Source organism: Sorex araneus, chromosome 5 (assembly GCF_027595985.1).
Source record: "Sorex araneus isolate mSorAra2 chromosome 5, mSorAra2.pri, whole genome shotgun sequence".
NCBI lineage: Eukaryota > Metazoa > Chordata > Mammalia > Eulipotyphla > Soricidae > Sorex > Sorex araneus.
The window spans coordinates 95,849,604-95,993,782 of NC_073306.1; the positions used below are offsets into that span (position 1 = coordinate 95,849,604).

General features: G+C 44.6%; 3 protein-coding genes and 1 non-coding gene across 7 annotated transcripts; 2 read left to right on the forward strand and 2 right to left on the reverse strand.

Annotated features, from left to right (window-relative positions):
• Window positions 1-35,311: 35,311 nt before the first annotated feature.
• LOC129404978 (uncharacterized) lies at window positions 35,312-43,107 on the reverse strand. Its single transcript, XM_055139926.1, has 6 exons — window positions 43,048-43,107; window positions 40,976-41,031; window positions 40,226-40,496; window positions 39,390-39,510; window positions 38,863-38,929; window positions 35,312-36,140 (listed from the first exon to the last, which is right to left on the reverse strand). Exons 1-6 carry the CDS (start codon window positions 43,105-43,107, stop codon window positions 35,855-35,857), a joined length of 861 nt encoding a protein of 286 aa, XP_054995901.1. The 3' UTR covers window positions 35,312-35,854.
• A 2,925-nt stretch (window positions 43,108-46,032) lies between these two features.
• LOC101540580 (heterogeneous nuclear ribonucleoproteins C1/C2-like) lies at window positions 46,033-50,835 on the forward strand. Its single transcript, XM_012934433.2, has 2 exons — window positions 46,033-49,193; window positions 49,233-50,835. The coding sequence occupies exons 1-2, from the start codon at window positions 48,877-48,879 to the stop codon at window positions 49,792-49,794; spliced, it is 879 nt and encodes a 292-aa protein (XP_012789887.2). The 5' UTR covers window positions 46,033-48,876; the 3' UTR covers window positions 49,795-50,835.
• A 1,454-nt stretch (window positions 50,836-52,289) lies between these two features.
• On the reverse strand, window positions 52,290-107,175 carry LRIG2 (leucine rich repeats and immunoglobulin like domains 2). 4 transcript variants are annotated; one of them, XM_055137729.1, is made up of 18 exons: window positions 106,751-107,175; window positions 83,387-83,452; window positions 81,262-81,336; window positions 80,958-81,092; window positions 80,177-80,320; window positions 79,927-80,070; window positions 79,100-79,243; window positions 78,483-78,626; window positions 75,034-75,114; window positions 74,290-74,361; window positions 74,100-74,168; window positions 70,780-70,943; window positions 69,475-69,795; window positions 68,177-68,458; window positions 65,894-66,343; window positions 64,765-64,914; window positions 61,579-61,872; window positions 52,290-57,368 (listed from the first exon to the last, which is right to left on the reverse strand). In XM_055137729.1, the coding sequence occupies exons 1-18, from the start codon at window positions 106,987-106,989 to the stop codon at window positions 57,142-57,144; spliced, it is 3,201 nt and encodes a 1,066-aa protein (XP_054993704.1). In that variant the 5' UTR covers window positions 106,990-107,175; the 3' UTR covers window positions 52,290-57,141. The 4 variants fall into 4 exon arrangements, with proteins under 4 accessions (XP_054993704.1, XP_054993706.1, XP_054993707.1 ...); XM_055137731.1 differs by lacking the exon at window positions 106,751-107,175 and adding an exon at window positions 84,650-86,480; XM_055137732.1 differs by lacking the exon at window positions 106,751-107,175 and adding an exon at window positions 84,208-84,620.
• LOC129405217 (U6 spliceosomal RNA) lies at window positions 86,833-86,939 on the forward strand. The gene has a single exon (XR_008630400.1). It is a non-coding gene; the product is annotated as a U6 spliceosomal RNA (small nuclear RNA).
• Window positions 107,176-144,179: the final 37,004 nt, after the last annotated feature.

Consider the following 144,179-nt stretch of genomic DNA (forward strand, 5'->3'; position numbering starts at 1 on the left):
CTTTCAGACAGTTTTTTTTTTTTTTCCTGGTGGGAAACAATAACCAGCCCCACTTCTAATGTCAAGTTCAGGTGAGTCTGAACTAGGTGACACCAAAATTCCCGATGCTGTGCCTGGCCTCTGAAGGGACCTGCCTTGTTTGCAGCCTCCATGTAGGAAAGGGAATGTGCTAAGCTGGCTTCTAAGGTTGAAGACTCCACTTTCAGCCTTCACCACCTACTGGCAGGAGACTTGAATAGGAAAGCAGGCTCATCTGGGTTTGTTTTCAACTCATTTCAAAATAGTCTTTTCTTTTCCTGAAAATATTGATTGAAAAGTTGATATCAAAATAGCTAGACTAGCAGATTCCATTGGTTTAGTTTCTTTTTCAGATTGGAGGGGCAGAAGTGCATTTTAGGGGCAGAAGTGCAACCAGATTTTTAGATGATTTTCTTATTTAGTGCACCAACAGCCAAAACTGATATCAGAATACAGAAAAGAAAGGGAAAGTCACATTCAGAATCCTCCCGCCCTATTTTTCCCTCTTTGGTGTTCTTTCTGCTCTTAACCACATGCACATTTGGGAGGCAAAAATGAGATTTTATATTATCACTGAAAGGATCATAAGCATTTTTCTAAGCCACTACATAATCCTCATGATTATATTGTCTTAATAGCCCACGAATATCCCTCAAAGTCAGGAACCATCATTTGAACAACCATTCTTAGTCACTGAAGTTGCTTCCAATTTTTTGCTTCAGGTGAGGCATTCCCTGCAAATTGCAGAAAGGCAGCAGGCTCTCGAGTTAACTGGAGTTTTCTGCTCTCAGGCAGAGGTTTAGTTTGTAGCTGGTTCCCAAATTGGGTCCCTGAGTCATTTACCCTCTGTGTTTTCAGGCTGCTTCTCATCTCAGTGCCCGCTGAGTCACTGTGGTTTCCCTGAAAAGCAGGGAAACCAGGGTGGGAAGATGGACAGATCACAGCTTGACCTCCTGGACATCTCCTAGCTCAGTCTTTTCTCCCACATAATCAGTCACCATGGCTGTAGGCATCAGGTCTCCTGAGAACTGATACCCAGGAGACTCCAGTTCTAGCCACTGATTCCAGAAGCAAGGGCAGAAGAGAAAAGGTAGATTTTGCTCATTTCATCAAGCTGCATTAAGCTCACCCAGCTTTCTGCTCCTCTGAAACTTTTGCTGCAGAAGCTGAAGTCCCAACTCTAACAAAACCCATGCTCAGCCATCTACATCCTGCCCACACCAGGAACTTTTACTTGCTCTTGGAAGTCCTTCTTCTGCGACTTCTTACCTGATCCTTTGGGAAAAGCACCCTTAGATGAGAATAGCTAACAGTGTAGAAAATAAAAATAAGCAGGAAGCAGCAGATATTCTCATAGCATTTATAGTTAGTTCCGTTTGGAGAAGATTTAAAATGAAAACATACTAATGCAGTCACAGTAGGCCAATTTGTTGCCTCTTGGTTGTTGCATTGACCACGCCCTCTAAGAATGAGTAGAGTTTGGGAGTGTGGTGGTCAGGAAGAAACTCATGGAATCTTCATTTTCTTCATTTTCTTCATGATCAGCCTCAGAATCACTTAAGGCCTGCCTTGACTAGTAATAATAGAAGCAGTCAACGCTGACAAGAATGCTCCTACAGAAAATACTTCTTTGGGGCCAAAATGATAGTATAGTTGGTAAGGCACTTTGTCATACATGGGGCTGATCGGGTTCAATCCCTGCCATCCCATATGGTCCCCTGAGTACCAACAGGAGTAGAGCCAGAAGTGACCCCTGAGCACCACCATGTGTGCCCCAATCTACCACCAACCCTACCAAAGCAAACAAACAGAAAAGTACACAGAAAATACTTATTTCTTCTTTGTCGATGGATATTCTTGCTAAATAAGACTTAAAAGAAGTTCTATTTATAGGGTATAAACTGGTACTCAATGTTTAGCTTACACTATTTCCCACAATAGCTCTAAAAAGAAAGAATGATTCTTGGCCCCATTTCATATGAGAAACATAAAGCTTAGAAGAATCAAGAAATGAATTCCAAGTCACAGAGGAGGTAAGTGGTGTTAGTGAAGACTCAGATTCAGGTCAGACGGACTCAAGTGTACAAATACCGTGCTTTTCCAGCCTGACTATGACAGAGGAGTAAGAGAAGTAACTAAACTTGTTTATACATTTTGCTGAGACATTGATTTACATCCCTGTAACTCTTTGTGTGTGTGGGGGGGGTGGGGAGTTGGTATAGGTAGGGGGAGAGTAGGTGGGTAGGAGGGTGGCACTCTTTCCCAGTGTACTGGGTGTCACTTACAGTGACATTTACACTTACAGTGTCCTAACTCTTGAATGAGTTAAGGAGGTTATTTCCTTTTTTTTTTTTTTGCTTTTTGGGTCACACCTGGCTCTGCACAGGGGTTGCTCCTGGCTCTGCACTCAGGAATCAGTCCTGGCGATGCTCAAGGGACCATATGGGATGCTAGGAATCGAACACAGGTCGGCTGTGTGCAAGGCAAACGCCCTACCCGCTGTGCTATTGCTCCAGCCCCAAGGAGGTTATTTCTTTTGAGGTTATTTCTCTTCCCCCAAAGCCTCATGGAAAGTGAATCTATAAAGATCATTTTTCTCTAAAATTGCAATTTCTTCTAATAGAAAAAGAGAATCCCACTTTGAGCTAAATTTGTGTTCCTTAGAACTAAGACTAAATTCTCCAGATCTTTCATTAATTAAGCGTGTTCGTGTGACTAGGTTCTGGGTGACAGAAAAAGCAAGAGTGATGGGTACGGCTTCCTGGAACTACAGCCCTCTTGCCCATCCTCTTTCCCAGTGGGGGAGCAAGCACAGCGAGGGTCAAGATATGACCAAGGTCACAAATGGCAGGAACCTGGGTTCCCCTGTCGTGTGTACTCTGAGGACTCCATGGAATTTTGAGGTGACCAATCACAAGACTTTTGCATGAAAGATCCAGAGAAACAATTACAAGGCTTAAGTTGTTTGCCTTACATGTGGCCAACCGTGGTCTCTTGAGCATATCGAGGTGTGACCCCAAAATAAAAACAAAAACATTTTTACATGAAAAAGAAACAAATATCTAAAAACATCAGATTTCCTGAAGGCACTCTTGTTTGGGGTTTTCTGTCCTTTAAATCAAACCTAATCCTAATTAACATAGTGGTAGAGCCAGAATTGAAACCAGTTTGACTCCACACTGAGACTCTGGAACAAGTTATTTCTACCGCCAGAGTCTGTGCCCAGGTTGATTTGCCTTATTATGACCTGTGTCTTCCACTTCCTTGATCTGGAAAGCAATTCAATAAATATTTATCAAATGACAGGCACTATACTAGGGCCACAACCAAAAATCTAAATTCAAAAAAGACTTAGTCAGTGCCCTTGAGGAGTTGACAGTCTGTCTTGGAAAACAGATGGCTAAGCAAATAAATAAAACACAATACTGTGAGTGCTGTAACAGGCACAACTTGGAGCTTGAGAATGCAGAGGCAGGACTGGGTGCCTGTGGGTCTGGGGAGGTTGAAGCATAACCAATGACCTCACAGGCTTAATGGCTGCACGAACAGAAGAGGTGTACTTGGTCCTCACTCACTACAATACTCCCCTACTGGCTTCCAGGGCCTCCTTTCTACATACACATGGTACTCAGTCTCCCTGGAATTTTAAACTCTATCTTTTCAGCATTGGAGAAACTACAGCCTCTTGGGAATTGATATTACTTGCAGCTCTCCCACACAACCATGAAGAGAAAAGTGTAAGTGGGACCCCTTCAGGCCAACCTCTTCTTAGAATCAGGGGAAAAACAGCCATGGGGAAGCAAAAGACCCCAGCAGCAAGATTCCCTGGTACAGCACTAAAAGCCAGAACAGATTCTGTCCGTAATTACTTTCTGCTTGGAAATGGTGTTTCCAGTGTGACCTTTGTACCTGCAATTCTAATGGAAGAGCTGCTGTCACTGTTAATAAAGACCAGGCTGGACTCTCTGTGATTGAAGCCAATTAGAATTACCCAGAGAGGGCAGCCAGGGCAGCCTCGCTGCAAATGAGGGCAGCTGATGTGTTGGCATTGGCTTATTTGCCCAACAACAAGGCAATGGGAAAAAGCCAAGTTGCCTCCTTTCAGCTCTCCCATTGCCTCCTCTAACCCCACTCAACTCTTCCATGAGTACCTGCTTTAAATCAAAGCAATGAGAGCTATGGAGGGGAAAAAGGAGTTTCTCTGGACTAATGAGGCCAAGTCACATTTTCCCTCACTGGGTAATTTATTAAGCAACTTACTATGTGCAGGGGTGGGTCTAAGAACATATTATACAGAAGACACAGAGAGACAAATCTACCATGAAGTTAAGGAAACTTAAGCCTAGGTTCTGAAAGGTTCACACAGTCACAGTCACATGTTTTTTGCAGATGTTACAAAAATAACCACATGAAGTTCAGTACCCTATTTCTCAGCTCTCCAGCTTCTGACAGTTTCCCTTGCTGGAGGGTGGCACAGGCGTGGCCACGGAACTTATGGGATGGAGCTAAGAGAAAATGAGGCTGGGAACAGAAGTGGGGTTGTGTTGAATGGGATGTATTTAGGTGGTTTGCAGTCACTGTCGTGTATAAGTTTTTTATAGTCATCTCAGCTTTCAGAAACCATTCTTCTGCCCCCTTGCAGCTCACCTGTCCTTGTGGTCAGAGAATCAAGGCCAAAGATTGTATCGGGTCAGAAAGCGTCCTGTGGAACGTGGCCCAGGAAGTGGGTAGTGGACGAGAAGGAGGGTTGAATTGTATAAAGCTAGTTGTTGGGAAATCCTCCTCACCATCTCATACAAAACGCTAACTGAAGAAGTCAATTCTGACTGACATCTAGTCCCATATGCTATATACTGATGCAACTGGATAGTCTATTTTTTTGTTTAGATTGGAACAATGCCAAATAGGAATTATGAGAATTCCTGTTTGTAGGATAAAAATTATACAAATAGCAAGTGGATTGGGTTGTGAATTAAATCCTGAATGCATCTCAATCATCATTAAAAAAATTTATTATGCCAGAGGGAATACTTAATTTCCTTTCCTTTCTCTATAGAAAGTATTATAAAGAGATTATCATATGAAGAAGCCATAAAAGAATGAAAAAGGAAAAAAGATTACAGCAATAGGCTAGGCAGCTAACAAAAGCATTATATTATTTTTCCATATTTTGTGGTATTTGTGGTACTCTTTAGCTTTAAACATTCTATCACGATCACGATCACGAAATCCCATTAATCTTCAATTTCTCGAGTGGGCTCAGTAACCTCTCATTTCATCCTTTCCCTGAGATCTTAGAAGTCTATCTCGACTCGGCCCTCCCAACAATGTCGATGTCAGATGTCGCACTGGGGGCTCTTTCAGGGTCAGGGGAATGAGATCCAGCTTATTACTGGATTTAGCATATGAATACACCATGGGAAGCTTGCAAGGCTGTCCCATGTGGGCAGCAAACTCTCAGAAGCCCGCCATCTTCTCCCAGAGGGAGAAGCAGGCTACAGGATATCTCGCAGCCGCGCGCTTCTGAGAGCTTGCTTTTAAGTCTCTCTCTGGATGTTGGCCGTTGATGGGATTATACACACCTGGGTTCCTCTGCCAGTACCTTCATGATGAAGCCTGTCCGAACGAACGTGTGGAGAGGGGCCTCGAGCATGGCTGTAGCTAGGTTCCGGTGGTCTTCGGCTGCCGGGAGCTCTGCTCCGGGTGGGGAGGAAAGCTGGAGCCCATCCCCTCTGAGGGGCCCCGGGGAAGACAGCCAGGCGTGTGGGCAAGAGACTCTCTACAGATTAAACATTCTATAATCTGTTGTAATTTCTTAATCTAAATGTAATTTTTTAAATCTCATATCTAATTATCCTTTTCTGATTTTGTGTTTTTCTTAGAGAGGATCCTCCAATGTTACTTTGATTTAAAACTTTTTAAAATTAGGAAAAAGAAAGTGGACACTCCAGACTTTCAAAATATCAGGGTCCACAAAACCTTGATTTGGTTATGGAACAACCAGTCCTTTATTCCTTGTCATACTCTGTTGTGTTTGTCATTGTTGTTTGGTGTCTGTGGGGGGGGCTACACATCTGGCAGTATTCAGCACTTATTATTGGCTCAGAGCTTAGTGATCACATCTGGCAGGCTCAGGGGACCATATGGGTTGCCAGGAATTGAATCCAGGTTGGTCATGTGCAAGGAAAATGGCCATGTCCAACTCACTGTACTATCATTCTGGCCCTCTTTGTCATACTCTGGATGAAGAATCCTATTTCCCTCCCTCAGCACATGTGTGATCAGTACCCACTGCCCACCAGCTGGGATGGGTACTGGGTGGTAAATAAAATCCACCTGGCACCTTCCTGGGTGGAGCCAATGATATCAAATAAACAAGATCATACAGGAGGCTAGAGTAAGAAGGGAAGGCTTCCTACTGGAGACAATATCTAGTCTTAGATGCAAAAGAGAAGAGTTAGCCAGATGAAGACTAAAAGGAGAATATGTCAAGTAGAAATAACAGTGGGAAGCAAGACTCTGAGGTTGGAATAACTCGGTTTGCAGGTATTCAGTAAATATCTATTGAATTAAGTTTTTAAGTAAATATGATGATCCGGGCAGGGCCACTGTTCTGTGGGAGCACATAGATGAAGCACTGAACCCTTACTAAGGATAGTCTGGAATTAAGGAATGGAGGGAAAGAAAAAGTTAGTGAAATCAGAATTGACTTTCAGGAAGAGAAATAGCATGTACAAGGGCCCTAGGATCAGAGACAGATCAGGAACAGAGATGTTGTCAAAGACGGCATCTTCCCACGTTGCTGCAATAGTGCCAAAGAGCTCCCAGTTGGTGGTCATTCTGGGAGTTGCTTACCACTACCCAGCCACCACCACGCTACAAGTTGCTCTCCGGAAACTTGGGCCAAACCTCACGCACGAGTGAAGCCCCGAAAAGCCAGGTAAACAGAACTTTGTGACCTTGAGCTCTAGGTTCAACGAGACCTGGAAACAAGATCCTCTGTCTGCTTCCTCCAATCTCCAGCATCTCACTATTACTAAATTCTTTATTTGTAGGATTTATCTATTTCATGAAATTTTAAACTGTATCAATCTAGAATTATTTATATTATTAATTTTTTAGATTTTTTTATTTTATTAATTCTTTTATTGATTCACCATGTGGAAAGTTACAAAGCTTTCAGGTTAAAGTCTCAGTTATACAATGCTCAAACACCCATCCCTTCACAATGCACATATTCCACCACCAAGAATCATGATATACCTCCCCCCTTCTCCCCACCTCCCCAGTCCCCCACCCCGCATGTGTAACTGGTAAATTTCACTTTACTTTCACTTTACTTTGATTACATTCAATATTTAAACAAAAAATTCACTATTATTGATTTGGAGTTTCTCCCCCCTAAAGTCGATCTGCTGAAAAGAAAGCATTTGGTAATTTGTTTTCCATTGCTGAGAATGAAGAGATATGAGGTCAGGAGGCCGCACCAGCAGCAGCATAGTTTTGGATTTCTGTATTTTAGTATTTTAGTAACTAAGTCCAGAGAAATGTCTGCCAGGAATCGCAACATTGTAAGCTTGTACCTCTCAGCTACTTTATATTCCACATATGAGTGCGATCTTTCTATGTCTGTCTCTTTCTTTCTGACTCATTTCACTCAGCATGATACTTTCCATGTTGATCCACTTATATGTAAATTTCATGACTTCATGTTTTCTGACAACTACGTAGTATTCCATTGTGTAAATATACCAGAGTTTCTTTAGCCAATCATCTGTTTTCGGGCACTCTGGTTTTTTCCATATTGTGGCTATAGTAAACAGAGCGGCAATGAACATGGAAATGCAGATGTCATCTCTACTATACCTTTTTGCCTCTCCGGGATATATTCCCAGGAGTGGTATTGCTGGGTCAAATGGGAGCTCAATTTCTAACTTTTTGAGAATTGTCCATATTGTTTTCCAAAAGGGCTGAACCATTCGGCATTCCCACCAGCAGTGAAGGAGAGTCCCTTTCTCCCCACATCCACGCCAACACCGGTTGCTTTTGTTCTTTGGGATGTGGGCCAGTCTCTGTGGTGTGAGATGATATCTCATTGTTGTTTTGATCTGCATCTCCCTGATAATTAGTGATGTTGAACATTTTCTCATGTGCCTCTCAGCCATTCGGATTTCTTCTTTGGAAAAGTTTCTGTTCATTTCATCACCCCATTTTTTGATCGGGTTGGCAGTTTTCTTCTTGTGGAGTTCAACCAGTGCATTGTATATCCTTATTATCAACCCTTTATCGGATGGGTACTGCATAAATATCCTTTCCCATTCTGTAGATTGTCTTTGTATTTTGGTCACTGTTTCTTTTGAGTTGCAGAAGCTTCTTAGTTTGAGATAGTCCCATTTATTTATCTTTGTTTTTACTTGCTTGGCCAGTGGCGTGTCAGCTTTGAAGATACCTTTGGCTTCAATGTTGTGGAGGGTTTTGCCGACCTTATCTTCAATGTACCTTAGGGATTCTGGTCTGATGTTGAGGTCTTTAATCCATTTTGATCTGATTTTTGTACATGGTGATAGATGGAGGTCTAAGCCCATTTTTTTGCATGTAGCCGTCCAGTTTTGCCAGCACAATTTGTTAAACATGCTTTCCTTGCTCCACTTCACATTTCTTGCTCCCTTATCAAAGATTAGATGATCATATATTTGGGGATGTATGTCAGAGTATTCAACCCTATTCCATTGGTCAGCAGCTCTGCCTTTGTTCCAATACCATGCTGTTTTAATGACAACCGCTTTGTAGTAGAGTTGGAAGTTGGGGAGGTTGATTCCTCTCATTTTCTTTTTCCCAAGGATTGCTTTAGCTATTCGTGGGGGCTTATTGTTCCATATGAATTTCAGGAGCGCTTGCTCCATTTCTTTGAAGAATGTCAAGGGTATTCCTATAGGGATCGCATTGAATTTGTACAATGCTTTGGGGAGAATTGCCATTTTGACGATATTAATTCTCCCAATCCATGAGCAGGGGATGTCTTTCCATTTCCTCGTGTCCTCTTTTATTTCCTGAAGTAGTGTTTTATAGTTTTCATTATACAAGTCCTTTACCTCCTTTGTTAAGCTGATTCCGAGGTACTTGATTTTTTGAGGCGCAATTGTGAATGGGATTGCTTTTCTCAGGTCACTTTCTTCTCTCTCATTATTTGCATATAGGAAAGCCATGGGCTTTTGAGTATTGATTCTATAGCCTGCAACTTTACTATATGAGTCTATTGTTTCTAGGAGTTTCTTGGTAGAGGTTTTAGGGTTCTCTAGGTATAGTATCATATCATCTGCGAATAGTGAGAGCTTGATTTCTTCCTTTCCTACCTGGATGCCCTTAATATCTTTTTCTTGCCTAATCGCTGTTGCCAGTACTTCCAGTACTATATTGAACAGAAGTGGAGAGAGTGGGCATCCTTGTCTCGTCCCTGTTCTCAGAGGGAAGGCTCTTAGTTTTTCCCCATTGAGAACAATGCTTGCCATTGGCTTGTGATAAATGGCTTTGACTATATTGAGGAAGGTCCCTTCTATACCCATTTTGGTGAGTGTTTTCATCATAAACGGATGCTGGATTTTGTCAAATGCTTTCTCTGCATCTATTGATATGATTATATGATTTTTATCTTTTCTTTTGTTGATATGCTGGATTATGTTGCTTGATTTCTGGTTGCATCCCCGGGATGAATCCCACTTGGTCGTGGTGTATGATCTTTTTGATGAGTTGTTGAATTCTATTTGCTAATATTTTGTTGAGGATCTTCGCATCTGTGTTCATCAGGGATATTGGCCTGTAGTTTTCTTTTTTTGTGGTGTCTTTGTTTGCTTTTGGTATTAGGGAGATATGAGCCTCATAGAAACTGTTTGGGAGGGTTTCTGTTTCTTCAATTTCCTGGAAAAGCTTGAGAAGGACTGGCAATAGGTCCTCTTTAAATGTTTGGAAGAACTCGCTAGTGAATCGGTCTGGACCTGGGCTTTTGTTTTTGGGAAGACTTTTGATTACCATTTCAATTTCCTTGATGTTAATTGGACTATTCAGGTACTCCAGGTCTTCTTGGTTCAGCCTTGGGAGATTATAGGGGTCAAGGAATTTATCCATTTCTTCTAGGTTCTCTTGTTTCATGGCATAGAGATTTTCAAAGTAGTCTCTGATGATCTTTTGAATTTCATTGGTTTCTGTTGTGATGTCCCCCTTTTCATTTCTGATTCGGCTTATAAGGGTTCTCTCTCTTTCTTTGTGAGTCTTGATAGTGGTTTATCAATCTTGTTTATTTTCTCGAAGAACCAGCTCTTGGTTTCATTGATCTTTCGGATTGTCTTCTGGGTTTCCATGTCGTTAATTTCTGCTCTAAGTTTTATTATCTCTTTCCTTCTGCTTGGTTTGGGCACCTTTTGTTGGTCCTTTTAAGGTCTTGAGCTGTGAAGTCAAGTTATTTATGTGGGCCCTTTCTTCCTTCCTGAGATATGCTTGCAGAGCTATAAATTTTCCTCTTAAAACGGCTTTAGCTGCGTCCCACAGGTTCTGGTAGCTCGTGTCTTCATTCTCATTTGTTTCCAGGTACCTCTTAATTTCTTCCTTGATTTCCTTCCTGACCCACTCATTGTTCAATATCGAGCTATTTAATTTCCAGGTGTTTGATTTGGTTTTCTGCATCTGTCCACGATTAAGTTTTATCTTCAGTGCATCATGGTCTGAAAAGATAGCTGGTACAATGTCTATCTTTTTGATTCTGTTGAGGTATGCTGTGTGGCCTAGCGCATGGTCTATTCTGGAAAATGTTCCATGTGCACTGGAAAAGAATGTGTATTCCTTTTTTTTGGGATATAAAGCCCTGTATAGATCGATTAGCCCTCTCTCTTCTATTTCTTCCTTCAAAGCCAGTATTTCCTTGGTTAGTTTTAATCTGCTTGATCTGTCCAGAGGAGACAGTGCAGTGTTGAAGTCTCAACTACTATTGTGTTGCTCGAGATGTCCTTCTTAAGGTCTCTTAGCAGCTGTTGTAGGTATTTAGCTGGTCCCTCATTGGGTGCGTAGACATTTAGGAGTGTGATTTCTTCCTGATGTACACATCCCGTGATTAATAAAAAGTGGCCTTCACTATCCCTTCTAATCTTTTTCAACCTGAAGTCTATGTTGTCCGATACTAGTAACGCCACTCCAGCTTTCTTGAGGGAGTTGTTTGCTTGCAGGATTGTTTTCCATCCTTTGACTTTGAGTCTGTGTTTGTTCTGGCTATTCAGATGTGTTTCTTACAGGCAGCAGAACGTTGGGTTCAGTCTCTGAATCCATTTTGCCAGTCTGTGTCTCTTAATTGGTGAATTCAGACCATTGACATTAAGGGAGATTATTGTTATGGGATTTTGTGCCATCTTTGTGCAAGGGTTTGTTGTGCTTGTAGGGGTTGTTCTTGTCTTACAATAGCCCCTTTAGTGCTTCTTTTAGGTTTGGTTTTGAGTCTATGAAGTTCCTGAGCTGTTGTTTATCCCCAAAGTAGTGTATGATTCCTTCTAGTTTGAATGAGAGTTTAGCCGAATAAAGTATTCTAGGTGAAGCGTTGATTTCATTGAGTTTTTTCACTATATCCCACCATTGCCTTCGAGCTTGGAGGGTTTCCTCTGATAGGTCTGCTGTGAGTCTAAGAGGTGCTCCTTTGTATGCAATTTCCTTCTTGGACCTTGCTGCTTGCAGTATTGTATCTCTCTGAACGATGTCCATCATTGTAACTATGATATGTCTTGGGGTTTTTCTGTTAGGATCTCTTTTAGCTGGCACTCTTTGGGTGCCTTGAATCTGGATGCCTGCATTGTCCAGCTGTGGGAAGTTTTCCGCAATGATTTGTTTGACTGTGTCTTTTTCGTTGGGGTTGGTTCCCTGTGGTTCTGGTAGTCCAATGATTCTAATGTTGTTCCTCTTGAAATCATCCCCTAGGACTCTGATTCTGGCTAGAGCTATTTTGAGGTCTCTTGCCATGGTTTGTTGTTGCCTGTAGGCCTCTTGCAGCTCATCTTCAAGCATACTGATTCTGTCTTCGGCTGCAGTCATCCTATTGTTGAGGGCAGCCAGAGAGTTTTTGATTTCATGTACCGAATCCTTCATTTCTTTTTGAAGGTTTTTTATTTCTGCTCTCATTTCTTTCTGTATTTTGTCGGCTGTCTGTTGTATTGTTTCCGCCAGGTCCTCCTTGAAGTTGTCCATCTTTGCATTGAGTTCATTGAACATGTTGAGGATTTCAACTCTGAATTCTTTATCAGAGAGGTCAAGTTTGTAGGAAGCGCCCATTGAGGTTTCCGGACTCCTTTGATCGTCCTCTGCTTGCAGTGGGGATTTTCACTGTTTCTTCATGTTGTTGTTGTGGTATGAAAGAAGGCCCTTGAAGATGAGTGTCCCTGTTTCCTTTTGTTGCGAAAAAGGATTGTGGATAGGCTCAGTTAATAGTGGTTGGCTTTTTACTTGCTGTTTGTAGAACCTGGTCTCCTACTAAGATGTTTCCTTCAATTCTTATGTGAAGTCTTGTGTCTTATTGTCCTAGTGCTTGCGAATAGCTAGGATGTTAGTCTTGGATAGGACGTTGAGGGAACTATCTGCCGCCGCGTGAGCTTTGGCCGCCGGTAATGTATTATTAATTTTTAATTTACGTGCTCATTAAAAAAGAGGAAGATATACAGAAATGAGAATGATCATTTAAACCAGAGACAGATCATGAAAAGCCTGTTTGGACCTGACTTTACATGAGGTAGTTTTGGAGAAGACAATGACATGCTGAGACCAGCGTTTTGTGTCTACTTTTAGATTCAAGAGTAGATCTGACAAGAGCAGAAAGACCAAGCTGTTTGAGAAATGTACGCAAGAAGAGATAGGGAAATGGACTGGTCTGTGCCTGATGCAATTAGCAGACAAGATCAAGTAATGGCAGGAGCAGGAGGCATGTTGGATCATTTAGGAAGCCAGCCAGAAAACTCTAGGCCTTCTCAGAGTCGGAATAGGCGACCTCCCCCCACTTCCCCTTGACCCAGTAGCCATGCCCACATCCCACCACTGCTGCCATGTAAGTTCATCTACAAGTCTTATTCCTGAGACTCACAAATAAATCTTGAAAGATTTCAGCTAACTGCAAAAATTTCTCAGACACCTATTCCCAGCTGAGACCTCTGGAGTCATCTCAGAGGTAGGTGGATGAGCGTCTTACCCTATCAAAACCCCAGCAGCTTCTCCCACACCCCTAAGTCACCTACCATGCCTTTATTTGGACAGCCCAGTTAAATAGTCTGAATTTTCTGGAGCACAAGTGGCCACATTCCCAAATGCCTAACATCTCCAAACTCTGTAACACTGTCATCACAGTAGTAGCACACCAGATTGTATGGGAACGTAGAAGCCAACCAATGGTAAAGTAGACAACCACTCTTGACATACAAAAACATGAACATAGAAGGCTTAATTTTCAACAACAGCATAGTAAACCCTCAGACAAGGGCTTAAGTACCCATGGCGAGATGCAACAATTTTCACAAATTTTCTTCTACGTTTTTTAATCATTCCATTAGCCAAAGTGGAGACAATGGTGGAGGGAAGGTGACTATGGTGGTGGGATTGGTGTTGGAATAATGAATGCCTGTAACAAATCATCATGAACAACTTTGTAAAACACTGTGTTTAAATGAACTGAGAAAAAAAAAAAAAGGAAATCAGCCAACCTCAAGGGAGACTGTCTAGATTCTAGTCCACAATGGGAGGTATCTTCCCTCAAGAACAGGATTACCTTGCATCTTGGCTCCTGGTCAGTGCTTGCACTCATCTTTCTGACTCTATTCTCTACCCCTTGGACTTAGAGGTTTAATCAGTGGGGAGTCCACATAAGATGAGAGATGAGTATTTGTTGAGAGACAGTTGACACTTTCTCCCCACTGCCACCTTGGGAGGAATCCTCTGCCATTCTCTCAAACCACTTTCTCATCCCAAACCTTCTTAAGATGACCCTTATTCCTGGTCTCCACTTTCCTCTAACTTATTTAGGGTCTTGGGTGGTTACAGCTCCACTGACGAGCTTGTGTAAGCACTCCAACAAGAATCTCTGTGATTCCCTCAGGTCTCACTCATTGAGGAAAGCTCATCTCTCCTCAGTTGTCTCTAATAAGCATGTCCTCTCTTTCCTGTTGGGACCCTGAATATAGTAACATACACCTGCTCTGACAGCAAGCTGTGCTTCTTTTAAATCAGACCACACCCCAAAAAAACCAACAGCCAATAAGATCAAGGGCTCTCTCTTCAGCCTTTGACCAGGTGACCAACTTCCAGCAACTTTTCTCCCATGGGAGAGCCTGGCAATCTCCCCATGGTTTATTCATATGCCAAATACTGTAACAATGATGGGTCTCATTTCCTGACCCTGAAAGAGCTTCTAATCCAGCACTGTTGTGAAAGATGAGTAAAGAGAGACTGCTAAAATCTCAGGGCTAGGACAAATGGAGACGTTACTGGGCCCGCTCAAGCAAATCAAGGATCAACAGGATGATAGTGATAGTGATAGTGCCTTTTTTGCCTCTAGGCTGAAATTTGACTCCAGTTTCCATACTAGCCGTGCTCAGTCCCATACCTGCTCAGACCCTCAGGGCTCTTCTCTCAACCCCCAGCTGCCAGGACCCCCACCTAGGAAAGCAGAGAAAATGTGCTCAGTTGATCTCAGATTTTCTGTTTTTCGAGTCCTTTGAATATTAATCATCTTTCCTTTTCTTTTCTTTTCTTTTCTTTTCTTTTTTTTTTTTAAATGTCTGTCAGGGGTATGTTTGAGTGTCCTACACTTCATACAGTTTTGGTCTGGGTTTTCAATGATAACTTGGTAACTATCTGTTGATCTGACTGGCCATTCTCACTTTTCATTCTTTCCCAGGAAAAGAGAGAGCACCATGGATTAAGTTTTGGTTTTTCTAATTACAATCCTTTCCCATTCTTGCATCCCTGAAAAGAGCTTCTTCAGCATGTGGATATTTCCAGCAACTCCTTAGTCATGTATTTATAGTATTCTTTGGGGAGCAGTCCTTGAGACCATATAAAGTACTTATGGGCCTAAGAGCTGACAGGTTTATATAAACTGACTTCACCTGAAATCAAAAATAACAATTTTTGTGTTAACAATAAACACTGATTTATGTTTTTAACGTATATAAAAAAGAACAATTTCCTAGATTTTTCTATGCCTGAAAAATTGTGTCTATGCTTATTATCATAGCTGAAGCTCATCATAACCTTCTCCTGTGATTGATGCCTCAGGCACAGGTTTAGTCTGTCTTGTTCCCATGATACAAGTCTAATTCCATTCACTAAGTGTAGATTTTAATAATTTTACTTGGCCAAGTCAATCCAAAACTGGAGAGAATAACCTTAAAACAAAATTTTTTTCTATACATTGATGAACGGTGTTGGAACATTGTATGACTGAAACTCAACCCGAACAACTTTGTAACTAACTATAATTCATGATGACTCATTTCAAAAAGTATTCCAATTTTATGGAAGGGTAGAAATGATAAGGGAAGGTAATTCCCCAATTTCCCAACATGTGTTTCTCTCTCAACAATGCCCGGGCCACTGTTTACTCCATTTGGGTCCCTGGCACCACCAGGAGTTATCCCTGAGCACAGCTGAGTATGGCACAAAGAAAACAAAACAAAACAAAACCTCTTAAAATATTTTGCTTGAGATCAACCATTTAATTGCAAAACTTTTATCATCGGTGATTTCTGAGAACCAAATAATAATGATAATAGCACCTCTTAGTCATTGTGACTTTTTTTCTTATCCTTCAAAATCTTCTTACGGAGTAGCCCTACCTCAGCTTTGTGACTTGTATGGTGACTGGTGGTTAAATGTTCTTTCAGCAGTTCTTTATGCCTGGAACAAATGCCCCGTTCTGACATTCCCTGCTGAATTTCCTGACCATGTTTTACAAAACTCCCCCTGGGCCAGGAGACCCACAACTTCTCCTCACTCAGAGCAAGCAGTAGCATTGACTGTACCATTTACTCCTTCAATATTAATTCACTCTCCAAGTTTGTTCCAGAACTTTTCTAAATCTTTTCTAAAACTTTTCGAAATCATTTAGTGTGTCTGGCTAGATGATCACTTCCCAGACTGCAGAATGTATGTTTTAGAACTCCGTTTTGGAAGGAAAAGAGAAGAGGGTTTGGTTTGTAAGGAGCTCTCTGGGAATGGCCTGGGAAGTTGAAAATGAAAGCAGACACAGAGCGAGGCCTAGCTTCAAGCTGCAGCTCTCCAGTTCTGTCCCTGACATGGGTATGAGAAAGAGGGAGTCGTTGGTCCAAAGACACACATTACAGGAGTCGCCACCATTGTGAAGAAAAGGTAAAGCAAAGGAGAAGGCAGCATGGAAAGTTTGTGGGAGGAAACGGCAATGTCTCTGAGTCACAGATGTCAACAGTGAGAGGACTCGTCATTGGGACCAGAAGGAATCAGGACTGAGGAGAGGCTGTGCCATCTGCCAGCTGAGAAATCTGTGGTGGCTTTCTGGAGGCTCATAGGACCCCATCAGGAGGCTTCAAGTTCCAAAGTGCTGTAAAGGGTGAAAAGCCTTAAAAGAGTGTGATGAAAATTTCAGTGTGAAAAAAATTTCAGGTGATAGGGGACAAAGCTCTCTCGCATGTAGGATATAAGGAAACACAGCGGAGAAATATCAATGCCTCGAAGGCAACAGAAAACTGGTCTTTAGTAGGAAACTTGGGTGGGAGAAGAAGAACAGAGGGGAGTAGGATGGGGGACACTGAGATAATAGTAGAGGGAAGTGTACAGTCTGGTGGAGGGTGTGATGCTAGAATGTTTTATGTCTGAAATTCCATCATTAACAATGTTTTAAGTCACCATTTCTAAAATAAAATAAAAACTAATTTAAAAAATAGGAAAGAATGGGCCACAGGAGCAAATACAACAGAAATAAACAAATGGAACTTTATCAAATTGAAAAGACTCTGCACAGCAAAAAAAAACTCAAGCTAATAAAAAGACACCCTACTGGACCCACATCCCATAACCACTGACATGTAAGTTCATTTATCAGCCCAGATTTACAGACTCATGGTTAAATCTCAGAAGATATCAACTACATGCAAAAAGTCATGGATATACCAGTCTCTTGGCTGAAAACTCTGGGGCACCCTTGGGCGGTAGATAAGCCAAGTCCCCACCATGCCAGATTCTCAGCAGCCACACTCACCCCAACAGCTGCCATCATGTCTATGGCCGAATTTTACCACCTTACAACTGAGCTCTACAAAGATGACAAACTGCCGAAAAATTCAGGTACACTGGGAATTATTTTGCTGAGAACTGTGGCCCTTCTAGGAGTGGGGGGAGGCAACCTCCCCCAGTTCCCCATATTTCAGAAGCCTTGACAGTCACACCCACATTCTACCATCATTCTGGATTTTCTGGGCATTTCCAAACTCTACAACACTAACAATCCAGTTGGAGCACATCAGATTGGATAGGAATGTAATGTAGAATCCAATTAAGTTCTACTAACAAAAACATTAACACAGACAACTCAACTAGCAACAACAGCTTAGTAAATCCCCAGACAAGAAATTAATGTCTCTATGGTGCGATACAACAACTTTCACAAATTTTATACTAAAGTCTTTTTTTATATTCTCATTAGTGTTAATAAGCTAATAATAACATTTAGTGTTAATAAGCAATATAAAATAAAATATTTTAGACCTGCTATGGGGGTAGGCTTGAGGGGTGGTTGGAAAAATGGGGACAATGGAGAAGGCTACATGACAGTGGTGGTGAAATTGGTGTTGGAATATTGAATGCCTGTAAAGAATCATCAAAAACAACTTTGTAAACCAGTGTTCAAATAAAATGGGGGAAAATAAACAAGCAAAAGAAATGTACAATAAAGAGGGTATATGTGGGGATGAATAATTACTACAGTGGATAGGCATTTCCTTTGCATGCATCTGATCTAGGTTCAATCCCAGGAAGACCATATGGTCCCACAAGCCAACCAGGCATGATCCCTGAGTGCAGAGTCAGAAGTAAGCCCTAAACTCAGCTGGGTGTGGCCCAGAAACAAAACATTTCCCCAAAAGGATATATGAAACTAGAGTGCTATAGCCAAGATAGAAAAACAAGCCAAGTGACCAGCTACAGATGAATGAATCAAAAAGCTGTGACATATATACACAATATAATACTATGGAGCTGTTATCAAGGACAAAATCATGTAATTTGTCCCTACAAGAATGGGAATAGAGGGTATCAAGCTGAGTGAAGTTCATCAGAATAAAAGGGATAGATATAGAATGATCTCTCTCACATGTGGGAATCAATTATACACTGCAAGAGAGCAATGAATGACCGAAGGCAACAGAAATGGGAATTTGGTTCATGGAACAGAGCTTGGAGTGATTGGTGGAAACCAGGAAGAGTCTCAGGGACCTTGGAGAAGGGAAGCAGTTACTCTGGTAACTGTGGTGTTGGAATGATGTATGCATGAAACTATCCCTAACATTATCGTATATCACAGCAACTCAGTACAGATTTTTTAAATAAATAATAAATTTTAAGGTTTCAGAAAGGAGGGGAAGAGGGCAGTCACATGAAAGAGCAGCTTAGTGCATACGGGACCTCCATAAATCAGTCATTGTGCATGTGTCATCAATATGCCTTTTCCTTATTTAATTTTTGGTTTGGGGGTGGGTTCACACCACACTGTGGTCAGGGCTTACTCCTGGCTCTGAGCTTTGGGTTCCTCCAGATGGTATTTGGGGTACCATATTTGGTGCCAGAGATCAAACCAGGCATAGCTGTGGGTGAGGCAATGTGCTTTAACCTCTGTATCTCTCTGTCCCTATGTCCATTTCTCTTTCTGAGTATTTCTTTTGCCTGAGTATTATGAGAGAGATGAAAACAGTGTTTGTAGGCAGAGGTGGAAGAACCCTTCATGGGGAGTGTTTGAGGCTGGAACTGAGGAAGGGCTGGGGGTTGAAGGTTGATAAAAACCTAGAGGGACATTCCTGGGAGACAGGGATAGTGGAAAGAAAGATAAAAGAAAACCAGATATTTTGAAGTAAAAGGTTTTCTTCCATGGCCATTATACCCCAAATGTAACATCACCCTGACCTTTTCCCACTTATGCAGAGGCCTTTAGGCGGATTCCAGCAGCTCCCAAGCAGCTTACAAAATGCAGAATTTCTGTCATTGAATTAAAAGAATATATTTTCATTCTAGCTCGGACAGGGCATCTGAGGTCTGGCTTTGAAAAAGGAGGAAAAACTCACAAAGTGCACAGAAGTTCAAATAGCCTCCTTCATTCCAAGCATGGAGGTCAGTAGTAAAAAAAAATTATCACCAATTAATGCACAACCTGAATACAAAGGTCAAATGAGAGATAGCAGCCACCCCCAACTATATAGTATGCACTTCCATTTTACAACCCTGATGAAAACAAGCAGGAGACAAATCCTATTTACAAGGACAGCAAAAGCTTGGATTCCTCTCTGACCCAAGTGCTCTCCATGCATCATAAATATTTCCATAGTCATAAATATCACTGATGAGGAAGCAGAAGGCTCTTAATTGGCTCCAACTCATTTCATGGTGGAGGAAGCTGGCGGGGGAGGGGAGATGCATTGAATAAGAATAAGACAGAGGGAGGGAGAGATCTCCTGGGAGGAAATTAAAATGGAATCTTCTAGTAAAATGCTCCTCTAGCTATGTGCAGGCTGAAGAGACTTTCTGAGAAGCATCTTTTCCCACTGGCCAGGGTCTTTCTCTGTCAGAGGTGCAGTTCCTTCCACTTTAGTGGGGGTGTCAGCTAATGTTAATAGCTATCACATAGCACAGCGGGTAGGGAGTTTGCCTTGCACGTGGCCGACCCGGGGTTCGAATCCCAGCATCCCATATGGTCCCCTGAGCACCGCCAGGAGTGGTTCTGAGTGTAGAGCCAGGAGTATACCCTGTGCATCGCCGGGTGTGACCCAAAAAGCAAAAATAATAATAATAATAATAATAATAATAGCTATCACAGCATAAAAAGAGGGGTAAGAAACACTTAAATTAGGGATCACAGAGGTAGTGCAGAAGGGAAACTGTTTGCTTTGCCCCCCAAAAAAAGTGAAATAAAATTAATAGTACCATATGATAAATGGTGGCATAGCCATACAATGGAATACAATTTAGCAATAAAAGTGATGGGTCACAATTACACAAGATCATAGATGAGTTTCCAGAACATTATGCTCCAGAAAAAGAGCCTTACATACAAGGGTACAAGTTAGGTGATACTCTTTATCTAGCATTCTATGATAATCATCCAGGGTGGGAAAAAGTTCAACCAATGTTGCCTCTTTGAAGGATAGGGAAGGAAGAGTGAGGTGAGGAGTATGAGGGTACTTCCTGATGTGATGGAAACATTAATATATTTTATTATATATACACATATATATCTTATGGTGGGAGTATTACACAGATGTTTGCATTTGTCAGTGTTCCAAGAATTTACACTTAAGACCCATGCATTTCCTTGTGTCTAAGTTTTATATCACATGAAAAACTAAACAAATATTGAACTCTAGTTAATGATATGTCTGCTGAGTATTTTAGGGGAAATGTGTTCTGCTATCTTCAATTTGCTTTAAAGTGCATCAGGAAAATAAAGCAGATTCATGGGTGGCTAGAGGGATCGAAATGTGAAAAGGCAATTTTAGTGGGATGTTAATGGTAGAATCTGGGTAGTTGGTAGATAGCTGTTCACTGTAAAATTCTACTTTTCTGTGTGTCTGAAATTTTTCACATTGAAATAGAAAAACTAGTGATGTGATGGGGCGGGAGGTGAAGGGGACAGGAACACCATAATGCTTCTATTTATTGGGTACCCAACTGGGTTGAGTGTTCTATGCATTTTCTCAATTCTCCTGTTATCCTGACTTTACAAACCAGAAGTTTCCCATTCTGAGGAAGACCACTTCCAGGCAGAGAGATGCTTCACTGCCTTCTTTTATGTTTGTCCTCCCTCTGGAGGAACAGCAGTATCTGGTGGTGACAGGTCCCCTGGGCTGGTATTTTGGGTAACAAATGCTTTCTCCCACAGCTGCTTCCTCTCAGCCTCATGTTCAATGCTAGCTTCTGATTAACCTCAAAGTGAAAGGGAGTTCTCAACTGCTAGTCAGTGATTCCAGAAATATTCATTGAACACCCACCGTGTGTAGAGAACTCAAAGAAATAGAAACCTATGCTTTGCCTTCATGGAGCTCCCGGAGTATTTAACCCAGCCTGGAGAGCTGCACTTCCCATCACTATTGGCACGCATCAGCTTTGTGACCTTGGGCACGTTGCTTTGGCTCTCTGACTTGGGTCTATAAAATAAAAGGCGTGACTGTCCCTCAGGTCCCCTGCTGCCCTGTGTTTCTATAACTTTTGATAACAGTTATTTTAAAGGCCAACAGAGGATCCAGAGAGTGATGAGGAAAAGTACCCTTAGGCCAGCAGAGAGGTTGTCTCAGGAGAAGTCAATCTAAGGCATCCTCAAGAATGGTGGTGGAAGAGAAGATGTTCTTGGTGGAGGAACAGAGATTGTGTTTCCTGACAGAGGGAGTGTGGGTCAGTCAGGAGGGAATGTGACTGAGACGGAGGGAGTGCCCAGGAGCCCAAACAACACAGAAAAAATTTTAACTTCTGATAAGCAGGATTGCACCAGAAGGGCTGATCAGGGAAGTGGATATTCAAGGCACCTGAGGAAGATTGACCTCTGGGTACTGGCAGTAGCAGCAGAAGATAGCAGCACAAAGACTTCCCAGTGACTGGACGTGGCTTTCTCTCACAGCTCGCCAGTCCCACCTCTCAGTGTGGGCTCCACAACAATTAAGCCATGAGAACAGTGGGTGGGTGAGTGGGGACATTTTTTCTATGCTGGAGAAACCTATGTTCTCTGGAGGACACAGAAAAAGAAGAAAAGAAGAAGTAGGGGCTAGAGAGATAGTGCAGCAGGAAAGGCACTTGCCTTGCATGCACAAACTAAGGTAGGATCCTGGGGTGGCATAGGGTTTCCCCAAGCACTGCCAGAGGTAAGCCCTGAGCACCACCATGATCTCTGCACACTCCAAACAGGGGGAAAATGAAATGTTCTTACTTCATCCAAACTGCATGAGCATTAAGTAGAGATTTCAGCTCAGAAGCAGAGGCTCTCATTTCTCTCTGCTTCCCTTGCCTCCTCGCTGCCTCAGTCGCGCTGGAGTGGTACAATATTTCTCCTCCCCCGGTCCCTCCTCCTTACTCTACTTATTTGCTGCCCCAAACAGACATCCAAGTTCTTCGGGCTCTGCAAGACAATACAAATCAGGGACCTAGGACTGGAGCTTTAGTGCAGTGGCTGGGGTGCAAGCCTTAGACAGAGCTGACCTGGGTTTGATTCCCGACACACCATATGGTCCTGCCAGGAGTGACTCCCAAGTGCAAAGCCAGCAGTAATCTCTGAGCATCAATGAGTATGACCACAAAACAAAAACAAAAATTAAGAACCTGTAATAAAAATAAGATTTGGGATTCTTGCAGACCTAGGTTTATATGACTTTTTTCTCAACCACAAGAGCCAGTGACAGGTTGGTTTGGCCTCCATACTTTTTCTTGTATACTCTCCTGGCCTCATCATACCTCCCTCCGCTTTTCTGAGGTGTTCCCAGACCCTCTGGCCGACAGGAAAAGGCTCCTTCTGAGGATTTCTTTAGTTTCTTTTATTCTGAATGGCGTGACTGACCTTGCCCTGTACATCTGGTTATCTAATACTGCCTGACAATCCCCCCAAAGCTAATGATAGAGAAGAACGGTCACGGTTGTTGTTCCTATGTCCCTCACAGTTTCTGTGGGTCGGGAATTTGAGGAGAGGCTAGCCGACCAGTTGTGGCTCAAGGTCTCTTACATCAGTTAAAATGACGACAGCCCTGCAGAGGACCAGGGCGGAGGATGCCCCTGAGAGGAGCTTCACCTCAGAGGCCCCCACACAAGGTGCTTGGCTCGTTCAGGTGGCTGCAGCTCCCTCACGGCCCCTCTCTGAGTCAATGCCTGAGTGTTCTCTCAGCCTGGCAGGGGGCCTGCCCCAGAGCAAGAAACCAAGAGGTCAAGCAGCTGCTGCAGTGACTTTCATGGCCTGGCCTTGGCTGGCAACACTCCTCCTTCTCCCTTCCAGAACTGGTCACACGGGGAAGCCCTGATTTGGTGTGAAAGAGGATGGACAAGGACTCTGAAGTCCTCCAGGCAGCTGGCCCATCGCACTAGAGCAGGGTCAGGAGAACCAGACTGAAGCCAGTAGGTAGTTTAGGGTCCAAAGGGCAGGAGCAATCTTACCTACCTGTGAAACTGGGAGGATTAGCAATGACAAAGGTTGCCCTGAATGCAGACTCACTGTTGAGTGAGCTAGAGAGAACCAGCCACTAATGTCTTGAAGCTTGTTATCTTCTAGAAATGATGGGTTTTTTTCTTTTTCTTTTTTTGGGAGTGGAGGTGTAGATGGGTTACACCCAAGTGCTCAGGGCTTACTCCTAGCTGTGTGCTCAAGGATCATTCCTGCTGTGTTTCAGTGCCAGGGATCAAACCCAGGTTGGCTGCATGCAAGGCAAATGCCCTCCCTGCCCACTGTACAATCTCTCTGGCCCAGGAAGAACAGGATTTCCAGAAATCATTGCCAATGGCTACACTTGGCATCTAGTCCAGGCTCCTTCCTTCACATGGCCTGCACGGTTGTGTCTTGTGCTATTCATCTCGCTGAACTTCCACCCCACTGCGTCCAACAGACCAGTTCTGCCATTCCTGAGGGCCCCTGCCCTTCCTGATCCCTGAATGTAATGCTGGTCTTGGCCAGCTCCTACTTACCTTTGCCTGTATGTGACCCACTTGCCACAGCTCCCATCAGAGGTGTGAAAACAAAGATGCTAAGTCTCCTTCACTGCCCACATCCAGCCCTGGGCAGGGTTTCACAGTGTGTAAATTGTCTGCTCACAGGATAGGATTTTTTAATGTATGTAATCTTCTTCAGAATGTTGTAAGCCTAAGCACCAGCCTAGTCACTTGGCCATCTTTCAATCTACACCAAAGGTCCGTGAATCTCGGGACTGTTTTTCTGAGCTCTAATCTTGGCCCCCTTGACTCTGCCCAAACAGTGTTGAGCCAGCCTGGCCCGTGCCGACCCTGCCACTGCCTTTTGCCTCCATTTCCACCTGCCTTTGTGTGGCTTCACTCAGCTTGGCTGGACAATATCCCTCTCTTGCCCAGGCCTGTTCACTGCAACCTGCCCTCATAGTTGCAACTTTCCTGGGACAAATGATGGGAAACAGTTGCTCCTGAATGGCCCAACTTTGCTGCTCTTCAGGGGAAACCACACGAAAGACGGAGGCCCCAGCATATTTATTTTGAAAATATGTTTTTTAATTTGAAAGCAAATGCATGCAGCTTGTCTGCAGGTTATTTCACCTGCTGGGGCGAGTGATTAGTGAGGCCTTCTCTCTCTGGGGGGTGGTGCCAGCTAATGGACTCATGTTCTCTCTGTTCTGTTTATCTTCAGTTAATTAAAATTTTGCCAAGTCTTCCTCATGGCCCTGATACACAGCAAGGCTGCGCCTTGCCTTGTTGCACTGATCTGGTTGGCAAGCTGGGGAGGGGGGGTCACCCTATTAAATATTAATTGGGCCTCGGGGCTTCCAACCCTGCGCTGCTCCCTCTGGGAAGTCACAAATCCTTGCCAGTGCACAGTGCTGGTGGCCCAGGTCCCTGGCAGGCCTGGGTCAGCATCAAATGCAATTTTTCAGCACTGTTATTTGATGATAAATCTGAGCCAAATTATGGGAGTGCGCTCTTAAAAACAGGAATAAATTACACACACATCTCCCTGGAATAAATTACACGCACATCTCCCTTGGAAGGAGCTGTTAGCCATTGGGCAAAGCTGCACCTTATAAATATGTACAGGTCCATTTGCCAGCATTTATTTTGAAGTTGTGGTCAGGTTCAGAATACCAAAGAAGAGGACCTGGTGGAAGAGTTCGATGGCTTAGCACACCTGCTTTCAAGCATAAGGTCATGAGTTCAAACTCTTGTGTGCACACAAATGTTATGCCCCATCCTGGCAGCAGTGCTGTCTGCGATTGCCAGTGCCACCAATGAGGTCTAGCCACACTGCAACTGGGTGTGGATGAGCACCAAAACAAAGGGGCGCAAGTCTGGGGGAGCAGCACAGGGAGAAGATGTGAGCACACCACAGCCAAGACATGACCTCTGGCAAACTCCTGCATGAGCCCCACAGTTATGTCCAGCAAGCACTAAAGCACAAGACCTCCCACCAGGCATGTATGCTACTCGCAGTCATCACAGCACTGCCAACTACAGTGAGAGGCAGGAGTGCAGGATTTAAAATATGTATTTACACTATATACTAGTCTTGAAATCTGCCCCTACATCAATGTGGTCAGAGATTATAAGGACTGAGGTGACACCGAAGGCATCACTGCGGGAATGTGAAAGTGGCTTCCATAATTCTGCCTTCCCACAGCCCTCCTCCCTCAGTCCTGTTAGTTGCATCTCAACTATCGAAGCATATCAGCAGAGACCTTTATATACACACTGAGATGCTAGGGAGAGCACTTCATTGTGGGTTGAACTGCACCCCCACCCAAAGGTTAAACAGAAATCCTAACTCTCGGGGGGCCTGGGAAGATGACCTGAGTTGGAAATAAGTAGAGTCTTTGCAGATGCTAGTCAACGTGAAGTCGTGCTGGTTTGTGTAGACAGGACCAACAGTGGGCAACCTCATGAGGAGCCATGCTAAAGACACGGGGAGGGTCTATGTGATGCTGGAAGCACAGACTGGAGTTGTGTATCTGTCTGCCAAGGAACATCAAGGAGGCTGGTAACACCAGAAACTAGGACATAGTTGGAAAATGTCCTCCCCTAAGCCATCAGACACTAGCCCTGTCGCCACTGTGCATCTTGACATCCATTCTCCAAAAGTAGGTGGGACCATTTCTACTATTGGAAGGCACCCTATTTGTGGCACTTTGCTACAGTTGCCCTAAGAAACATACATCCTACTTCCTGCCAAACAACTCACTGCCTCCATTGGCTCCCCTCACTGCCCCGCAATGAGAGACTTGGTCTCCCCACTCCCTTCCCTTCCCAGAGGTCACAACCCAACTTGCCAGAAGGCTTAGGAAGTGAGAAGTCAAGCAAAGAAGGAAAACACATTGCATCTGAAGTCCTGCAGAGATTATTCTGGAACATCTCAGTTTATGATCCTGCCTAAACAGAGGTCAGCAAACATAATTACCTAGCTCTTCAGTGATGGAAGATGTCTTTCTGAGTGCAGGGTCATCTCTATAAATTCACTCTCTCTGGTCTCCCAGACACAGAGAGCATGTGATGCTGGTCTGCGTTTTTACTGACCCCAGCACTTACTCTAGAAATTAAATTTTTGTGCTCGCTTTCTTGACTCTCTTTCCTAAAAGTTGACTATAACAGCAACAACAACAACAACAACAACAAAATAGAGTTGAACTAAAGGTTCAGGCTCGGTGAGTCTCTAGGAATCAGTATTCAGCTGGTTTCTATTGTCTTCAGATCACTGTAGAGAGAAGACATTTCAACTTGAAGTCAGAAAACCAGGATCTGAATTCTAGCTCTCCCAGTCACAAAGACTGATATCACAGCCTTCAGGGAAAGGTTGATTATGCCCCATTTCCACATGGCAGACACTCCACCAGAGATCCATACTCTAGGAAACAGGAAGGTAGTTTCTTCCCAACCTGATTGGCTAAGTTGGAGAGCAGAGGCTGAAGGTGGAAAATTTGTTGCCCAACTTAAGAAGTTAGAGCAATGAAAAGAGGGAGAAAGCAAAGAAATATCTGACAACAAAGAGGAACCTGGGAAAGGAGAAGTAGGGTGTTCACTGGGGAGTTTACTATGTGGCATGTAGTTTCTATCTTCTTCCTCTGTTCCCACCCCAAAGATTTCTAGTCAACATGGTACAGATTTGGATCCATCAGGGAGATGGACATGTCGTGAGGAACAAAGTGCACCCACAAGGCCCAGAAGATGCACCTGGGCTTGTGCTCTCAGAAACCAAGTGCCTGCTGGGGATTCCACAGGCTTTGGTGCTGCGGTCAGGCCTGCATAACTCCAGGCCTATGCTCTTTCCCCAGGGTGTCCAAGGGTAGTTGAAGTGGAAGATTTTAACTTCTCAAATTATTTGCATAAATGGCACTGAAGTAATCATACAGTGGATAGGCATTTGCCTTGAATGTAGGCCGACCTGGGTTCGATCCCCAGCATCCCATATGGTTCCCTGAGCACCACTAGAAGTAACCCCTGAGCACAGAGCCAGGAGTGCTCTGAATAATGCTGAGTGTGACCCAAAAACAAAATAAAACTAAACAAAACCAAATTATTTGTATAATTGTTCTGAAGGAACAATTACAGTGATTTATTACAATTACAGTGATCAATTTACAGTGATCAGCCACTGTACTTTCCAAATGACTTTGCAATGTGGAGAAAGGATGCTGTGACTGAGCAGTTACTGGGTGCAAAGACTTTTACTGTGCCTTAGATCAGTTCATCTTCCGGGCAGGCCTGAGAGGCGGACACTTGTATCCCTCTGACGAAGGAGGAGACAGTGAGAGTGTGGGGAAACCACAGACCCAGGATCTAAAGGCCAGAGTCCATCTCGCTGCTTTCCTTTCTGACTAGGTCGCCCACACCTGTTGTTTAATATTTCCAAAGACAAAGGTTAGCAGGGCAAAGCACATTTCTCTTTATGCTGTTTCTTCGGACCTGGTTTTTTACTGCCAGCCTCAAATCACCCACTAAGCACAGCTCTGTACCAGCCCTCAAAGCTCGCCCAGGCACCACACACAGGCCTATTTCTTTTGATGCCCTGGCTGCCTCCAGTAGGAAACAAGAATGTTTGAACTTAACTGCAGGAAACTAATCTTTGAGGATCAAATACTAAATGGAGTATGTGTGTACGTTCTCTGGGAGCTGGTACAGTCTGCGTAAAAGAATGTGGGATCTGGAATCTGATGGCCGAAGTGCAAGTTCAAACCGAGAGCAGGTGATTGTACCTCTCAGAGAACTATTTCCACATCTGAAAATGAAGGCAACACCCGACCTCCGGGGAAAGCTCTGGGGCTAATGCAAAAGAATCCAGGTAAAGCATCAGGCATGCCTGGCGTTTTCTTCTTTCTCTCCCGGATAAGAGCTTATGGTTTCTCCCTGCTTCTTTAAGAACACAGAGAAAGGAAAAAGCAAACTCCTCAAATCTACCCACTGTTTAACGATCAGCTTTGACCTAATTCTACTTCAAAGCGCTTCCTTCACCTTCCTACCTACCACCCAGCTGTCAAGACACAGGAGCCAGGCCAAACAGGAACCAAACCGTGGAAGCCTTAGAGGAAACAGATGTTTGTTTGTTCGCTTGTCATCGTATTTGTGCCTTTGTCCTGTTTGATTACAAGAGCCCAGGGGGAGTTAAGAAAAAGGAAGAGCGGCGCCATCTTGATGCCACAATCCACAGAGAAGCGGCAGGCATTCTGGTGAGCAACGCGGCCCGGACAATGCTCCGGACCCGAATCGGGGCCAGCAACACCGGGGGGGCCGGAGGGAGGAGGTGCCACCTGCACACCTTCTCCGGATGGAACCCCGGCGACACTGAGCAGCAACTAACACGGCTCCAGGATTCGGGACTGGGACAGATCCGAGCCGCGAGACCTTTTCTCTCAGAGAGCCAGCCCTGTGTAACCTCAGATCCAGCACCTGAGTAACCTCAGAGAGCCAGCACCTGTGCAACCTCCGAGAGCCAGCACCAGAGTAACCTCAGAGAGCCAGCACCTGTGCAACCTCCGAGAGCCAGCCCTGTGTAACCTCAGAGAGCCAGCCCTGTGTAACCTCAGAGAGCCAGCCCTGTGTAATCTCAGAGAGCCAGCACCTGAGTAACCTCAGAGAGCCAGTCCTGTGTAACCTCAGAGAGCCAGCCCTGTGTAACCTCAGAGAGCCAGCACCTGAGTAACCTCAGAGAGCCAGCACTGTGTAACCTCAGAGAGCCAGTCCTGTGTAACCTCTGAGAGCCAACCCTGTGCAACCTCCGAGAGCCAGCACCTGTGCAACCTCCGAGAGCCAGCACCTGTGCAACCTCAGAGAGCCAGCACCTGAGTAACCTCAGAGAGCCAGCCCTGCGCAACCTCAGAGAGCCAGCCCTGTGTAACCTCAGAGAGCCAGCACCGGCACAACCTCAGAGAACCAGCACCTGAGTAACCTCAGAGAGCCAGCACCTGCGTAACCTCAGAGAGCCAGCACCTGCGTAACCTCAGAGAGCCAGCCCTGCGTAACCTCAGAGAGCCAGCACCTGAGTAACCTCAGAGAGCCAGCACCTGTGTAACCTCAGAGAGCCAGCACCTACGTAACCTCAGAGAGCCAGCATCTGTGTAACCTCAGAGAGACAGCACCTGTGTAACCTCAGAGAGCCAGCCCTGTGTAACCTCAGAGAGCCAGCCCTGTGTAACCTCAGAGAGCCAGCACCTGTGTAACTTCGGAGAGCCAGCACCTGTGTAACCTCAGAGAGCCAGCATGCATGTGCCATCCCATACATCTAAGCAACAACCCCCATGACAAATGGAGTTATTAATATGAATAAATTTTTACTGCGTGTTGTTAAAAAAAAAAAGAGGTAGAAATCAGAAGGGAACACCTAGTAGAGACTATTGGGAGGACCCACTCAGGTTGAAAGCTGCGTGCCAAAAGTAGACTATAGACCGAACATGATGGTCACTCAATAAATACCTCTATTGCAAACTACAACATCCAACAGGAGAGAGAACAAAAGGGAATGCCCTGCCACAGAGGCAGGGTGGGGTGGTGGGGGTTGGGGTGGGGATGGTGGGAGGGATACTGGGAACATTGATTGAGGAGAATGGGCATTGGTGGAGGGATATAAATGAAATGCAAACATGAAAGTTCATAAGTGTAATTGTACCTCATAGTGATTCATTAATAAAAAATTTAAAAAAAAAAAGAAAAAGGAAGAAATTGTGGTTCTGAAATGAAAGATTTTTTTTGTTGTTGTTAAGAGATGTACATGCAGAAATGGGGCTGGAGCCCAGGTCTTCTCACTGATTTCCTTGCCTTTTGTGGTGTGGGGGACTGAACTCATGAGCCCCCAAATACCTTTGGCCCCGAGTGATTTTTTTTTTGTCCACATGATCATAACTGCCTTGATGAAGATGAGTTCTGGAAATCCAGGGGCCATCTGGCTCCAGAGCCAACTTAGGCCTCTTCTCTTTTCTCTGCTCTGCCCTTAGCTCTTCCCTCCTCTGGGTTTTGGCTTCATTTTCAGGCTGATTTCCCTTCTGCCAAAATGATTTATTGCACTCCACACACCACATCAACAAATCACAAGGTCTGGAGGAAAAGAGGCTTTCTCTTATGAATGAGGAAGATTCTTTCTGGGAAGTCTCAACAAAGAAGCCCCCTGTGGCCCATTCTCTTCAACTGGGATCAGTCCTGTGGTGGCCATCTGTCAGGATGCTGACTTCAGCCCTTTGAACACTCCTCCTTTGTGGGGGATGAGTCTGAACTGAAAAGTCCCACCTCCCCAAGGTAAGAACCAGGTTTGGCTCTGCCAACAGAGCTATGGGACTTCTGCTCAAGATTCCTACAGGTAAGGGTCACAGAGACGCCACCGGGGTTAAGACTCTTGCCTTGACCACTCTGTGGTCAACTGGGTTCAATCCTCAACACCACGTGGTAACCGCCCCAGATGTGATGGACTGAGCCAGGGACACCGAGCCAGGGAGCAGCCCCTGTGTTCCAAGGTGGGGCCCAGTCCCTAGTACTTGTACTTCTGCAAGTAATGTCCCCTATCTGCTAGGCCCAGTAGGAAAAAGAAGAGCTAGAGAGGCAAGAAGAAAAATAGGAGTGTTAGAGAGATAGGACAGGAAGGGAGGCACTTGCTTTGCACAGCTGCAACAAGCCCTGCCCTGGTTCGAATACTTGGTACCACATTGGTTCCCTGAGCAGTGCCAGGGATCACTCTGGAGCACAAAGCCAGAAATAGCCCCTGAGCTCTTGCAAGTATGGCAAAATAAAAAATGAACAGCACTGACAAACCACCAGCCTGCTTATTAGAGCTACTTTCCCAAACCTCCAAGAGTCATAAGCCACTATCATGATTCTTATTTCTCATCATGCCAATTTAATGGTTATCTACTTCTTTCAATTAACTCACTTTAAAAAAATAATAAAAGCCTAGCATTACCCTCAACAATAACATTTATAAACCTATGGATGTGTTTGTTTATTGTAAAATCAAATATTGAATGTATTTAAGATCCATTTAGGCCAATGGCAGAGAACGAGGTGAGAGAGGGCCCTTCCCCAGGCAGTCATTCCTGCTCCCCTCTCTTGGGGTCCCCACTTGAGGAGTATCCAAAGCTCATATACAAAGTGGCCCACCAGGTCAAGGACAAAGGCCTCTCTCAAGTGATTGGGGTATTTCATCACTGTGGCTCGAGCCTCAGCCTTGTCCTCGGACCACCTCCACTCTGTTTTGTTTTTTGTTTTGGGGACACATCCAGGGGGACGTGGGGTTTACTCCCAGCTTTGTGCTCAAGGTATCACTCTTCGCAGTGCTTGGAGACCAGGTAGGGTGCTGGAGATCAAGCCTGGGTTCGGCAGGTGCAAGGCAAGAAACTCCCCAGGTTCTCTCTCTAGCTCACCACCTTCACACTGGCTACTCGGCTTTTGGGTCTGATAGAAGAGGAGGGCTGAGGGGCTGGAGTAGGGCATTTGACTGGTACACAGTCAACCTGGAATACATCCCTAGCTACCCTGAGCACTGCTGGGAGTGATCACTAAGTGCAGAGCCAAGAGTAAGCCCTAAACACTGCAGAGTGGGGCCCAAAAACAAGCAGAAAGAGGAGGAGTGAGCCAGGGTGAGTTCACTTAGTTACTAGGGGTGGGGGGTGGGGAGCACCTCCAGGAAAGCTAGGAATGATTATCATTTTAAATTTAAATTTTATTTTCCCCTTTTACTTTATGTAAACACCTTATATATGGTTTACAGAGTTGTTCATAATGATTTGTTACAGATATTCAATATTCCAACACCAATCCCACCACCATTATTTCCAATTTTCCCAACCATCCTTTAAGTTTGATCCCATAATTTATTTTATATTGTTTGTTATAAATAATTTGCTAAACAAATGGTCAAAAATGTTTCCTTCGAAGAAAATTAGTGGAGATTGTTATATCTCACCTTGGAGCCATTAAACCCTTGTATAAGAGACTACTAAAATGTTGTTACAGGTTAAGCCCTCTGTGTTTATATTTTGTTAATTAAGATTGGTTGCCTTCTGCATTACATTCCATCCAATCTAGTGTGCTACTCCCGGTTTATTACTGTGTAGAGTTTGAGATGTTGCCCCAGGAAGTGCAGAATTTTCGACAGCATAATACAGCTGGAGTTATTTATTTATTTGTTTGTTTGTTTGTTTGTTTGTTTATTTATTTATGCTTTTGGGTCACACCCAGTAATGCACCGGGGTAATTACTCCTGGCTCTGCACTCAGGAATTAATCCTGGCGGTGCTTGGGGGACCATATGGGATGCTGGGAATCGAACCCGGGTCGGCCGCGTGCAAGGCAAACGCCCTCCCCGCTGTGCTATCACTCTAGCCCCGTGGAGTTAAATTTTTAACTGGATGGCAGCTTTGGGGTGTGTACATGATTGCCTGGTTTCCAGAAATACAGAGAGATGGAGGGAAGGACCCCGACTCTGTGAAAACTGGAGATTTTAGCTACAAAACCTGAATACCTGTGTTTTTCAATAGATTAGTTTCTGGATGAGGATTGTCCCAAGCAGTGGAGTTGGCCAGGAGCATAGCGGCAATTGTGGAGTGTGGAGGTTTTCAGCTGCCTAGGTTCTGTTTGGGCAGGTGCTGGGCTCACCCACCCTGCTCTGGGTTACCCTAGATGACTCAGCCTTGTGCAGGGTCAAAGAATCTCTGCCTGATAATCATTTTCCCAGTTTTGTTTTCAGAGAAGATGGTCTTAGAAACATGAACATGCCAGAAGAGAGACAGAATTCCCAGCAAATTCCTTCCAAATTTCAATGTGCTTTTAACTAGGTCACAAGAAGCCATGGGACAGACATTTCAGATGGATGTACCTATAGTCCACCATCAAACTGGTCCTCTGCATTACTGACACTTTGCCCATGGCCGGATCAACATTGAGATATCTATTGGGTATCTATTGACATGGACTTGTGGTTGCCTTGTCAGTGGCTTGGTATAGAGCAATGGAGGTAGAGTGAGAAAAGACTGTCCACCTCTCTGACTGACCTACCTCCTTGGCCACCAGCGTTCAGGGAAATGCCTGCTAGATCAGGTCAGTCCTAACCGAGGCATAGGCATTCCAGATCTGTTGACTTTCCATTACAGAAAATAATTCCAGGAGGAGAAATGGTGAAACATGATAGTTTTTCCTGAAACCTATTTAGAAAGATGTGAGAGGAGGAAAGTGAGAAGTGTGCATCCAAGTGAGAACACAATCTTCTCCGGAGTGCAGAAGGGCAAGCAAAGAAACAGACCAGCAAGCGAGATGCATGTTCACAGGAGAACATGGAGTTGGAGAGCGAGCCTCAAATGGCTCTCGGCAGGAAATTTTACACAGTTCTTCCAAATTTTTTTTTCTGAAGTTTTGCACACAAAAAAAGTTCATCTGGGTGTTGTCACAGGAAAGATGTGCACAATGATCACAGTGATGGTCTTCTCATCTTCTCATAATCTCATCCCTTGCACAGTTGATGATCTCTTTATCATCTCATAGATTCTCCTTTGCTGAGGGCTTCATCCTTCTCTGGGTGGGGTCTTGGATTTCTGCATCTGAATGGTGCCTCCACTTCTCCTCAAAGAGCTTAGGATCTGTCTCTCAAAGGACATGGTCTTCATGCCCTTGGGCAATATTTACAGGTTAAGAAATCTCCTCTTAAATTTTATTATTTGGGGCTGGAGTGATAGCACAGCGGGTAGGGCGTTTGCCTTGCACGCGGCCAACCCGGGTTCGATTCCCAGCATCCCATATGGTCTCCTGAGCACCGTCAAGGGTGATTCCTGAGTGTAAAGCCAGGAGTAACCCCTGTGCATCGCCGGGTGTGACCCAAAAAGCAAAAAAAAAAAAAAATTTTATTATTCCCCCAAAGTACATTTCCAGGGCCCCCCTACCTATCTGCCTACAGCAGTTGAGAGGCAGGAGATAATGAAGTGAGACAAGTCTGCAAACAAGAGGCAGGATTCACGCCTTCTCCAGATGGAGCCCCGGTGACACTGAGCTTCTACTAACATGGCTCCTGGGTGCGGGAGTGGGACATCTCCAAACCACACCTTTCCTGAAAAATGAAAACATACAATCTAATGATGTAATGATGCCATCCAACATGTCTGATTGTTGAAGGAAAACCTCCAAATAATTATAGTGAGATTCCTGTTGAAAATTGAATGTAATCAAAGTAAGGAAAGAGTAAAGTGGAAATTGTCTGCCACACAGGCAGAGGGGGGGAGTGGGAGGGGGGGTATGCAGGGGGGTTTGGTGGTGGATCAAATATGAAAACTTTGTAACTGTATCTCACAGTGATTCTATCGATTTCCATTGCTCATCGATTTGTTTAAGCAGGCGCCAATAACGTCTCTCATTGTGAGACTTATTGTTACTGTGTTTGGCATATCCAATACGCCACAGGTAGCTTGCCAGGCTCTGCCATGCGGGCGCAATACTCTCGGTAGCTTACCGGGATTCTATAAAAAATAAAATTAAAAAAAAAAGAGGCAGGATTCAGCTGTATCCAGGCAAGGCAGATTGATAAATGCTTCAGCCCTACACCCCGCATGAACTAATCTGAATCCTGCATCCTCTGCTTAGAGCTGACTTACCTGGGCCCCTCCGTGGGCTTGGCTCCTGTTCAGAGGCAGAGAAGCGACTCATTCATTTTCTTTTTATTTATTTATTTATTTATTTTTAATTAGTGAATCACTGTGAGGGTACAGTTACAGATTTATACATTTTTGTGCTCATGTTTCCCCCATACAAAGCTCGAGAACCCATCCCTTCACCAGTGCCCATTCTCTACCACCAGTAAACCCAGCAGCCCTCCTACCCTCCCCAATCCCATCTCCCCCCACCCCACACTGCCACTGTGGCAGGGTATTCCCTTTTGTTCTCTCTCTCTAATTAGGTGTTGTGGTTTGCAATAAAGGTGTTGAGTGTCCATTGTGTTCAGTCTCTAGTCTACATTCGGCATGCATCACCCTTCCCCCGCATGACCTCCGACCACATTTTACTTGGTGTTCCCTTCTCTAGTGACTCATTCATTTTCATCCAACAAGCAACTCATGACATGAGCCCCAGGCCAAGATCAGGCAGGCATGGTGGAGGAGATGAACACAGGCAGGCGGTCCAGGGTGCTGGATACACTCCTTCTCCAGCCTTGGTCTGCCACATCTTCGTTCCACCCCACACAGCCCTGCATTCCTGCTTCTTCATGCACTGCCCAGGCTGCCCCAGAGATGTCAGTAAGAGGTGCCTGTGGTATGTTGGGTGCTGGGGTTCAAAGGAAGCTTTCAAGGGGCTACAACAGTGAGGGTATAGTCAGTGATCAAGACGCAGGTGGGTCAGCACCTGGGAAGCATTGTCAGACATACATCATCACTCTGGGGCTCCCAGGGACTTGGAGTTTTCTGGATGGTTCTTGTCATGGAACGTCACTTTCTCCCTAGTGTGATAAGCCCACCAGCTCTTGGCACAGCGGGCCCATCTCTGGACTGGCAATGACACCAAGGCTCTCTGACCAGTGCTTCCTGCCTGCAGCCTCTCTGCAATGTCAGCCAGGTCCGCTCCTCAGTCGACCAGCAAGGGTGCCTCTGGAAGGTGCCGCTGTGGGTACAGGCGAATCCAGCATGTTGAGCCTGGAGAAATGGCTCAGGGGTTAAAGCCCTTTTCTTGTCTGTGGCAGATCCTGGTTCAAATTCCAGCACTGCAGATGATGCCCTGAGCACAGAGTCAGAAATAACCCCTAAGTATTGCTGGGTGTGGCCCAGGGTTCAGGGGCCACAGACTCATGGGACACCAAGGGGACCTGAACTGCGCTTGCCTGGGCGGGGGTCAGCAGGTGGCTGCATGTCCCTAAGAGCCCCACGAGAGCGGGTTTGGCTGCTAGGCACCCCAGGGCCTGCCCTGGATTAGCCTGCCTGGAAGTGGTTATGGTGATTCCTCATTTCAGCATCTTCCCTCCCAGGCTTGCCCTGAGAGTTATGGAGAAGGCTGGGCAGAGCCTTCAGCAAAACCCACAGTCCAGCCTTGAGTGCTGTGTTGTCCTGGTTTTGACCTGAGAGGAGACGCTTTGTTCCCTATTCCCTTTGCTACTGCCTACTGCCCTAGCTTTGGAGATGGGAGTGGGGTGGGGAAGAGGGGTGGGGGAGGGGTTAAGTTCCAGTTCTCTTGTCTGAACCACATTGCAGCTTCCTCGCTAAGCCTCTGTCTGCCGTCTCTCCTCATTCGGTCTTTTCTTTGGGGTAGACAAAGCTGTTTTCCTAAACCCAGCCCTGGTCTCACCCGGGCCCCAGCCCACAGTTCTCCTGGCCTCCCCAGCAAGTCCGATGCCTCAGCCTAGGCTTCCAGAGCTGGGTCCAGCCACTGGTAATTTGTCCTCCTAGCTTATTACATTCCATTTCCATAACCTCTCATACCCAAAGACTGGGCTACAGCTGTCTTGAATTTTTTCTGAGGGAATAATCCATCGTTGACAAGAGTATAAATGTGTTTTGGGGCTACAATACCACACGCACTCCCCACCCAAGGTCCAACATCCCTCCTCCCTGTTGACTATTTTCCTTTTCTACAAAGAATTTCTCAAATGGGAATGCTGTGAGCACCCTCTCCCCACACAGCCCCAAATACCGCACAGCTCCTAAGTGATTCATGGAACGCAGCTGAAAAAATGCTGCATTCTGCCATCTGCTGATCAGTGTCTGACTCTGCTCTGGGGTCTGAACAGCCGTCCAAAATGCCCTGTCCATCTGACTGGTTCTGAACACAGCCCAAGGTCCAGAGATATGGAACTAGGATTCTCCTCAGTCCCCGCCCTATCCTTCTTACCCTTCCTTTTGGAACTGGTACCACCTATTCCTCAAGAGTTGAGCTGCTTGGGGCTGGAGCGATAGCACAGCGGGTAGGGCCGACCCGGGTTCAATCCCCAGCATCCCATATGGTCCCCCAAGCACTGCCAGAAGTAATTCCTGAGTGCAGAGCCAGGAGTATCCCCTGTGCATCACCGGGTGTGACCCAAAAAGCTAAAAATAAAAAATAAAAAAGAGTTGAGCTGCTCAAGGTCAAAACTTACTTCAAAGAGAATAGTAGGGAGGTGGTGAAGTAGGGCAGAGGCACACCTCAGAGGCACACATCTTGCATGTTCAAAGACCTGGGTTCAGGCCCTGGCACTTGCATGCACCTGCACACTGCTTGGGAGGTCCAGAGAGAGATAGATAGATAGAGAGAGAGAGAGAGAGAGAGAGGAGAGAGAGAGAGAGAGAGAGAGAGAGAGAGAGAGAGAGAGAGAGAGAGAGAGAGAGAAAGTAGAGAGTAGTAGGCTGTTCCACCATCTTGTTTCTCCATCTTCCAAGTAACAGCTTTACTTCATTTGCAACTCAAGCAGGTAAACATGCAGCTCTCCTGAGATATTTCCCTTTTCTGCCACCCAGCCAGGCACTGGGGTTGGCCCTGTCACTTGTTCCTGAGGCCCAGCTGTGATGGAGATTCAGAACCCTCCACACAATTGCCCAGGTGGGTGTTAGGCCTCCTTCAAAGGTGGCATGCCAGCTGAGATGGTCCCACTTAGCATCAGTGACCTCATTGATTAAATAGCTAATGTGTTTACTAGAAAAGTTCTGTTGAGTTTCTATTTCAACTCCCTTCTGGAACCTTGAAGAGAGTCAGCTTTGGTTACCTGCTATCTACCCTGAGCCTTTCAGGCCATGGATCTGGGTTGTGGGTGAGGATCTATTAGGCGTCTAATTTGGCAGAAGAATTGGAGTAAGGTGGCCAGGGTCAAGGAAGTTTCCACCCAGAACTGTCCTGGGGATTGTGAGCCTCCAACTCTATGTGCCACCAAAGGCCACAGAAGTGCCTGGTGAGCTGGCTGCTACTTTGCCACAAAGGACAACCCATGAGAGGCAGCAGACAAACGTCAAACAGCTCTTAGAAAAGGCCCATCTCTGGGCAGATGGTAATTGAAGAGGACCTAGCATCGAGACTTGAGCTTGGCTTGAGCCGATGGAACCATGGGCCGTGGAAAGACCAGTATCTTCCGTCAGATAGCAGCTGGCTCTGGTTTCTCCCCTCCTCCTCCTCCTCCCCCTCCTTCTTCTCAAGCTGATCATATTTCCTTGGTGATTTTCATGCTTAGTCAGTAGGTCTTAAGGGATGAGTGTGAATTCCATAGAGGCCTTGTAGTCTACACACGTGCATGCCTCAATGCTGTTGTTATCCACCGTCTGGTCCCTGCCGGCCTGGGCTGTGGTCCTCCACCAGTCCAGAGCATCATTCTAGAGCAGGAAGCCCCAAAGCCCCTGCCGAAGTCACCGGGCAGCTAAACTAGACCAAGGAGACGCATCTCCTCTGATGAGCAGGAAACCAAGCTTCAAGTTCTTTCTCTGTTCTAAGTCTCAAAAGAGCAATGGGAGCCAGAGAGATAGTCCAGAGGGTAAAAGCTCACCTAGCATAGGGCTGAATCCAGTTCACTCCCGGAACTGTATTATGGGTCCGCCAGCCAGGAAGGATTCCTGAGTACAAAGCCAAGACTAAGCTCAGTCGGGTATGGCTCAAAAGCACTAACGAAAGGGAATTGGGGCGGGGGGGGGGGGGGGGAGGTGGCAAACAGGCAACAAGAAGCAGGAATTCAGGGAATTCTACAGAATCTTCAGTTGCCCCCATAGGGTGAACCTGGAGAGATGAGCAAGAGTCTGCCTAGTCCTTTGATGCACTGCCAGTGACTATTCTAATTCAATTCTAATATTGAATTAGATCACACACACATACACACACAATACACATGCCCTAAAGCCCCACAGTTCTATGAGTTAAATACTTATCATCACTCAAAAGACGTAAAACCAGACCAATGAGATTGTACAGGGGTTAAATCTCTTGCCTTACATCCTGTTAACCCACTGGAATCCCCAACTCCCTATACTACTTCGAGCACCATGAGGGATCACTCCTAAGCATAGGACCATGACTTACCTCTGAGTGCTCCTGGGTTAGCACCACCACCCCCCTCCAAAAAAAATTCACAGGACTTGTACTTGTACCAGGCCAGTTTCCAGGCAGTGGGGGTGGGTGAGATTTGAACCTTTGTAGTTTCCTTGCAGAGAAAACAATGAAGAAAGTGCAAATTCAGGACTAAGTGGGCAGGGTGGATATTAACTGGATAGAGCTTTAAATCCCAAGGCCTTTTTCTAGTGAATGATGGTTTGAATAGATGGAATCTTGGGGTGGGGTGGGGGGTACTTGCGGACAGGGATCCCCCATACTTGGGAGGAAGACCTCCGAGGACACCTTTCCCTCCTATGACCACCCTTCCCCAGGTCCTCTAATCTCCCTCCAGAGCAGCCCAGGCCCCATCCAGGCACCGGCCAGAAGACAGTTTCCACCGTGAGCAGTAAACAAACACTCCGTCACTCTGCCTTGGTCCCTTTAATAGGAAGCAAAATATTTGGGGACTGAAAAGCTCCTTGATGGAGTATTCTGGTTCTAAGAGCCTGGGGAGCACAGAGAGGACTGTGCCATCCCTTGAGTGGGTGTTTATATCTGCAAACGCTCAGTAGGTCTTTGTTGAGCCCCTCCTTCGTGCCAAGTGCCATGCGTGAAGATGAGATATCAGGAAGTCGAATGCAAGCGTTACCATCCCGACCTCCAAGGGATTCTCTGCTGGTAATGAAGCCCCAGAGGGAAAAACCTTTTAAAGGGCCCTTCAGACGCACATGGCTCTGGGGGCTTCGGGAGTACGTGACCGTCCTTGGCCGTGTGTGAGCAACGAATTAGCTCACACAGGAGAGAGTGCTTGGTAAACACCGAACCTGGGGTGAAGATGAGGTGTGGGCGAGGAGGCGGGGTTCTGCCGAGCCGCTGGCTGGGACTGGAACCTGGCAGGGCTGGGGAAGCCGAGCTCGGAGCCGCCCGGCTCGAAGGGCTGCAGCCCAGGATGCTCCCGCCTGCAGCAGACTGGCCGACCCGCGCTGCGTCTCAACCTGCCCTAGGGAGCCCGAGACCAGCTGCTCTTGCAGCCCGACCCTCGCCCTGACCTTGACTGAACTCCTGCTTGCGGGGGCCACAACGGCGGCTTCTTTCCTTTGTGGCGCAGTAGCGGAGCTGGAGTCCCCCAGATGCTCTTACATAAGGAGACGCCTGCGCCTCGGCCCAGGTGGCGCCGGGCGCGGCCACTCGCGACGCTGAAGCGCCACCTAGAGGCCATAGCGCGCAGCTCGGGCTGGAGAGGCCGTGGAGGGAGGGGAGAGGCAGGACGGGTCCAGGCGTCCAAGGCTGGACACCGCCCACCCATCTCCTCGCCAGCCGCACTGCCACCTGCTCACGAGAGGGCTGACATGTCTCCGCTTCTCACTGGGGCAGAACTTTGCTGCATCACCTAAAACCCAGATCAAGAGGCAGGAAACCCCTCTGTTCTGTTCTGAAGACCAGACCCTGGCCGGAAGCGTGACTCCGGCTCTCATGGGAAGAACGTCTTTCCGATGGCTAAGCTGCCTTTGAGGGGGAGTTTGTCCCCCTGCTGAAGTTTCTGGAATCCCTTCCCAGGCTACGCATGAACGCACCTTCCTTCCGGTCGCTGGTGCAGATGCAAAGAGTTCGGCAGGACACCGATTACTGCCTGAAGGCAATTTAGGCCAGCCGGTGGCAGAGTATGAAGAGGAGGGAATCAGTCCCAAAAGGTTTATACTTGGGGGAGGGGCGAGAGGAGGGTGTTGAGGCCACACTCTGCGGTGCTCAGGGGTCACTCCTGGCAGTGCTCAGTTGAACCATACCGGGTGCCAGGGATCAAACCAGGCCAGTGCATGCAGGAAAGTGCCCTAGCTGCTGTACTATCTCTGATCCCTCAAGCACCTTAAAGTTCTCTTCAGGTTTTCTCTTCAATTCTATGCCTCACTGGCACTGTCACTTCCCGCTACTGGGCTTACTGAATCCTTAAGCAGAATTGGAAAATAAGTTATAAAATATTCAAGCTCTCATTGTTCATCAAGGTCCAGTTTGTGCTGCCTAAAGACAGCCACTGGGTGTGATCATCAGGAAATGCAGGGGGGGATGCAAGCGGGGCCAGGGTGGGGGGTGGGGGGTATTAGCCCCACGTGCTCCTGAGGACAAAGCCCTTTAGCACTGACAGGTAAAGGGAAATGTTTCCCTTGGGGGTTGCCGTGCCCTCACCCCCAAAGAAGTTAACACAAGCATTTGCGTCTTCCTGGCCTTCCCCTTGGTGCTCATAACAGCTTTAACCTAAGATCTTTGTTTATTTATTTATTTATTTTGGTTTTTGGACCACACCGGGCAACACTTAGGGGTTACTCCTGGTTCTATATTCAGGAATCATTCCAGGCTGTACTCGGAGACCATATGAGATGCTGGAGGTCAAAGCAGGGTCAGCTACATTCCAGGCAAGTGCCTTACCCATGTACTATCACTCCAGTCCAGCCTCAACCTAAGATCTTGAGCTAAGGGTCACGGTCCTGGCTGTCTTGTGGGGAAGGAAACAGATACAAAAAGAAATTTTCCTCCAGAAATCCTTTGCTCTAGGAAAATAGATTGGAACCTGAGTGCTATGATTCATTTCCCAATGCCATCAGCCCCCTTGGCATGAAACCAGCATCTTATGGACTGAAGAGAATATTCTGAGAAGCAATTTGGTGCATCACTGGTGGTTGAGAGAATTAACTCACAATCATGAGAATACACAGCCCGGTGGATTTGGTGGACCCAGGAGGGAATAATGTTCGTCAGTCACGTGAGGCATTTTCTAGGAGATTGGACAGGGGTCAGGCCTTTGCCTTGCATTGATTGAACAGTGAATCCATCCCCCAGGCAGTGTATGATCTCCTGGCACTGCTGGGCATGACCCGCAAATACAGCACTGGGAGTAGCCCCTGAGCAAACTCACCCATTCCACCCCCAGACCCCACCCCACCCCACCCCACCAAAAAACACTCTTTGGGAGACTCAAAACTTCTGGAACAGATTCTTCTTTATTCTCTTTTTTATGAAGTCAGATAGTCTCTTTGTCCCCATGAAATTTCACACAAACGCTTTTAATTATTATTCTTCCGCTAAAATGGGTCTCCTCCTGAGACAGATAAGGGCCTCTAAACCATGGATAAAGCAAAGACACAGTGGGGTGGTAGCTGAAGTGGACTCTCTGCTCTGGGTGGGGGGATAACAAGCAACAAAACACTTTCAGGCTGGAAGAAGCCTTTAAGAGCAGCTAGTGACAGTGCAAATGTTCCTGTGCAGGGCCCAAGACCATGAGAGCCGGCAATAGAGTGAGCTCCTAGATAAACGGTAGGCCTGGCCAGAATCTCAGTCCAATACATTCCTAGTTCCACTTAATCACAATTCCGGGAGATCTTGTTTCTATGTAAAATCCAGCTGAGAGCCCAAATCTCCTGGTTTGGCCCCGATGCTGCCTCTTCGGGGAAATTGCTGACGATCTGCATGTGGGACGAGGTGGGGAGGGAAGGGGCGGAAGGAGCGGCATTCCATCCCGAGGAACCGAAGCCAGCTCTCATGACTCTGTGGAGGGAATGCTGGCTAGACTCCGCCGAGCGGAGGTGTGTTTATTCCCATCTCAGAGAGCTAGGGAGCCATCCCAGAACCAAGGTACTGACTGCCCTCAGCTCACACAGATGCAAAGGTGGCAGGTGGGGTTGGTCGGTTCTGCACTGAAGCCACTGCTCTCCATTAGTACCTCTCACCCGGGAGTTCGACAGCCTCTGGGGGCTGCAGGTGAAAATCACATACATGGGCAGGGTGGCATGACATGTGACTAGGGGACCAACTGGTGGCCCAGGGGGGCTGCAGGAAGGAAGCAAATTCATTAGAGAACCACCGGGTCAGGAAAAGGTTGAGACACAGGCTGTAACCCCTGACTTAAAGGTGTAGGTGGGACCCAGGGAAATGCAGAGAAAATGTTTGTTGGCTTCAGAGCAGGAGGCAGTAATGCCCCACTGTCCTCCTTGGCCAAGAGGAGCGAATTTCCATCATACATGGCAAGTTAGGAATTTGGCGGAATAGGTTCTTTCTCCTGCCCAACTCCATTATGGGAAATGGGGGAAAGAAGGAAGTGCAGAAAGAAAATATTCAGGAGCTGAGGTTTCAAGGGACAGAAAGAAGAGCAAATAGGCTAGTTTCCTAAACCCTCGGTATTCTTATGGCCACACCCCAGCTTGGAGCACTGTAGCACACTGTAGCACTGTCGTCCTGTTATTCATCGATTTGCTCTAGTAACATCTCCATTGTAAGACTTGTTGTTACTGTTTTTGGCATATCGAATATGCCAAGGGTAGCTTGCCAGGCTCTGCCGTGTGGGCGGGATACTCTCGGTAGCTTGCCAGGCTCTCCTAGAGAGACAGAGGAATCAAACCCAGGTCAGCTGCGTGCAAGGCAAATACCCTACCCGCTGTGCTATCACTCCAGTCCACTTGGAGCACTACCCAAGAAATTCTGTCATGCTTAACGACTCTCACCAATTCAACAAGTCTTTCATCAGCTAGAACTTAGAGGCAGGAAAGGACTTCTGAGGGAAATGAATCAGTTACTCCTGAAAAGTGGAGTTTCCTCCTGATTGAACCCCTTTCCTGAGGTGAGAAAGAAAGGAACACAGCCAGCTCAGAGCTTTTTCTAAATTCACCTGCTCAAAGGAAGAAAGCAGACGTTGAGGAAGGGAAGATAAGGAGGTAATTTTTAAATGTCTTATTTGTGGGGGCAGGGTGTGGGGAGGGCAGGTCATATCCAGTGATGCTCAGGGCTTAGTCCTGGCTCTACACTCAGGGATCACTCCTGGCGGTGTTTGGGGGACCATATGGGGTGCCAGGGTTAGAACTTGGGTTGTCTGCATGTAAGGCAAGCCATACCCGCTGTACTATCTATCTCTCCAGCCCTTCAAATGTCTTCACACGTACGCAGCCTTCTTGCTGCTGACCCTTCAGGAAAGTACACATGTCACAGGTGAGTCAGAAGCCTAAGGTCTGGACAAAGCATGAAAGATGGTGCAAGTGAGGAATCAGATGCAGGAAGCCAAATACCTGGCCACATGATGCATTGTTTCCCCTCCCCCCCTTTATGGCTTCTCAGGAAGTTCTCAGTATCACACACTTGCATCTTCACCTTTAAGTACCTTTTCAATAGTAGATCTGTGTGGTCCCCAGATTCCCCCCACATTAACATGCATAACGTGTATAACATGCAGAAAGTTCAGAACCTGGAAGCAGTGGCCCTCAGTGGTTTTGTTGTTGTTGTTGTTGTTCTGCCCACACCCAGCACTGTTTAGAGCTTACTCCTGGCTCTGTGCTCAGGGATCACTCAAACGGGTCCAGAGGACCATATGAAGGCTTGTGGGTTTGAAGGGATCAAACCCAGGTCAGCCTCACTCCAGGTAATCTGCTGTCCTCTCTCTCCAACCCCTCCCCTGACCATGAGACTATCCTACTTTCAGGCACCTGCTGTTTCTGACAGGGAACATACCTGTGCACTCAACAATGATTCCTTCCAGCCCCTATCACTGCTAACCTTAACTCCAGGCCCAGTTTCCCAGACAGAGTAACTCAGATTGGCTTTGATGGAACAACTGAAAAGGACACAAAACTTAAACTTGAGCTGGCATCTAACTCCAGAGCAGGCACATCTGCCACATATGGGATTCTGCTTATTTTTAAAACCTGCCTTCTTGGGAGACAGTGAGTGGAAGTCAAAAAACATACATACAGCAACGCTTCAAATTCCTTGCTTCTGCTTCCCAGATGCACTCTTGGCTTATTCAGTGAAAACATCAGTTTGCCAACTTTAGTGCTGGGGCCTTTGAATTTCTGGGAGGCCCAACAGGCTCAGCTGTGGGGCTGTAAGTTGGGGCCAGCATGCTCACAGGTGTCACGGAAACAAACATAGTTCTGATAAACTAGATGGTTTCTTGGTGATGTTTTTCAGCACATAATTCAAGGACAGAAAGGATAGGAGAAAGCATGAGCTTTGTTTTATTTGTTGGGGGTAAAGGGGAGAGGCACTCCCGTCGGCGATCAGGGTTTTATTCCTGGTTCTGAGCTCAGGGATTATTTCTGGCAGGCTCAGGGGACCTTATGCAGTGCCAGAGATGGAACCCGAGTCAGCTATGAGCCAGGCAAGCACCCTACCCACTATACTATCTCTCTGGCCCAAAGAAAGCATGAAATATGGAGTCTATGATCTTAGGCTACTCACATAGCCCAACTTATAAAAAAGAATTCTACCTAACTGGCTGAGTTATTGGAATGGTGTTTGCTTCTGGAGGCAGCCACAAAATACCAAAATGGGGTGACTTACAGAATGAGTTCATTTTGTCCAGTTCTGAAGGTTACATGTTTAAGACCAATGTGTTGGCAGACTCCATTTCTTGTGAGGCCTCTTGCCTTGGCATCCAGACAGCCGCTTTTTTTTTTTAATAAAGTTTATTGAATCACCATGTGGAGGGTTACATAGTTCTCTCAGGATTATGTCAGTTATACAATACTCAAACACCCTTCCCTTCACCAGTGCCCATATTCCATCACCAACCACCCCATTATACCTCCCGCCCCCTCCCGCCTCCCCAGTCCCCGCCCTTGAAAGTGATAAATTTCACTTTGTTTACGCTTTATCTTGGTTACATTCCATGTTTCAACACATAACTCACTATTGTTGCTAGGGTTTCCCCCCAAAAAAGAAAAGACAGTCCTACTGTCAAGGAAGCATTTGATAGCTCTCCATTGCTGAGAATGTAGAGATATTAAGTCCCGCTGTTTGTTACATAACTTTTCTATTTTCTCCCTCCCGCCTCGTCCCGTGCCACCGAGTTCACGCCTGTTTAGTAATCACCACGCTGCTTGACAAAGGGGGAAAAAAAAAAAAAACGAAAAAGATGGTTATTTCCCGTCATCAGCCGGCGTGGGGCTCTGGCTTAGTTGGTAGTCTGGAAGAATGTCTGCCAACAGTTTCTGGAACCAAAAGTAATATGCTGGTATCGGCCCCTGCTCGAGGTTCCACCAGCGCCCCACTGTTCCAAGTACATAATAATTTATTCCCTTGTATTCCATTCCCACGCCACCAGGTCCGTGTCAGCTTAATGGACATCATACTATGGTTAACGCCACGCCGCATTTCTTCCCGAGAAAGAAGGATATTTCTTCTCAGCCGGTGTGGGGATATGGCTTAGTTCAGTCTATAGAGATGGCTACCACTTTGATTGCCTTCAATATTTCAGCAAGAGACTTACTATTCTTGTTAGGATTTCCCACCAAAGTCCGACCAGTTAAGAAGGAACCATTTCATATTGGTTATGATTAAATGACATTAGGTCGCACGGCCATGGCAGCGGCCTCGCAGCTTTGAATTTCTGTATAAAGTCCAGGGAAAGTACAGCCAGAAATTACACGTCACTACAAACTTTAACCCTATTATGGTCCCCCCAAAGTCCAACCCGTTACAAAGGAACCATTTCATATTGCTGATGATTAGATGACATTAGGGACAGCCGCTTTCTTGCCACGTCCTCACATTCTCTTGCTTTTCAGCATGCATGTCTGGGGTTTAAATTTTCAGGCCAGTTGTATAGGATTGGGGCCTATCCTAAAGACCTCCTTGTCAGAGACCTTTTCTCCAAATACAGTCAAACTATATGCAGAATCTCCTGCCCCCGCACGAAGATTACATGGTGCTGGGGGGCAGTTTATGGGTGTGACTGCCAAGCTACTGGAAAACTAGGAATCTGGGTGGAGGAGGCCCAATCCCGATCTGAGCAGGCTTGGAGATCTCAGCTACGGGTCCTGCATCCTCTGTCGGTCCCTTCATGCGTGAGGCTCGTCTGAGCGTGTGGAAAGTGGCCTTGAGCGTGGCTGCAGCTGGGTTCTGGAGGGTTTTGGCTGCTGGTGTTCTGCTTTGGGTGGGGAGGGAAACTCAACCTGCCCCCACCCCGAGGTGCGGGATGACAGTGATACAGTCAAACTGAGAAAGCAGAGGCAGAGATTTGCAAACTTATTGCCCCCTTTTCAGAAAATAAAATCTCAGCATCTGCTAGGAAATAGCACCCTAAATTATAGTCTAGGGTGCTGCTGCCCTCCACCCCACCCCTGGGTACCAGTGGAGGGTGGGATTGTTCACTTTATGTAACATCAGGTTAGTTCCAACAGAAATTTGGACCCTAGGGACCTAGGTCCAGTGGACACGTACTTGCCTGGCATGTGTCTAGCCTGGGTCCAATCCCCAGCTCTGCATATATTTCCCCGGGCCTGCCAGGAGCAAATCCTGAGCCCAGCTAGGTATGGTCCAAAAACAAACAAAAATTTGGGACATAAAATGCCAGCCCATAACAAAGACTAAATGACAAAGTAGGAACTTGATAGAAACTCATGTTTCCTTTATTTGGCATAGGTAAAGAATTCGAGCTTAATTAGGGCATAATTTTAATTCCTCACTGTGGAAAACAAATGAACTGCTGCAGAACCTCCACCCATGAGATATAGAGCCCGATGATTTTTTTTTTTAGATTTAAGGGAAATTTCATGTGTTTTATGTTAAACTGGAGAAACTGACAGCACATGTACTTTTTGTTGATATGTAAAATTGCATTCCATTTCTTTAAACCTCATTAAAGAATTTAATCACTGACACCTTCCAGATTAAAACTATGACCACCTGGCTAGGGGGTGGGAGATGGCTCAAAGGGCCAGGCTGTGTGCTCTGCATGCAGGAGCCCAAGGTTCGAACCTTAGCACCACACTGTTTCTCGGAGCCACTGGGAGGGGCCGGAGCGATAGTACAGTGGGTAGAGTATTTGTCTTGCACACAGCTGACCCGGGTTCAATCCCTGGCATCCCATATGGTCCCCTGAACACTGCCAGGAGTAATTCCTGAGTACAGAGCCAGGAGTAACCCCTGAGCATTGCTGGGTGTGACCCAAAAAGAAAAAAAAAAGTAAAAGAAAAAAATAACCACTGGGAGTTCCTGAGTACTGCTAGGTGCAGCCCTCAAAAGCAAAAAAAAAGCTGCTTCGTAGCCATCTAAAGACTGTACAATTAATTTGCCAGTGAATATTTATAGCACTACACAATTTTCAGTTTAACAGGAGACAGAACAGTACAGGGGGAGGACATATATTTTTTTTTAATCGGATTGCAAAGGCATAAGGAAAAAATGCCAGTTGAGGGATGTATAAGTAGGAATGCCTTTAGTTGAGTTAGACAAAAAAAAAAAAGGGGGGGAGTGGGGGGGAGGAAGAAATAACAATCCCCAAACAACTTCTAAATTAAAGGCAACAATAAACAATAAAAGGAAAAAAAGGAGCGGTTGAGACATTTCCCACCTCGAGCAGCAGTCGACTTCTCCACGTAGAACCCAGGATTAGGAGATTCAGAATCGAATCTCTTCTCCCTCCCCTTTTGTGAGATTTTTTTGATCTTCAGCTACATTCTTTCTGACTACGTGAGGAACTTAATCATCAAAGATAATGGCCAGCAATGTCACCAACAAGACAGACCCTCGCTCCATGAGTTCCCGTGTATTCATTGGGAATCTGAATACTCTGGTGGTCAAGAAGTCTGATGTGGAGGCAATCTTCTCAAAATATGGCAAAATTGTTGGCTGCTCTGTTCATAAGGGCTTTGTCTTTGTTCAGTATGTTAATGAGAGAAATGCCCGTGCTGCTGTGGCAGGAGAGGATGGCAGAATGATTGCTGGCCAGGTTTTAGACATTAATCTGGCTGCAGAGCCAAAAGTGAACCGAGGAAAAGCAGGTGTGAAACGATCTGCAGCGGAGATGTACGGGTCAGTACCAGAACACCCTTCTCCGTCCCCTCTACTCAGCTCCTCTTTTGATTTGGACTATGACTTTCAACGGGATTATGACAGGATGTACAGTTATCCAGCACGTGTTCCTCTTCCTCCCCCTATTGCTCAGGCTGTAGTGCCCTCAAAACGCCAGCGTGTATCAGGAAACACCTCACGAAGGGGCAAAAGTGGCTTCAATTCTAAGAGTGGACAGAGAGGATCTTCCAAGTCTGGAAAGTTGAAAGGAGATGATATCCAGGCTATCAAGAAGGAATTGACCCAGATAAAACAAAAAGTAGATTCTCTTCTGGAAAACCTGGAAAAAATAGAAAAGGAACAAAGCAAACAAGCAGTAGAGAAGAAGAATGACAAATCAGAAGAGGAGCAGAGCAGCAGCTCCCTGAAGAAGGATGAGACTAATGTTAAGATGGAATCTGAGGGGGGTGCAGATGACTCTGCTGAGGAGGGGGACCTGCTCGATGATGATGATAATGAAGATTGGGGGGGAGACCAGCTGGAGTTGATCAAGGATGATGAAAAAGAGGCTGAGGAAGGAGAGGATGACAGAGACAGCGCCAATGACGAGGATGACTCTTAAGCACATAGCGGGGTTTAGAAATCTTGTCCCATTATTTCTTTATCTAGGCGCTTGTCTAAGATCAACACCAGATCCTCTCCCCTAGTATCTTCAGCACATGCTCACTGTTCTTCCCATCCTTGTCCTTCCCATGTTCATTAATTCATATTGCCCTGTGCCTAGTCCCATTTTCACTTCCTTTGACGCTCCTAGTAGTTATGTTAAGTCTTGCCCTGTAATTTTTGCTTTTAATTTTGATACCTCTTTATGACTTAACAATAAGAAGGATGTATGGTTTTTATCAAAAAAATAAAAGGGAAAAAAGGAAGAAAAAAAGGAAAATGAGAGAGGGAGAGAGAGAGAGAGAGAGAGGAGCATCTGCCAAAGAGGCAGGCTGTGGGGATGGGAAGGAAACTGGGGACATTGGTGGTGGGAAATGTAAACTGGTGAAGAGATGGATACTGGATGACTAAAACCCAATCATGAACAACTTTGTAACTGTGTATCTCATGATAATTCAATTAAAAATGTTTTTAATGAAAAATAATTTAATTAATTTTTTAACTTTCTTATTCTTTTTTTCTTTTTGGGTCACACCTGGCAGTGCCCAGGGGACCAGATGGGATGCTAGGAATAGAACCCGGGTCGGCCGTGTGCAAGGCAAATGCCCTACCTGCTGTGCTATTGCTCCAGCCCCTTAATTTTTTTTTTGACTGTCCAAGTTTTAGGTCTGCCTAAGAATCCATCTGTGGTCTCACAGGCCAGCTGATGGTGCAATACAGTATCACTTCCCCACCCTGGCTCTTGCTTTCCACTCACACTTTATAAATACTGTGTTTTACAAAGCTGTTCGTGATGACTTAGACATCCAATATACCAATGGCTAATCCCACCACCATTGCACCTTCCCACCACTATTATTTGGTGGGTGAGCCCAGAATGCACCCAAACAGAGCCCCAGTAGCAAAAACCTCTACACTCCACGGTTGCTACCATGCCCCTGGCCAGACTCCAGTGCTCGAGATGAGCCTCATCCAGAAATTAGTCTGTTGAAAAACACAGGTATGCAAGTTTTGTGACTGAAATCTCCAGGCTCTAAAGGAATCAGGGATGGATGACCTCCCATTTCCCTGTACTTCCAGAAGCACAGATAGCCAAGCACATCCCAAAGCCAACACCCAGTTAAAAATTTAACTCCAATTGTATCACCCCATTAAAAATTCTGGACTTCCAGGAGCACATGGCCATGCAACATCTCCAACTCTACAACACTGTTAAACCAGGAGGAGCAACCGGATCGAATGGGATGTAATGTGGAAGGCATCCAATCTCAGTAAGCAAAATATCAACACAGAAGGCTTAACCTATAACATTTTAATAATCTCTTATACAAGGGCTTCATAATAGCTCCATGTGAGATACAACAATTTTCACTTTCTTCTGAGAACACATTTCTTTTAAAGTATAACAAGCAATATAAAATCAATTGAGGGCCTGCAATGAAGGCAGGTGTCCATGACCTTAGGCAAACTTGTAAGAAAATCCTACTGGCCGAGTTGTCAAAACGGGGCTTGTTTCCTTGGGCTTGTATGAGAGCTTGTTTGTCTGTGTGCGCAGAAGCTGGTGTGATATGTGCTTCAGAGGTCCCAGAGCATCAGGCCAGGAGTAACACCAAAGCAACTTGTGGCAATGGGTAGACACTTGCTTTGCATGCGGCTGAGCCCAGTTCAAATCCTGGCACCACCAGAGGTCACGCCCGAGAAGAGCCTTCGAGAAAGGCTCCTGAGGATTGCCAGACATGACCCCAACACCCTACCCCTCCCCCCAAAAAAGAAATGGAAGTATGTTGAGCACAACCTTCAGAGAGTTGCATCTCTAATGAAAAACTCTCCAAGTTGTTAAGAGCACCAACATTTCTCAAAGATTTTGTAAATCATAAATCCACCCAGAAGGAAATGATGCCTTCAGATTCCTCCCCAAAGCACCCACAGAGTGCACCCAAAGCACGCTCTTCCTAATGAACTTATTATTTTTGGTGCTGGATATCAAGCCCCAGACACGTGAAGCCTGTGCTCACTGCAATCTTTTCAGCCTACGGCTCCCATTCCAGCACAGTGGCGGCCTGACTGCCAAGGCAGGAGAGCGGAGGCCTGCTGGGCACAGCCTGGGCTCCAGGCAGCCCTCTGGTGCAGACAAATAGCAGCAACCAAAGAAGGGCAGCTCCTTCCCTGGGAGCTTGTGTAGTTACTTGGAAATCTCCAAAGATTAAGGGCTGGAGCGATAGCACAGCGGGGAGGGCATTTGCCTAGCATGCAGCCAACCCGGGTTCGATTCCCAGCATCCCATATGGTCCCCCGAGCACCATCAGGAGTAATTCCTGAGTGCATAAGCCAGGAGTAAACCCTGTGCATCGCCAGGTGTGACCCAAAAAGAAAAAAAAAAAAAACAGAACCCAAAGGACCGTGCTTAAACCACACTATTTCACTCAGGCACTTAATGGAAAACAAGACTAGAAATTCATCACAGAGTTTAGCTTTATTGAAGACATTTTACAGTAGACCAAACAAATAGACAAACACATGCTTTATAAAATATACATTCTCATGTGTGAGAAAATATAAATAGATAGGAAAGAGTCACAATGAATGTCATGGCTTACAACTCTCAATTTATACCTAATACCAGGGCTTTTCCGAGTCACATTTGACCTGGGAAAAAAGGGAGCAGATAGCAGACTCTTGGAGACCAAGAGACCACTACATCCAAGAGACCCAGGGGTACTTGATCACCTGATGATCAACCCCTCCTTCAAGACAGTTATGGGGAGTAAAGGATCAACTGACTCCTAAAATCTGATAATAGGCTCAAAATCAAACTGTTTTTTCCCTTTTCATGCCACCTCTAGGTGATAATTAGGATTGCTCAAGAAATACTCCACTTACAACCTGATCAAGCCAAATACACACACAAACCACACACACACACACACACACACACACACACACACACACACACACAAACAAACCCCTTAGTACCCACAAAATCTTCAGATAAATTTTGGTTGCTTTGTTAAGATTGTAATGTACCTTTTCATTCAGAATTTTTATTTCTGTCAACAAACAAAGCAGTGTGCAAAAAATTTAAAAAAACAGATTATTATTAGTAGATGCAGGTTTAAGTTGCTCTCCAAATTAAAATCAAAACAAAACAAAAAAAAAAATACACTGCAAGGAGCAAGAGGGAAAAAGCTTCTGCCAACAGCACTGAGAAAGAGACCACATAATAGAAAAACAAAACTTTACTTTCAGGTTGCCAAAAATCTTAGCAACCTCCCAGAGTCCAACTGTTTCATCATTACCTCGGTAATCTGCATCAAGAAGCAAAACAAGAAATGAAGGGTGTAGCGTGAAATGACAGTGTCTTTGTCTCTGAGGCTCCATTACCTTTCAGCATGTCTGGATACTGGAATGATAAGGTCGAAGCACACTTGGGTAAGACAATGGGTAGAAAACTAAGCACAATTTCAGCCTCATTCCAGAGAAAGTGCCACTGAAAACAGGAATAAAAATTAGAAGACTTAAGAGACTTTTACAGTTCTTTTTTGGTACTGATGCTTATGCTCACAGCTAGCAATAGATTTTTCTCCGGAACACTAGTCAAGTCCTCTCTGGCAAACTAAAGCCCCAAATTCTCTAGTTTAGAAAGATTAACTTCAGGGCTGGAGAGAGCACAGGGATTACGGTGGTCTGCATGTGGCAGGCCCCAGCTCAATCTCTGGTAGCACATACAGTCCCTCAACCACCACTCGGCAGGGGTCACTCCCGAGCAATGGGCCAGGAGCAGTCCCCAGCATTACCAGCTGTGGGCCAAATGTCCCCCACCCAAATACTCTCAAACTTACTAACACAGAAAGGATTCAAGAGGATAAACTTTTAAGAATCTCAAATTGCTCGTGAAAGATTGACGGTAATAAACAGAAAAGAGACCTTAAAGTCATTTTGTTCATATTCCATCTCAATGAAGAAATACTTCCAATGCTATTAAACTGATGACTACACATACTTTTTTCTGCACATACTTTTCCCATGGTTCATACTACAACTCTAAGGAAATTCTAATTCTTACTGAGTTAGCTTAAACAGAATGATAACAAAGTATATTCTGGGCTTCCCTGTAACTTCTGTATCACCAATGTTCTCTAACCACAGGTCCATAGACTGCTAACGGGCCACAAGTATGGGAAGGCTGAAACACCCCTCACAGCTGAGGGCTGGGTGTCTGCAGAACCTACTGTGCAGGGAAGCAGTTTAGAAGGTGTAGGGTGAGAGCGAGCAGGTGATATCCGAGTCAACCCTATGCCATTAAGTCTTGAACTTAAGGAAAATGCTAGTCGTCTTCTAGGTAGACTGGAAGGACCAACCTGGGAGAGACACAAGCAAATTAAGAGAATGTGATATCCTGATTGGTAGGAAGCAGAACTGGAGGGGAGCAGAGCTGACTTTCCCCATCCTGTCACTTTGCCTCACTCTGAAACAGGCCCAACTCTCTACTAGGAGGACAGAGGCTGGTGAACCCTGCGTATGCTACAGAGCACAGGGTGGTGTCTCTGCTTCGTCAAAAAATTTATGCAATCACAAGAAGTTCCAAGAATTCCTTTTCCTAAGGCTAGAACTGTAGTCTTAGGAGACTGGTCCTTAAGTTTTCCTTTTTTTCCTCCTTCAAAGACCAGACTCAAGTGTATTCAAATAAAGTCCTGACACCCTTACACAGAGGTTGGCATAAAGGAGAACCTGGCCATTCACCAGACCAGACTCTTTGGGCCAGTAGAAAGCCTACTCAGATTTTACACTTTCCCGCGTGCTAGTTCACAAGCCTATTTTTTTCTCATCCCACTTGTCAGCCAATGCTCCCTGGCATTGGTAGTATTAATAGCTACTCTAGTGACTCAAGAAGGTCCATGGGAACTGGAGTGACACGCACTATGATTAGGGCAGTAACGGTGAATACACTGGAAAGGTATGTGGGTGACAGACTAGTTCTAAACGAGTCATTGACACCTCTCAGTGAACTAACACTGGTATTCCGTGAACATTCAGAGGGGCTCATCTAGAGACTGAAGGGGTGATACAAGCCTACTGATACTTTTCTGTTTAGAATCAAAATATTTTTTTCTCCTCCAAGCATTTCTTACAGTATGACTCTACTACAGAGGAAATCAGTCCGGCTCAAATCAGAGCGAGCAGCATCTCTGGTTCTATGCTGGAACATTTCATGCAAGCAGCTTTTTACTAGAGTAGCGAAGTTCTTAGTTCCAAAAGAGATCAGATTCATACATTTCCAGGATCAGTGAGAGCAACTAAAAGTAAGCCTAATTTTTAAGTGCAAAAAATCAGAGCTGAGAAAACAGAGTTGTACTTGATTATACACACAGACATAGCAGAGTCGGGAATTTAACTAGATCCCCAGAGTCAGTCCTGGACAAATTACAGTACCACCAAATAAAAAGAGGAGACATAAATGGAAAGGGTAAAAAAAGAGGTATTTGAGAAATTCAAACTAAAAATGATCAGAGGTTGGAGTCTTAAAAAGGAAAAGGAGTGGGGCTGGGGACATAGCTCAGTGGTCAGTTACTTGCCTTTTCTATGCATGAATCATCCCCAGCAGCCACCCCACCCCCATCCTTCTTCCTGCAATAGGAGAGAGAGCAAGAAAGATCTGGTGGTTTAAAACAGCTAATGCCAGGGCTGGAGCTATAGCAGAGCGGGAAGGAAACTTGCCTGGCACCCAGTCAACTTGAGTTCAATACCACCACCCATAGGGTTCCCCCAGACCCACCAGGACTGATCCTGACCAGAGTCAAGAGTAACCTCTGAGCAGAGCAAATCAAAAAACTACAGCCTAAGGCCATACTGCTTCCTATGGAAAAACTGAGTACTGAAAACTAGCATGAAATTCTGCCAAAAAGTCGAGAATTTCAGTATTTAGAAGAACCCTTAAAATGCAGTGACTTAGAAGATTTTAAGTGACTGAAGTTATTACAAATGAGCGGACTTAGAATGAAAAGACAGAAATGACACTACATGAGGAAACCTGAAAGCAAAGCAAAGGACTGGAGTCCATTTCATTCCACTCGAGGATTAAGTCTTTGTTTACATAAAGCTTTTTTGCTATCAGAAGTTCAAGAAAACTTTTTGGCTTAATACATAATCACCTGCACATTTATTTAAGGATCACTGCAAAGCGTCAGTGTGTAAGGATTTCTGTACGCTCTACTTCCCAAAGCATTCTTGCTAAGAAGCAGTATGCACTGGCAGAAGAAATGTTATTAAAAATACACATACACACAAGAGAAAAGAAACAATCTTTGGTTTCCTTGCCAACTAAGTACTTCGCTGCAAAGAATCCAAAACAAGTTTTCCTATAATCTCTGTGTACATAGTTTTGACAAGAGGCTATAACAGACTGCTAGCCTTCTGAAAGAGCCTTTTATTCCTAGAAAGGAGCATCACCTGGCACTGGAAAAAGATGGCAAATGATTAGAGGTATGAAGAAAGTGGTTTATTACACCAAGATTGTATTCATGTGTATGCGATCACTATACATAAACTTTACGTACTCTTATACATAAACTTCTAAACAAATACATTTTTCAAACTTTAAAGTCTCTAGATTTCATCCATCTGAGTTATACAAATTCTGTCTGTGGTCTTCTGTCAATATTTTACTCAATATCATATATCATTTTGGCATATAAAAATATTTACATTACAACCAACACATATGGTCAATGGATACAAAAATCATTTATAAATGCACATATATTTACAATACAATCCCTGGACAACAGAGATCATTAAAAAAAATATATATTCACAAGAATACAAACCCCTTTGACCTGGTTACAGCAGGTCAAGCCTGGGATCCTTGTCACAGGCCTTGAATATCAAGGCCTTAGTCTCAACTGTATGCCTTAAACCACTGCACAATCCCAGGGACACCACAGAGGTCTCCAAAGTTAGTTTTGTTTCTTGAAAGACAAAACAGAACTGATTTTCCTTGGGACTATTCTGGAGAGATGAGGGTAGAGACAGCCCAGTAAACCAACAGATCCAGCAGTGAGGGACTAGCCCTGCCAGCTGCTTTCTGGGCTGCGAGGTGTTTATAGATGTGCCCAGTTTCCACCAGCTGTGACCTTTCTTCCTCAGGTGTAAGCCCAAACAAATGCCTGCCCACCATGCTGGGGCAGATGCAACTGAAGACGAAGAGTAAAGCAAATGCTGCCTTTGGGACTGCTTCTGAACGCTGAGGTAGTAAATGCGAAATGAATTCATTAAGAGTCTTTGCCTAGTTTTCATCCTGGAGGAAGTTTCAGGTACCCTCACTACCATCTTGAATGTTCCGAGTTCTACTGAAATCAAAAGCATGGTCGTGAAATGTGTGGCAGGACCTGGGGGAAGCCAAACAGTCTGGGTCACTCTCCGCTGGGTCCTCACTTCGATTTGGAGTGGGAGACTCGAGGCCTGGCTTTGGCGCAAAGGGAGGGGTCAGGTGGCCCAGCTCCTGGTTCATGTTCCACAGAGGTCGTGGCAATGTTTCTGAAGATGAAAGACAAGTATTACTGGCGGCAACTACAAGTTCAGAACTAACTTCCAAAAATTCGGCAGACACTATGGACACTAGAACCAAATGTATACTTATATGCCATGTTCTTGGCAACTAAAAATCACTGTATCACTGTCATCCCTTTGCTCATCGATTTGCTTGAACGGGCACCAGTAATGTCTCTATTATGACTAAAAATAAGAAAATTAACCCTGGACTGTGTTCTACTCAATAAACCTAACTAGTTATTTCCTGGAAACCACACTATATGCCATCTACTTTCACCATTATTACTGGTTCTGCTACTACACATATTTAAAAATAAGACCCCCTGGGTATGTGAAAACAGATCTGAACTTAACAGTGTCCATACTGAACTAAGATGTGGAAGAAATCACTGATTCAGCTGAGCCATTTCATCTTGATCAAAATGACTATAATTAAAAAGGTGGTTTTAAAAATAAGCCATTTTCCAGTTTCTTGAATGTAATTCTAACAATAACCCAAAGTAGCTCATTTCACTCAGATTATCTCACCTAAAAGTATGCAAGTTTTGTCCTTTATTTAATGCAGTCAAAAGCTATTTCCCCAATAATCATGAACTGAGTTATATTAACTTCATGGTGATGCATCTGTCTTTTTAGAGAGCCCTAACATTCTGGAGACAAATGATAATAACAGGTGGAGGGATATGTCATATAGGAGAAAAGGTATGGAATTGCATGGCTGCATCAGGCTTAATTCCCAGCACCATATATGGTCTCCTGAGCAGTGCCAGGGGTTACTCCTGAGCACTGCCAAGTGTGGATCCTAACCCCTCCTCCCCACCCACACAAAGAATAAAATATGTGAAGTTTAGAGCAAGGCTTTTTTCTAGCTTTAATATGCATATGAATGACCCAGGGATCCATCTAAATGTAGACTTGGATTCACTAGATCTTGGAGTGGGGCAAGACTTAACAATACTCAGGTAACACTGACGTGGACAAACCATACCTTGAGTGGCAAGGGGCTAGGGCTCAGCAAAGCATCAAAACACTCCTTTGGGGGGGCCGGAGTGATAGTAAAGAGGGTAGGACGGTTGCCTTGCATGCGGCTGACCAGGGTTGGATTCCCGGCATCCCATATGGTTCCCCCAGTACCACCAGGAGTAATTCCTGAGTGCAGAGCTGTCAGGAATAACCCTTGAGCATCTCCAGGTATTGATCCCCATGGCATCCCCCCCCGCCCAAAAAATCCAAACTCCTTTGCTGGTTTTCTCATGTATGCACTTGATTAAAAATTAAGCTATCCTTGTAAGGGTCTACTTCACAGTGATTCAATTAAAAAGTTAAAAAAACAAAAAACAAAAACACCCTACCTGCTGTACTCTCATTCCAACCATCCCTGCTCCTTCCCTTCCCTCCTCCCCCTCCTTCCTCCCTCCCTCCGTCCGTCCCTCCCTTCCTTCCTACCTCTCTCTCTCTCTCTCTCTCTCTCTCTCTCTCTCTCTCTCTCTCTCTCTCTCTCACACACACACACACACACATCATAGTCTATGAATCTTGCTTAGGGCCAAAAATAAAATTTTAACTGAATTTTGTTACAAAAAAATAGTATATATTTATTAAGCTATCCACAAGTTTAGAATAGAAACAGACTGCATGTTTGGCTTAACTTAGTGTACGCTATGTTCTAATTCTTCTAAGACACAGGAAAGTATATTGAGTGGTAGTAAAGTTTATGGGCACTAAATTACAAGACAAGGGACTAGGACCGAGGAGGCCGCATGAAGGGCTGGAGCCATGCTGTGCATGAGGAGCCCAAAGTTCCATCATCACATGGTTACCTGAGCACTGTTTCAGGAATATCATAGTTTGGGAGGCCCCAAGCCCTCCCCACCCTCAGGGAGAAAAAAAAACCTCAGGTACTTTTTTCAGACCTCTATCTTCCTACTAGAAATCCCCCTTGAAGTGGGCTCTAGTTTACAACAAGCCCATCTTCCAAGTCCCCTATTCAATCACTGACTGCTATCAGACCCACTAGGGAAGCAGTGCCACCTCCTCCGTGACCCTGCAGTCACCACTCACTATCCTCAGCACTACCTTCTCGGCTTACAAGGAACTCCTATCAGCTGCTACCAACTGCGCATGCACTTAGGGAAATAGAGATGCTTAACTTAAAAGATTAATTGGATAATCCTGGAGAGGGGATGGATAGTGAGATATATGGGATCTTTATCCCATGGGAAGCAAGCTTCCTTAAAGCAAAGAGTAATCTCTGCAACCTTTCCCAGTAAAGATTCCTTTGAGATAAACCCACTTCAGAGATTTCTGCACCTCCAGTCACTAATCCCCTTTGATATGTAAAAACCTATCCTGCTTAGATGAGTATCTGAGGCAAATGTATATATGTTTGCCCTTGGTCTTCTAATCATTGTTAGTTTAATACAATAAACAGGCATGTATGATGACTGGGCATAGTAGGTATTTAGCAAACATGGATTGAATTGAACTAGGAAAACAATTAATGTACTCTTTCTGAATTATCAAAGCACTCAATCTAGTTCCCAACATTTCTGTAAGATTCAGTGATGTTCACATGAGGCTGACACCCAAGGACAGTAGATACAAGGGCCAGGGGGATTGCCCCATAGCTGGAAGACTGCTTTATGAGCGGAGGGGAGAAGACGGATGAAATAGAGAAGGGATCACTAAGAAAATGATGGTCGAAGGAACCAGTTGGGATGGGAGATGCATGCCGAAAGTGACCTCTCAGTGTCTGTGTTGCAAGCCATAATGCCCAAAAGTAGAGAGAGTATGGGGAATACTGTATGCCATGGAGGCAGGGGGAGGGTGGGAAAGGGGGGAGTAGACCCGGGATATTGGTGGTGGAGAAATGTGCACTGGTGGAGGGATGGGTGTTTGATCCTTGTGAGACTGTAACCCAAACATGAAAGCTTGTAACTATCTCATGGTGATTCAATAAAATCTAAAAAATTTAATAAATAAATAAATAAATAAACAAACAAGCATGTAATGGAGAATCAGAGCTCTCAGTCCACAAGACTGTCAGTCCCCTGGTCCCTCGCTTTTTCTCTTTTATTTCTGTCACTTTTCTAAATCCTTTTGCACCTGTGCCCTGCTTCAGACCATTCACGGGGGATGATGCTAGGCACACATGCCTCCTCTCCTCAGTATGAACTGTGCTGCTTCTCCTGAGTCCTGTGCGACAGACAACACTAACCCAGGCTGCTTCCCCACGATGGGCCCAGAGCAAATACCTCTCAAGTGATGACAACACTCAGCACTTACCCGAAACACAGTCAAACCAAAGTCTCAGTGAAAATTATCACCACTTATTTCCAAATTACATTCCTTGGGCAAAACATTAGTAGACCCATGGGGTCAGACCATATACAGTAGGCAGGGTACTACTGGCACACAGCCAATGAAGGCTGATCCCCGGCATCCCACAAGGGGCCCTGAACTCTTGCCAAGAATGATCTCTGGCACCCCACATGGCTGCCCGAGCCCATAAGGAGGGATCCCTGAGCACTGCCAGGTGTGCCATATGCCCCACCTCTAAAAAATGGAGGGTGGGCCACACCTGGCGGTGCCCAGGGCTTACTCCTGGCTCTGCACTCAGGATCACTCCTACTGGACCTGGGGAATCAAGCTCTGGTTAGCCACATACAAGTCCTACCTGCTGTACTATTTATTGCTCCAGCCCAAAACCAAAAAATAATTCAGACCCTATATGAAATGTTTCTAAAGTTTTTCTGTCAGTTCTCTGCATTATTTTTTTCTTTTTGGATCACACCCAGTGATGCACAGGGGTCACTCCTGGCTCTTCACTCAGGAATCACCCCTGGCATTGCTCAGGGGACCATATGGGATGCTGGGAATCGAACCCAGGTCGGCCTCGTGCAAGGCAAACGCCCTACCCACTGTGCTATTGCTCCAGCCCCAGTTCTCTGCAATTTTTTTTTGACAGATAATCTTACTGTTCCCATAAAAGCTTTTCTACTCTTACAGACAAAGATTTCTTATAACTCTATAATCTCAGAATCTGCCTTTGGTTGACCCAGAATTATTTCTATACACTACTTTCACTTGTTTGCTGCCTGCCCAATGGGACTAATATATCCTATACAACAGAAAGGGAAAGAAATCAGTTGGAGAAAGACAAAACAAAATGATCCTCAAAGCCTGTGTCCTTTACCACTGTTCATGTGTGTGGCCGTCACAACTTTCTTCTCATGTGTTCTCTCTTGGCCAGTGGGAAAGGCCAGCGTCTCTCTGTCCACCGAGGATACCAGGCTATCCAGGGTGCCAGCATCTGGGGGCGGATGTACCAAATACGTTTCTTTGGGCATCTGGACCATGAGGCTTGACAGTGTCTGATCCAGAACATCTTCCTCGGCAACGAAAGTGTACGGACAGTATTCTCGGGTCCGGGAGTAGATGTTGGCGTTGTCATAACAATCTGAGCAGATAACCCGGGTACCAGTACCACCTAAAGACAGCAAGGGAAAGAACCCAAACATCCTTCAGTTCAGGAACCAGTTTTGCCAGCCATCAGTTTTCACCACTCTCCTCACAGCTGCCATTTATTCAGCACTGCACAGTAGCAGGTGTGAAGGTCTTTCCGTGAACTCCACTAGTGCGATTCTCTCTATGGTTCCGGGAGGCAGCCACTTACAGCACCTCATTCTACAGAGGGGCTCCATAACACAGGAAGCAGTTCCCTGTCCAAAGACCTTCACCAAAAGTCAAGTCCTCGGGTTCCAGAGCTTGTGTTCTCAACTCCTACTTGTTAAACCATCTCTGCCCAACCTGGGAACATCACATTCAGACCCACAAAGCCAAGGGAGCCACGCTAACAGACTGATGCCAGCTTAAGGAAACCAGAGAATAAATAGTCACTCCCACTTCAGTTACAAAAGCCTGCATTATCTTCAAAGCTAAGGGACAGTCCCAGTGTTGAGAGCCCTGCAGGGCAGATTGATGGGAGGGAGAGGGCACTGGGGAGGGAAGTGCACACTGAGGAAGGGAGCGGTGCTGAAACTGTAAGCCTGAACCTCAGTCATGAATAACTTCTTGACTTCACAGTAACTGCCTGATAAATGTACATTTATTTGGCAGAAGTAAAGTTTTAATAATAATCTCCCTGAACTGCTACTTGTTTTGAAAACTTGTTTTGAAGATGGTGAAAAGAAAGATAAGTATTTATTTCTAATCAACCAATAGAATGTTAGAATTGGAAGTGACTTAGAAGTAACTGAGCTTAACCCACAAAGCAGTGCTATTTCCCAGAAATTTCAATAAACAGAGGCTTCTAAGGATTCCTTTAAAAGTTTGAAATTAAGAAATAAGAGTTCTCTCCTCTCTACCCACACCCCCAAAAAAATAAAGTTTGAAATACACTTCATTATATGGAAAGCCAAAATAAAGCCCAATTTCAAATCTGTTCTGTGGATACCCAGTCTAATATAGAAATGGACTTGGTCTTTCATTTATATGGTAAGAGTTCTACTATTTATTAAAAGGACCTGTGAGACTCTAGAGTGAGTAATTTATAAAATATTACATTTTTTAAATGAAGTAAGTCAACCTCAGACCTTAAACACTTTGTTTGTGGCCACAAAGCTGGAACAAGGAACCAGGAATCAAATCCCACTCTTCTGTCTCCGAGCCCGCCACCCATTGTGTGAAGGGGGAGTGGAGACAGCACTGAGATGCGAGGTACAACTGATTAGAGAACATTTTCTGTCTCTCTGAAGTTTCCCAATGTACGCTGACAATGACCACACTTCAGTGAGTAATTGTCAGCAAAAGACACTAGGCCTCCCAGACACGTCTATGTGCATGCCTGAAAAGAAACCCAAGAAGTCTCCGGAACCCTCTTCTTGCAGTGCTGTGTTCTGGGGGGCCTCTACTGTGCCACTACCTTGCTGAACGATGCCATTTCTCTCTCCAGCTCAAAGTTTCTTCCCTGTTAAGACTGGTCAAACTCGGGGGCTGGAGTGGTAGCACAGCGGGTAGGGTGTTGGCCTTGCACGCGACCGACCTGGGTTCGATTCCCATATGGTTCCCTGAGTACCGCTAGGAGTAATTCCTGAGTGCAGAGCCAGGAGTAACCCCTGCGCCTTGCCGGGTGTGACCCAAAAAGCAAAAAAAAAAAAAAAAGACTGGTCAATCTGGGGGTATGCTGCCACCCAGCAGTCAACCTGTACTGCGGGGCGAGTGCATTAGCAGCCTGATGGGGCCTTCAGGCTTCCTGATACCCCAAAATTGCCGCTGTGCCTCTGGCCAAATCCCAAACACTTGGGACCAAGTTTTCCCAGAAAGTAAATATCCAAAAGTTAAGTATGTAGGAGTCACATCCACAAACCACCTCTGGCTCAGCTATACAGCTCATTTATCGCCTTGCTTCACAAACCCATAAATAAATCTCAAAAAAGATCAAAAGTATCCATTTAAGTGCATTAATGGCCATGATTCAGAGACTCACAAATGAATCTCGGAAGTGAGCAGCTCACCACAGAGATGTCTCCCCACCCCACACCAGGCTGATTTCACCAGGGCACCTAGGAGGGGAACAGGTGTGTCTGTGCCCCTCCGCCTGCCCCAAATGAACCCAGCAGCTGCAAACCTCCAGAACCCAATCACCATCACGCTCATGGCCAACCTTCACAGGTTCGTCCCAAGCCCCCCATGCATGAGAATGATCCCCCTGAAAAATCCAGGTATGCGGGACCAGAAACTGCAAACTCCAGGCTTCACGGAGCTGGGGATGGCTGACCTCCCTCCATCTCCCCGCCCTTCTGGTTTCCTGGCAGTTATGCCCAAGAACTGCCTCTGGGCACCACTCAAGCGCATTAACGGCCATGATCCAGACTCACAAACGAATCTCGGAAGAGAGTAGCACACTACAGATATGGCTCCATACCCCAAATATTTTAGAATTCCAGGAGCACACAGCTACTTTCACAGCCATGTGACACCTCACAAATAATTTAGCATCTGCCTAAGGGGCAGGCTGGGGTGGTGGTGGGAAGATTCAATGTAAGGTGGTGGGAAGGTGCAATGGTGGTAGAATTGGTGTTGAAATATTGAATGTAAACAATTATTATGAACAACATTATAAAAAATGTAAAATTAAAAAAAAAGTAATGTGGAGTTCATGCATGCTTCAATCAGCTTAATCAGTGGTAAAATAAATAGCAGTACTCCTACATTAAAAAAAAAAAGGGAAAAAAATCTTTGGTCAAATTTCATCTTTGGCATGAATTCCAAAGAGTTCGCTGAGAATCTTACTTTAAAATCCTGCTTCAGGTTAACGGGGAAATCTGTGCATTGACAAAGGACCTTGGCAGGAAAGTCTGAGCCTAAGGGCCCCGCTCACCATCGGCGCTTTTGTGTAGGTATCCGCTGGCAGGAGGCATGAGCTGCTGGTGACTGCCTGCTTCCGAGTTGCTGTAGCCCTCCTGTGGCTCAGACAGAGTTCCTTGGGAAGACAAGTAGCTGGGAATGTCTGGAGGCAGATTGAGGTCCTCTGGAAGAGAGACACTGGTAATTTGCAAATGAAGTCCACAACTCTAACCAACATCTAGAAGACCATTTTGCTAATGTGTTCAACTTTGGTGCTACAAGCTAGGAGCATGTTCTGAAGTTAGAACCTTAATGGCTCTTCATATTTCCCCTAAAATAATTTACCAGGCTGTTTTGTTTTGGGGTCACACCCAACGATGCCCTGGGCTTACTCCTGGCTCTGCAATCAGAAATTGGAGGACAAGACCGTGACCCGTGGTGAGACAGCTGTGCTGCAGTGCATAGCTGGAGGGAGTCCCAGGCAGTGCTCTGGGAGCATACGGGATGCTGGGAATCAAACTCAGGTTGGCTACATGCAGTGCAAGTACCCTACCCATTGTACTATCTTAGTGCCCTGCCCACTGTACTATCTTCTCATTCCCCAGAATTTTTCTTAAAGCTTCATTTTCAAGTATTACAAAAAGATCCAAAAGCTAAAGTACGACATCTCATCCACACTCTAACAATCTTAACAGAATAGTCCCAGTCTGATGATTTTGGGAGAGTGTGTGTTACACTGATCTCAGTCCTGAGTACACCTCTTTCCCTGTGAAATCACAATGGAAATAAGTTTTGGGCATTGAAGGAAAAATATGCATCCAATAATGTGATTTGTTTCTGGCCACGCCACGCAGTGCTCAAGGGTCCAAATGCAGTGCCAGGACCTGAATGCAGGTAAGATGCAGTAAGACAAGTGGCTTACCCACTGTACTATCGCTCCCCTACAGAGCGTTTTTCAGAAGAGCAAAGTTTTAAGGCAGTACCTGTAAATTCTTAAAACTAGTAATCAGAGAGGGTCAAAGAAGTCAGGCATTTTAACAGAAAAACTATTCCTTCCACCACATACTAGATAAGGCATCAAAGCTTCTCTCTTTCTTATAGCTTACACTGATTCTTATCCTATAGTATCAAGTACAAGCCACAGGAGTCACATGGGTGCTCACCTGTGTTGGTGATACTGTACTCTTCATTCTTCCTTCTCATGTGGTAAATAACAATGACCCAGATCAGAGAGGTGCCCACGACGCAGCATACCACCACAATGATGACGATGCCAACAGTGGTCCAGCCATCATCTTCATGGCCCATGCTGCTTGGGGAGGCATCACAATTGGGGGACGACATGACATTCAGGTAAATGTGGCCCCGTTCTGTCCCCAAGGTATTGGACATGATGCAGGTATACTTCCCTGCATCTTCCAGGCCCGTGTCGACGATGATGAGCAATTGGTTGGCCGCAGCAAAGAAATGGCGTTCTGTTACCAGCAGGGGCCCATCGTCCTTGGTCCAGTTGAGGCGAGGAGCAGGACTCCCTCCAGCTATGCACTGCAGCACAGCTGTCTCACCACGGGTCACGGTCTTGTCCTCCAAAGGCCTAATAAAGGACGGTGTTTCTAGAGGAGGGGGGGAAGATGGATTTTTTAAAATCTTGTCAAGCAATTATGCACCTTAAATCCAACAGAATCGGACCTCGTGATAGGGTTATAGCCCCTCTGACACAGTAGTACTGAGTGGAGGAAAACATAGGAGTGAGTATTCAAAAGGCCAAAATCTGCCAAAACCTTTAATATGTCTGTCATTTCCCAAAAGGAAAATGTCAAATTTTATGTAAGTTAAATTCATTTTTCTGACTGTACAGGTAAACACCACAAACCAATGAGCTTCTTTTAAAACCCAACAGTACAGTGGGTAGGGCATTTGCCTTGCACGTGGCCGACCTGGGTTCGATTCCCAGCATCCCATATAGTCCCCTGAGCACCGCCAGGAGTAATTCATGAGTGCATGAGCCAGGAGTAACCCCTGTGCATCGCCGGGCATGAACACCCCCCCCCAAAATAAATAAATAAATAAATAAATAAATAAATAAATAAATAAAACCCAACTGGAAGAGTTAGAAAGGCAGTACAGTGGGTAAGACTTGTATAGTTGACCTGGGCCTGATCCCCAGCACCCCATCTGGTCCCCTAAGCCCTCCAGGAGTGATCCCTGAGCCAAGAGAAAGCCCTAAGCGCAGCTGGTGCAGCCCCAAACTAACTCCTACTGTCTCCAATGTGTTACAAAGTGATACACAATACTGTCCCAGGGGACACTGGGATGGCAATGGGAGAGGAAGGCAGCAGCAACAGTGGGTGGAATCCCGGAGGTCTGTTTGCTGTATTTACTGAGAGAATGTGGAATTTAAAGAAAGCCCTGAGAGAGTTCCTGTCTGAAAAGAGAGCAAATGACAAATAAGTGTGCTCTAGGGGAGTAGGCAACTAGAAAACAGAATTCGCCTTGGATTTGAGGTCCATGAGAAAATAGATTATTTCATATAAAGTCTAGTAAGGAAAAATCTCTGGGGGAAAGATATTCTACTAAACCACAGACGAGTATGCTAGAAGACTAAGAATATGCTTAAAAGGAAGACAGAAAATCTAATGAGATGACAGGTTAAAAAAATTTTTTGAGGGGCCGGAGCGATAGCACAGCGAGTAGGGCGTTTGCCTTGCACGCGGCCGACCTGGGTTCGATCCCCGGCATCCCATATGGTCCCCCAGGCACCGCCAGAAGTGGTTCCTGAGTGCAAAGCCAGGAGTAACCCCTGAGCATCGCTGGGTGTGACCCAAAAAGAAAAAAAAAATTTTTTTTAATTAAAATTCTTATTAAATGGGTGAGTGGGAGAATCCTTAAGAGTTCTCTGTCTAGCTGTATAAAACAGCCAAAGGCTGAAGAGTAGAAAAAACAAGATGCAGAAACTGTAGAGGAGGGCGGAGTAGAGGGAGAAAAGGATAAAGGGATTTGAGAATAATTCTCAATTTGTGTGAAATGGTCCCTGATTCTGCCTTCAGCAGCACTTCCTGGATTACTCCTGTGACCCAATTTCCTGGGCTGATATAATCCTGCAAAAAAATGTAAAAATAAGGTGACAACGATTAAAGATCATGACTACAACCACAAGTTTAGACTTTTCTTGCCACAACAACTCCGAGCATCCCTGAGTATCCGTAGTGAGTACACATATTCAGCACAATTGGTATCCCCTGAGAATCCCGCAGTGAGCACACATACCCAGTATAGTCAGTATTCCTGAGTACCCACAGTGAGCATACATACCCAGCACAGTCAGTATCCCGAGTATCCCACAATGAGTACACATACCCAGGAGTCAGTATCCCGAGTATCCCACAGTGAGCACATGTACCCAGCACAGTCAGTATCCCCTGAGTACCAGCAGTGAGCACACGTACCCAGCACAGTCAGTGAGGCGTTGGCAGAGAGGCCTCCGGCTATGTTCTGTGCCATGCAGCTATAGATGCCCATGTCTTCTATTTTCACATTTGCAATGAAGAAGACATCATCCTCAGGCATGACATGCATTCGTCTTTCTCGAGCAGCAGGAAAGTCAGTGCCACCATCTTTCTGCCAGGATATCTGGGGTGCAGGATGCCCCTCCGCAGCACATTCCAACCTGGCCATGGCGCCAGTGCGAATAGTAAGATCCATGGGTGTCTTCAGAAAAGAGGGCATCTCTGGCACAAGCAAGATGGTCACGATAAAATGGGTGGGGAAAAATACACACGTACATAAACCCTGCCCTCCGCACATGCATGTACACACACACACACACACACACACACACACACTCAAACATACATGAATCTGAAACTGCTGTGCTAGTGCTTCACTGCTCCTGAGAATACAGGCTCCCAGGATTAAGAGTGAAGACAAATCAGAGGTCACTTCTGAGAATAAAACTTCTGAAGATTTGGGGTAGTGACGACTAACAAGCTACAGCTACCACATCACCCACACAGGAATATGGAAAGCAGAAAGCCACAAATCTTTCTGAACGTCTTATTTTAGAACCTGATACTAACTACAACTCCCGACTTAAGAGACTTAACTCCCTAAATTAATATCTACGAAGCACTCGTGGTAACTAAATGATAAACTAGCTTTCATAAAAGAACCGAGAAACAAAGTACATTTTTTAGTTGCACAAGGCCCAAATGCTAGTTAATAAATCTGATGGGCAAGAGAAAAATCAAGCTGTCCTGAGGAAGGTTTTCACAGCTACAGTAAAGAGCATTAATTTCAAAAAATTTGAGTATATTTAGACAACGATGATTATCACAGGACTTAGAAATGTCAAAATACCTAAACACAGATATTATAAGGTTCTGCTCTTAATGTCAGAAGTACATTTCTGTCAATGTCAGGAATACGTTACAGTTTTCAGAACAGGTATGGTTCTGGAATGAAAATGGAGAATTCTAATTTTTTTTTTTTTAAAGCAAAAGCAAAAATAAAAAGTCTGAGAATTCTCTGAGCCAGAGAATTCACCTCTCAACCAAAAATTAGGGACAGAAAGTGGGTAAACTGACAATGTCTGATGCATGATCACAATCTAAAGACAAAACAGTAAGACCCCTCCCCACCCCCAGTCAAATGTCTAGTTTGATCTAATTTTCTGAGGCCAACTAATTCAAAAATTAAACACAGAAAATCCTAACTATAAGCTATAAACCATCATGAACTCTCTTACCATTCACAGTCAGTTTGGCTTTATGAGAATAGTTAGAACCAAAGTGATTAGTAACAATGCACTGGTATTTTCCTTCATCGGTGAAATTCACACTGAAAAGATGTAAGACACTCGTATACTCCAGGGCTTCTCCAGCTTTCTGCTGGTACCGAACAAAGTTCTCAATGTCGGCATCATACACAATCTCACTATCTTTCCGCCACACCGCAGACATGGGAGAGTCGCTGCTGCTGAACGCACTGCAGGTCAGAGTCGCGTTTGTGCCTCTCAGAGCAACGGTGGTGTCAGGATGCCTGTGTATCTGTGGCTTGAGAAAATCATCTACGGTGGGGAAACGGGACGGAGTCAAGTCAGTTCTTTCTCTGTGCATCTACAGATGAGAGAATAATATGCTGGGGCGGGAGAGGGAGCCCAAAGGTCTGGAAGCCTGGGATGGATTCCCAACCCTGCAGGGTCCCCCAAGCACTGCTGAAGTGGCCCCACACCCAAGTGTGGCCCAAACCCAAATAAATAAGCAATGTAAAATTACGTATTGTTTATAAAATGGCAATCAGAGACAATTTCACTAGACTCCAATTCTGCTGTGTAAGCCGGGAAAGAGGAAGTATGGGAGGGTCAGCACAGCCTGCCCTGACTGAACCCAGGCTTCCTCGCAGAGCCCTTCCTGCTGCTTTGTGCCCAGACTGTCCCTCTTCTCTCGTCCTGTGGGCCACACCCAGAGGTGCTTAGGGGACCAGGCCGTGCTGGAAATCCAGACCCCTGGTACTCTTTCCTTTTCTAAAAAATTTTGCATTGGAATGAATTTATGTTTTAAAATAATTCTCATTTTTTTGTTCAGGATTCTTACAACTTGATCACTTCTAAGGTTAACAACCTTTCATTTTCTCTATGTAGGTGCAGTAACTTTACACGTCAAAACCATAAATGTTAACGATACTGTAATCACGTAACCTAACTACGATTTAAAATAAAAAAAATTTAAACCTTAAAGGAGAAAGGCCTACATGGACATGTTATTATATTGCAATTAAGACAATGATTTAACGACACAGATTTAACTGACATTGAGTCAAAGGATACAAAAAAAATGCTGGGGTGAGGTACAGTAACATTCTATGTCTTGGACCTTAGTAGTAATACTACTATAAATCCCAATACTGCAATAAAAAGTAATTTTAAAACACTAGAGAAGTCCAGAGAGAAATGGATATTGCTAAGTAAGTAGGAGAGCATTCTGTTTCAGTATCTTTTAATTCTGAGAAGATGGTATATCTATACTACACAAACTTTCAGAGAAATACCCACCACAGATAAAATCCTTCAGATCCACATTCAGGATGCTCTGGCCGGCGAGCCACTCGGGATGTGCACAGCTGACACTCACAGAGTGCTGGAAGTCACTGTCAACCAGCCACTGCAGCAGCCACTTCAGGTGGCAGTCACAGAGCAAACTGCTTGTGTTCAGGATCCTGCAGAGACAGTTGACAGGCAGAAGGCCCCTTTACCACGCAGGCGCACTTGCTTTAGCATTTGAGATCTACTACACACCTGTGCACTATTCCTTAGCAAAGAAGGTTTAAAATTACTTTAGTCATGGAAAATCAATTTAGACGGTCAGCCTCAATTTCTCAAATATGTTAATAGCAAGAAATAAGGGGCTAGAGCAACAGTACAGTGGGGAGGGTGTTTGCCTTGTACACAGCCAACCCAGGTACGGTCCCTGGAATCCCATTTACGGTCCCCCCAGCACCACCAGGAGTAATTCCTGAGTGCAGAGCCAAGGAGTAACCCCTGAGCATTGCCAGGTATGAAAGAAAGAAAGAAAGAAAGAAAGAAAGAAAGAAAGAAAGAAAGAAAGAAAGAAAGAAAGAAAGAAAGGAAGGAAGGAAGGAAGGAAGGAAGGAAGGAAGGAAGGAAGGAAGGAAGGAAGGAAGGAAGGAAGGAAGGAAGGAAGGAAGGAAGGAAGGAGAAAAAGAAAAGAAAGAAAGAAAGGAAGGAAGAAAGAAAGGAAGAAAGAAAGGAAGAAAGAAAGAAAGAAAGAAAGAAAGAAAGAAAGAAAGAAAGAAAGAAAGAAAGAAAGAAAGAAAGAAAGAAAGAAAGAAAGAAAGAAAGAAAGAAAGAGAGAGAGAGAGAGAGAGAGAGGAGGGGAGGGGAGGGGAGGGAAGGGAAGGGAAGGGGAGGGAAGGGAAACCAGGCAAGGGACCTATTTTCAATGAGAAGAGAGGACAGGAATACACCATTATAATAAAACACAGTGCTCCTCCCTCAGGGCCTTTGCACTAGCTCTTCTCAGCTCAGACAGCTTCCAAAGGCCAGTGCCTGGCTTAAATGTTGCTCTCCTCAAGAAAGCCTTCTCTTACCACTGCTACTTCAGCAATCCTACCACTCTCTGTACCTTTGACCTAGTTTTATTTTTCCTCGGAGTATTTAATAACTGATGAGACATTCTGAATCAACTGATTTACTCTCTTCCTTATTAGAAGTTATTTAGGGTGCGAAGAGAACAAAACTTTTGTTGTGTTCATTTCTGTGTTTTTAGTGTCTAAACAGTGTCTTACAGGACCCAGAAGATGGCTCACTGGCTTAAAACATCTGCTACCAATTCGAAGGTCATACATCTTGGGGCTAGAGATAGTCCAGTGTGTAGGGTGTTTGCCTTGCATGCAGACAACCTGGGCTCAACCTCAGCATCCCATATGGTCCCTTGAGCACTTTCTGAGCACAAAGCCAGGAACCCCTGAGTATCGGTGGGTGTGGCCCCCCCAAAAAAATCGATTTTAAAATTTATTTTTTCAAACCCTGGAGCCACCTCATGCACTGAAGTGATGACAGTCCCACATCTGTGATGCTCCTTGAGAAGGGCTTGCCCAGCAGCCCAGAGACTGCCACGATCTGTAACAGACCCCCTCTAGGGAGCTCAGTAAGATCGGTTGGGGGCCGCAGGGAAGCACCTGGGCAAGCACGAGACCCTGAGCTTGGTGGCTAGTCCCTGCAGAGGAGACCCGTACTGCCCCATGGGGCTTCCCCCGCAAGTAGGCCAGGGTGGAGAACAGTATGCTCACAGATGACAATGACCATTTCCGAAACAGTCATTCATTCTGTGTAGATCTCACACAACCCTGAGGGAGGAGCTATTCCCATTCTGTTACAGGAAACCAGGTCTTAGGCTAGACCATCTGCCTGAGTCCCACAGTACATAGGGAACAAGGATGTGAACAAAGTCAATTTAAACTCAACACACTTAAACCAGATCTCAAACTAGTTGTGTCCAAGAGTGAGTTTTTAACTTTCCAATCTGTTGTAGGTTAACAATTTTATAAATTACAAAAGTGTCGCTAAAACATCAAGTAGTTCTCAAAGTTTCTAAATGCCTGACCTGTGAATTTTTACCCCACCTTGTCGTAACTATTCTGGTCCACAGACTTTCATTTGAACAGTATTCTGGTAGGCTTACGGTTCACAGATTCTCATGCAGCTGAATATTCAAATCTAGAATTTCCATTAGGACCAAAGTTCAAGGGCTGGGGAGACTATTCAAGAACAGGTGCATGTTTTACAGGCACAAGAACCCAAGTTCAATTCCCAGCACTGCACGGCCCCTCAACTTCTAGAGGTCGCCAAATATGGCTGGGGCATGGAACTATCTCGGCCAGTGACTGTCGGGCTACAAGCAGAGCCCCCAGAACCGAGAGCACTGCTTGAGAAGTGTCCCCCTCCCTTACAACCCCCTCATTCCTGACCAAATATCAACACTTAGCTAACAACCCCTCTCCCTGAAAACTCTCTAAATAAAAAGTGAGCGGCCTGATGAAACAGCTCGGCAGCTAAGGACCCCTGCCCTGCAAGCACAGGGTTCCAGTTAATCCCTGGTGTCACCTCATTACCTGAGCACCTGAGCCGACAGCACTGCTGGCTATACTCCCTGGCACCACAAGCCATTTCTGGGTGCATTTGGCCAGCAGTCGGTGAGTACCATAACTAAAATGACATGACCTCCCAAGAGGAACCTCACACATGAGTAAATGGTCCATGTACCACAGTGGCCACTACGTGACCCTGGCAAGCCCCCGGAGCACTGTAGACGCTCCCGGCGAGCACAAGCACCTAGCCTGTGCTCAGACACCACATGAAAGTAGCACAGCCCTCAGAAAGCTCAGCCCTGCACGCTTATGAGCCCCAGTGAGAGCAACAACTGAGGAAAGGGGGAAATAAACACCCAAAATAAAGAATGGATGAGAAGATGTACACACTTCTATGCCAACCCTTTCACAGCTTTTCCCAGTTCCAGTAGTCCACCCCACAGAGCTGACACCCTTCTCTGGTCATCACACAGCACCTCCAAGGGTGCCGGGCTGGGCCTAGGTAGGCCAAATTCTACGGCCCAGACAGGCACACAGCACAGGGGCAACACTGCAGGCATCAGCCTCTCAGGCAGAGAGGAAGGCCTGGCCGAGCTCTGGGTGCTCCCTGCACTGGGCTATTTCTAAACCACACCCAGCTTCTAGAGTGCCGAGCATTAACACTTTCTTTTTCCCTGTCTGTGCTGGGTGTTTTGGGAAACATGTGGACCCCATTCATCACAACAAGCAGGGATAATGATCTGACTTGTGACTAGAGTTACTTACAATTCTTTCAAGCGAGTCTGAGAAAAAGCATTTTCTTGGATAGACATTATAGCATTGTTGTTCAAATCTCTGAAATGAAGAGAAACAACAGTACCAGTCACCATTTATAAACACTTTAAGTGGTCATGAAGACCTCTACTAATAGCAAAGATTATTTACATGCTGAGCAAAATGGATGCAAAATACTTACAGATGCTCAAGGGATTCAAGGCCAATGAATGCTTTCTTTGTAACTGACTTAATCTGATTTCCTTGTAAGTTTCTGAAACACAAACAGGTCTTTCTAATAAGTCTCCAGTAAAATTAAACTGAAACATTTACCTATATGAGAGGTAAAAATTAGCTTAATGTGCATTTTTAAGAGCGCCTCAAAACTTTATTATTAATCAATGTAAAACACAGAACAGAGGCTTCTATTAAAATGCTGGCACTCAACAGGGACCTGTCAACCACCACCCTCTGATACACTGCTAGTTTCCATGTGCAAAAACTGTATTCCCTTCCAAGTTTCTCCCTTGAAAAAAATTATCAGGCCTACAAAACTGACAAAAACTTTGGGGAAATTTTTATGGGAGTAGATATATAAATTCTTAGTTAAGAGAACCGGCTCTTGCTAGCTAAATATCCATAAAATATCCATAAATCTCACAAGAATAGATAGATTGCTGATCCAATTCTGGTTTCTCAGTGCACTTCCTTCCCTTAAATATAAATTCTGATTCCAGAAATAACTTAAGTACATCACCACACATTAAAACAAACAAAAAAACTACAAATTAAAAACCAAAGAAAAAATGGTAATAATATTTCACTGTTCAGTGAAAACAGAAGGTTTAGACTTTCCAGCCACTGTCAAATAGACATAATCCAGCCCACTTACAACGGACTCATGAAAATAAACTCTTGTAGATATACAGGTATTATAAATACATACAATTTAGTGAGGCTTGTGAGTCCTGCAAAGGCTTCACTAGCATCTTCTATCGCCCATGAAATTTCATTGTTTCTTAAGTTTCTACAAAAAACGACCAAAAAAGAGAGGTAAGATTAGTCAACATTCCCATTACACCACTGGCAACATCTGGCACAACAATGTCACGATACACATGCTGATCCTGACCCTTGCTTTATCTCTTGGCATTTTTCATTTCTTGTAGTGCCAAGAAGTGAACCTAGGACCTCACACATGCAAGGCTTGCACTGTACCACTGATATATTCCTCATCACTTGGTCCTTATTTTAATAGCCAAATTACTTATGATGAAGACTTAAGTCTTCTTCTTAAGGACAGTGATAAACATGGAAGAACTGAATCTCATAAGCTAGTAAGCAATCTGGCTTGATAAATAAAGCAACTTCCTAGACGTATTCATTTTCCTCTAGTAAATAAATCCTATGTATATTAGCATATTAGAAATTATAGTCAGAGTCCTGTTTAAATGAAAAAAAAGGAGAAGGATTTCAAGATGCAGGAGACAAGGCTTAGAAATCTGATTTCAGACTAGTGGGATTTCTGGGTGACCCAAGCCTTCCCCGGGGCCCTTAAACTTGAAAGGACTGACAAACAGTAACATCAATACAGATTTTGACAGCTCTGCTGTGACTGAACATATCCCCCAGAGATGAGAATGATATACCCAAGCGATCATAGCATCACTTTATTTTCTTTAAAAGGGAAAGTATAGATCTTTTAAAATCCTTTGATCCATTCTCAGAGGAAATGCAACTGCACCACATCATGCTCTGATGGAAAAATATCGGTGGAAGAAATTCAATCATTTCTGCTTCCGTAAGTCATCTCATAAACCTTTACGTGCTATAAAACATGCAAAATCGTGTGATTAACAGACAGGACACAGGAAATCATTCTTCTGGCCCAGTTCTTCTTATGTGAAAGCTCATTTTATTTTACTGGGCAATAAACATTCTAACACTCATTAGCTCAACTCTTCAGATCACTGCCTCGCCTCTACAGCACAGTATACATGGAAGTCACTTACAAGTCCAGGAGGAAGTGTTTCTACTCTGACAAGAGCATCAGGCTAAAGACTCAGAATTTCTCAGATCAGTTCCTAACTCTGTCTTCACTGTCTCTGTGGCATTAGGCAAGCATTTACTTTTGCAATAACTTCCCTGGCTCAAGAATTAAAATCAGCAGTTACTAAAAAACCTATTTGCCATCCTTTGACTTGCCAAAAGGCTGCAGCCGAAATCAATTCTGACCAGGCACTAAGTCCATTTTACCTATGATATTGTAGAAAGTGAGGAGGGGGTCACTTCTGGTTTTCCAAAACAATCTGAAGATTACCTCATTATTACAACAATATTTGAAACCACACCATCACTGCATTTATATAAGCCTTCTCTGAACTGCCAAGCTCAAGTTCTCACTGACCATGAGGCTGCAGGTCCCAGAGCACTTTTCTGAGACCATACCTCAACTCCGACCCGGAGGAGCAGACTGTGTCCTTCTACTGCAAACATTACCAATCTGTAAGTTCTGATATCATTCTTTTTCCTTACTTTGAGAATACTCGCTAAAATTCTTTTTCATCCAATAAAATCATGCTCCATGATTAGGGTAAACATTTCATTTAAAGAACTACAGAATGCCCATTAAAACTGTCTTTGGAGAGGCTGGAGCCATAGCACAGCGGGTAGAGCATTTGCCTTGCATATGGCCAACGCGGGTTTGATTTCCAGCACCCCATATGGTCCCCTGAGCAGCACCAGGAGTGATTCCTGAGTGCAGAGCCAGGAGCAATCCCTGTGCATCGCCAGGTATGACCCAAAAAGCAAGAAAGAGTGATTAAAGCATCTCAAATTAAAAAAAAAAAAACAGAACAAAACTATCTTTGGAACCATCTAATCCTAGGTCCTCCTGTCCCTGAATGCAGAGATGGAGAAAATGTCTCCCTGGAAAGGAGTGTTCCTTCGCCTGAAATAAGTAGGGGGAAAAAGGGGAAATGTTCATAAGCTTTACCATCAAACTTACCGGAACTATGTGATGTTTTGTTTTGGGCACAGCAGTAGTACTTGGTGGTTATTCCTGGCTCTGTGTTTGGGGCAAGATGGAGGGTGTGTGTGGGGGGGAGGGGTGCAGGAGTGTTGCTTTCAGTGGGGCTTAAAAATCACAAGGTGCTGGAACCAAAGTGGAGTGGGCCCCATGCAAAGCAAGTGCCTTAACCCCCTGAACTATCTCTCTAGCTCCCAAACTATGTGATTTTACTCAATTATTAACTTATTTGGTTTTCACACCCAACAGTGCTCAGGACTTACTCCTGACTGTGCTCAAAGATCACCCCGACAGTGCTCAGAACATCATATGGAATGCAGGGACGGAACCCAGGTTGGCCATGTGCAAGGCAAAGTGCTCTATCCACTTGTACTATCTCTGTAATCCCCACAAACTATATGAGTTTAAACAAGTAATTTTAATTTCTTTGACACTCAGCCTCTCAATGCGTGGGGGGGGGAGAGGAAGGTGCAGTAAATAACACAGTATCTAAAACACCAGGCACATGAAACAGTATAATCATGAAGCTTTGTTTTGGGCTTGGGGGGCCACACCCAAGTAGCATTCAAGGGCTCCTCCTGGCATAATGCTTGGAAGTCGCTCCCAGCATTGCCTTAGGAACCATGTAGTGCCAGGTATCAAACCTAAATTATTGGCTAGCAAAACATGCACTTAAACTCCCTATCTGGCTCCAGATACTAAGAACTTTTTCTATTCAAAATTATGTAGCAAATTATTAACAGTCAATATGTCTCCTGAGGTCTCCTGCTGGATCCACTGCCATTCATTATACACCCTCCACAGCCTTCTGGATGAGAGGTGGCTGTTCTGGTACACTGTTCTGGTCAGAGAAACAAGAATGTGTGTGTACGAAGCCAGAGATGTAGGTACAGGGTGCTTGGGGTCAAACCTGAACCTCATACATGCCAGGCATGTACTCCACCAATGAGCCACATCCCCAAAATGTGCACTTTTGAGACTTGCTCTTTAAGCCCATGTTCTCCCTTGAACATGGATTTTGCTGGCTTGTCTGTTATTTTGCTTTTTTCCCTACTCTAGAGAAGCCTCTGTTCTCTCTCAAACATGTACGACTACTCTCTTTCTCTCCCCTCACATCTAAGTTTCAATAAAAGCTTTCTTGCTTCACCCAAAAAAATAAAAATTAAAAAGTGTATATTTAAGAATAACAATTGCATTCAATAAAAGATGTTTTGTTGTTTAACTCAGAATCAACTACTAACTGAAGTGGCTCAAGACATGGGGATAAAAACAAGGACATAAGAAACAAAGTAACAAACATAGGTAAGTTTGCAGGTTCTTATGTTATCTTGTTTTATTGCTTTAAAAAAATAATAAACTATACTTACAATGTCTGAAGATTGGAAAGAAACCTAAACACACCATCAGCGATGTGAGTAATTCTGTTATCCCCTAAATTCAACCTCTCCAGTAAACTCAGACCCACAAAGGCAGATTCATCTAGGCGGGTCAACTGGTTATAAGACAAATCACTAAGAAGAGAGAACAAGAAAAGTGAAAAATTTTTTTAGTTTAACTTCCATATTCTTTGTTTCTTGGGGTTTTGTTTTGCTTTGGGGGCATGATGGGGCTCACATGTTCTGCCGCCTCTCCTGTCAGTGCTTAGGGGACCATGTAGGACCAAAATCCAAGTGATCAAACCCAGGCCTGCTGCGTGCAAACTGAGCACTCAGTGCACTAAGCTAACTCTCAGGCCTCACAGACGAAATTCACATTCTTGTTCTAGCTACATGATACATTCAGAGCATCCAACAAACTTCTAGTGTAGAGATGTTAGAGCTCTTTGTCAGGGATCAAACCAAGGTCTGCCACATGCAAGGGAAGCACCTTAAGCCCTGCACTCTCTCTCAGGCCCCCTACTTAGCACTCTTGACAGGCCATGGGAATGGTTTATTCTTACATGCTCTGCTCTCACAGGTTCAACTGAAATTCCAGCCACACTTACAGTTCTGATAGTCTCTGGCAGAACTCCCACGCATCAGGGCTGATTCTTTCAACAGCATTCTGGCTCACATAGAGTTGCTGTAACATTCGCAAACCATACAGCCACCCCTTGTTCACTTCTGTAAGGTTATTATGCTCTAATTCTCTGAGAATTAGAGAAAAGAGAAAATACGTCTCAAAACAAGGCACTGCAATGAAGCGATTCCAAAAATCCTGATTGTGTCTTGCTCAAAGCAGCATCTATCTTTGCTCAACCCAAGCCAACAAAGTCTGTTCATAAATATTTATATCTGACTTAAAATGTAGTGCTTTAGGGGCCGGAGCGATAGCACAGCGGGTAGGGCGTTTGCCTTGCACGCGGCCGACCCGGGTTCGATCCCCGGCATCCCATATGGTCCCCCAAGCATCGCCAGGAGTAATTCCTGAGTGCAAAGCCAGGAGTAACCCCTGAGCATCACTGGGTGTGACCCAAAAAAAAGCAAAAAAAGAAAAATGTAGTGCTTTAAAGCTATTATGACTGTTCAAAACATGAGATCAAATAAAAATCCAAGAGTTATGCTCTATCACGTCTACATAAATTCTGATACTTCTCATCAGTCCAAACATAAAGGAAATATGAATTTTCTATGTAAAATGTTTTAAAAAGTACAACCAAAATACATTTAATAAAGCTTTGAGTGTTTTCTGTACAATTATTTCACATCAGAAAACAGAAAAAGAACTAATGCTCCTCTGAATTAAATTAGTAATTAAACATAACTGTTGGAACTGAAGTGTCCTCATCACACACTTTCCCTACTGATTTTTACTTTAGTTTCTAGTACTTACAATTCTTCCATGTTGTCCAACCCAAAAAAAGCTCCATCTTTAAGCTGGCTTATTCCATTCCGCTGCATTTTCAAAGATTTTAAGGAGTCGAGCCCTTGGAATGTCAGACCTTCAACAACTTTGATTCTGTTTCTTTTCAGTTCCCTTAACAAAAAGATTTAATGGTCAGTAATGTTTGTTGATTTGCTCCAATAAAATTTTAAAAGACACTGTAAGTAAAACAGAAGATCTTATCAAATTAGTCACTCACAAGAACTGAAGATGAGGTAGCTTGAAGATCTTGGGTGGAATCATGCTAATTCTGTTTCGGTTCAACTTGACCACTAACAAGGAACTTGATAAATTATCAAAGCAACCAGGTTCCAAGATGGTTATCCTATTATTGCTCAAATTTCTAAAAAAAAAAATAAAAGTGAAATATAAAGTCACAAATCATGTAACTGCTCTTCATTCAACTGTATCATGAGGATAGAGCCAAAGAGACAGTGTAGCAGACAGGTCACTTGTCCTGCTCATGGCTGACCTGGGTTGGACCCCTGGCACCCCCAAAAGTAAGCCCTGAGCACCATGCCAGGAGTAAGTCCTGAACACAGAGCTGGGTATAGCACCAAAACAAAACAAAACAATGAGAATACCTACTTCATTTGAATCTAGAAACTAAGTGGAAATGCGTTTTATAAAATATATATAATGTATTTTATATATATGTGCACACATATGTGCATATGCTAATGATCATAATTATTATATAGGGCAAGGTCACTCAAAATCACAATAACAGGGCCAGAGAGATAGAATGGCAGACAGGGTTCTTGCTCTGCACACAGCTAACCCAGGTTCAATCCCTGGAATCCCATATAGTTCCTCAAACTCCTACCAGGAGTGACCCCTCCCTCCCCCAACACAGAGCCAGAAGCCCTGAGCACTTCTGGATATAGGCAAAAGACCAAGGAAACAAAAAAATAACATGGATTACTGAATATAAAGCATGTACTTAAAGTAAATTTGGTTTAAACTCTATTATTACTTACAGGTATTTAAGCTGCAATCGAGGAAATGAAGAAGTCTTGATTTCTGATATTATATTTGTGCTGAGGTCTAAACTCTCAAGAGCAGTATAAAACTGAAATGCCTCTGCATTAATTTCTGGGATTGCATTATGAACTCTACAAAAGAAAGATTATAATGAAGCACAATTCCCAGTGACCCATCTCAGGCCACAATTACATTAAATAATTAGGATCAACAATAAATAAAGGCTACATAAGCCTAGATACAGCACAGAACTATGTAACATTATTATTTAAGTAAATCTTAAAATCATTATTTACTTACAATGAAAGTTGAGTAATATTAAGGGTTGCTTCTCCAAAATGTGGAATTTCTGTCAGCTCATTGTGATTCATTTTTCTAGACAGGAAAACAGATTTGATGGTTCAGTGGGGGAAGTATTAGTCCTGAGTTCTGACTTCTGCCTAATACACATTCTTAAGAGATGTCAATTTAAAAAAAAAAAAAAACCTATGATTTAGAATGAGTTAAACAAAGGTATGAGATGGCTTAATTACAAATGTTTTTCATAGCTTGTATCTTCAATTGTTACCATTAGAAATACTAATAAACATTTTTCACATTTGTTCATTTCAGCTTGGGGGCGACACCTGGCTGTGCACAGCACTTACTCCCGGCTCTACACTCAGGAATCACCCTTGGCAATGCTCAGAAGAAAACAGTCTCAGCCTTGTGCAAGACAAGAACCTTAATTCTTGTACTATCTCTCTGGACCACATTAAATATTTTTAATCCCAACAAGACCCTGTGAAAAGTTTTATTTACAAGAGCTAATACGAGATCTAAGAAGAACAATCCATCCAGATCTTTACACATGTATGTTTATAATTAAGCAAAGTGAATCAACTTATATATATATATATATTATTCAAAGCTAGGGAGGCTTGCTTCAGATCACATATTAAAATTAATCTGTCCATTCAGAGATTAAACCTATGGTAAATTTTACAGCACAGCTCTTTAAAGTAGCACTGTAGCACTGTCATAGCACTGTCGTCCAGTTGTTCATGGATTTGCTTGAGTGAGCACTAGTAACGTCTCCATTGTAAGACTTGTTACTGTTTTTGGCATATCGAATAAGCCATGGGTAGCTTGCCAGGCTCTGCCATGCGGGCGCGATACTCTCAGTAGCTTGCTGGGCTCTCTGAGAAGTACAAAGGAATAGAACCCGGGTCAGCCACGTGTAAGCCTTACCCGCTGTGCTATCGCTCCAGTCCTTACTTTAAAGTAAACTGTCTCTAATGTTTCAGTAAGCAAATTTCACACAACATGTTCAATAACCTGGTTTTCAATCATCAGGAAACTACAATATAAAATCCAGAACAGCAATTGTAAGTAACAGGCCTCCAAGATACCAACCCAAAGTTATAAAGAACAAGCAATGCCATTGCAGCCTCGTCAGGCCGTTCGCTCCTCAGGGCCTGCCCTCCAATAATGAGTCTGCCAATGGTTCCGATATCAAAAGCAGTCAATATGGGACAGGAAAGGAGAGAATGCAGGGAGAATGACAGCACAAAAAAAAAATTACCCAGCTAGCTAGAAATGAAAAAGAGGGAGCAAATTTGAAGACTCTACAGGGTGTTTAACATAATGACAAACAGGCCTAGAATATCTCAATAGCTATACATCTGTACTATCAGTATAAGACATTAAAGAAAAACTTAAGTAGAAAATTGAATTACAGTGATTCATTTCAGGTGATACCATGTTTACACAGCCTGGCTAAAACTTTGGCGAAAACAAACAATGATTCTGAAGTGGGGAGTGATCTAAATTTTGGTCCTAGAAAGTATATTTCTACACAGTTTGCTTAAAACCATTAACCCAATGGGAAAATCCCTTGAATCTGTGATAGGAACAATATGAAAGAGCTAACATAATTTTTTTTTCCAGGGGGAGAGGGGGGGTTGGACCACATCTAGCAGTGCTCAGGGCTTACTCCTGGCTCTGGGTTTGGGGATCATTCCTGACAGTCTCAGTGGACCATACAGGGTGCCAGGGATCAAACCACGGACAGTTACATGCAAGGCAAACACTCCAGCAAGAGATAAGATTTTTAAGCAACTAAAATAACTTTAAACTTTCCTTTCCAGGGGCCGGAGCAATAGCACAGCAGGTAGGGCGTTTGCCTTGCATGTGGCCGACCCGGGTTCGATCCCCGGCATCCCCTATGGTCCCCCAAGCACCGCCAGGAGTAATTCCTGAGTGCAAAGCCAGGAGTAACCCCTGAGCATCACTGGGTGTGACCCAAAAAGCAAAAAAAAAAAAAAAAAACTTTCCTTTCCATTTGTAATCATATTTTTTAAAAATTAAGCATAAAAAATAATGCTCTCATTCATACTTCATTCACTTTTAGAAATATAAATTTAAGTAAATAAAAAGAACTTACACTTCTTGTAATGTCTGAGATTCCAAGCTGATGTTCCAAGTAGACAACCGGTTATAACTCAAATCCCTAAGGGAGAACAAAATACCAATCTAAGCGCAGTGTTGGGAAACAGACTTAAAAAAGGAAGAAAAAAAAAAAACCACTAACCTAAAAAAGGAATGCCGTAAACCCTTATCAAATACGATTTCCGGTACAGACCAAAAAAAGTTTTTAAAAGATGAGTAAACACTATTTACAGAAGACATGAGACTACACTTAGAAAATCCTAAAAACTCTACAAAAAAAGCTCCTAGAAACAATAGATTTGTATAACAGAGTGCCAAGTTACAAAACCAATACCCAAAAGTTCATGGTTTTTCTATATGCAAATAATAAAAGAGAAAAAGAGATAGAGTTAAAATTCTCGTTCACAATTGTGCCTCAAAAATTAAGTACCTCAGGGGGAAAAAAAATTAAGCAATCAGCTTAATTAAAGAGGTAAAGGACTTGGACAAAGAAAACTACAAAATGCTACTTCAAGAAATAAAAAAGGACACAAAGAAATAAAGGCACATCCCCTGCTCATGGATTGGGAGAGTTAACATGGTCAAAATAGCAATACTCCCCCAAAGCGTTATACAGATTCAATGCAGTCCCTATAAGCATACAATTTTCAAAGACATAGATCATTCCTGAAATTCATATAGAACAATAACCCCCCACAAATAGCTAAAGCAATCCTTGGGGAAAAGATGGGTGGTATAACCTTCCCCAACTTCAAACTTTACAATGAAGGAAAGCAGTATTAATTAAAACAGCATGGTATTGGGAAAAAGACAGACCTGCAGACCAATGGAATAGAGTTGAATATGCTGGCACATACTCTCAAATATGTGATCACTTAATCTTTGATAATGGAGCAAGAAATACGAAGTGGAGGAAGGAAAGCCTCTTCAACAAGTGGAGCTGGGAAAACTGGACAGTTACATGCAAAACAACAAAAAAATTAACTCAGATCTCTAACACCAGGCACAAATGTCAGATCAAAATGGTTAAGGACTTCAATATCAGACCTGAATCCATTAAGGTACATGGAAGAAAATGCAGGCAGAACTTTCCATGACACTGAAACTAATGGCATCTTCAAAGATGCAATACCACTGACCAAGTGGAAGCAATGATAAATGTAACGACATTAAATTAAGAAGTTTCTCCACCTCAAAAGAGCAACAAACATACAATGACAGCCCACAGAATGGGAAATATTATTTACTTAATACCCACCTGACAAGGGGTTAATATCCAAGATATATAAGGCACTGGCAAAACATCACTAGAAAATAAAAAATCCAACCCCATCAAAAAATGGGAAGAAATGAACAAAAACCTCCTCAAAGAAGAAATACAAATGGAGAAAAGGCACACAAAAAAAATGCTCTGTCACTAATCATAAGGGAGATGCAAATCAAAACAACAATGAGGTATCATCTTATATCATAGAGACTGGCACACACCCAAAAGAACAAGAACAACCATCGCTGGCACAGATGTGGGGAGAAAGGAACTCTCATTCATTAGTGATAGGAATGCCGACTTGTCCAGTCTTTTTGGAAAACAATATGGTTGCTCCTCAGAAAAATTAGAAATTAAGCTTCCATATGATCCAGCAATAGCACTTCTAGAAATATACTCTAGGAGCTCAAAAACACACAGCAGAAATGCCATCTGCACCTCCATATGCATTGCAGCACTATTCACAATAGCCAGAATCTAGAAACAATCTGAATGCCTGAAAACAGATGACTAGGTAGAGAAACTAAGGTAGATCTACACAATGGAATACTAAGCAGTCACCAGGTAAAACGAAGTCATGAAATTTGCTTATAAATGGATGGATATGGAGAATGAAATGAATCATGCCGAATTAAATGAAACAAAAAGGAAAGACAGAATGATTGCACTCATCTGGGGGAGATAGATGACAGACAGACAGACAGACAGATAATTTTTTAAGTAATATGAGACTAACAGCCATGGTCAATTAAACAAGATCCTAGAGGACAGGTCCACAGATGGTAGCTTGACACAAGGCGGGGTGGGGGGCTGAGAAAGGCAATTAGGATAGAGAAGGGACCACTATGACAATGACAGTTGGAAATGATCACTGTGGACAAGAACTGAGTGCTGAAAGCAGATAAAGGGATATGCATAATAACCTATCAGTACCTGTACTGCAAACCATACAGCCCTGAAGGAAGGAGGGAGGGAGGAAGGGAGAGAGAATGGGAGGAAGGAATGGGAGGGGGAAGGGAGAGGAAAGAGAAAGAGGGGAGGAAGTGCCTGCCATTGAGGTAGGGTGGGGCAGTGTGGGGATGGGGTGGTAATGGGAGGGAAACTAGGGACACTGGTGGTGGAAAATGCACACTGGTGAAGGAATGGGTACTCAAAGATTCTATGACTAAAACCCAATCATAAATATCTTTGTAACTGTATATCTCACAGTGATTCAATTTTTTAAAATTTTAAAGGTAAGTAAATATTTTGTTAATTTCAAAATAGCTATTTTACTGTTCCATTTGAGACTTCTTTCAATGCATACACATTCACCGGGCTCAATCAGCAAAGTACAAACCATCAATCAGCAAAGTTCCAACCATCTCCCAACAGTGTCCATTTAGTCAATTTCTCCCTCCAATAAACAACAAAGAAAATGAAACCACCCCCCACGTAGTTGTATAAATATACAGTAAATTTTTAACATTTCTCATTCCATAGCAGAATTATAAAGAGTCTCTTTAATCCATTCAGTGATACATTCCATATGTATCACTTATTTCAAAATAAGTACTTTTAAATAAACCCAACATACACTATATTACACTATGAATGTGAATTTGAATTTGCAATTTATAATTTCAAAAATCAAGACTGTGAGAATCATTATTAGAACTTGACAGCAACCTGGCTTCAGGGAAGGAAATATGCCTCAGTTGATGATGATGGTGGGGTGGGGCTTAATTCTTTTGCATGGACACAATTCTTTGCATTTTTATGTTTTAACTTCCTATGTCTCATACAACTTAATGAAACTACTTTTTTTTTTTTTTGGGGGGGGGCCATACCTAGTGATGCTAAAGGCTTACTCCTGGCTCCGCACTCAGGAATCACTCCTGGTGGGACTCAGGAGATCAAAGGGGGTACCCAGGATTAACCCCCTGTCAGTGACATGTGAGGCAAGCACCCAACCTGCTGTACGACCTGCTGTCTCTAGCCCCTGCAGCAAATACTTCTATAGTTTTCTCTTTTCTAGCACAGAAACAGGCCAAGATGAATTATTTGCCAATCCAAAACTACACAAGTAATGAGGAAGCCATGAATTTGAAATTCCATCTCACTTCTAGCAAGGAGTTTAATGTCTACAGTAGGGATTTCACTGAAATTAGTCAGGAGTCAAAATATCTAAATAAGTGCTCGCTTCGGCAGCACATATACTAAAATTGGAACGATACAGAGAAGATTAGCATGGCCCCTGCGCAAGGATGACATGCAAATTCGTGAAGCGTTCCATATTTTAAAAAATATATATATATCTAAATAAGCTAAAAACATTCACTTTGATGCTTTCTGGCATCTTTACAAGGGTGAGGTGGAATCTAGCCCACACGAGCTGCCTGGACAAAAGATATATTATAAATTATAAAATGGCCAGCAATAGGGAGGGACACACCACCACAGTCAATGACTTCATTTTGCTGAACCACAATGGGCAGTGACAGGTGCATGAGGACTTCCGAGATATCTCAAGCACAACTGAACAATATATTCTCAGCTGGATTCTCTGTTCATCTGTAAAACCTCACCACTTTAATGTGCCTTATATAACTATATATATATATATGTTACATATATATATATAAAACTTACATAACTAAAATGAGGGTAATTTTCCCCAACAACTGTATAATTATATTTTTCTCTTGGATGGCCACATGGTGGTGCACAGGTGCCGTGAAGTACCAGGGATCAAACCCCAGCTTTCCACATGTAAAAAGCATGTAAAAAAGCACACACTCCAGGGGTCAGAGTGATAGTACAGCGGGTAGGGTGTTTGCCTTGCACGCGGCCAACCTGAGCTCTGATTCCCGGCATCCCGTATGGTTCCAAAGCCCTGCCAGGAGTAATTCCTGAGTGCTGAGCCAGGAGTAACCCCTGAGCACCACTCAGTGTGACCTAAAAGAGAAAAAAAAAAGTAGCACACTCCAATCCTTTTATCTATCTCCCAGGTGCTCCTCAATAGTATAAAAGCCAAGATAACCAAGTACCCAGAGTATTCATGATGAAGGGCCATGCTGGGAAATGAGATGAGAGCATAAATTCACTCCATATCAAAATCTTATATTCAGTGGCCAGAGCAACAATACAGTGGGAACAGCGCTTGCCTTGCATGCAGACAAGCCAGGTTCAAACCCTGACACTCATATGGCTGCTCATACATTTGCTCAAGCGGGCACCAGTAACATCTCCATTGTGAAACTTGTTACTGTTTTTGGCATATCGAATATGCCACGGGGAGCTTGCCAGGCTCTGCCATGCAGGCGAGATACTCTCGGTAGCTTGCCGGGCTCTCCAAGAGGGGTAGAGGAATCAAATCCAGGTCATCCTCATGCAAGGCAAACGCCTTACCAGCTGTTATATTGCACAACTGGGTATGGTCCAAAAAACAAATCAAAAAAGTTCACTAAACATCTTAAATTCGTATATTTTCTTCCAATTCAACTTGCTACTTGAGAGCAAACAATTTCATACAAATGAAAGGAGTATATTCAGTGGTGCTTCATCTCCAGGAGAAACGTATCTGTGCTAACTGAACTGAGCTATTCACCATCTGCCCCAACCAGCATACTAGTAAACAGAGAACTGCACAGCAAGGTAGCATGGTATGAGTTAATTCTCATTCTACGCTTGCTGAAATTTAAACACCGCCCCCCCCCCCCCAACCTAGCTTTACAGATTAAGGGCTTTTATTTCCATCGTAACGAAGCTCATCATGCCTAAGACCTTATTCTTCTGGCAGCAAAACTCAACTGTACTTATCCCTAGAGTTCACTCATAAACTGTAAATGAAGACCAGATAATCACTCTCAAAGAAAACCATTATTAGGGGCTGGAGTGATAGCACAGCGGGTAGGGTGTTTGCCTTGCACGCAGTTGACCCAGGTTCGATTCCCAGCATCCCATATGGTCCCCCAAGCACTGCCAGGAGTAATTCCTGAGTGCATGAACCAGGAATAAACCCTGTGCACTGCCAGGTGTGACCCAAAACGCAAAAAATAAACAAAATAATTTTATTCTCTGGCTTCTCTTCAGATCGCATAAATCTTTCGCCTTTTACTAAAAAAAAAAAAAAAAAAAAACCATTATTAAAGAAATCAAATAAAACTTAATTTATACCTGGTATAAACCACTTTGTATTTGATACCAGTGAAAACTGTACAGTGTCTCTACTAAGATGGAGCCGCTTTTTTTTTTTAAGAATTTGTCTATCTTTGAAGAACTTCTAGGCTTTTCAATGGAACCCAAGAAATTCTTGAAAGACTTTGAATCCACTCAAGGATAAGGCTGTCTTCAAGCTTTATACTTTGAAAGAGCCTCCCAGACCAGAATTGCAAATATAAACCTTCCAGACCCTTCTGTAATAAATCCACATTGAATGGAATTTTAAAAAGTGAAAACGGGCTGGAGCGATAGCACAGCGGGTAGGGCATTTGCCTTACACGCAGCCGACCCGGGTTAGATTCCCAGCATCCCATATGGTCCCCTGAGCACCTCCAGGGGTAGTTCCTGAGTGCAGAACCAGGAGTAACCCCTGTGCATTGCCGGGTGTGACCTAAAAAGAAAAAAAAAAGCGAAGACATCAGAGTAAGCAGAAACACATTCTCAAAGATGTGCCACCATAGAATACAACCATGGCAGTCTAGTCATTTGTCAAAATACCAGGTGTATGGAAAAAGAACCACCATTCACTGTGTCAACAGAGAAAGCACCTGACAAGATTCAACATCCACTTCTGATACAAAACATTCTTAGTAAAAAAATATGGAAAGAACATATCTCAACCCACTAAAGGCCATAAAATCTAAGCCCTTTGACAAGCACACGTGAGACTCTCAGCAACCTTTCCCCCAAACACCCAGTAACACTGCAGCCAGATGGGCACCACACCTAGAATGGGAGCACCTCAGTCAGATGTGACAAAGGCAAGGGGAGAGAAAAACCAAACATAATAAAAGCCATATGAGACAAACCCACAGGAACATAATGGGGGAAAAAAATGAAGCCTACTTCTTCTTTTTTTTTTTTTGTAGGGAGGCAGCAGAGCCATAACCAAGTGGTGTTTGGGAGCAACTCGTGGCTCTGTGCTCAGATGTTATTCCTGACCATTCTCCGGGGACCATGTGTGTGTGTTCACAAAAGAAGACAGGGCCATCAGGGCTCTATCTCTCCCGCTGCCCGCGTACAGTAGTCTCACGCCTCTTCCCTCACCCCGGGGAGGCTGATGGAGATGGGCAGGCGAAGGAAGGAATGAGTGCCAGGCTGGTCAGTATCAGTTGCAGTTTATTCCAATCTCCGTTTTTCTCTCTCTCTCTCTCTCTCTCTCTCTCTCTCTCTCGTGTTCCCCCTACTTCTGTCTCTTCTCCCACTTCTGTCTCTTCCCCGTTCTTCTCTCGTGTCCTCTCGTGTGTCTCCTTCTCTGTCTCTTCTGTCTTCTTCCTCTCTCCCCTCAGTGCCCCACAGTCTTAGTTTATATAGCAAATTACATAGGGTGATGACACAAAGGTGGGTTGAACATTAACAAATTGACAGAGAGGTAAGACCATTTCTTGAGGAGATTTACTAAGAGATCCATTCAAGGGTGGGATCCAAACAAGGGTGTGTTGCTTTCTCTTTTCCTCAGCTAGCAATCCACTTACATAGTTGTAGTAAATCTACTTCTAATATTTCTAGCAATGTAATTCTGAATGAGCACAGTAAGAGATATAAAGTTTGGTTCTTCCTGAGGACATCTCAGTATACATTCCAGACCACAGTCCCCAGGCCAAGTTAATCTTCCTAACCCCAGCAGGATCCTAGTCTCGTTGTTACCTTTGGATCATGACAGCATTGTTGATGATCATGCCCAACTTATAGTTGAGTATTGCGGTGCTTTGGCCTGACCCATTTCAATGCCAGGGTAGCTCACAGCTTGACCTGGGTACATTCCGTCCCTCGTCAGGACCCTGCTTTTGTGGTGCTAGGAACTAAGGGCAACTGAGATGAGAAAGCAGATGCCCAGGAGTAAATATTATTTGGAGTCAATCAACTCCCAAGTTACAAAGCATAATATTAACTGTATTCCTGTGTCCATACAGAAAGGACATTGCTTTAAGGTAAGCTATGCAAAAGACACTAACTTACAATACAAATTCAGAGTCCTTAGAAGGATCTCATCTTACAAGATAACAGAATCTGATTAGGAAAAGGTGATTAACTGGTTGGGAAAGAGGGTGCAGAAGAGTTTACAGATAAACAAGGGAATGGGAGTGTCTCCAGAGGACTTAAACCTAAACTCCTTGTGGCAAGGGAGAAAGGACAAACCAATGTTATCCTACACATGTGATATGGGGAATGAACCTGGAGCTCCCATATACAAAGCATATGCCCCAGCCCATTAAGCTCTTCCCAGCCCCATAACTAAAAGCTTTTCTTCTAAAGTATAAAATAAAATAAAACACAAGAGACTCATTGCTATTATGATTATTTTCTTTTTTTTTAAGCCACATCCAGCTGTGCTCAGGGCTTACTACTCCTGACAGGGTTCATGACTGGACCCATAACAGCCTTACCTGCTGTACTGTATCTCTAAGCCCAATTATTAAAAATAGTATGACACAGATAAAAGCAGTGGAGTATTGTTAAATGCAGAGCTGGCCCTGTTAAAAGAAGAGGGCAGGGAAAGTGAGACCCAGAGGGAGAGGGCAGGGACCTGGCAGCTGCCCTGAAGAGTGTGACCACACTGAAATCTTCATGACACAAGCACCCGGCCCAGTGCAGGAGCTTCCACTCTCTGACCCAGCGGCTCTGAGATCCAGGGCACCAAGCAGCAGGAGGAGGGGGATACCACAGCCGCAGCGTGCAATGTCAGCAAACTCATGTGAAGCACACGCATGACACATGTGCCAACAGTGTTAGCCCTGGTGATCCCACACAAGCATCCAACCAAAGGACTGCACTCGGAGCAGTGCAACCTGAGATGTGACCTGTGGTGAGTGCAGGCAAGACAGGCAAACCGCCATGGTTACCTATCTCAGCTTAGCAACCACGGATAAACAGTAGCAGCCGCAACTGGGAGGAATGGAGCAATACTAGAGCACTCAACTTGCACATGTGAGGGCCTGGATTTGATCCTGGGCACAAGCTAAAATAAATCAACAAGGTAAAGGAATGAATAAAGAAACAAATCCCTTAAAGATGGGGCTGGAGAAATGGTATAGGGGTTAGGTCCAGCACTGCATTTGGTCCCCAGAGCACAGCCAGGAATCTTCCCTGAGCAGCGCCACCTTGTGTGGCCAACCCCCCAGCCCCCACAAAAAGAAAGGGAAAGGTATCTGGTGCTTAAGGACTGGAAGAATTAACAAAATATACATTCAACACAAAGCAGGAATTTCAGTGCAATGGCTATCAAAGGACTTAAGCCATAGCACAGTGGGTAGGGCGTTTGCCTTGCACGCTATCGACCGGGGTTTGATTCCTCTGTCCCTCTCAGAGAGCTCGGCAAGCTACTGAGTATCCCACCCGCACGGCAAAGTCTGGCATTCAATATGTCAAAAACAGTAAAAACAAGTATCACAATGGAGACATTACTAGTGCCCGCTCGAGCAAATTGATGAACAAAAGGAGGATAGTGCTACAGTGCAGTACTGGGATAACCAAAGATTCTGAATAGCAAGAGTAATTCTGAGAAACAGTATAGAGATTTCCAACATAACACAGATCAACCACATGCCCAGTAATTGCATCATTAGAGCTATGAAATATAAAACATGAAAACAATAGTCTGAAAAGGTACACATTCTTTTTTTTTTTCCTTTTTGGGTCACACCCAGAGATGCACAGGGGTTACTCCTGGCTCATACACTCAGGAATTACTCCTCAGAGTGCTCAGAGAACCATATGAAATGCTGAGAATCGAACCCAGGTCAACTGCGTGCAAGGCAACCGCCCTACCCGCGATGCTATCGCTCCAGCCCTGGTATATGCATTCTTTTTTTATTTTTCTTTTTGTGTCATACCTGGTGATACACAGGAGTTACTCCTGGCTCTGTACTCAGGAACTACTCCTGGTGGTGCTCAGGGGACCATATGGGATGCTGGGAATCGAACCCAGGTTGGCCGCGTGCAAGGCAAACACCCTACCCAATGTACTATCACTCCAGCCCCCAATATATGCATTCTTAAGTTCACTAAAACTCTACTTCTAATACCCAAGATCTGGAAACAACCGAGTGTCCAATGAGTGGCTAATGGAACACTACACTCAGCTATGAGAAAAGATGAACTCTTGCTATCTGAATAAACAAGAGAGAAACTGAAAGGAATAATGAAAGTCAGGAGAAATACAAATACCTGTGTGGAATAAAAAGAAATTAAGGAAACCAAATAAAGGCAAACCAAAGCAAATAAATGTAAAAATTCTTTTTACTTTCTTTTGGTTTGGGGGCCACACCCAGCAGTGCTCAGGGCTAACTCCTGGCTCTGTGGCCAGAGAACCATATGGGGTGCAGAGATCAAATTCCAGTATGGGAAAAAGCCTTACCCACCTTACTATCTCTCTGGCCTCCAAATTCTGAGATTCTGACAGCAGAGCTAAGATCACCTTAATGGGCAAGGGGATCACAGGGTTCAAGAGATTAGGAAGGAACACTGATATTTAAGGATAGGGGATGGAATCATACCTTTGAAGAGATATGAAACTATACTCCCTAAAACCTATACAATATAAGCAAATGTTACCAGAATTTTTTAAAAAAGGAGGGTGAGGGGAAGAAGGAATACCAAGCGTCTATCTAGTGTTAAATGGACTGATCTAATCATCAGGTATTCATGCAATAAACATTTATTGAACCAAGTAATAGGCACTACATTAAATGCTATGGCTAATAATACTGTTGACCTGAGCAATCCTTTTTGGTTTTTTTGAAGACATTTATACTACATAATGATTTATAGGGAAATCATTTATAGGGAAAAGATTTTGTGAAGCATTTTTCTTTTTCGCTGAACTTAAGATGGCTGAACATACTGGATAAAATACCTTTGATATACAAAAAAAAACTTTTTATAGTGTGACTCAATGCTATTAACTATATATAATTTGCACTTTTAAGTAGTATACATTATACTACTTAATATATACTTAATTTATACTACATAGTACCCCAAAACTATAAACTTAACTTCAAAATCAACTCCATTCTTTCCCTTCACTAGAAATCTAAATTCACAGTAATCAGCTTTCCTTTATACTTAAGTTTCAGTCTGGAATTTAACCATACCACGTGTGCATATGGGAGTGGAGATGCATTCTTAGTCTCCATAAGCATGCTTTTCCAATTTCATTTTTAAAAGACTAAAGAAGACTTAGATTAAGAATCTGAATCAGGGGCCGGAGCGATAGCACAAAGGGTAGGGCATTTACCTTGCACATGGCCGACCCGGGTTCAATCCCCGGCATCCCATATGGTCCCCCAAGCACTGCCAGAGGTAATTCCTGAGTGCAAAGCCAGGAGTAACCCCTGAGCATTGCTGGGTATGACCCAAAAAGCAAAAAAAAAAAAAAAAAGAATTTGAATCATTCTTTAAAGTCTCTTATTATTTCCCCAAGGGCCAATCATTAATTAAACCTAGTTTGCATAAATTACTATTAGTTTGTATGGGGATTTATTTTTCAAGTAAAACTCCTTAAATGGCGAACTCTCTTAGAAAATGTTCCCCCCTTGGGGCTGGAGTGATAGCACAGCGGATAGGGAGTTTGCCTTGCACGCGGCCGACCCAGGTTCGATTCCCAGCATCCCATATGGTCCCCTGAGCACCGCCAGGGGAAATTCCTGAGTGCAGAGCCAGGAGTGACCCCTGTGCATTGCCGGGTGTGACCCAAAAGCAAAAAAAAAAAAAAAACAGAAAATGTTCCCCCCTTGTAATATCTCTAAAATATACTTAAATGAAAGCTTGATCAATATAACTAAAATCTGGTTTTATGACATTCAAAATTAATAATCTTTATTTTTGAACACTACTATATCTGAAAGTTTATGGCCATTATGATTGGAGATTAAGACTCAGGAAAGGCCCTATTTTAGTGTTGTAAACTCAGCTCCCACTCATGCTAATCTACAGGGATAGAGCTGTAATAAATGATGAATTATTAAAGTTCTTGATATCATGAGGAGCCAGAGGTGCCATTAATGTGGTCTTTAGTACCATCAGGGTGTAAATAATTTATAGGTTGTACACATAAATGACACCACAACAGTTTGAGGAAGAGAATCAAGTTCTGCAAGCTAAGAGCAAAGCACTGCAGTCATGGAGAGGCAAGGGGTTTCTCTGCCGAGTCCCATATGAATACTACTGAGTCGCTGTCATCTTTTTTGAAAATATGCACCCAGAGGCCAACTACGACTCTGACAATAGCAAAATAATAATAAATGTGGTATGACAATGCTTCATCTACTTTGCCAGCATAAATGAGAAGGAAACCCCAATGGAAACCATCTAGAATAACTTAGAAAGAAACGTAATTGATTACAGTATTGTGATGTATCATGCCAATGATTTTGAGCATTCCTGGAATAAAATAAACATAGGAATTCCAAAACAACTCTTAAAAGTCTTTTTTTTTTTTTTAGGTTTCTCATTTACCTTTAGTACCATCAGTACTTTAATACCTTTAGTACCAACAGCTTAAAAATCAAATGATTTTTTGATATAAAGAAACACAGAAAAGGAACAAATACTCAAAAGCATCAAACTAAAATTTTGTCCACATAATTAAGCTTCCCTGGTTGTGGAGTGGTTGGGGGGAGGTGGCTGGAAGGTGCCATGGAACACTGGTTGGTGGGGGAAGTGGGCGTTCTGGCAATGGGTGGTGATGTAATGATGTATACGTGAAAAGTGTGGTTAACAGGACTGTAAATCTCTTTAAAAAGTTCTAACATTTAAAAAAATCTCTTTAGGGGCTAGAGCGATAGCACAGCGGGTAGGGCGTTTGCCTTGCATGCGGTCAACCCAGGTTCGATTCCCAGCATCCCATATGGTCCCCTGAGCACCGCCAGGAGTAATTCCTGAGTGCATGAGCCAGGAGTAACCCCTGTGCATCGCCAGGTGTGACCCAAAAAGCAAAATAATAATAATAATAATAAAATAAATAAATAAATAAATCTCTTTAAAAACTTTAAAAAGTTACTCCTTTTGGGAGCCATTAGCCTTCCTATAAGAGTTCTATTTATAATTACTCATCCTAATTCATTGTTTCTAATCAACTGTTAGAGCTGGACAAGCCAGCAGTGTTAGAGCCCTGAGTGGCTCCCTTCTAGAAAGAAAAGATAGGGGCTGGAGCGATAGTACAGCGGGTAGGGCGTTTGCCTTACACTCGGCTGACCCAGGTTCGATTCCCAGAACCCCATATGGTCCCCTGAGCACCGCCAGGAGTAATTCCTGAGTGCATGAGCCAGGAGTAACCCCTGTGCATCGCCAGGTGTGACCCAAAAAGCAAAAAAATAATAATAATAATAAAATAAATAAATAAATAAATCTCTTTAAAAACTTTAAAAAGTTACTCCTTTTGGGAGCCATTAGCCTTCCTATAAGAGTTCTATTTTTAATTACTCATCCTAATTCATTGTTTCTAATCAACTGTTAGAGCTGGACAAGCCAGCAGTGTTAGAGCCCTGAGTGGCTCCCTTCTAGAAAGAAAAGATAGGGGCTGGAGCGATAGTACAGCGGGTAGGGCGTTTGCCTTACACTCGGCTGACCCAGGTTCGATTCCCAGAACCCCATATGGTCCCCTGAGCATCACCAGGAGTAATTCCTAAGTGGAAAGCCAGGAGTAACCCCTGTGCATCGCCGGGTGTGACCCAAAAAAGAAAAAAAAAAAAAAGGAAAAGATTTTGTGAAGCATTTTTCTTTTTCGCTGAACTTAAGATGGCTGAACATACTGGATAAAATACCTTTGATATACAAAAAAAAACTTTTTATAGTGTGACTCAATGCTATTAACTATATATAATTTGCACTTTTAAGTAGTATACATTATTTTATATAAGAGCAAGAGATATGAAGATATGCATATTTATTTCAAGAAGAGGCATGTTTAATTTTCCTTCCATGAGTTCTGAATAATTGAAAATATTGTTTCACTGGAGAAACTGATAGTAGGAAATATGAATTGTAGTTACATTCAATAATTTTTTTGCATGCCCAGTACTGGGTCCTGAGTAAATCATTTAACCTCATCTAATTCCAGTCTCCTTTACAGTTAAATGAGAATTCAAGAACCAACCCCATTAGACTGCTCATATTAAAAGAACATACATAAAATGATAAGAAATGCGTGGCTGTTGAGCAAACACTAATTTATAAAGCATCTGACATGAAATGCAATGGTCCAGCACAAACTCCTTTTCCTGTTTTTAATTTGCTTGCTTTTTTTTTTTTTTTTTTTTTTGGAGCAATCAGGGCGTGAGGCAACATCTGGCAGTACTCAGGACTTATTCCTGGCTCTGTGCTCAGGCATTACTCCTGACAGGGCTAGGGGGACCAAATGTGCGGCTGAGGATCAAATGGGTTAGCCATGTGCATGGCAAGCATCGTATGCTCTTGTCCAGTTTTTATTTGTTCTTTTTTTGGGGAGGAGTTGGGACATCTGGGTCCCTAGTGGTGTCTGAAGGACTATAATGTACAAGGGTTATAGTACCTTGTACGCTATAGTCCTTCAGACCTCAGACCTCCAATATGCAAAGTTGTGCTACAGCCCTTTGATTTTTACCCCAGCCTCTCCTCCATTGAATGTATATATATATACATATATATATTTTAAGAATATGTGTATATACAGTGAGTAGGGAGTTTGCCTTGCACACGGCCGAGCCAGTTCGAAACCTACCACCCCGTATGGTCCCCAGAGCACCACCAGGAGTAATTCTTGAGTGCATGAGCCAGGAGTAACCTCTATGCAATGCCAGGTGTAACCCAAAAGCAATAATAATAATAATAATAATAATAATTGTATATATATTTATTCCAAGAACACTCAAAATTATTAGATAATAAATCACAAAACTATAACTGATTATGTTCTTTTTCTAACTAAATTATTCTAGATGACTTCCATCGGGATTTCCATTCCATTTATGCTGGATAAATAGTTATGTATATTCAGGAATAATAAACTTTCCAAAATAAAAACCTTAATTATTCTAAACCCTCTCCTATGTTAAGGTAGTAAATACTGAATCTTCTAAATTCCAATTTTACGAAAAAGATGTTAAATAACAAAGATTTGGTCAATTATTGAAGTATACTATTATCACAAGATTTGGTATGTTAGAATAAGCCAGCAATACTTCTAAGAATCTCCATGTTTGGGGGCAAAGAGAACACAGGGTTAAGGCATGAGCCTTGCACACATCCTACTGTACAATCCCCAGCACTGACAGGAGCACGAACCATCCAGGAGAGTAGAGCTGAGAACAGCCCCTGAGCACCTCTGGGTGTGACCAAAAACAAAAAACCTGGAATCTACAAGGTTGTTTTTTTTTTTTGGGGGGGGGGGGAAGAGGAAGGCAACACCCTGCAATGATCAGGGGTTATTCCTGGCTCTGCATTCAGGAATTACTCCTGGAGGTACATGGTGAGATGCTGGGGACCCATATGGGATCCCTACCCACTGTGTTGTCTCTCTGGCCTCCTATACACATGTTTATTCACCTAATTATGAGAAGATATCTACCAAAAAGTTAAAGGTAATAATACAATTACAATTTTTTTTTTAAATCTAAATTAGGGCTGGAGCGATAGCACAGCGGTTGGGGGTTCACCTTTCACGCGGCCGACCCGAGTTCAATTCCTCCGCCCCTCTTGGAGAGCCCGGCAAGCTACGGAGAGTATCGAGCCCGCGCAGCAGAGCCTGGCAAGTTACCCTTGGCGTATTGGATATGCCAAAAACCGTAACAATAAGTCTCTCAATGAGAGACGTTACTGGTGCCCGCTCGAACAAATCGATGAGCAACGGGATGACAGTGATAGTGACTAAATCTAAATTATAAATTATAATTACAAAATTGGGCTGGAGCAATAGCACAGCGGTTGGGCGTTCGCCTTTCACGCGGCCGACCCGAGTTCAATTCCTCCACCCCTCTTGGAGAGTCCAGCAAGCTACCAAGTGTATCAAGCCCGTGCAGCAGAGCCTGGCAAGTTACCCGTGGCGTATTGGATATGCCAAAAACAGTAACAATAAGTCTCTCAATGAGAGACGTTACTGGTGCCCGTTCGAACAAATCGATGAGCAACGGGATGACAGTGACAGTGATAATTACAAAATTAAAAGAAATATAAATATTTCAGAATTAAACTGATTAACTTATTTCCCTAAAATGGAAATTCTGCAGTGAAAAGAACATAATTATACATAATAACAAAGTATGAGTATGTATGGTGTGTGTATGTGTGTGTGGGTGGGTGGGTGGATGTGTTTTACAGAAAAGAAAGGTCAGAGAGATAGTTGAGAGGGTTTTTAATTATAATACTAGACAAGAGGGAAAAAAATAAAACTAATGAAAAATGCAAATATCACTAGGCTAAGTTTGAGTACTGAGAATCTTCCCTTAGAATTCAGCCTGTGATCAGAGCTGATGTTTCAGCAAGCAGTAAGAAACCACGGCATATTAACCCCAAGCAGCTATTGCTGGTTTTGGGGAGTGAGTTTACTTTCAGATATTCTAAGAGGATAGAGGGGTTCTATTAAGCCTCATCAGCAACCCCACCCAGCATTTAGCTCATTAAGAACTTCATACCCCTTTTCCCCAACCTCCTATGCAAGACAGACTAGGCCTTAAAAAAAACCCTTAAAAAAAGAGGTTTATGCAGATAAGAGGTGTGGCAAGAGGAGGTAACCCTGCATAATTAATGGCTTTTTTTCCCTCCCCACTTAGAAAAAATAATACCAGTTCACTGGTTAGAACAAAGGCTGTTGGGCTGGGAGTGAAAGTACAGAAGGTAGGGTGTTTACTTTACATGCAGCCAACCAGCTCGATCCCTGACACCCCATACAATGGCCCCCAAGCCCACCAGGAATGATCCCTGAAAGCCAGGCGAAAGCCCTGAGCATCTCAGGTGTGCCCCAAGCCCCCCAAAGTATTTACAAAATACTCTGTAAACCCCAAAGTATTGTAAACCACTGTGCCTAAAATGAAATTTAAAATTAAGTAATACTGCTAAGGAGTTGTAAAGATTTTTAGAAGAGTATCAAAACCAATAGTCGAATCACTGACATTATTGGCAAGAAGGAAGACCTAATCAAAGCCAAGCATAGTTGGGTTTCTGATTACTAATGTAATCCATTATTTTTTAAATACCCACATAGTTTAACCTGGTACCAAGTCATTAATATCTCCCCAAATAAGCATACTTATGCGTAGGGTTGGCGGGCCATTTCCTGCCGCAACCTGCCAAGACTTTGCTTATGCAAGCAAGATGTGAGATAAGCAAGACAAGCCACAGTGACTGTGAATTAGGTATATTAAACACAAATGTGGACAAGAAATACAATCTTAAGCATTTGCTTACAAATTTATTCATACCACTTCATTAATGGTTTAACTTTGAAATTGCTAATCATTAGTTTTTTGGCTGTCATTCTGGCAATTATGTTTGTTAAAGAAAACCTAAATTGTAGTCAAGGTCTTGAAGCTGAGTTAGATTCTGGTACTGTTCACATCCAGCACCAGCAAATGTGGCCCTACTGGGGCCAGATTGTGGCCCCTATCTCTCTCTCTCTCTCTCTCTCTCTCTCTCTCTCACACACACACACACACACACACACACACACATTTGGAGTCAAAAAATAGTACAGGGGAGGCTGGAGTGATAGCACAGCGGGTAGGGCATCTGCCTTGCACGCGGTCGACCCGGGTTCGATTCCCAGCATCCCATATGGTCCCCCGAGCACCACCAGGAGTAATTCCTGAGTGCATGAGCCAGGAGTAACCCCTGTGCATCGCTGGGTGTGACCCAAAAACAAACAAACAAAAAAATAGTACAGGGGCTTTAAACTTAGCTTGCCTTGCATGAAGCCAACCAACATTGGATCCCTGGCACCACATATGTCTCCTAAGAACAGAGCTAGCAGTTCCAGACACTCTACTAGACTATCAACTAAGCCAGAGCCCCACGCCGGCTGATGACGGGAAATAACCATCCTCTTCGGTTTTTTTTCCCTTTGTCAGACAGCGTGGCGATTACTAAACAGGCGTGAACTCGGTGGCGCGGGGCAAGGGGGAAAAAGAAAAGTTATATAACAAACAGTAGGACTTAATATCTCTATATGCTTAGTAATGGAGAATTATCAAATGCCTCATTGGCAATAGGATTGTCTTTTTCTTTTTGGGGGGAAACCCCAGCAACGGTAGTGAGTTGTGTGTTGAAACATGGAATGTAATCGAGATAAGCGCAAATGAAGTGAAACTTATCACGTATAAGGGTGGGGACTAGGGAGGTGGGAGGGGGCGGCAGATAGACTGGGGGGGTTGGGGATGGAAGATGGGCACTGGTGAAGGGAGGGGTGTTTGAATATTGTATAACTGACATAATCCTGAGAACTTTGTAACCCTCCACTTGGTGACTCAATAAAAAAAAAAAGAACAGAGCTAGCAGTAATTACAATTTCTAACCATTACTAATCTTTTCTTTACGGAGAAAACTAAAAAATAGACAGGTGTAGTCTGTCACCAGTATTTGCAACAGACTGGTAAGATTTATAAATATCACATTTCACAATTTCTAGAGGCTTAAGTTTACTCAGAGTACAATTTTTCAGTTTGACAAAGGACATGATTACCAAGAGATCTCAATAACTTTAGTTTATTTTTTAGTTGGTGGGTTTCAGGCCAGGCCCTGCAGTGCTCAGGAGCTACTCCCAGCCTGGATCTCAGGGATCACTCCTGGGGGTGGAGAGTTGAGAACAAGGGACAAAAGCTGAGCCTTGTGCAAGCAAGGCATCAGCTTCAGGCTATTGAGTTCTCTCTCTGGCCCTCTTCAACTTTATTCTACATAAAAACAAAATGCAGAGGCCAGAGAGCATGGACAGGGGGCAAGGCACTTGCCATGCAACTGACTGATCAACCTCTTTGATCCCTGATCCCATCGATTGCCTTTTGGCTTTTGAGCACCACCAGGAGTGATCACTGAGTACAGTCAGTAGTAAGTCCTGGGTACTGCCCAAACTTAGGCTCAGTTATGAATGTCTCAGTAATTTATCTCAGAATTAACTAGATTTTCATTTTAGACAGACATAAAATCAAACAATTTCCTTAACTATTTTTACAACATATGAATGTTAGGCAAGTGTCATAAAAGCAAAAGTGTTTCAAAAGGTTAAACTGCATATATTCCATCCTCCCCTGCCCTTGCTGGGTGAGCATCACCACACCCAGCGGCACTCAGGGCTTACTCCTGTCTGTGTTCAAGGATCACTCCAGGCAGGGCTGCGGGTAGGAGGGTGCTGTATGCAGTGCCAGGGTGGAACCCAGCCTGGCTGTGTGCAAGACAAGCACCTTACCCTTTATATTATCTCTCCAGCCCTCCCACCCCCTTTTTACTACCATGTTTGACATACATCCAAGCAATTAATTTCTACTGCACACTTCATTCTCTGTTTGTATTCATAGCTTTTTAGTATTAAACATCTAGAAGAGATAATGCAAGCTGACTTTACTAGTAAACCTAGGAAGGAAAAGCACACACAGGACGAGTGGAATAGAAGTGGAATAAAAGCACTTGTCATACAAGTGTATGGTTACAAATTCAAATCCAGGACCAAAGAGATAGTACATGGGTTAAGGCATTTTGTCCTGTATGCTATCAACCCACAATCAAATCCCCAGCACTAAAGTCCCCTGGGCACTGCCAGGAATGGCTAATGAGCACAGAGTCAGGAACAAGTCTTCAACACAGCTGGGTGTGACCTCAAAACCAAAAAATGTCTATGTTATATTCAATGACGGCAACTGATAACATTCTTATTTTATCAACAATTTTCAAATTAGCTCTCTATTTACAAAAAAAAAATTATCCTGTATCACATGAGTTTTCAGACACTGCAGGGATTCCTCTTTTCCTGAGAGCTTCAGGAATACTTAAGTGCTCCTATACCTCTAAATCTCCATTAAGAGGTTTTTAATAAATTAAACTGGTAATACCACCTAGAAGCAGAAAAATGTCACACAACCATAACAAGCATATTTAAAGCACATACAACATACAGACAGATCAAACAGATGCTTTCACTCAAAAATTTTAGCCACGAATTAGTAAAACATAGCAGTGCAAGGCCACTGGTTTATGTAACATAACCCATCTAGTCTCCACTTTATCTTTTTATTTGCATTGGGCTTCTGGCAAAGGACACAAGATTACCTTTCTACCAGTTCTATAAAGGAGAACTTCAAGACTTTTTTATCCCATAGGTTCCTGGACAAGGCAACTTGCAGTGACTGCCTGCGTCCTCCAAAGCTCTGCGGCTGGTCAAAGCTTCTGTCTATCTCAAATTCCCATTTTTCCTTTCAGTCTCTTAAGCTTTTTTCAAAGTCCCCAAAGGAGGAGGTCCAATTGGCTCAAAATTCAAGCAACTTTAAAAGACTTGAGGTTTATTCAATCAGCTTAATCAATGCCTGAATAAATAGCAGTGCTTCTACATTATAATTTTTTTTAATTTTTAAATCAAAATTTATAAATAAATAAATAAATAAAAGACTTGAAGTTTAAGAGACCTGTTGGGTGGAGAAAGGGAGACTGGGAGAAACACCGAAGAACCTTTGAGAGAAACAGTAGGAGAAACAGCAACGGCAAAACAGAGGTCCACAGAATCCAGTCTGGGGCTCACAAGTTTCCCAGAGGTCAGAAAAGTGGCACATGATTTTCAACAAAACTGATGCAACAAGGAGAAGTGAACACAACTGGTAAAGAATAAGGTCAACACCGTTCAAGAAGGGAGTTGAAGTCAGGAGAGAATTTCCTAGGAGAGAAGTGAGAAAATCCTTTTGCAGCTCTCTTGTGACATGGACCAGTTTTTGGTTTTTTTTTCCTATCAAACTGGCCCAAGTCACAAGAGATCCAAAAAAGGATTTTCAATGCAAGGAGTAGGCAGTTCTCTATCTCTTTTTTAATGGAAGAGGAAGAAGCAACTTTAAATCTAAAGATACACCAAAATTTAAAAGGCAGGATAAAAAAGACTTCTAGCCAAGTAGCAATGTAGCACTGTAACCCGTTGTTCATTGATTTTGCTCAAGCGGGCACCAGTAACATCTGCATTGAGACTTGTTGTTACTGTTTTTGGCATATCGAATACGCCACGGGGAGCCTGCCAGGCTCTGCCATACGGTCTAGCCAAGTATTTTCAAAGACCATATTTCTTTGTTGCTTGGGTGCTTTACTTTGTTTTTAATTTGAAGGGCCACCCCCCCGGTGGTGCTCAGGGGTCTAGCGGGGTCTGAGGGACAATATGGGGTGACAGGGACTAAACAAAGCAGACACCTTTCCGCTACATATCTCTCAAACCGCAGAAACTTCTTAAAAAAAAAGAAAGAAATCTGGGGCTAATGCCTCCTCTGATCCAATGTAAATCATATTCTGGAGTAGGCACAGATTCTTAAGAATTAAAACATGGAGAGTGAAGTACAAATGGTGAGGTGGCGGGTGGTGGGGGGGGGAGGGGGAAGGGTGAGGACGAAACCCCCGAGACAATAGGTGAGGGACGCAAGCCCTGGTGGCAGGTGGTATTGGAACAATATATGCATGAATCACTACCACTGGCAGTATTATAAAATTGTAAATCACAGTGGCAAAGGTAAAATAAGATATATATATATATATATATATATATATACAGTGGCCACAACAACAGCAAAGGGGATAAGGTGCTCGTCCTACATGTGGTCAACCCCCGTTTGGATCCCCAGCACTGCAAATGGTCCTCCAAGCACCGCCAGGAGTGATCGTTCTGGACTCTGAGCATCACCAAGTAGGACCTAAGCACCACCCCCCCCACCACCCCAGGGTGAGGGGGGAATACAAGAGTTCAAACATGCGGGGGGGGGGGGGGGTATGGTGATACCAGCAGGTCAACCTGTACCTGCAGGGCGAGTACATCAGCAGCCTGATGGTATCTTCAGGCTTCCTGATACCCCTAAATCACCACTGTGCCTTTGGCCAGACCCCAACAATTGGGACCAAGTTTACCAAGTAATTAAATAGCCAAAAGTTAGGTATGTGGGAGCCACACCCACAAACCACCTCCAGCTACACAAGAAAAATATCAAAAGCTACAGTTAACCTCTGACCTGCGCACAGCTGAACAGACTGGAGTAAACTGAAGGGGGGTGGTTGGCCTGGTGCCCACCGAAGCAGAGTCCCTGGCAGCCGCTTGCTTCTACAACCCAAAATCACCACCACACCTCCGACCTGACTTCACCAACTCAGAACCAACCTCACCAAGATATAATCTGCTGAAAATTTGGGTATGCAGGTCTTGTGTCTCAGGGTTAGGATGGATTACCTCCCCCCACCTCCCTGTACTTCTGGAAGCCTCTGCAGTCACATCCACAACCCAAAATGGCTACCCAGTTGAAAAGCTACTCCAGCTTTACTGTCCAACAAAAATACTGAATGCCCTGAACCATGACCTCTTAGCACTTGTACTGCAAATCATAATGCACAAAAGGAAAAGGAGAGAGAGCAAGAAGGAAAGTGCCTCCCATAGAGGGATGGGGAGGTGGGGGGGGGGGGATGGTGGTAGAGAAACAGGGGAAACTGGTGGTGGGAGATGTACAATGGTGAAGGAATGAGTGCTGAATCATTGTATGACCGAAACCCAATTATGAACAGCTTCGTAATGGTCTATCTCACAGATATTCAATTAAATTTTTTTAAATTTTTTAAAAGTAATGAGTTCATGCCCAATTCAATCAGCTTAATCAATGGCTGAATAAACAGCAGTACTCCTACATTGAACCTTCTGAATAACCAACACAGAGTGCAAGGTGCTAAATTTAATTCTGACCACACATCGATAGGAACATTTTATCTGCATCAACAGAACCAGAATCAGGTACAAGTGTCAGTATCAGAACACAACAGGGGAGCCAATAGTACAGTGGGTAGGGTGTTTGCCTTGCATGCAGCCAACCCAGGTCTGATCCCAGACATCCCATATGGTCCCCCGAGCACCACCAGGAGTAATTCCTGAGTGCAGAGCCAGGAGTAACCCCTAAGCACAGCTGGGTGTGACCCAAAAAGCAAAACTAAAGAAAAAAAAGAAGAAAAAACACACACACAAAGTGTATTATATTGTAAAACAATGCTACTACCAGTTACTGTAATTTTCCTAATGAAAATAGGAGGTGGCTTTCTTCCCCCTCCATGGCCGCTTATTTGCAAAGGCAGGGACTTTGGCCTCGGAGACAGAGGCAGGACTTCGGCGCTCTCATTCCCACCACATCCAAACAGCCCCTCATACGTTCATTACACCTCAAGCAATTAAGACTCCTTTTGTGACACCCGTTTAGTGAGATGCCTGTCAATTAATAAACGTGACTTATTACTAGATGTCTGCCAATCAATGTTCAGTTAGTGGCGGAGAAGTAACTGTGCGTTAGTGGTTAAGAAGCCCCGTAATTGCAGCCTTTAAAGCCTACGGTTGGTGCTCATGCCAACGGGCTGAGTCAGACTAACGAGCTCTACGGGTGCCACTGGCACGGCCTGTCGGGCTGAGCACTGGCGCTGGAGTCTCCGACGGCTGCATCCAACCACCACTGTCCTTGCTCCTCGCACTTCAGAGGGCTGATCGCCGCAAGAAAGCGCACTGAATCCATCCGAGCACCACCTGACTGGAAAGGACACTCCTCCCTCCTCACGACGACCCTTCCTGCGGGCGGGGGCGCGGTGCCCGAGCTCCGCAGTGCGGGGCCCAGCGTGCAGCCGGCCGGGTCCCGAAGCCGGACCCGGGCGGGGGCGCGCTGCGGAGCGTGGGCCCGGGGACAGTCCGGGCCGGCCAGGGCACTCCAGCCGGCGGCTACTCACAGGCTGGCGGTGTCGGGGGGCAGCGGCGTCCACAGCGGCCCGGAGCCCGGCGCGGCCGCCTTGCCGTGGCTACAGTCCAGCAGGGGGGCGCGGCAGGCGCAGCGCGCGGGGCACGGACCGGCCCCGGCGGCCGGCGGCAGCAGCAGCGCGGCCAGCGCGGCCAGCAGCAGCCGGGGCGGCGGGCCGAGGCTACGCGCGGGCCGCGGCGGCTCGCGGACGCCTCGGGGCGCCGGCGCCATCTTCCCCCGGCGCGGCACGGCCGCGGCCTAGGACAGGCGCCAGCCAGAGACGCGAGCGCGAGTAGACGCCGAGCGGCCCCGCGCCCCCGCAGACCCGGGTTGTCGCCCAGGCCCTCGGGCACCGTCGCGGGCTGACACGGTGCGGCGGCGGCCCCGCGACGGCCGATCGCACACGGATCCTGCCCCTCCGACGCGGCTCCCTCCCCGCGCGCCCCGCCCCGCCACGCAGCGTGCCCACGTACGCCAGCCAGCCAATCGTGCGGCAGCACCGCACGTCGGGGGCGGGACTCCGAGGAGGCGGGGCCGCAGGCTGGGCGCTGCTTAAGGGGGTTCTCGGAGACGGGCTGCTCCTTCCTGCGGGCCTCTGGGCCGGCGCGGCCTCCCCGCCGCTGAGGGGCGCAGCGGCTCCTTAAGAGGAAACGAGACCAACACTCTCGGAGTCCGGAGTCCCGGCCTAAGGGAGGATCTTTTATCTACTCGGGCCTTAGGCTGGAGCAATAGCACAGTGGGTAGGGCGTTTGCCTTGCAAGCGGGCGATCCGGGTTCGATTCTGAGCATCCCATATGGTCCCCTGAGCACCGCCAGGGGTGATTCCTGAGTGCAGAGCCAGGAGTAACCCCTGTGCATTGCCAGGTGTGACCCAATAAACAAAAAAAAAAAGAGCCGGGCTGCCTTTCAAGTCTCGGATACTTGAGAGGTTTGCGGGAGTTTCCAGCTGCTGGTGGGTCACTGCTGTCTGGCGGGGTCTCCTCGGCCCCCCCTGCCCTTCGCCGCTGGTACTGTTTTGCAGGTGGCTGTTTCCCAATGCCATCCGGACGCTCGTCGCTCTCAGTGTATCGACCTGCATGTTCCGGACGGCCACGGGTTATTCGTCTTCTGGACCCCCAGCTTCTAGTCTCGCTGGAAGTTCAGTGCTAATGGCGTGTCTCTGAAGCGAATCTTCTGACTCCCTCGGGAAATGCTGGCCCAAATGCACTCTCACTCCCAGAAAAGCTTGGGGGACCCACAGAGCATATTGAATAGTCAGTGGCTTTTTTAAATGTAGAAAACCTGCTATGAATTGTTAAGTAGATGGGCCAGTTGACTGAAATTAAGATCACTACTGCCATTCGATAAACAGGTCCAGATTGCTTTAACAATCAAGTAATCTGGAGGCAGTTGCGGGTGAATTCTGGGTTTCCAGACGCTTATCAATTAAAATCTAAAGTAGAGAATGGTTGCCCCCGCCCCTCCCCCCCCCCCCGCTGGTCACGTCACGTGGTGGGCACATGCGTGCCGCAGGGTATGGCAGCCCCACCACCAGAGGCCCAGGAAGACAAAGACAAAAGGGAACCGAGATGGTGCAGGAGTGAGGTTTGCGTGTTGCCTGCGTTACATGCTGTGCCGGGCACCGCCAGGGGTCACTCCTAAGCAATGAGTCCCTGCACAATCCCAGGGGTTACTCTTGGCTCCTGGCGGTGCTGGTGGCCTTGCAGAATGCCGGGGTCAGCCACATGCAAGGCCAACCCCCTACCCGCTGTTCTATGGCTCCAACCCCAGGTTTAGAGTCCTGATCATACTTTTAACCTCCCATTTAAAAAAGTATTAAACTATTTCTTGCAGGACCGGAGAGAGGACAGAGGGTAGAGTTTGGCCTTGCACGTGGCCAGCCCACACCTGTATGGTCCCCTGAGCACCGCCAGAAGTGATTCCTGAGTGCAGAGCCGAGAGGAATGGAATCGCTGAGCACCGCCGGTGTGGCCCAAACACACACACCCGCACAAACACATACACACACTTCATATGTGTGTATATATATATAATGAAATATATGAAATATACATAATACATATTTCTTGCAATCGAGGCCATATCTATCTAATGTTCTAATTCAAATTTTTGAAGCTGAGACTGCAAAGTAAAACACTGAGCCACTCCTGGCTCCACTAAGAAACTGAGCCTCAAACTAGAGAAATGGCTGGTTCTCAAAGGGCAGGAGCACATGTTTTGTAGTGCTGGTGATAGAACCAAGGGTCTCACATATTCAAGGCATGTGCTCTATTCTGGTCCCCATTTAATTTAGCTCATTCTTTTGAAAGGATTTCAAAAATTCTGGATTTATTATTCCAGATTGTGAATAAACACCATCTCTTTGTAGTTTAGATGCCATATACCCTATTATCTCAGCACTTTACTATTGGCTAAATCACAGCATTGCTCAATTCTATCCTCCTAAACTAGATAGCCTGGGATAGCCACACTTCCTTCTTTTTTAATTCCCCTTCCCATATCCAACCAATCACTGGGCTCGGTTGCTTCCTTTTCAGGAATTTCTTTCCCACAAGACTTTGTTTCACCTTTGTTCAGGCCTTCAACTCTCTTACAATAAATAACTTCTAAACCCATCTCTTTTTTTTTTTAATTTATTTATTTTTAATTAGAGAATCACCGTGAGGGTACAGTTACAGATTTATACACTTTTGTGCTTATACTTCCCTCATACAAAGTTTGGGAACCCATCCCTTCACCAGTGCCCATTCTCCACCACCGGTAAACCCAGTGTCCCTCCCACCCTCCCCAATCCCATCTCCCCCCCACCCCACCCTGCCACTGTGGCAAGGCATTCCCTTCTGTTTTCTCTCTCTAATTAGCTGTTGTGGTTTGCAATAAAGGTGTTGAGTGGCCGCTGTGCTCAGTCTCTAGCCCTCATTCAGCCCGCAACTCCCTTCCCCCACATGGCCTTCGACTACAATGTAGTTGGTGATCGCTTCTCTGAGTTGACCTTTCCCCGGAACGTGAGGCCAGCCTCGAAGCCATGGAGTCAACCTCCTGGTACTTATTTCTACAGTTCTTGGGTGTTAGTCTCCCACTCTGTTATTCTATATACCATAGATGAGTGCAATCTTTCTATGTCTGTCTCTCTCTTTCTGACTCATTTCACTCAGCATGAAACTTTTCATGCCCATCCACTTGACTACAAAATTCTTGACCTCCTTTTTTCTAACAGCTGCATAGTATTCCATTGTATAGATGTACCAAAGTTTCCTCAACCAGTCATCCGTTCTGGGGCATTCGGTAAACCCATCTCTTAACCATCAATCTCTGCTCTCCCAATGCCACCAGATTTTACTAAAACTAATGCAGAGAAATAGCATAGCGGGTAGAACCCTTGCCTTGCTCTTGGCCAATCTATGTTCAATCTCTGGCACCTCATGGTCCCTGGAGACCCTGAGAGCAGAGCCAGGAGTAATCCCTGAATACTGCTGGGTGTAGCTCCAAAACAAAACAAATATTAAATTTAACATTCCAAATTCTGGGGCCAGAGCAATAAAGTATAAAAGGTGTGCCTTTTCTTGTACTTGGCCAACCTGGGATTGATCCCTGGCATCCTTTATGGTCTCCTGAACCCTACAGGAGCCCTCCCTAAGCATAGAACCAGGAGTAAGTCCTGGCCACAGCCAGGTGTGACCCCACCCCCTAACCAAAATAAAATCCAAATTCTTTGTCTTTACATTTAAAGCTCCATCATCAAGCCACAGCCTCCCACATAAACACTCTCTATGCCCCACTTCCTTTTTGTCCTCCTTGGTTCAACTGAGGAACTTATTTGCTTTTCATAAAGTGGGTTATGCAAACCTACACCATTTCATACACAGTAGTCTTCTATTAGTTACCCTTCCACTTTCTCTGGTAAGGCACTTTTTTCTCTCCTAGATTCTTCCTCAAATGATTTTTATGGGTCCAGAGCAATAGTACAGTGAGTAAGGCGCTTGTCTTGTGTGCAGCTGACCCCAGTTTGATTGATCCCCAGCATGCCATATGGTTCTCTTGAACTCCCCAGGAGTGATCCCTGAATGCAGACCAAGAGAAAGCTCTGAGTATGCCAAATGTGGCTTCACTAAAAAATATTTTTTCCTGTCTCTTCTAGGAATTTAGTGACTTCTTCTTCAGTTCTACAATCATAGCCTATGACATACACATGTACATATATATGTATATATGAGTACATGTATATTGGTCAATTTCCATGCTCATATTATATTTCTGGTGCTAAGTGCAACATCTGAAGTATAATAGAGTAAATTAAAATTTATGTCCAATAATTTATTGTTTGGGTGTTCTTGTTTTTTGTTTTGGGGTCACACCAAGCAGTGCTCAGGACTCACTCCTGGTTCTGCACTCAGGGATCACTCCTGGGAAGGCTTGAAGGACTCTATGGGATGCTGGGTATGGAACCCAGGTCTGTTGCATGCAAGGCAAGATTCTAACCAGGGCTTCACACAGGCAAGGCGGTGCTCTTCTACTGAGCTATGTTCCCAGACAGATCATTATTTGAGGGGGAGGGGAGATTTTTTGCTTTTTGGTGGTGGGGTCACACCCAGTGATGCCCAGGGATTACTCCTGGCTCTGCTCTCAGGAATTACTCCCTGCAGTGCTCAGGGGACCATATGGGGTACCTAGAAATGAACCCAGGTAGGCCACATGTAAGGCAAATGCCCTACCTGCTGTACTATTGCTCTCCCACCCCCAGGTAATTATTGTTAATGTTACTGTTCTCTACTGAATAAACTCAGTTCTATTCTCTTTTGTCAGGCCAAAGAGATAATATAGGGGTTAAGGCACTTGCCTTGCACAAAATACATCCCAGTTCAAGACTGGCACCCCAAATGTTCCCTTAAGCCCCACCAGGAGTGATTCTTGAGAATAGAGCCTAAAATAAACACTGCACAGCCAGGATGGCCCCAAAATTAAACCAAACAAAAATATGTTTAAAAATGCCTTTTGTCTCCTATCTCTTTCTCTCTCCTTTTTTTGGCTAAAACATAGAAGGAATAATAATTATTTATGAAGAAAAGTGTAAAACCAAAAAAAAAAAAAAGATAAATTGGACTTCAGTAAAATGAAAAGCTTTTGTGCAGCAGAGGACAGTTTCACTAAAGTGAACTGGGAGGATATATTTGCAAGTCATATATCTGCTAAGGAATTAGGAATCAGAATATAAAAATAGTTTCTATAACCCAAATTTTTTTTGGCTTTTTGTGTCATACCTGGCAATGCTCAGGGGTTACTCCTGACTCTGCACTCAGGAATTACTCCTGGCGATGCTTGATGCTCAGGGGACCATACAGGATGCCGGAGATCAAACCCAGATTGGCCTCATGCAAGACGAACACCCTACTTGCTGTACTACACTTCAGCCCCTCTCAGTTTTGTTTTGTTTTGTTTTTTGTTGTTCTTTTGGGGGGGGGGGTCACACCTGGCGATGCACAGAGGTTACTCCTGGCTTTTTACTCAGGATTTACTCCTGGCGGTGCTCAGGGGACCATATGGGATGCCGGGAATCGAATCCGGCAAACGCCCTACCCAATTGCTCCAGCCCCCCTCAGTATTTCTTTTAACCCTGAAAATGAGTGAAGGAGTTGAAATGACGTGGAGGGATGGGTGTTTGATCATTGTGTGATTGTAACCCAAACGTGAAAGCTTGTAACTTATCTCACAGTGATACAATAAAATTTTTAAAAACATATGTATACATATATATAATCCCCAACAAACACCAAAAAAAATGTGCACCATCCTTAATCCTTAATGAAATGCAAATCAAAATCACAGAGGTGGGGAAGAGTTGCGGGGGGGTGAGGGGCATGGTGCCTAGCTTATGCAAGGCTCTGCAGCAACTCATGGTCCCCCTCAGCAAGAGTGAGCCTCAAGCACCAGTATGGCAAACAACTGCCAGCAGTGACTCACTTGAGCACTGATGGGTGTGACCCCCTATTTTAAAAAATCACAGAGGTCTGGAGACATAACTGCAGCAAATAAGGCACTTAGTTCCATCCCTGGCACCCCAGGTGGTCCCTAAGTCCTGCCAGTAGTGACCCCTGTTCTTGGTCCAAACAAAATTTTTTTTCAGGGTTCTTGAAAATAGCTCAAAAGGCTAGAAGGCAGGTCTGGCGTGCACAGGACACTGAGGTTTGTCCAGGGCACCACAAGGCCACGAGTATGGCCATGGTATCCCAGCCACTGCTGGGCCTATGTGACAATATGTCACCGTCCTCCCACTGGAGGCTAAGTACAAGCAGGGGTGGCCCCGGCTCCCCAAGCATCCTGGGGAGACAACTTTCAGGGGCCAGCTCTGCAATCAGGGATATGCCTGGTATGTGCCCGACCCTGACCCACATGATCCCACAGCAACACCAGATGCAGCTCTACAGGCCCCAAACATGACTGGGCTAATCTGGGTACCCAGCGGGATCCGGACAGCACCATATCCTCTGGCCCCGGGCACTGAATCCTGGACACGGTGCTGAAAGTCAGTGGGAGGAGGGAGAGTCTGGACCTCCTGAGCACCTTTGTGGGGGCCCCCAAAGTACACACACACACACACACACACACACACACACACAGAGTTGATTTTCAAGTGTTGGAAAGCATATCAGTGATCACACTGGGAGACAATATGGGGAGCTGTGGATCAGACCAGGGTCAGCCATGTGCAAATCAAGAACCCTACACGCTGCACTGTCTCTCCAGCTCCTGAAAGTTTGTTTAGTATTGTTGATGAGAGCATGAAAGAGTGCAGCTATTTAGGAAGTGGTAATGTACAGGCCTGAGAGATAGCACGGGGGTAAGGTGCTTGCCTTGCACACAGCAGGCCCTGGTTCACACTGCCAGGAATAATTCCTGAGCACAGAGCCAGGAGTAAGCCTTGAGCATGACCGGATGTGACCACCCTTCACCCCCATACACCCTCAAAGCAGAACAAGAGAAAATGGTAAGGCAGTTAGTTCCTCAAAAACTTGTGCAGAATTCTGACATTAGCAACTCCACTTCGGGTAGAATTCAACCCAGAGGCTTGAGGAGCTAGAGCTGTGCACGCACATGTTCATGGCATTATTCTAAAGAGCCAAAGGGGGAGCAGCCCAAGTGTCTATTGACAAAGAATGGAGAAGTAAAACGTGGTGTAGAGATAAAAATGAAATTATTTCCCCTGAAACAAAGGGAATTCTGCTTGGCACTTCAGCTCAGTGGTGAGTACTTTGTCTGTGTGAGGCCCTGGGTTCAACCCCAGTCTCCACCTAAAAGCATAAGATGTTTCTTTTTCACATAGAAGGGAACACTGACACATGCTGCAGCATGTCTGAGCCCTGAAGACATTATACCCGTAAATCAGTCACCCAAGGACGAGAGATATCCAGACTACAGTAGTCCAGTTCTTGGATTCCAAAAACAAAATGGTATTTGCCAGGCCTCTGGGGGAAGGAAGGAGGAAGGAAGAGTGAACCTGTGGGACTTAAGGGGCTGAGAGACAGAATAAAGAGAAGGCACTTGCCTTGCATGCAGCCCATCTCTCATCCCCCCACAAAACCCCCTGTGTCCCTGGTACCTAACACATATGGCCCTCTGATCACTACTGGGTGTGACCCCAAAATACCCCCAAATCCACAAAACATACGGGGTTTTTAGTTTGGATGATAAAAGCAGTTCCAGAATAGGTTGAATCATGCCAGTGTCCACACAATAATGTGAATGGACTTAATGCCACCAATTTGTGCAACTAAAGATGGTTGCAATAAATAATAAATATGGTCTTGCTCATATTTTGCAGTAGTTTTTTGGAGGGGCTACCCAGCAGTGCTCAGGCCTTGCTCCTGACTCTGTGCTCAAGGGATCGTATATAGTACAAGGGATTCAAACCAGGATTGGCCAGAAGCAAGGGTAGCACCCTACCTTACTATCTCTCTAGCCCTTTGCCACAAATTTTTTATCAAAATCTGGAGAGATAGGGGCCGGAGCGATAGCACAAAGGGTAGGGCGTTTGCCTTGCACGCAGCCGACCCGGGTTCGATCCCCGGCATCCCATATGGTCCCCCAAGCACTGCCAGGAGTAATTCCTGAGTGCAAAGCCAGGAGTAACCCCTGAGCATCGCTGGGTGTGACCCAAAAAGCAAAAAGAAAAAATCTGGAGAGATAGTACAGCTGATAAAGCATTTGCCTCCATTCCATATGGTTCCCCTGAGCCCACCAGGAGTGTTGCCAGAGTGCAGAGCCAGGAGTCAGCCCTGAACACCACTGCTGGGTGTGGCCAAACCTTCTCTCTCTCTCTCTCTCTCTCTCTCTCTCTCTCTCTCTCTCTCTCTCTCTCTTGTCTCTTTCTCTCTCTCTCATCTCTCTCTCACTTTTGGATCACACCCAGCAATGCTCACCCCTCCCCAGGCAGTGCTTGGGGGACCATATGGGATGCCTGGGTACCAGGGATCAAATCCAGGTCAGCTGCATGCAAGGCAAATGTCTTACCCACTGTGCTGCATTCCAGTCCCTTATGTCTTTCTCTTTAGTCTCCTCTCTTCCCTTCCACTACCAATCCAACAGCAAATCTAAAACATATCTTAACACTTCTCTCCATCTCTATTACTGCCCACCAGCCCCAGCCACAAAGATCTCTCACTGATACCCTTGGTAGCCTCCTCATAGTTTCTTTTTCCAGTCTCATTTCCCTCAAATCAGCCATACAGCCAACAGTAAGAATGAACTTTCACAAGTAAATCAGATCACCAGTATTTGTACTAGCAGACACAGTTTACATGTTGTGTATTACATATCATAATAATCTTTTCATACCCTGAAATAGCATGTTTTTTCTTCTTTAACATACCTATATACAAACTGATATATGCCTCAGGTCTCATGCATCATGTGAAATATACATAAATATATGTCATCTCTCCACATGTTCAGACGAGCCTCACGAATGAAGGAACTGGCAGAGGAACCCAGGTGTGTGGGACCCGGGGCTGAGATCTCCAAGCCTGCTCAGATCAGGACTGGGCCTCTTCCACCCAGATCCCCCATTTTCCAGTAGCTAGGCGGTCACACCCAGAAACTGCCCCTGGCACCGTATAATCCCATCAACGGCCAACATCCAGAGACTATAAAACCAAGCTCCCAGAAGCAACATCTTATAGCCTAGTTCTCCCTCTTGGAGAACCTGGTAAGCTACCGAGAGCTTCCTGCTCACATGGGAGAGACTGGGAAGTTCCCCGTGGCATATTCATATGCCAAAATCAGTAACAATAATGGGTCTCATTCCCCTGACCCTGAAAGAGCCTCCAATGCAGCATCGTTGGGAAGGACGAGTAAAGAGAGGCTTCTAAAATCTAAAAGTTGGGACGAATGAAGATGTTACCGAGACCGCTCGAGAAAATCGGCAATCAATGGGATGATGATGATGATGATGATTATCTAGATATTTATGTATAAAATGTAGTATTCAAGGGGCTGGAGCGATAGCACAGCGGGTAGGGCGTTTGCCTTGCATGCGGCCGACCTGGGTTCTAATCCCAGCATCCCGTATGGTCCCTTGAGCACCGCCAGGGGTAATTCCTGAGTGAAGAGCCAGGAGTAACCCCTGTGCATTGCCGGGTGTGACCCAAAAACCAAAAAAAAAAAAAAATTAAAAATAAAATGTAGTATTCAAGACATTCATTGTAAGAACTCTTTGCCAGGAGGCTGGGGATGACTCAGTGGCTAAAGTACCATCCTCACAAGCAAGAGACCAGGGCCGCTGGAGCCCCTGCGTTCTCCCGGTTTGGTCCTTGCAGCTTTGTTATCTAAGCCTGGCAGGTCCACCATGAGCAATTTTCTGCTGCAGAGGTAAGCAAGCACTAGAACTAAAGATGTAATGAATGCTGCAACTGAAAGGATATGTGAGAGCTGGAGAGACAGGTGCGCATGGTAAGGTTCGTGACTTGCATGAAGCTGACACAGTTCAATCCCCAGCACCCCGTAGGATGCAGCACCTCATAGAGTTTGTGAGACAGAAAACTGATGTGTAATTCCCCAGCCCCTATAACAAATACAACATAAACAGAAAGAAGGGAAGGGAAATTCAAAAATAAAAAGTGAGGGGCCGGAGTAACAATACAGTGGGTAGGGCATTTGCCTCATACACAGTCAACCCAGGTTTGATCCCTGGCATCCCGTAGAGTCCCCCCTTAGCACCACCAGGAGTAACTTCTAAGTGCAGAACTAAGAGTAAGCCCTGAGCATTTGGGGCCAAACCCAGTGGTGCTCAGAGCTTACTTCTGGCTCTGCACTCAGGCTTTACTCCTGAAAGTGCTTAGGGGACCATAAGTGCCAGGAATCGAACCCTGATCAGTTAGGTACAAAACAAGCTGCAGTACTATCTCTCCAGCCTGGAAAAGCACTTTTTATAAAAACAAACATGATATAAAGCAAGCTAAAGAGATAACTCCACCTTCTCCAGATGGAACCCTGGCGACACTGTGCAGCAACTAACACGGCTCCAGGATTCGGGACTGGGACACATCCGAGCCGCGGGGGGGCACTGGAGGAGTGGGGCGGCGCCAGCCCAAAAGTCCAAGTGGTCCCGGCCGCCGGAAGTCACGCCCTCGACCCACCCTCGGCGCCATCTTGATGCCACAATCCACAGAGAAGCGGCAGGCATTCTGGTGAGCAACAAGGCCCGGACAATGCTCCAGACCCGAATCGGGGCCAGCAACACCGGGGGGCTGGAAGGAGGAGGTGCCGCCAGCACACCTTCTCCAGATGGAACCCTGGCGACACTGAGCAGCAACTAACACGGCTCCAGGATTCGGGACTGGGACACATCTGAGATCTTTTCTAAAACCTGAAAACATACAATCTTTTAATGAAAACTAATTATCAATTGCCTCCTTATTAGGGTTATCTTGTTTGGGGATATAACTCCCACAACAATAGTTAGTTTTGTGTTGAAATATGGAACGTAATCAAGGTGAAGAGAAAATAAATTGAAATTCATCAGTTATACAGTTGGGGTGGGGGGCGGGGAGTATACCCGGGATTTTGGTGGTGGAATATGGGCACTGGTGAAGGGATGGTGTTTGAATACGGTATAACTGAGACATAAACCTGAGAACTCTGTGACTTTCCACATGGTGATAAAATTTTTTAAAAAATAAAAATAAAAAAAAAAAGAGATAACTCAATATTCTCCACTCCACATGGTCTCCCAAGTGGCTCCAGGATCAATCCCAGAGCACCTCTGGGTGTGGCTTTCCCCAAAAAACCTAGGTGGACTATTGACAACAACACTATGCTCAAGAATCATTATTATATATTACGATAGTTGGAAATGATCACTCTGATTAAGAACTGAGTGCTAAAAGTAGGTAAAAGTAGGTAAAGGGATATATATGATAACCTCTCGTTACCTCTATTGCAAAACATAATGCCCCAAGAGAAAGAGATAGAAAGTGAGAAAGAAAGAGATAGAATAAAAGCTTAAATAAACTTTTGAAATATATCAGACACTCAATCAGACATTTGTTTTATAATACAGATGGAATTTCAAATCCATAGAGACAGGCAGGGGGAGAGAGGAGGCCGGCAGGTGGGAGTGTGGCAGGAGGGAAACTGGGGACACTGGTGAAGGGATGGGTATTGAAACATTCTGACTGAAACTCAATCACGAACAACTTTGTAACTGTGTATTTTATGGTGATTCAGTTAAAAAATAAATAAATAAAATATTTTTTAAAAGAATCACTATTGTAAAGAGAACAATTCTCCCAAGTTGGTTTGCAGATTTAATGCAATTCCAGTAAAAAAAAAATCCTCAAGCACATTGCATTGCAAGGGAAAATAATAACCAAGATGGTCTTGGGGGAAGGGGACAGCAAGAAGGTAGACAAACTTGTTTGACCAGATACATTTCAAAACTATAGTAATTAAGAAATGCAGCATTGCCACAGGGAAAGTTAAATAAGCTTTTGAAATATATCAGAGACTCAATCAGACATTTGTTTTATAATACAGATGGAACTTCAAATCCATAAAGAAAAATAATTTTGCAATCAGTGGATATAGGGTTATTAGATAACCATATAGGGGAAAGTGCAATTGTATCCTTTCTCACACTACATAAAAAAATCAATTTTAGACCTAAAATATAAAAAACAAATCCATGGAGCATTTAGAAGAAATTATCTTTTTCACTTTGATGAACAAATGGAAAAATGAGGCTAAAAATCATTAACCATTGAAGGCAAGATGATAAATTTAAGTACATTAAAATAAATTTCTATTCATCAAAGATATCACAAGATATTTACAATACATATAAAAAACCCTAAATTTGCAAAGAATTTCTACAAATTAATGAGATCAAGTCAAACTACGCAGAAGAAAAATGGACATAAGATTTTAATATGGAGTCAGAGAGTATAGGGGTTAGAGCATTTGCTTTTGCACACAGGTAAACCAGAGTTTGATCTTGGCACCATATATTGTCCCATGAGCCCTGCCAGGAGTGATCCCTAAGCACAGAGCCAGAGTAAGCCCTGAACACTACTAGGTATGGGCCAAAAAAAAAAAAAAGATGGTTTTAATATGAACTTCAAGCACTGTAGCACTGTCGTCCCATTGTTCATCAATTTGCTCAATCGGGCACCAGTAACGTCTCCATTGTGAGACTTGTTACTGTTTTTGGCATATCGAATACAACACAGGTAGCTTGCCAGACTCTGCCGTGATGGTGAGATACTCTCGGTAGCTTGCCAGGCTCTCCAAAAGGGACGAAGGAATCGAACCTGGGTTGGCCTCGTGCAAGGCAAACACCCTACTCACTGTGCTATTGCTCCAGCCCAATATGAACTTCAAATGAGAAAAAAAATACAAATATCAAAAAGGTCTACAAAGCATTATTAAATCATTTACTATGTTAGGGAAATGGAGTATGAAAACCCCAATAAAATACCCAGGGACTGAAAGATAACACACCAGCTAGCCTTGCATGCACTTGATTCCGGTTTGATCCCTAGCATCTTATATGATCCTAAAGAACTGCCAGATGTAATTCTTGAGTGCAGAGACAGGAGTTAGCCCTGAGCATCACTGGGAATGATACAAAAACTAAAAACAAATAAATAAATGAAATGCCACTATCCAGAAAATTAGCAAAAAATTGGGGAGCCGAAGAGATAAGGGTAAGGCACTTGTCTTGCATGTAGCAGACCTGAGTTTGATCACTATTACCCATGTGGTCCTCCAAGACCCACCAGGAAGGATCCTTGGGCACAGAGCCAGGAGTAAGCCCTGAGCATCGACGACAACTTGATATCTAATCTAGTATCTAGTGTTGTTAAGAGGGCAGAGGAGACCAAGGAGTTATCGCAAAATGTTGGTGTATATGTCTTGCATGTGTGAGACCAAAGGTTTAGTCCTGGTGCTACCTGCCCTGCCCCCTTAAGCCAGCACCACTGGGATGGCAAAGTGGCCCTCAGCAGTACTGGACCTGAGTAGTTATCACTGACCCAGGGTTGACAACATAGGGTGGACTAGTACCAGAAGTGGCCCTGGGAACCTTAAGCCACCCTAGGAAGACCTATCCAAATAAAGTTTGTTGCCAGAGCAATAGTATAGCAGGTAGGATGTTTGCCTTGCACACAGTTGACCCAGGTTCTATCCCTGGCACCTTGTATGGTCCCAAGCCCTACCAGAAGTGATTCCTGAGTGCAGAGCCAGGAGTAAGCTCTGAGCACTGCTGGGTATGACCCAAAAACAAGCCAAAAATTTTTTTTTTCTTTTTTGGGCCACACCGGTCATGCTCAGGGTTACTCCTTGCTCTGCCCTGGGGGCTCATATGGGATGCTGGGATTGAACCCAGTTCATCTGCCCCAAACAAAAAAATTTTTCTCTAAAATTAGTTTCCCTACTTAGTATAATAATGAGGTTTCTCATCAAAGACTTAGTTGGAATGGAAATTTGCATAGCCAGTTTGGAAAACAGCATAACATAATCTACTAACATTAAAGAGAAACATGACATCATAGCCCAGAAATTTGCAGAAATGCACCTTAGAGATAAGCATGCTTCCATGCATGTACCAGATGCCTATAGCAATGATATTCAAACTACCCCAAACTGGAGATAACCCTGCTGAGACAACCCAACTTCAAATGATAAGTCTATATACCATATTTCACCACATAATCATCACAGGTTTTGATGGAAAATGTGGGGTGCGACCATTATGTGATGTTCTTGAAAAATAATTGTGCCAGTATTACTTGAAAATCATTTGCAGTATACTATGTTGGTTCCATCATGGTTCCATGATGAAAGCCTGTAGACCAATTTTCAGACTGAAAAGACAGTGTATGATGATTATGCAGTGAAATATGGTACTGGGGGATGGGGCCAGGGAAATAATATAGCTCAGTGATAAGCATTTGCCTCAAAAGTGTGAGCATCACAACATCCCTAGTGGCTATGACAACCAGAATGTGCATGAGTTTTGTGGTTAAAGAGTGTGACCACAGTGGGCACCTGTGCAAGCAGCACAGCTAAAGGAGCACAACCCACAACAAGCGCTGTGGTCAAAGTACCACACACTGTATGTGACCACCAGCAAACCAGCAAGCACTACACTATAATCTTGTGTATGACCCAGTCATTACAACAATAACAGGAGGGAAGAATGGGAGGGGAAGAAAAGTGGGGTAGAAAAGAAAAGGGGTGAGATACAACAATCTTCACACACTTTCTTCTAAGGAAATCTTTATGGATCATGGTTAGCGAATTACTTATAACAAGCAATACAAAATAAATTATCTAGGGTCTGCTATTGGAGCAGGCTTGGGTTGTAGGTGGGAAAATTGGATATATAATGGTGGTAGGAAGGTGTAATGGTGTTGGGATTGGTGTTGAAATATTAAATGTAATAAATCATCATAAACAACTTTACAAAAATAAAATTAAAAAATTGTAAAAGATGCAGACATGTGTATGTGTATGGGATATGTATATGTATACATATATAAAGGTAGTCCTAATAGTGGGCTTATGGGCATAATAGAAATATATGCATATATAATGAAGCAATATTGTCAAGAGAAAGAAAATTTGCCACTTGGGATAACATGAGTGGATCTTGAGGGCATTAAGTTCAGTGAAATATATCAAATAGAAAAAGAAAAAGAAAAGGGGAGGGGAAGAAGGGGAGAAAGGGGAAAGGGGAGAAAAGGAAAGGGCATGGGAGATAGATAGATAGATAGATAGATAGATAGATAGATAGATAGATAGATAGATAGATAAATAGATTGATTGATAGAGAATGAAAATGAAAAGAAGGATAAAGCTTGTGGGTGTGGCTCAGTGCTGAAGTGACTGCTGCCTTGTGTATATGAGATATGGATTTGATCTCTGGCACTGAAAAAATTAATCAAATTAAAATATGAATGAAAATAAGGATAATCCAGAGTCCAGAGGTAGATCAGCAGTCAAGTCCACGCTTGCCAGACTGAGTCTGTGAGTTCACTCTACAGTGGCCACACTGACAGCAGCAGCCGCCAGAGCAAACAAAACACCAACCTGCAGGTTTGTTTCGTTAAACTGAACTTTGAATGAAGTCACTTTCTGCTTATTTATTACTTCTCTTTACCTGCCCTTCCCTTTGCTGTTGCTGTTTGATGCCCAGGGCTCAAGTGCTGGGTTGAGGGGCTTACCAGAGAGCAAACACTTGTGGTATTGGAATCAAACTGTCACTGGCATAGCCAGAGCCATAACACAGCAGGTAAGGCACATGTCTTGCATGTTGCTGACCCAAGTTTGGTCCCTGATAGTCTATACGGTCCCTGGAGCACTGCCACAAGTGAGGACTGAATGCAGTTGAGTGTGGCCCCCTCCCCTCATAAAGCACATCACTGGGACCCTGTTTAGTGATGCCACACTGGTGGGTCGAACTCCAGGTCTCATACACTCACAGCAGATGTTGTACCACTGAGCAACATCTCCAGACCTTTAGGCTACATATAGGGAGGGGGCAGGGAGGGGGTATGTGCTCAGAGCCTACTCCTGGCTCCATATTCAGAAATTACTCCTGGAGGGGCCATATGTGGTGCCAAGGATCAAACAAGGGACAGCTCTGTGCAAGGGAAGCAGCCTGCCCCCTGTCCCAGCTCTCTTGATTCACCCGTATGTCATGTTTCATAAGAGAAGTTAAAAACAACAAGTCTTCCAAAGTAATTCATAAGTGCAATGTAAAATTCTAATGAAGTATTTTATGAAACTTGGCAGGTTGGTTATAAAAGTATAAAGAACAAAATACAAAAAAAAACCCGAGAATTTTTATGAACTAAAATTGCTGGACCTGAGAAAGTAAAGAGGTTACAATGTTTGCCTTGTATGTGGCTGTGAGTGCAAATGTGGTTCAAATTCCCCACACCACATTGGTCCTCTGAGCATCACCAGGCATGGCCCTGAGAGTGAATCCTGAGTACCACTGAGTGTGGACCCTAAATAAAATAAGATACCTAAGTGTGTGTGTATGTGTGTGTGTGTAAGTGTGTGTGTGTGTGTGTGTGTGTGAGAGAGAGAGAGAGAGAGAGAGAGAGAGAGAGAGAGAGAGAGAGAGAGAGCATGTGAGCACAGACTTTGGATCATCTCAAGGTGGAAAGATAAAACTTTTATTTTGTACATGGGCCTCCAGAGAGAAGAACAAAACTCCAAGAAAGTCCCCTTTGATTCTGCCAGCAGATACTTTACTTTATAATTCTGTTTTAATTTTGTCTCCTTCCCTGTAGCATCATCTTCTTTGTCCAAGTTATCCTTAAATATACAACAATGTTCTTAAATTTCTGCAAGTAATTTGAAGATATTTAGTTGAAGGGCATATTAACACATCAATTCTTAAGTTGACCCCCAGAGTTTATGAGTCAATAAATCTGGAGTGATGCTTAAAATTTTGCACTGGGAAGTGGTTGGGAGGGGCACACCCCCAAGGATGCTCAGGGGTTATTCCTAGTTTTGTGCTCAGGCATGACCCCTGGCGGTGCTCAGAGAAAAATAGGTGGTGCTGGAGACTAGAATAGGCCACTAAAGCTACATGTAAGATAAGTACCTCACCTGTGCTATTTCTCTGGCTCAAGAATTTGCATTTCTAGGGACACACAGGAAGAGCACAGGGGCTTAGGCCCCCCAAGGTTTCTGGGAACCAATTCACCCATCCAGCCTTCAAGTAGCTGGTTCTGAGTTCAACTCCCTAGTGCCACCACATGTACCCGGCATACTCATATCAGCTCTACTGCTTGAACCTGGCAGCTCTGCTCTTACTGATTCCCAGGACCCTCAGCCCTGTCTAGCTAGCTGTGGCCAGGAGCGTGTGTGAGGACCACAAAAGGATGCAACATCCAGAAAGACCACAGCGATGGGGGAGCATCCTGGTCAGAAATTATGACCTATGATGGGCATGTATGTGAGCGCTGCAGACCAATGCATGACCCCAGTAGACTCCACAACAAAATGTGCAAGCCTAACAGCCAGGCATGTGTGCAGCCTGCCAGTCATCAGCAAGAAAATAATTCATCTTTCTTCCTTTTGCTTTTGAGCCACACCCGGCCCTGCTCAGGGCTTACTCCTATGGATCACTTCTGGTGGGGCTCAAGGGCAAGGGATGCCAGGAATCAAACTTCGGTCGGCCACATGCAAGCAAAGTGTCCTCCCCACTGTACTATCGCCCGGGTCCCTAATAATTTGCCTTTCTAGCCTGTTCCCAGGTGATGCAGAATCTGGCCCGCAGCTGGCCCATGGACAGTGCTTTGCCAAACAGTCTTGGAGACAGTGAAGCCTTTATGCACTGCACGTGCGTTTTTCTGTTTGTGGAGGATTAGAAAACAAAGAAGTGAAGCAAAATCCGACCTTCTCCACCTTCACCTTGGGTAGAGGCCAATGCAGAAGCTCATAATTCTAGGTGGTGAATGGGAGCGCTGACAGCGCAGCAGGTAGGAGCCAGGTGTCAGCAGAGCGAGCTCAGTATGAACCCCCTTTCCCCAAAATATATGCCTGAACAAGTCTGTGTGATGTCAGTAATTGAAGAAATACCTGGGCTGATTCCTATCAGACCTTGCCCTTATGGACACGCACCTCCCCCATCCTCAGCACAAATTCTTCGTTTTATACCTCTACTGTCTCTCTCTCTCTCTCTCTCTCTCTCTCTCTCTCTCTCTCTCTCTCTCTCTGTGTGTGTGTGTGTGTGTGTGTGTGTGTGTGTGTGTGTGTGTAGAAGAAGATGTGGTCAAAGTGTGGTCAACCATTACCTGCCCTGCAAGGTCTTCAGCTGCTGGAGCTTTGGAGCTAACCTGCTTGTCCCTCGTCCTCTCTCCTTCCCAGACTCCCCAGGGAGCCTGCTCACCAGGATGAGGCATCTGTGATGAGTGAATTGGTTCCCAGAAACGTTGGGGAGCAGGCGATTCTCAGCAGTCAAGGGCAGCTCTGCATTTCTGGGCCCTCCAGGACCACTCCACCAGCCTTCAGGCCTGGATTATACCACATTCTCTCACTGCCTAAAATCCCAGAAAACACGTTGAGTAAATGCCTAAAGGGGAGGTGAAGGCAGTGGCCTTCTTCAGACCAGGGGTAGGGGCCCAAGAGATAGCACAGCGGGGAGGGCACTCGCCTTGCATGTAACTGACCCAAGTTCGATCCTCAGCATCCCAAATGGTCCTCCAAGCACTGCCAGGAGTGATTCCTGAGTGCAGAGTCAGGAGCAAGCCCTGAGCAGTGGGTATGGGCAAAAGAAGAGGAAAAGGAAGAAGAGTATGAGGAGGAGGAGGAAGAGGAAAAGGAGGAGGAGGAAGAGGAAAAGGAGGAGGAGGAGGAGGAGGAGGAGGAGGAGGAGGTGGCCAGGGGCTCCAGCTTGTCTTCTTCCCATCCCAGTGCCTGGGCAAACCCTCCGGGTAATGAATTTCTCACTGAGGATCCTGATGGTGGCCAGTCCTACTCCTCTCCCCTGTGTACCCAGGCCGGGCTGTCCCCGAAGCAGCCTGGTCCCTCACTTTCCAAGCACAACACATGTTCCTCTGAGTCCCTGCTCCTGGGGCCAAACTGAAATGGCAGCAGCAGCTTCTTAAGGGGACTAACGAGAGTCTGGGAGCCAGGGAGGAAGAGGCTGGCCACACACTCCACCTCAGTCCCAGAGCTGGGGACTCAGTGCCCCGCACAGCCTCCCAGAGCGCAGGGAGGCTGAGCAAGAATGGAGGAGGGTGATGTCTACAACACAGAGTTTCAAAGTAGGAAACCTGCTTCATCTCCCACAGCAAGTTGGAATAACAGTCCCATTTCCCAGATGCCCACGGACTGTTTTATAAGCACTGTGTCACTTTTTCCAGAGTCGAGAGCTGGGCCGATGCATGGCATTCATTTTGTCAGTGAGAAAACTGAGTCCCAGAGAGTTTGCCCTAAACCACACCTGTAATAACTGACCGAGGTAAACTCCATTTATTAATTGTGGGGGCCACACCTGGCAGTGCTCAGAGACCACTCCTGGCAGTGATGGTCCAAATGGGGTGCCAGGGACGGAACCAGCGTGGGCCCCAGGCAGCGCCTTAACCCCTGCACTATCTCTCTGGCTCCCTTTTAAGAGGCTAGACTCTTAAGCACTTCCTTTGTGAGAAATGAGAGGAAGTGAGACTCAAAGAACAAACAGCCTTTCTGAGCTTTCCTCGGTGGCAGAGAGAGCGCTAGACTCTTCAGCAAGAAATGTAATGACCTCAGGTAGGGTTATTATCCCTGCTTCAGAGATGAGGAGACAGACTCAGAGAGGTGAAGCGATTGACTAAATACCACACAGGAATTTCAACGAGTCAGGGATTTGCTCCCTCTCTGAGTTCTGGCCTTTATTCCTTGCCTTTATGATTTAATCCCATTTTGACCGATCTCCTGTAGCATCTTGCATAAAAGAAATGACTTTCCACTCCCCCCCCCCTTTTGAGGCAGTTCCAGTCTGAACTGGGGATCAGGATTGCCATGCGGACATGTAGAACAAACCTACCTGTCCTACAGGCCAGGGCCTGGAATCGGGGAACATCCCCTCCCTCCCCCACCCAGTGTGTGGAGTCTTGTTAATAGCATGAAGCTTTCCTAGAATTTGGGTGTTGGGGATTTTTTGGTATCTCTTGTTTGTTTGTGGGGAGGTCCACACCCAGCTGTGCTCAGGGGTTACTCCTGGCTCTGCACTCCGTGTTCCGGGGACCATCTGTGGTGCGGGGGATGGAAGCCAGGCCTGCTGCATGCAGGGCAAATGCCCTCTCTGCTCCACTCTCCGGATCTCCATGTCTTCTCTTCCAAGGTGGCCTATGACTTGGTCTTCCCAGGCAGCTGTGTCCTTCCTGTTTGTCCTCCTGGAGAAGTTCCGGTTCCAGCTGATCAGCCACCAGGAACCTGCTGCTTAAGCAGCTGGTAATGGACTACAAAACAGCACGAGGAGAGCCTGGCAGATGGAGGTCAGCGCCCCCGGGGACTGTGGCCTCCAGCACACCCAGGGACTAAGGACACAGAACACAGCTGATGTGTGCAGATCTGCTGGCTGCTGCTCTGAGCTGTTCCTTTTTGTTTTTCCCACAAAATTGCCAAAAATGTTGGTGGGTCAGTTCAAACCACTAAGGATACAGAATAGAAAAGGAGGAACTTCCTGTACCAGGGACTTCCAGATCTCTAGCACTAGCCACTACCGACCTGTATGAAACCTTTTTCCTGCTGAATCTTGGGGTAATACGTGAACTAGTTTTTGTTCGGTTTGGTTCGGTTGTTGGCTGCATCCAGCTGTGCTCTTTCTTGGCTTACTCCTGGCTCTGCTCTCAAGAATCACTCCTGGTGGGACTTGGCCGTAAAACATGCCCGGGATCAAACCTGGATTAGCTGTGTGCAAGGCAAGTGCCTGCCTGCTGTACTGTATCTCTTCAGTCCTTCAACCCACATTTCAGATTTTTTCATTGGCTGGGGATGTGGCGCAGAGGTAAAGTGCCTGCTTTGCATGCAGGAGACCTGGGTTTAATCCCTAGCACGCAACACACACACACACACACACACACACACACACACACACACACAGAGACAGAGAGAGAGAGAGAGAGAGAGAGAGAGTGAAAGTGAGAGAGAAAATGAAATAGGATAGGGCCAGAGAAATAGTATAACTAGGAAGGAATTTGCTTTGCACATAGCCAACTGCCACAAGTGATCCCTGAGCATTGGGCAGGAATAAGCCCTGAGCACTACTGGGGGTGGCAGAACAGAAAGAAAGAAAGTAAAAAAGGAAGGGAGGAAGGAGAGGGAGGGAGGGAAGGAGAAAGAGAGAGAAAAAGAAAAAGAAAGGAACAGAGAAAGAGAGAAAAAAAGAAAGAAAGGGACTGGAGTGATAGCACAGCGGGTAGGGCGTTTGTCTTGCACACGGCCGACCCGGGTTCGATTCCCAGCATCCCATATGGTCCCCTGAGCACCGCCAGGAGTAATTCCTGAGTGCAAAGCCAGGAGTAACCCCTGAGCATCGCCGGGTGTGACCCAAAAAGAAAAAAAAAAAAGGAAGGAAAGAAAGAAAGAAAGAAAGAAAGAAAGAAAGAAAGAAAGAAAGAAAGAAAGAAAGAAAGGAAGGAAGGAAGGAAGGAAGGAAGGAAGGAAGGAAGGAAGGAAGGAAGGAAGGAAGGAAGGAAGGAAGAAATAAAGAAAGGAAGAAAGAAAGGAAGGAAGAAAGAAAGAGAGAAAGAAAGAGAAAAAGAAAGAAAAAGAAAGGAAGGAAGGAAGGAAGGAAGAAAGAAAGAAAGAAAGAAAGAAAGAAAGAAAGAAAGAAAGAAAGAAAGAAAGAAAGAAAGAAAGAAAGAAAGAGAAAAAGAAAGAAAGAAAGAAAGAAAGAAAGAAAGAAAGAAAGAAAGAAAGAAAGAAAGAAAGAAAGAAAGAAAGAAAGAAAGAAAAAGAGAAAAAGAAAGAAAGGAAGAAAGAAAGAGAAAAAGAAAGAAAGGAAGAAAGGAAGAAAGAAAGAGAGAGAGAAAGAGAAAAAGAAAAGAAAGAAAGAAAAGAAAGAAAGAAAGAAAGAAAGAAAGAAAGAAAGAAAGAAAGAAAGAAAGAAAGAAAGAAAGAAAGAAAGAAAGAAAGAAAAGATAGAGAGAACAGGAGAGAAAGTACAGCCACAGCAGGTAGGGTGCTTCCCTTGTATGCTGCCGTGCTGAGTTTGGTCCCCAGAATCCCATATGGTCCCCTGAATAAGGCCAGGAGTAATTCTTGAGCAGAGCCAGAGAGGAGGAGGAAGAGTAGGAGGAGGAAGAGGTGGTAGTGGTAGAGAAGGAATAGGAGGAGAAAAAACCTAGCACAAAAAGTTTCAGTAAATTATAGTCAATTACATAATTTGTTATAATAGCATCTGACACACAATAAGCACACAATAAATGATCACACCACTCTCTTTGCCTCAGTTCATTTATTGTAAAATGTAGATTAAAAATAATATTCACATCAGAGGTGACTGGTAGACCTGAACGAAGTGTGTTGCATGGATTAGCTATGACAGTGATTATACCTGACTGCAAAGATAGCTAATGCCTATCCTGGAGCTTGCATGCTTAAGTATGATGTACACTTTGTTGAAGCTGAGCGGTGAGCAGAACTCTTAACTACAGGTCTCTGTTTGAATCCCAGGAAGGCGCTGCTCATGTGAAGTGAAGGACTTTGACCTCCAGGCAAGAGGAATGTGAGAAAAGGTTTGAGAGAGTTTCTGGCTCAGTCACCTCCCCCCACCCTCCAGATCAGCCTTATTTGTCACATGCAACCATTTTTTTATATCTCCAGGTCCATTCAGATCTGGGCTCAACACTATTTGATATTTTTTTTTGCACGAATAGTTTTATTTTTTAGTAAACATTTTATTTTACTACTTTATAAAAATTTAAACATCATGGGGTCAGAGGATAAGGTAATTGCCTTGCACACAGCTTACCTGGATTCGAGCCCCAGCATCCCATTGGTCCCCCCAAGCCCGCTGGCAGTGATTCCTGAGTGTAGAGGCAGGAGTAACTCCTGAACACTACAGGCTATGACACGAAAACAGGAACAAAAACAAACCTAAACATCAGGGGTCAGAGGGATAGTACAGGGGTAAGGTTTTTGCCTTGCATATGGCCAACCCAGCTTGATTCACAGCACTGTATACAGTTCCCCAGCATCACCAGGAGTGATCCCTGAGTCAGAGCCAGGAGTAAGCCCTGAGCGTCACCAAGTGTAGTCCAACCCCTGCACCCGCACCCAACCTGCAAAAATTAAACATTCCAAAGTAATTAAATTGTCAGTATTTCCCTAATCCTAACTTCAGAGGTCATTACTGCTTCCAATTTCTTATATTTTCTTTCTTTAATTTTCTTTCCTTCCCCACCCCATTAGTGAGGTATAACTGACATATCATAAATTGCTTATAGTAAAACTGTACAACTTGATGAGTTTTTCACACATGTATGCACTCTTGAAACAATAACCATGATGAAGATAATACACTCCCTCACACTTCCAAGTTTCCTAATGTTGCTTATACCATCCTTCCTTCCTCTCCTCTCCAAACCTATCTACTGGTCATGGCTGATGAACCTTTTGACACCAAAGATTAGTTTACATATTCTAGACTTTGATATAAATGACATAACACACACATATGCTCCTTTTAACTAAAAGAATCTACATGTTGAGATCCAGTGTGGTGCTGTATAAATCAGTAATTCTTTTGTTTTTGCTGGGGGGCCACACCTGGAGGTGCTCAGTGCTGACTCCTGGCTCAGCACTCAGGAATCATTCCTGGTGGTGCTCTGGGAACCACAATAGGGTGCTGGGGATTGGACCCAGTTTGGTGGCATGCAAGGAAAATCCCCTAATCTATCTCTCCAGCCCCATTTATTATTGATGGACATTTGACTGCTCTAAGGGCCAGGGAGGATAGTACAGGGAGTAAGGCACTTGTCATTCACACAGATGACAGCAGTTAAATCCCCAGCACTTCATATGGTTCCTCAAACCCCACAAGGAGTGACCCAGGAACTCTGAACCAGGTGGGGCATCCCTGAGCACCATCAGGTGTGACTCAATTCCCCCTCCCACTAAAAACAAGAGCAACAACAAAAGCACTGCTCTGAATGGGGATGACTGAGGAGCTGTGGGTGGCATTAGACATTTTAAACACAAAGTTATCCAAATAGTTATAGATTAGGCTCATTTAGTTGCCTGCAAACAGATCTCACCAAGCCCAGCTCCCTCCTAGCACAGCCCTAACTCAGATGTTAGCAACCCCAGTGGAAGAATCAGGGAGTCTGAAGTTGTCCTGAGGATATGGCCAGAAACTTCACAACAGGAACAAGAAACTCTCGAAGGGCAGAAGGCTGCGTCTCACACGGAGGGACATACATATATCATTTCCAAACAACTCATTCTATTTTGAAACGTCCTAATTATTATGAAGTCTTTCCCTTTGTGTAGCAAAGACTGGCCAGCACTTTTATCCCCTGGAGGCACATTTTCCATGTGAGAGTTAAAAATATGTGCAACTACAAAGCCAGGCTTTTTAACCATGTGCTCCCATCACACCTGAGGCACACCTTAGAACCTCAGTGACCTGGTTTTTCTCCTGTCAAGTAGCAGGTGTAGTAGTTAAGTATATGTGTGGGAAGGTCTCCAGAACTAGCTTCAGATCTTAATTACATAAACTGGGGCCAATGCTTCTTTTTTTTTTTTTTTGGATCTTTTTCTTCTATTTTTTTTTTTGGTCTTTGTTTTGGGGTCACACCTGGAGTGCTCAGGGCTTAGGGATCATTATTGGCAGTGCTTGGGGGAACCAGATGAGGGACAAATGAGCAAAGCAGAGTAGGCTGCATGCAAGCTCGATGTACTATCTCTGTGACCCTGTCATCTACAAGTCTTATAAATGTATTCTTTTGTGGGGGATCACACCTGGCAATGCACAAGGGTTACTCCTGGCTCTGCACTCAGTAATTACTCCTGGTAGTGCTCAGGGAACCATATGGGATACTGGGACTCAAACCCGGGCTGGCCTCATTGCGAGGCAAACCGCCCTACCCACTGTGCTATCGCTCCATCCCTCATAAAATGTATTCTTAATTGCTTGATTGAAACACTAAGCTGGGGTCAGAGCGATAGTACAGCAGGTAAAGTACCTGCCTTGCATGCAGCTGACCTGGATTCAGTCCCCAAATCCCATATGGTTCCTCAAACATTGCCAGGAGTGATTGCGAAGTGCAGAGCCAGGAGTAACCCCTGAGCATCACAAGGTGTGGCCTAGTCCCTCACCCCCCAAAACTCCACCAAGCTTGACAGTCTCAAAGTTCTGAATTTATTAACACTAACAAACTGTCTAACAGCCCATAGAATCCTGCAAACCACATTAGAATTTTGTCCCATTTTTCTTCATTTCCATGATATCAGAGAACTGGAGAGATAGTACAGTGGACAGAGCACTTGCCTCACACAGGGCCAACCCTGTCCCCCACACCAATATGGTCTCCTGAGCCTCACCAGCGGTGATCCTGAACACAGAGCCAGAAGTAAGTCCCGAGCATCTCAGAGTATGCCCACCCCACCTCTCCCTGCAAAAAAAATTCTATGATATTAATGCACTCTAGAAATTCAGTGAAATCAAGATAGAGTATAATTACTGAGTTGCCCTAGTTAAACCTCTAAACACTTTATCATAAAATGTAGATGTTTTGACAAAGTATTCCTAGAAAACTTATACTCCAAGCATCAACAGCTCTCTCTCTATGTATATATATATATAAAATATCCCCAGGATAATTGTTTAATTGACCAGTCTGGCAGTTTTCTCCCTGCAATGATCAGCATTCTGCTTCTATAATTATAAGCTTCTACAATCTGCACTTTTCTCATTTATGCAATGCCATAACTTTTTCATGTTTCTATCCTAAAATTCTCTTATTTTTAATTTCTCAACAAATTTTTGTTTGTTTGGGGGTCAGACCTAGCAGTGGCCAGGGTTACCTCCTGGCTCTGTGCTCAGGAGTCACTCCTGGTGGGCCCAGGGCATCATATGTAGTGCCAGGGATTGAACCCAGCTCTGCTGCTTGTGAGACGTGTGCCCTCCCTGCTGGACTGTTACTCCTGGCCTATTCATTTTAAACTTGCTCACATAAAATGTATTTGTCAGATATTAATGTATAATTTTCTGACTGTTCTCATTGGTAGCACTGTAGCACTATAGTCCCGTTGTTCATCGATTTGCTCGAGCGGGCACCGGTCGCGTCTCCATTGTGAGACTTATTGTTACTGTTTTTGGCATATCGAATATGCCACAGGTAGCTTGCCAGGCTCTGCAGTGCGAGCGGGATACCCTCAGTAGCTTGCCAGGATGGAAGAATCAAACTCAGGTGGGCGAGTACAAGGCAAACACCCTACCTGCTGTGCTCCAGCCCAGACTGTTCTCAGTACTGACATTAAAATCTTATCAGGTAGGGCGTTTGCCTAGCACGCAGCCGACCCGGGTTCAATTCCTCCATCCCTCTCTGAGAGCCAGGCAAGCTATCGAGAGTACCCTGCCCACCTGGCAGAGCCTGGCAAGCTCCCCCTGGCATATTTGATATGCCAAAAACAGTAACAAGTCTCACAATGGAGACTTTACTGGTGCCCACTCGAGAAAATCGATGAGCAATGGGATGACAGTGACAGTGATACAGTGATTAATTTCGCTATTTAGTGAACCTCCAAGATATATTACCTTCGAATAAGTGACTTTAGGAAAAGTACTTACCCACCCTGCATTACAGTGTCATCATCCAAATGGATTAAAAGTACCAGCTTTAAAAAATTACTATAAATAATGAAATAACTATGTTAAGTGCCTGGAACAATCTGTGATACACAGCCAAGTAATATGTATTGTTCTGTTGTTAACCAAAGCATAGTGTGAAGTGGAGACCACGGGGGAGAGGAAAGGGTAGATATCACAGACACAGAAATAACATACACTGACACTGATCAACATTATTTTCCTGAAGTGTAATTGACATACATTATTTATTTCATGTGTGCAACACAATGACTCAATATTTGTCTACATTGTGAAAATTATCATTTTTTCCCAAAATTTATTTATTTATTTTTAATTTATTATTTTTTACTAGTGAATTGCCGTCAGGGTACAGTTACAGATTTATTTATTTTCATGCTTGTGTTTCAATCATACAATGCTCGAGTACCCATCCCTTCACCAGTGCCCATTCTCTACCACCGATGATCCCAGTATCCTTCCCACCTCCCACCCCCACTCCATCCCCCCCACCCCACCCTGCCTCTGTGGCAGGGCATTCCCTTTTGTTCACTCTCTCCTTTTGTGTGTTGTGGTTTGCAATAGAGGTATTAAGTGGCCATCGTGTTCAATTCATAATCTACTTTCAGCACGCATATCCCATCCGAGTGGGTCCTCCAACCACACTTTACTTGGTGTTCCCTTCTCTATCTGAGCTGCCTTTTCCCCCAGCATGTGAGGCTGGCTTCCAAGCTGTGGAGCAAATCTCCTAGTACTAATTTCTACTATTCTTGGGTGTTAGTCTCCTACTCTGTTACTTTATATTCCACAGATGGGTGCAATCTTTCTATGTCTGCCTCTCTCTTTATGACTCATTTCACTTAGCATGATACTTTCCATGTTGATCCATTTATATGCAAAGTTCATGACTTCATCTTTTCTAACAGCTGCATAGTATTCCGTTGTGTAGATGTACCAAAGTTTCTTTAACCAGTCATCTGTTCTCAGGCACTCGGGCTTTTTCCAGATTCTGGCTATTGTAAACAGTGCTGCGATGAACATACAAGTGCAAATGTCATTTCAACTATACTTTTTTGCCTCTCCAGGATATATTCCCAAAAGTGGTATTGCTGGGTCAAATGGGAACTCAATTTTTAATTTTTTGAGAGGGAAAATATCATTTTAATCTATTTACCATCTTAGCTACCTTCAAATTTGCAATACCTTATTATTGGGTGTCGCCTCTGTGCTATACATTGCATGCCTTTTGACACTACTTTTATAATTCCAAGTTTGTAGCCCTTGATCCCTTTCACCCATGTCAAGCCTCTACCTAAGCCTCTACCTCTCCACAACTACCCATCTTTTTCCCATCTCTATAATTTCAGTTTAGTTTTTCTTGCTTATTTTGATATTATTTTAATTTGGCATAAATGTGAAATCATGTGACTTTTATCTCTCTCTGACTTATTTCACTCAGTCTAATTTCTTCAAATCCTGTTTTTGTACATGGCAAGACTTCATTCTTTTTCCTAAATAGGAAAAGCACTCCAGAGTCTATATGTGTTTTTCTGTATATTTATACCACCCATTCTTTGTCCTTCCATCCATCCATAGATATTTGATCATTGTTTCTTCTCCAATTCCTCCTTATTCAATTTTCAGCGTCCTCTGCTTTGATCTACCAGAAATTTGGTTTCACTACCTGTGGTAAACAAAATAATTGGCCTTCTTACCCTATTTGACACCAGACTTCTCTTCAGAGCTCAATTTGGCTGTGCCATGACAACTGTGGGCATTTCCCCAGATCCAACGACAAGCAGCCCCTGGTAAAATCACTGTTCCTTTCTCCTTCCTCTATGGTCCCTGGGAGGACCAGGAAGAAATCTATTCCCAACAAGCCGCATTTTATCAATTTCCCTCAGAAGGGGAAAGAAAGCAGCAGTCTGGCCAATTAGCTTCTGTGTACTGTGTCATGTGCCCAAAGCAAATAAATTTTTTAGAAGAAGGAATAAAGCAGCAACTCATTCATTATTACACCATGATTTACAACTTATTTAAAATAGTTGTTTTAGGCATACAATATTCCAATCCCAATCCCACCACCAATGAGACCTCTCCAATGTCCCCAGTTTCCCGCTAACCTCCCATGGTTTCACTTTAGCAGGCACATAGCAAATTTATTTTCGATTGCTTGCTCCAACAAAACTTAAAAGGAAAGGCAAATGAAATTATCAGGAAAAAAATCAATAAAAGTCTATTTGTGATGATTTATTGCTCTATGATGTTAATCTGTGTAAATAAAGAAATCTAAACATTGAAAAGCAGTAGTTCTTATTTTAAATGACAAATTTAATTGTAGAAATTTATAAACATTTTGGTTTTTATGTTTGGTTTGTCTTTTTCTGTTTTGGGGACCTACACCTGGAAATGCTCAGGGGCTACTCTGGGCTCTGTGCTCAGGCTATCTTCAGTGGCCAAGGGGACCCTGTGGCACAAGGGATCGAACCCCCGTATCCCCTATAAAAAGCAGGCATTCAGTCCATTGAGCTCTCACAGCTAAAATATGTATTTTTTAATCACTGTATCACTGTATCACTGTCATCCTGTTGCTCATCGATTTGCTCGAGTGGGCACCAGTAACATTTCCATTGTGAGACTTGTTGTTACTGTTTTAGGCATATAAATACACCACAGGGAGCTTGCCAGGCTCTAAAGTGCGGGCAAGAGAGCTTGCCGGGCTCTCCGAGAGGGACCGAGGAGCCAAACACGGGTCGGCTGTGGCAAGTCCTACCCGCTGTGCTATCGCTCCAGCCCATGTATATTTTAATGTTTAAACATATATATGTATGTATATATATATGTATATATATATAGCTTTATTGCTTTTTGGGTCACACCCAATGATGCACAGGGGTTACTCCTGGCTCATGCACTCAGGAATTACTCCTGGCGGTGCTCAGGGGACCATATGAGATGCTGGGAATCGAACCCGGGTCGGCCGTGTGCAAGGCAAATGCCCAACCCACTGTGCTATTACTCCAGCCCCTTAAATATATTTTTAATGTGTTTTAAGCCAGAGAGACCATACAGTGGGCTGGAGTGCAGGCTTTGCCCATGCCTTTAGGGTCTGAGAGCACAGGCTGTGCACACCAGAGGCCTGGCCAGGCTCAGTCCCCCACATTGCAGGCCAGGAGTAACCCCCAAGCACAGAGCCAGGAGTAACCCCTAAGTACCCCAAACCCCAAATAAACATATTGTAAACATCCTTCGGATGCTGAGGGGTAGTTTGGGCCACACCCAGTGATGATCAGGGGTTACTCTGGCTCTGCACTCCTGGAATCAATCCTGGTGGTGCTCAGGGGACCATATGGGTGTCAAACCTGGGTTAACTACATGCAAGGCAAGTGCCCTACCCACTGTGCTGTCTCTCCCAGCCTCCTATTTTAAACACTAAACTATGGTTTTTCTCTTCCTTTATATGAAAGTTCATCACTCGTGTTGTATAAATTTTGATATAGTTTCATAATGATACATATCTATGAAAGACAGGCTTTAAATACTCAATGGTTTCGTAATTCCAAGAAGAAGACAGGAAGGATGTAGCTGTGATTGGCTCATTCCCCCCCAGGTATAGTCCTGATTCTGTGTGGTCAAGAAGGAAATGAAGTAGGACTTGACAAGCTTTCTCAACGATTCCTCCCCTGCTCATCCCTTCTGCACGACTGTCCTACCTCTCAGGTGAGATCTGAGCAGATGTGCCCAAGTCCCAGGCCTCAGATGGTCCAAGGAGTGGCAAGAAGGTGTCCAAGGACAGACTAGACTTGCAACGACTCATGCATTGGCAGGCTCAACTGATTGATGAAAATAAGAAAATGAGGCTGTATTTATTCCCCGAGCGAGTAGTACCAGTTACACCTGATGATGCAGCCAAACAGTCTCCATGCCCTGTGCGTGCAGGAATGCAGAAGTGGGTGGTGTGTCCTTCCCACACACATTGCAGCTCTCTCCTCCCACTCTGAGACCCTCATTCTCTCTCTGTCTCTCTCTGTCTCTCTGTCTCTGTCTCTGTCTCACTCTCTCTCTAATGTAGGAGTACTGCTATTTATTTAGCCATTGATTAAGCGAATTGAGTTGGGCAGGAACTCCATATTACTTTTTTTTCTTCCCCCCCTTTTTTAAAAAAATTTTTTATTGCGCCACTGTGAGATACAGTTACTTTTTGTGTTTCAAATTGAACATGTTTGATGTTCAGCCAAACAATGATTGATCGCCCATCCCTCCACCAGTGCAAACTTTCCACCACCAATATTCCCATTCCATCCCAGTTCTTACCCTGCCTCTATGGCAAACAATTGTTCAGATGCTCTCTCTCTAGTTTGTGCATTATATTTTGCTCGAACTTTCCCACCACCATTCATGCCTGCCTCCTAGAGGCAGATGCTAGATCATTTATTTCCCATTGCTCACTTTGCATATCAGGAAAGGTTGTGGCCGCGTGCTTCAGAGGAATAGTCCTGATACCCACATAAGGGAGCCATGCTTGTAGAAGCTCATGGTCACCAGGATTCCATCTGGAGAAGGTGGGGAGACTGCACCTGCTCCATTTGATTTTCCCCCCTTTTTATTGATTCATCATGAGGTACAGTTACAAAGCTTTCATGTTTGAGCTTCAGTCCTATGATTATCAAACAGCCATCCCTTCACCAGTGCACGTTTTCCACCGCCAAAATCCCCAGTATTCCCTTCCCCCAACCTCCCCCCCAATTCCAACCCTTCCCCTGCCTGTGTGGCAGACAATTTCCCCCACACTCTCTACTTTGGTTACATTTTATATTTTGACTCCAGTCTCACCACCACTCAAACCTGCAATTCTAGACGATATGTTTTGTATCACTTGTTATGGATAGAATATAATGTCCAGGAAATTCTTGTGTTGTTCTCTTCCAGGAGCTTTAGTTTATAGTCTCTGGGTCTTGGCCATTGATAAGATTACATGGCCCAGGGAGACCTCATTCTCAACAGCTCCTCTTTCCATTCTTGTCCAGGACAGGAACCGGAAGACGGCCTGCACGGGCTGGCCTTCGAGGATTCCCTTTCCCACTGCACTACCTGCACTTGCTCCAGCACTCAGAGCAGTGGTGTCTGGCTGGGCCCAGACGCCACTGCTGCTTCCCCACCCGGTACCACCATGTTGATCTCCCTACCAGGACTCTATTCCTCCTTCCCTCCCCCAGAGGACAGCTGTAACTGGCAGAAACAGAACCCAGAGATTTGCAAACTACAAGACACGGCGGTAAGGGAAGCCTAGAGGAGAGGGACTTGTTAGTCCATATATAATCCACCAGGGGGGCACAGCCAGCTCCAAGGGTCCCACGGCACCCATGCCTCTAACGCCTGCTCTTCTCCCCCAACACTTTTTTTTGTTTGGTTGTTTTTTTGGTGGTTTTTTTTGTTTTGTTTTGTTTTTTTTGCCTTTTGGGTCATACCCGGCGATGTACAGGGGTTACTCCTGGCTCTGCACTCAGGAATTACTCCTGGCGGTGCTCAGGGGACCATATGGGATGCTGGGAATCGAACTTGGGTCAGCTGCGTGCAAGGCAAATGCCCTACCAGCTGTGCTATCTCTCCAGCCTCCCCCCCAACAGTTTATTTAAACATTGTGGTTTATAAAGCTGTTTATGATGATTTGTCACAGGTATTAAAAATTCCAACACTAATTCCAATACCACTGTCACCTTCCCTCCACCCTTGTCCCCATTTCCCCAACCATCCCTCATGCCTGCCCGTGTAGCAGACCCAAAATAACTTATTTTATATTGTTTTTTACCACTAAATGGCTCATGGAATGATCAAAAAATACTTCAGTCAAAGAGAAATTGTTTTCAAAATTGTTTAAATGTTCTTTTTGTGTTTCAAATTGAATAGTAATTCAAGAAAGCAAGTAAATGAGAATAGCTATTAGATTAAGTGGATAGAAATATTTTGCCTTCATTTGTATATATAAAACATGAACCAAAAATAATAATGGTAATAAAACGATACCATTAAATGAAAAAAAAAGAAAATTTGTGAGAATTGTTGTATTTCACTATGGCAACATTGTCTGAGCTTTTACTAAGCTGTGTTCCTAGTTAAGCCTTCTGTAATCAGTTAGTGGAGCTCAGTTGCTTTTACGTTACATTCTCATCCAATCTGGTGTGCTCCTACTGGGATGTCAGTACTTTAGGGTTTGGAGATGTTGCTCCAAAAAGTCCAGAATATTTAACTGTGCAGTGAGTTCACATGCCATGGCAATGTGGGTGGGGCTGGTGGCATTTCTGGAAGCTCAAGTGGTGATGGGAGGTCACCCACCCCGACTCCCAAGAAAAATGACCCATTTAAAAAAATATATTTTTACAAAGTTGTTCAGGATTAGGTTTCAGTCATACAATGTTGCAACACCCATCCCTTCACCAGTGTACATTTTCCACCACCAATGTCCTCAGTTTCCCTCCCCCTCCCCCCTCCTGCCTCTGCCTCCCTCTATTCTCTGTGACAGACACCTCTCTCTCTCTCTCTCTCTCTCTCTCTCTCTCTCTCTCTCTCTCTGTGTGTGTCTGTGTCTCCGTGTTTCTCTGTCTCTTTCTCTCTCTCCTTTTGAAAACAGCCCCACCCTTAATGTTTTGCTGGCACCACCTTGAAATTTTTGGTAACTTTAGAACAAGAAGCCCTGTGTTTTCAATTTATACTGGGTCCTACAGATGATATCATAGCTTATATTCTTTCTCCTTTATTTTCTGTGAGCTATAATAGACATGGATAGCATGTTTGTTTCAGGTGTGCCATGTAATGATTTCGTATTAGGTGAATATTGCAAAATGATCACCACAGTAAATCTTGTTAATAATCACCACATACAGTTACAGCCACACCCTCTATTACTCATTCTTCTCCTTAACCCCTCACTGCCTGTGTTTGCAGAGACCAGGCCACTCAGGCCTTCCAAGTGCTTAGGATGAAACCATCATTCTTCTTGAAGTTCTGGCCCAACACCAAGCAGAAGATTGTTCCAGAAATACAACCCTGCTCACAGTGAAGACAATCAAGTAAATATCAGAGAAGAAATTATCCCTCCAGTCCTATCACGTCAGAGCATAATGCACACGGAGCTTTGATTTTTGTTTGCTTGTTGTTTGTTTTGTAATCACCTTGACACTGTTCCTGGCTCAGTGCTCCCAGAGTGTTTCTCCCAGTGATGCTAAGTGTACTGTGTGGTTCCAGAGAGGGAGCCTGGGGCCTCAGCGTGAAAAGCAAGTGCTCTAGCCCTTTGGACCATCGCTATGGCCCCAAGGTGCTACAAAGAAGTAACACATACTGAAATCATAAAATAAATCATCCCAGTGTAATTATCTATAGAGTCAGGCAGTTTGGTGTCATAGAGGCTAAAATAAACCAATTTGGGTTTTTTGTTCGCTTAGGGAGTGGGGGATGGACCATATCCAGTGGTACTCATGGCTTACTCCTATCTCTATGCTCAAGGATTATTCCTGGCAATGCTTGGGGAACCATATGTGATGTTGGAGCTCTAACCCGGGTTGTTCACATGCAAGGCAAGCACCTTAACCCCTGTATTATCTCTCAGGTTCACAAATGACTAAATTTTTACTTAAAAATTTCAACTTACCTAATGAAATTTGGGGGAGAGACCAAAGTAGTCCATGAGTCCAGATTTTTTTTATTTTTGAGGAAGGGGGTGTAGAGGGCACACCTGGTGGTGCTCAGAACTCGTTCCTGGCTCTGTGCTCAAAGATCACTCCTGGCAGGGCTCAGGGGGCCATATGGGGTGTCAGAGATTGAATCCAGGTAGGCCACGTGTAAGGCAAGTGCCCTACCCACTGTACCATCACTCCAGACCACGAATTTCAGATATTCTGAAAAACTTTGGTTGCTGCTCTCAGATTCCTACCTCCACTCCCACTCCCATTCCCACTTGCACCCTGTCCTCTCTTTCCTCTCTCCTGCCTTCCCCACTCCATCCTAGCCCCTTAGAGCCGGTTAAGTCACCTTTCTAGACCCAGCCCTGAAAGTGTCCTCCACAAAAGCCTTTCACTGCAACAGTTTCAGATAGGGGGCGGAGGGGGTGGGGCGCAGTGGATGGCACGCTGGTCGCAGCTCTAGTCAGCACTGGGACTGACCAAAAGCAAGAAGCAGAAGGAAATGGGTCACTGCCTCATGGTTGGCCAGAGCAACTGCTGTGCCTGAGCTTTTATTCTGGGAACAAATCTTTGCTCTCTGCACCAGTGACCCACGTGAACCATAATTCCCCGCAGCAATAAAGTGGGGCAATAAAGTTGGAGAGAAGGGCTGAGTCCACATCTGTGGGGTAAGAGTTCCTGGCAGGAGAAGAAAGACAGAGACAGGCTGCTTTCATGGAGACAAGAGAAACAAAGAGAGTCAGAGTAAAGGAGATTATTTTTAAAAAAAAAAGTGAGAGCCTTGACTAGTTAACCTTAGAGGCCTCCACACCAAAAATTCTGACCACCCCCCTATTATTTTTGCACTCCCTCTATTTTCAATGCTCCTTCATTCAACGGGAGGAATGGCGAGTGAGAAGGGGCCACAGAGCCTAATTCGGTTGGAAGTTAGCAATGGAAGAGGAACAGAATGGACCACCCCCAAAATATGCCTCTTTGGGCATGGGGATTATTTTTTGAGCTGGCTATTCTTTCCTTCCTTCCTTTCTTTTCTCTTTTCGTTTTGTTTTGTTTTGGAGCCAAAACTGGCTTTGCTCAGGGTACAATATGGGGTGCCACAGATCAAACCCAGCTGGTCACGCAAGGCAGATGCACTACCCACTGTGTTATCGCTCCTGCCCAAGTTGGCTATTTTTTTTTTCCAAGCACGAACAGACTTGGGAGAAGCCCTGAAACCAGGGTGAAAGTTCTCCCTTTCCTCAGAGACTGTATAAGACAACTTTCTAAGTTGTCTTTGTAAGGGAAGATTTCCTGGCCGGGGGTGTCTCCTGCCCAGTGGCCGGAGGTAGAGGATGACCAAAGCTCCAGAAACTTATCAGCGAAGACTTAAGTCTGTGTAACAACCTTGCCCTAGTTTACTGTCCTTTCCTGCCCTCCCCAGCACCTCGCAGCCTGCTATCTGCCCGTCAGCCTGGGCCATTTCAAAGGAATTTCTGTTCTCTTCTCCCTGTGAACAGGAGAGATAACTTGTTAGAAACTTTTTTCCCTCTCCCTCAATCTGTTTTTTATTACAGGGAGTGTCTGTGCCAAGAACCTAGAAGGTTAGCGGGAATATGATTTTTCTTCACCCACAGGATCACGGGAGCCTGTGGAGATCCTGGCAGGAACCCCCAGTCCCGGGGACGAGTCCTGGAAATCCCCACTAAGTTAGAAACTTCTCCTTTTCGAGGCACACAAGATCTGGAGATTTTTCTACCGCCTAAAGTGGTGAGTGTGCGAACTCTTGGCCTCAGTCATGCCTTGCTCCCACACCAGTCCTGACTCTTCCTCCTTCTTCCCTGGGGCACGTCCAAGGAGTGTGGTTTGTCGGCAGCAGAGGGCGATCTGGCCCCGGGCAACGGCCTGGTCAGCCGGGAGGCTGGATTGGCGTGTGCTCGGATTGCTAATGATTTGCAGCTCCATCAACAGAAAGCTAACTGTTCACAAAGAAACCTTGTCACTAAGCATTTTCCCTTTTCAGTCTGGAAAGCTCCCTTGCCCTGGCTGGCGCCCCCTCCTGCTTCCTCTGGCCGCCCTTCTCCCTCTGGTTCCTCTCCCAGTCTGGGAAGCAGCAGGAAATGAAGCAGGAGCCCAGCGGAGAAAAACAAATCCCTGCTGTGTCCTGCTGGGTCCTGCTGAGGGAAGCACAGGGAAATAACGAAGTGGCACCAGCAGCTGCAGACTAAAGGCTGCTGAGTGAGCCAGTGAGTGTGCCTGTGGGAGTGGGAGAGAGAGAGAGAGAAGAGAGAGAGAGAGAGAGAGAGAGAGAGAGAGAGAGAGAGAGAGAGAGAGAGAGAGAGAGAGAGAGAGAGAGAGAGAGAATACTCAATATAGTACTGCCAATATGGTACTGTATTTGACACACAAACATTCTCCCTTTTATCTCTCTTTCACACATGCACGTGGGCACATAGACAAGCTCAATTACCTGCAGTTTGTTAAAACAGGCGTTCCTGGACTTTGCCCCCTGAACGCTGCCTTTGTAGTGTTTGTAGTGTTGAGTGTGGACCCAAGAATGTGCATTCTGTTCCTGTGTGTGTGTGTGTGTGTGTGTGTGTGTGTGAGAGAGAGAGAGAGAGAGAGAGAGAAAGAGAGAGAGAGAGAGAGAGAGAGAGAAAGAGAGAGAGAGAGAGAGAGAGAGAGAGAGAGAGAGAGAGAGCGCAACACCAGGGATCAAACCCAAGGCCTCACACATGCAAGGCGAGTGCTCTACCACTGAACTAGCTCCCTGACTAGAATGTGCAATATTAATGGCACGAAGATATTCTAATGCTATCAGCAGTGCACCAACCAGTGATATACCAAATGCAGCAAATAGATTGTGTAGATCTGAGTCAGGAGCTTGCTTGGAAAGAACAAAAATCCTGTTACAGTGAACTCCCCCAGAACAGCCAGTCCCCATCCTCCCATCTCCAAGC

Excerpts from the sequence above, each read along its gene's own strand:
- LOC129404978 (XM_055139926.1), bottom strand. The coding sequence starts at position 43,107 with ATGGAGAGCAGTGGCTTCAGTGCAGAACCGACCAACCCCACCTGCCAC. Across the intron at positions 39,511-40,225 it reads ACACCTCATCTTCACCCCAG|GAAACTACAAAGGTTCAAAT; the intron begins GTTCGGTGTTTA and ends TTTCTCTGCAAG. Across the intron at positions 38,930-39,389 it reads TAACCCAGGAGCACTCAGAG|GAATCCTTCCTGGCTGGCGG; the intron begins GTAAGTCATGGT and ends CTTTGTACTCAG.
- LOC101540580 (XM_012934433.2), top strand. The coding sequence starts at position 48,877 with ATGGCCAGCAATGTCACCAACAAGACAGACCCTCGCTCCATGAGTTCC. Across the intron at positions 49,194-49,232 it reads TCTGCAGCGGAGATGTACGG|CTCCTCTTTTGATTTGGACT; the intron begins GTCAGTACCAGA and ends CCCTCTACTCAG.
- LRIG2 (XM_055137729.1), bottom strand. The coding sequence starts at position 106,989 with ATGGCGCCGGCGCCCCGAGGCGTCCGCGAGCCGCCGCGGCCCGCGCGT. Across the intron at positions 64,915-65,893 it reads GTACAGTATCACCAACACAG|AGGACCTCAATCTGCCTCCA; the intron begins GTGAGCACCCAT and ends TCTCTCTTCCAG. Across the intron at positions 57,369-61,578 it reads GGCCACACACATGAACAGTG|AAACATTGCCACGACCTCTG; the intron begins GTAAAGGACACA and ends TTTCATCTTCAG.